At 42.0% G+C, this 144179-nt stretch overlaps 1 protein-coding gene across 3 annotated transcripts; it reads right to left on the bottom strand.

The window, feature by feature from the left end:
• Positions 1-42761: 42761 nt before the first annotated feature.
• LOC148031668 (uncharacterized) lies at positions 42762-87159 on the bottom strand. Of its 3 annotated transcripts, none has more exons than XM_087685246.1 (9): positions 86791-87159; positions 85630-85825; positions 85304-85390; positions 85091-85218; positions 67083-67179; positions 48673-48750; positions 48355-48580; positions 46294-46517; positions 42762-43147 (listed from the first exon to the last, which is right to left on the bottom strand). In XM_087685246.1, exons 1-9 carry the CDS (start codon positions 87051-87053, stop codon positions 43022-43024), a joined length of 1425 nt encoding a protein of 474 aa, XP_087541372.1. In that variant the 5' UTR covers positions 87054-87159; the 3' UTR covers positions 42762-43021. The 3 variants fall into 3 exon arrangements, with proteins under 3 accessions (XP_087541372.1, XP_087541374.1, XP_087541373.1); XM_087685248.1 differs by lacking the exon at positions 42762-43147 and adding an exon at positions 43949-44773 and having other exon boundaries at positions 86791-87154; XM_087685247.1 differs by lacking the exon at positions 42762-43147 and adding an exon at positions 45565-46200.
• Positions 87160-144179: the final 57020 nt, after the last annotated feature.

Here is a 144179-nt window from a genome sequence, read left to right as displayed (position 1 = left end):
ATTGATGAAGAGTTCAAGCATATTAAGAGGAAAGCTTATGGTTTTTTTCCTTAAAGAAGGGCATCTTTGGAAGCATGCAAAAAAGAAGAAAGAAGTGCATGTTCGAGTTTTAGGTAACAAAAGATTGCAACAATAGGTAATGAAGGAATTTCATGAAAACCTGTGGGCTGGCCATAGAGGTATATGGGGAACCTTTAGTAAAGTCAAAGAAAAATATTGGTGGCAAAACATGTATCGGGACATAGCACATTTTGTTGAAACCTGTTATGTGTGGTCAAGCATCGAGATGGGTTACAACCGACTTATCCCTTGTCTATACATTATAGATGGGTTATTGATCTTGTAACCATGCCTACAGGAATATGGAATATGAGATATTGAGTGCTTGCAAGAGAGGATGTAACCAATCAAGTTGAAGGCAAAGCCTTAATAACCAAGACCACGCTACTATAAATGGTGTGATTCAGGGTGCTCAAGGGCTTTTCTAGGTGTCAAGGGAGGCACACAAGAAGCCTCAAATAGCCACAAGAGGTCTATGATGAGATATGAAGCACAAGAGCTTCAGTGGTCCTGCCCTCTTTCTCTCCTTAGACGTGTAGACCTATGTACTCAATGAAATCCTGAAGCAAATGAAGAAATATCTCTGGTGTAATGCCATAAGGGTGCCCAAAGGGGCTGGGTAGGTGCTCGGGAAGCTGGGGAGTGACGAGAGCTCAAGAGAGTCAGCTATGGCTGTCAGGAAGGAGACCCAATGAGTGTAGGTAATCAATAGGAAGCTAAAGGAGTCATGAACCAAGTCGAAATGCTTGAGCAACCATGCTTTGATACCAGTTGAAAGGTGAGAAAGATCAAAGCTTTCTTGGAAGAGCTATGGTGGGAGAGCAAGAGCAAGAAAGAGAGAGACACAAATTGGAAACTCCAACAGTCACAATGTGTGATCGGGCCTTTCTTTATTCAAACTATCACTAAAAGAATAAGGAATAAAGTGACTGTGACAGGTGCCCACTACTTGCAGTGTGGAGTGGCGGGTACTGTTAGTGTAGTAATATACGGGCGGCTAGGCGGAGGCGCCTTTACCTCCAACACTCCACTAGCAAACCTAAGAGTGTGATCACTTCTAACCTGGCCATACTAGCCTTGTGCATGATGGCTGGAAGCTTCATGGGTCAACCAACACCAATCACCTATCATATCCTAACAAGCAAACTTGAACTTCACAAAATCCTCAAGTACTTGTTAAGTTAGCTTGTGGGTAACCCAACTGCCAATTTAAAGTTGCTCAAGGATCTTATGGAAAGCAAAGAGTGGAAATGGACTAAGGTGTATGGTCTAAATTCGTCATATAACTAGAGTCTCATGACAAGTGTGATAGAGCTCGGAAGTAGGAACTCTGCAAGCGACCTATAATTTGAGTTTGAGAATTTTGACAACAAGTACGAAGATTTTTGTTCCATTAGTGAGAGATCAATATGTTTCGAGTGAGCAAAGGAGCTAAGGTAGATTGCGATCGAGCTTGGCTAGAATGCCTCGAGGTGGTAGATTATGAGCACATAGGGCTAGCTCATCCTTGCACCCTACCATTATTTGGAGTAGAGTAAACTTTAAAGTTGTGAGCACCAAGGGAGATAACTTCTTATAATGAGGATGAAGAGTACAATTTCTAGTCAAAGGCAGGCTTTGATATAGTGACCTCGAGATACCTCGACCATTTGGGACGCGAGGCACCATGGGAGACCTTCTAGTCCACCTGAGGTGCAAGAGGGTAAGGGAGGAGACAAGGAAACTGTCAGAGTCTTCAGAAGCTAAACGGTAGAAGAAACCCCAGGACAAGCCCAAGTGTTTCACGAAGTACAAAAAGGGTGATAATATAGTGGTGTTAGTAGGGGCCAAATGGAAAGGGCAAGCTAGTGAACCCATCGAAGGACTAGCCAAGGTTAAGGAGGTCAACCTCGCGATGGGGGAAGACAAGCCTCAACTCATGTACATAATGGATGAATTAACTAAGGAGGAGGAGCATGATCTCATAAATCTCCTAAGGAAAATTAATGATGTGTTTGCATGGTCCTTAGATGAGCTGAAGGGAATAGATCCGAGTATTGTGACTCGCAACATCCCCATGACCCCTAATGTAGCACTAGTAAAACAATGACCATATGTAATGGATCCTAAGTATACAAACGTTGTAAAGGAGGAGATTGATAATCTATTGAAGGCTGGATTCATTTATGAGATAGAGCATATGTACTGGGTGTCACCCATAGTCATAGTCATGAAAAAGAATGGGAAGATACGAGTGTGCATAAACTACAAGAAGATTAATATTGCCACCAAGAGATACAATTACCCACTACCATACACATAGCATATGCTAGAGAAAGTGGTAGGAGAGGAAGCCTATAGCTTTTTGGATGGCTTCTCATATAACCAAGTGTAAATCCATCCAGATGACATGCACAAAATGACATTCACCGCCAAATGGGGGTGTTTGCCTACATAGACATGCCATTTGGACTAACCAATGCTCCTGCTATCTTCCAGCACCTCATGTGTGCAATTTTCAAGGACATGCTTAGGAAATGGTTGGAAGTCTTTGTTGATGACCTGTGCATCCACACCAACTGGGAAGAGTAGTTGGAAGAGTTGTGAATAGTCTTTGAACGGTGTTGGTAATACAATCTCTTATTGAACCCCTTAAAGTGATAGTTTTGGGTAAACCATGATTGAATCTTGGGGCATGTTGTGTCAAGGAATGGGATAGCCACAGACTTTTCTAAAGTTAAGGTGATTATAGACCTTCCCTCTTCAACCAACTTTAAGGGAGTTCAATGTTTCTTAGGCCACACAGGATACTATCAATGGTTTGTACTAAATTATGTGTTGATTGCTAGATCCTTGTAGAAGCTACTAATAATCTTCAAGTGGACGGAAGAATGTCAAGAGACCTATGAAAGGCTTAAGTAGGCTCTAACTTCAACTCTCATTTTGAGAGCCCCAAATTGATCTATTACCTTTCACGTGCACATTGATGCATCAAAATTTGTTGGGGGGGAGTGTTGTGCCAACCTGGCAAACATAACTTAGAGTATCCAATGAGTTTTTGTCCTAGACAACTCACTAACATAGAAATGAACTAATCTACAATGGAGAGAGAAGGGTTAGCCATGGTGTTTGCCGTAAAGAAGTTCACACACTATCTTTTAGTAACATTCTTCACCTTCTTTGAGGGACCATCAAGCATTGCTTTATCTTGTGAATAAACCTTGCGCAATGAGATGCATTGCTCAATGCTTAATTTGCTTTTGGAAATTGACTTCTCTATGGTCATACACAAGGGCAAACAACATTACATGGTAGATCACATGTCCCACATATCCACAGGAGAGGCCATTGGATAGGGAATCAGTGATGACGACAACCTACGAGATGCGCACCTTTTTAAAATGTCCAACGAACGAGAATCGTTTATAGCAAATCTCACATCATATTGGGTGGGTGACATAGTCCACATACTTGAGAATGGACTACTGAAACAATCAATAGAGAAAGCTAGATTAAAAAGACTAATCTTGAAGATCCAACCTTATAAGTTGATTACTCATCAACTGTATCGGATAGGACAGGATGGACTTTTAAGGAGACGTGTTTGCAAACATGAAATGTATGATGTGCTCAAATAAGCACATGGTTGAATAGTTGGAGGGCACTTGAGTGGAGATACTACCGCATGCAAGGTGCTCTAGTCCCAATTGTGGTGGCCAATGCTATTTTGTGATGTAGTTAAGTTTGTAAAACATTGTGATGAGTGCTAATGGACTAAAGTCCCTACTCATAAGGACAAAATGGAGTTAACCCTAGTGATCGCACACCAACCATTCGAGAAGTGAAAAATTGATTTCATTGGCCCAATTAGCCTTGCAACTCAATACTCCGAAGCCAAATGCACAATTATTGCCACCACCAACTATCTCACCAAGTGGGTGGAAGCTCAAGCAACTCGCAAAAGTGATGCAAGGACCATGGCAAATTTTCTTTGGAAGCAAGTAATCTCATGGTTTTGTACCCCATAAAGTTGGTTAGTGACCAAGGCACACACTTCATCAATGAAGTGATTGCTTACTTATTGTCCACATTCTAAATAATCCACAAGAAGTCCTCACTATATTATCCACAAGCCATTGGTCAAGTTGAATCCACAAACAAGATCTTGGTGGATGTTCTAACAAAAGTTGTCTTTGCCTCATGCAATGATTGGGAAAATAGACTCATGGCAGCTTTATGCATATAGAATGGCCTACAAAACAACCATAGGACAGATTCCATTCAGGTTGACTATGGAATCAAAGATATTTTGCCAGTGGAATTCTTTGTTCTGAGCTTGAGAATAGCAACCCAAGAGAGATGGGAGGGCCAAGAAGCATGGAAAATTTGGTTGTTGGAGCTAGAATACTTATTTGAGGCTCATCTTATTGCAACCATGCTCTAATTTGTGATAAGGCACACCGTAAGAGTTTGTTTGACAAATATGTCAATCAACAAGACTTTGGGAAAGGAGATTTAGTCTTGCTATACTGTGTCAAGGAATACAAGTAGAATATGAAGTTCAGGGGATTGGGACCCTTCAAGGTTTGGACTGTCAATAGAACGAGGAATGTGGAACTTGAAACCTTAGAAGGATAGGGTATAGGTTTCTTCAATGGAAGTTGCATAAAAAAGTATTACCCTCCATCACATCCATTTCATGAACCTCCGATGATAGAACCATCGTTGAACATGAGGGTTGCAACCATCACAAAACTCGTGGTGGCAAAGGAGGAAGTAGTAGCACCAACCTACTTGGGGATCATTGTAACCTCCCAAAAGGCACACACCCTTGATGTGCTAATTGAAAAGGGAGCCCATGCCAATATCCTAATGCACGGACACTGGACCTGCCATCAGTCAACCCCAATTGCAAACCAACCAAGGCAAAATTGAGCCCATTTTTGGGGGGCAATCCTATTCACACACACACTCTCTCAAATGCAAACTGATGGTTTCTATTGAGATTGATCGTGTTCTACATGCTACCAACAAGTAAAGTGTTGCTAAGAACAAGTTCATTGTAATATTAACTATGACTTGTAGCACATCTACCTTACCATCAGTCATGTTAGAATCATAATGGCTTTCAACAAGGGCACCACAATTGTTCCAAAGTCTATAGTGGCATTGGTAACTAAACCTAATGTCCACCCTAAGGAGGGGGTAGTACATCCCAATGTACTCCCATGGTACCTTCATAGCCACATGAAGGAACCATGGTACCCAAACACTCAAGGGGACCCCTAGGCATAGATTAGAGTTTCACACAAACATTAATAATTGGGAATGCATAGTTTCCATGCCTAAAGCTCTAGGGCCAAACAACGGATTTGACACTCCTATAGTTCACATGTGACTAGGTTCCAAAATCCCTGTTGCAACCCTAAGGATACTATGAGGGTACCATGTTGTTGTGGTTGCCTAAACTGGCAAGTACTATGTATGATCCTCAATCTCACACCCCAAAAACCAAGAGCCTTCAACAACATCAACTAAAACAAGGGAGGAGAAGAACTATAAGGAATAGTGCTCAATCCTTGAGTGCTCAAATAGTCTATCGACTCAAAGTTCAACCAAGAGTCCACAAGCAACCAAGCAAGCCCTTGCCTAAGGACTCTAAGATGATCACCACTGCAAAACTTGACAATGAAGCATCAATTGAACTTCAAACCTCACAATCTAAGCTTGCCACACCCAGTGAGAATCTTCAAGTGGAAGTACCACGTATCAACTTGTCCTGTTTAACTAAACCCAAGCCACTAGCACACCTTAAGCTGCGGTAGCCATGATGATCAATTTTGGAGGTGGCATCCAATATGGCCATATGGACATAGGGAATGACTTGGCTACGTGTGTCTGGCAAGACTTGATTCAACTTTCACACTGTTTGCTAGAAGTTATGAATGTTTAGACCTAGGCCTACTTGACGAATCCATAGGAAATGAGGTATGTTACTTGACGTGTTCTTGGGAAGAATACAAATTCATTTTATTAAGACTTCCACTATTGCAAACGAGATGATTGGCAATGAAATTTCATGAGAAAAGGCCATAAGCCAATGCTTGATCACATCCTATTAGAAAAATAAAATTTCCATACCACCACATGAACTTTTTGAACTCCAACGACTCATTGAATTTGAGTCCAATTTCTTACAAAAAAGGTATAATTTGCACCTTTTATGGGCCTAAGAGGGATACCAAATCATGACCAATGTGGAGCAATGGCTTGTCATCAAAGACTTTTGAGTACAACCCGATCTATGTGGCCCCCACCTCATTTAGAGTGCTAGCCATAACTAATATCATGTTTCACCCATACTTGGATAAGATTCTAACGGAGGAGGAACTCCACGTTGTAAGTCGACTCAACTCTAGTGAATTCTTGACTGATATATTAACTTACATCACGCAAGTAGGGATTCACCCATATGATATGGACCGTTATGTGACTCTTGAGTATAGCCCCAAGTTTTATGATCGGTTCTTGAGAAAGTGAGGCACACCATGGGTGCATCGAATGCCCATACACCTTGAGTTCCACAATCCTAGGAAGGATTTTAAAACTCAAAATAGGAATTGAATTTTAAAAGGGAATAATGAATGCGTAAAGTGTGTGGATCGATAAGTACAAGAACTCTTATTTTGTGGGTTATATTCCTCGTTGTTAGACACTATTCCTTCTAGTCGTTTTACTTTCTATGCAAGAGATGCCCTTTAAAGCAAACTAATTGTGGGATATTGTGTGGCGACAAGAACCTAAATGGTAGGACAACATGATAAAAACAACAGGCTCCCCTTCTCAGACGAGGAGCATAGACAATATGGATTAGCCATGGAGATTTGAGCATTTGACCAACTAAAATATCACAGCATCCACAATTTGGATGGAGTGGTGACATTCGAAGAGGCAGTGGCATAGATCATAGAGCCATGTAACCTTACCAAGTACCTCGAAAAGGTGGGATAATACATCGACCACTGTAAATGTACAGAATTCCTGAGGACTTTCGATGTCCAAAGGAATAATGGCACGGTGACTATCAAGCAAGGCAAAGCCTCTAGAAGGGTTGAAGTTGCCCTTATTCTAGAGATCATGGAAAGTGTACTAGGGTTAGTAGAGAAGCTAGAGAAGAGGCCAAAGAGGGATGTGTATGGAATGTTGGGGATAGAAAAAAAGAAGATCTATACTAACAATGGAATCAATCTAGCTGATATTTTGGACCCCACCATTTGAATGCAAGCTAAAATGGTCCACACCCTTTTTTCAAGCTAGAGATATAATGCCCTAATGAATAGAATAGGCATACTATTTTTGGAGAGCCTTGCAGCCACCAACACCCTGGATGAGGTGAATTGGAATGCCTATGTTTGGAAGACAATATATGCATTGGCAAAGGTACTAGCCACAATACCAAGGATGGTAGGAGGGGAGTCTTTGGCTACCATAGCTGAGTCCGAGAGGAAAACACCTACCTCTAAGGCTTCAACCATAGGTTTTGGAGGGGTGTTAATGGCCATTATATCCATGACGCTCTAGGGGAGGCAAAAAGAGAACTTGTAGAGAAGACCCCCGAGTCACCAATCCATGAGGAGCATCGCTCTTCCACCCTAGAAAACCCAATCATCTCACTTTTAGTAGGAGAATAGGGGGAAGAAGAAAGCCACAAAGAGTAACATCACAACACGAAGAGAGTTGTCAATGAAAAGGAGAATGATTAACCATCTCAACCGCAAGAAGCCTTGAGAGTGAGAGGATAGTCAGTTTGAGCAGCACAAGGCTTAGAATTTTCAAGCTAAGGGGTGAGAAAAAAGATAGCTCTCAAAATCCCCATAAGAAGAGCTCAGTCCACGATCAAGGAAATCAGAGAGTTGCAAAGGGTGGAGGAGGAGTTAAAGAGGCTAGAAGAAGAGCGCAGAAAGAGGCAAGAATAGGAGGAAGAATGACTAAGGCAATAGGAGGAAGAGGAGATTGCCCTGGCCATTTGGAGATCTGTGGAGCAACCCTCTCGATCTTAGGAATTGGCAATGATGAGCCTAGCAAGAGAGGACGTGCTAAGCATGAGCGTAGCAGTTAAAGAAGCATGACCAAGACCAATGGCAAAGGGCAAGGGTAAAGCCTTGCTACAACCAATCCCACCAGTCATGGCCACATCAACAATCACCCCAACAAAGGTATTATGCTCTAGATGTAGTACCTAGTTAGCAAAGTACAAGAAATTGTGTCTACACCTAGGAAAGGAGCCCCCTTGCATGAACAAAGAGGCCATCAGTAGTAGCTGATGCAAAGTCATGCCAAGGGCCAAAGGTACCCCTCTTAGAAGTGTCAACCACTACAGTGCCTTTGGCCATGCACCACAATGAAGATCAAGACAAACTAGTAAAGGAGTTTCAAAGCCAACTCCACAAGGCAATAGAAGAAAAAAAGGCCGTGCTTGTAGAGCTTGAAAAAGAAAAGCCTACCTTCGCAGACTACAGGATGGAATAAGCAAGAGTGATGACCATCATAAATAGGGAGGTGATTGCACTGAAAGAGGCCTTGAAGGTAAGAGAGAGAGAGAAGAGGGTCTAAAAGAGTGTACAATGAAGAAAGAGAGAATCGTATCTCCCTAGAAAATATGTGCGTCTTCAATTCCCGAGAAAATAGACATCTAGAGTTGGAAATAAAGGAGTTGAATAGGCAAAGAGAAGAGGCAGGAACAGAGTTACAGGTGGCAAGGAACCAAAGAGATGAGGAGAACACAAAGAAACTGATGGAGTTGCACAACCAACTACAATCAGCTCTCCATGAACAAGCCATAATGTAAAAGCATGTGGAATGTAAAAACCAAGAGGAAGAAAAAATGCATACATTGTGGCAGGAGTAAGAGCAGGTGATTGCCACCTTAGCCTAGTACCAAAATCAAGGGTTAGAGTAGATGAAGGAAAAAGTAGAAGAATAGGTAGCCAAGAATGAAAATAGAATTAAAAACTTAGCCTACAAGCTGGCCCACCATTCTGAGAGTGAGCGCCTCCTGGCAGAAAGTAAAGCTGACCTATCGAGATATGAATGCTAAAGCAACAATGCGCATTATTAAGCATAGTATTGAATATCACATAGCTGGGAGAAGAAGAGACATTGGAGTAACTAAGAATAAAATTAGAACTAACAAGAAGGGTCTTGCAACATGGACTCCATGACAAGGCACCCAAGACTAGCACAACTTGGGAGTAGAGGAGCAATGCGCTCACCTAATCTCAGTTGGTTTACCCACATAGAAACTGGCCTTGCTAGGGCTTGGGGAGCCATAACAACAAATGTAGGCAATTGAATAGGAGCCATTAGAGCCGGTCTAGGAAGAAGGGCTTGATTTTGAACCAAACCATCAAGAGGGAGAACAAGTGCAGGAACCAAGCCCCACTCTACAGCCATAAGTACAACTAGAAGAGCAAGGGGAGGAAGCAAGGCCACTTGAACAAATGGTGGAGATGAGGAACAAGCTAAGAGAGTAGGTGGAACATGTAGAGAAGAAGTCTCAAGCAACCAAGACACTGCAAGTTCCACAAGTGGCCATCCCTCAAAGTTAAGAGTGTGATCCTTTTAAACTGGGGCAAAGAACTTGGAGTGTGGGAGCAATGGGAGAAAAACTACCACCCCTTTGAGTTCTCCTCCACTTTTTGTTGGACATTAGACAGAGTATTATCTCCTAGGGTGGTGGAGGATGCCATCAAGCTTTTAGGAAGGCTAGAAAGGCGATCGCTAGAGGCACCAGGAACCTCCAGACTATTGAGAAGATAAGGTAGTGGAGATACCCTGGAGAGTGGAGGGATATGAGGTACAACCTAAGTGGTGCATAAATATTTGGGACTCTAGTTTAAAGGCCTGGATTGCTTTCTACACCACCCTACCCCATGAAGGGATGATCCTATCTACATTCCCTACCCAGGAAGGTTTGGAGTTGATTTTAATTAGGAGATGCCTGCTGGAAATGACTTACCTTTGATCTACAATGTAAATGCCTCAATCCTTGAAGAATACAATCAGATCTCCACAAGCAAGCCATAATGTAAAAGTAGGTGGAGCATAAAAACCAAGAGAAAGAACAAATGCATACACTATGGTGAGAGCAAGAGCAAGTGATTACCACCCTAGGTTGGTACCAAAATCAAGGGTTAGAGCAAATGAAGGAAAAATCAGAAGAATGGGCAGCTAGGAACAAAGATACAATAAAAAACTTAGCCTATAACCTGGCCCATTTCGAGAGTGAGCACCTCTTGGAGGAAGGCAAAGTCGTGACTATCGAGACAGGAATGCCAGCAACAACAAACATTCTTAAGCATAGTATTGAATGTCACACATCCAAGAGGATAAGAGACATTGGAGTAACTAAGAAAAAAACTAGAACTAATAAGGAGGGTCATACAACATGGACTCCATGACAAGGCACCCAAGCTTAGCACTAGCTTGGGAGTAGAGGAGCAACACACTCACCTAATCTTAGTTGGTTTAACTATATAGGAACTCACCTTGCTAGGGCTTGGGGAGCCAGAACAACAAATGCAGCCACTTGAATAGGAGCCATTAGAGTCGAAGGTCCAAGAAGAAGGGTCTGATTTTGAACCAGACCATTAAGAGGGAGAACAAATGCAGGAACCAAGCCCCACTCTATAGCCATAAGTACAACTAGAAGAGCAAGGGGAGGAAGAAGGGCCACTTGAACAGATAGTGGAGATAAGGTACAAGCATAGAGAGTAGGTGGAACATGCATATAAGAAGTTTCAAGCCAAGACACTGTAAGTTCCACAAGTGGCCATCCCTCAAAGTGAGGAGTGCGATCCTGTTAAATTGGGGCCAAGAACTTGGAGTATGGGAGCAATGGGAGAACCATTGCCACCCCTTTGAGTTTTCCTTCACTTTCTCTTGCACATTGGACATAGTATTATCTCCTAATGTGGTGGAAGATGTCATCAAGCTTTCAGCAAGGCTAGGAAGGAGATGGCTAGAGGAACAGAGGAGGTACAACACAAGGTGGCACCAGGAACCTGTAGACTATTGGAAAGATAAGATAGTGGAAGTATTACAGAGGGTGGAGGGTTATGAGGCATAGAGCCTAAGTGACGCAGAAACATCAGGGACTCTAGTTCAGAGGCTTGGATCACTTTTAGCGGCACCCTACCCCATGAATAGGATAATCCTATCTACATGCCCTACCCATGAAGGTTTGAAGTTGATTTTAACTAGGAGGTGTATGGTGGATATGACTTCCCTCTAATATACAATGTAAGTGCCTCAATCCCTAAGATCTTCATCGAAAGGGACCTCTGCCCATCTATAGCAATTTTTGTTCAGGACTTCTCCTCATGCCTTGACCCCGCCTTCATCGCCACATGTAACTACCTGCGCCTACTGCGAATATTACTAAAACAAAAACCTAGTGCATAGAAGAGCAGTTGATGCCCCTCTTTTTTGATCTCAATACTAGGATATATAGTTGCACCATGGTGCATCTCATGATGAGTGCTACTCTCTTGCCAACATTTTGTATGAACCTCTTAGAAGATATGAGTGATAATAGATTCAATGGATGTAACCACTGGTTTTTTTTGTCTACTTCACTCAATGTAAGAACTAACTTAAAGGGGTATTTGCAGAGCAAGGCATTCCTCAATAAAGCCCTCAAGCCACCACACAACGTGGCATTTGCTCATCAATGGGATGCCTCTTAGCATGCTCCCTTATTAAATTAAATTAATTTTTAAAAAAATAGAAAAAAAGAGAGAGAAAAAAAAGAAGAGAAAAAGAAAAAGGACATGAGAGAAATAAGTAGAAATAAAAGAAAGACAGCAAGGAAATCAACCCATCTATACTCTGTGAGTGTCACAAGCACTGCACCTATGACCACCCTAGCCCTTTCGCTTGCTTTACATACTTAGGGCACATTAAGGGCATGACATACCTAGGGAGCTTCTGCTCACCTATGGTTAGACATGACTCCCTAAGTCATACCCACAACACCTCATTTTGTACACAAATTGGGTCCTCAAGTGCGGGACAATAGCATATGCTTGCCTAAGGTTCATCGACCCAACTCCCAATTCCATGGGCACAAACACCATGCACTACTGAGTGAGGTAGGCACACCCCTAGGTAGTGCACTTCCTTTTCCTTTCAGGTACATTTGGCAATCCATGATCAACCATCGGCATCAGAGGGCCTCATCATGCACTCAATCTATCCTTGGTCTCCACAACTTCTCATCCATTTTGGTGTGTTTCCTCTCTATAGTCCACCTCCACCAAATCCCATCATTGATCCACATTGCAAACCTTCAACCACCCGATAATTTTTGTTTGAGCATTGCTTGAGTGTTTGCATAGCATGATTTCCAATTTGCATATCTTCTCAAATCATGAATGATTGGGCACGAAGTTTCAAAAAACCATATTCTTGTTAGGGCACATTGCATGAACAAAACCACGTACATATGGAAAATCTTAGACTTTGAAGAATCGAGGAAGAGTCAACATGAGCTAGAATTTATGATCTAGGAGAGTATTTCTTTGTTTAAGGGCATGGGATATACTTGGTCAAGGGCCCACAGGACTTCTTGACTTGAGCGTTACCTTTAAGCATAGTGGAGATGGCATCCAAGTCGACTAGTGATGTCTTCCATACGTGTCCATCTCTACCCTCACACCTTCCATTCTATTGCCAAGGAAGATTAAGCCGTTACCCCAATCTTCGATGACTCTGGCATTGCGTATCCAGGGAAGGCCTAATAGGATGTTGTAGTCCACTCCCTTCATGACTATAAAGTCAACCGAGAACTGGACACCTGTGATTTTCACCGACCAATTTTTAAGTACCCTGAACAGTTTCACTCTCAAACCGTTTGCTAGTGTGACATTGAACCTAGCAGTCTCGACAGATAGGTTTCCCCAACTCTGAAGCACTACGTGGCTCAGGACACTAACCCTCGCTCATGTGTCTACAATCCCCTTTCTCGTTGTGTCGCCTAGGGCTAAGACATGTAAGACTACATGCATCTCGGTGCCTTCCCAGAAAACGTTAACGTGCAAGGACTTAGGCACAGATTGCACTGTCAGACTCGATATTTTTGTCTCTGTATCATGGTCCCATAGGTCTATGGCAGCTTGCTCTCATGATCCTTCAATCCACAGCTTTAGGTCTTGCCATAGGGTGGGATGCTGCCTAAGCAGGTCCCCCAGGCTCACCGTCATAGGAGTGGTCACTAGCGTGGTAAGGAGGCCATTGGCTGCTCATCTTTCTCCTGTTCCAGATTGTCCTGGCCAATGGCCGTGATTGATTTGTTGGCCTATAGTAGTGTCAAGACTTTGCCTAAGCGGTACCACTTGCGACGCAGTCACATCTCTCGATTTTGGTCGAGGGGTTGGGACTAGCATGCTTATGCTGGAGAGATCTTCGATCTCGTCCTCTAGGATGGGCTCAGCATCTTTTAGGTGCTCCTGGGCCTCTTTTACCCATTCCTTCACTTTCTCGATAGCCTCTAGTTGGCGCTTTGGATGCAGGTATTCCCCTACCTTAGCACTACCCTTTTTGACTGTCTTAGGGGCTGAGGTTTTTGCCTCTGCATCAGAGACCTTCTTTCCAGCAGGCAGAGTCATGGCACTCTCAGTTTTCAACATGATCTTAGCTTCGGGTTTCTTCTTTCTCCATCTACGACTCTTCTTCTCAATTGAGGCTGCATCGAGGTTGCTAGGGCCTGGCAATGATATGCCGGCCTGCTTCTCCTCTATGCTCGAGTCATGACACACAATGGGATAGGTCTGGCCTCCCTATCGAGGTTCTCGACGCTGAACAATCCCAATGGGATAGATGGCATGCTAGCTTATCTTGAGGATGGTTTTCGCTTGGGACTGTTAATGAAGAGTTGAGTGATTCCGCACTTAGGGCACCTTAGGTTTGTCTTATCTCTATTTGATTGCTCCCTTTCAGGACAACGTGATGAGACGTGCCTTGGATGACTGCAAGTCCAAGACATGATTGGTTCTTGTATCTGCCCTCCTAGTCCTCTACCTCGGCCTCTTCCTAATGCTATCACCGGTACTGGTCGATAGTCCATAAGGACTACATTGCCCTCGTTGTCGTGTGAGACGTATGGGTATACGCAAGTCTCTTCCTCATTTGGCTCCTCCACGTAGTGGACCGGAGCGTCACTCGATGGATGGGTCACATAGGGACCAGGTGGTCTAGGTATGCTTGTAGGGTTTATGTCCATTCTAGGAATAGCCGGTTTAATATCGTTAGGTGTAAGAAGGGCCAATGGGGCTCCCCTTCCGAAGAATTGTTGGGGTCTACTTGCTAGATATGGCTAGCCATATGCTTGTGAGTACAAAAGTCTTCTCAATAATCTGCAATGTGTGGCATCGTGACCGAATCTACCACAATTAGTGCAGGGTTGTGACCTAGGGTCTTGACACTCGGCCGGCAAGTGGTTTCCGCCACAGTACATGCATTGGACGTGTGGGTGCATTGGTCATCTCAACATATCCTGCAGTTTGTCTATCTCCATTTTTACCTTAACCAAGTCCTAGTTTGTCTCAGTGGCTTTTCCTTTGTCCTGGGCCGTTGGATCTAATCGTTCACTAGAGGTTGACGCTTTCTCTGAACTCCGCGAGTTGGTCTCTTCTAAATTTGAGCTTTTGGAGCTCTGCTCTTTCATCTGGTCGTCTACTCGAATGGCCTCTTCAAACACCCTAGCTAGTGAGTCTCGCTGTAAAAGATTTGAGTGTGCGTAAACTATAAAAGGTTCAACATAGCCACCAAGCAAGATAATTACCCACTGCTATACATGGCACACATGCTAGAGAGAGTGGCAGGAAAGGAAGCCTACAACTTTTTGGATGGCTTCTCAGGCTATAACCAAGTGCAAAACCATCTAAATGATAGGTAGAAGATGGCATTCGCCACCCAATGGGGGGTGTTTGCCTACATAGTTATGCTATTTGGATTAACTAATGCTCTTGCTACTTTCCAATGTCTCATGTGTGCCATTTTCAAGGACATGCTTAGGAAATGGTTGGAAGTCTTTGTCGATGACCTATGTGTCCACACCAACTGAGAAGAGCACTTGGAAAAGTTCTGAATAGCCTTTGAATGGTGTAGGTAGTATGGTCTCTCATTAAACCCCTTGAAGTGCCGATTTTGGGTAAAGCATGGTTGCATCTTAAGGCAGATGTTGTTCAAAGAATGGGATAGCCACTAGACACTTTTCTAAAGTCAAGGTGATTGTAGATCTTCCCCCCTTGACCAACTTTAAGGGATTTTATTGTTTCTTAGGCCACATAGGATACTACTGACGATTTGTATTGAACTATATGTTGATTGCTAGACCTTTAAACAAGACCTTTGTACAAGCTAATAATAGTATTTGAGTGGACCCAATAATGTCAGTAGGCCTATGAAAGGCTTAAAGAGGCTCTAACTTTAGCTCCTATCTTAAGAGCCCTAGATTGGTCCATTACATTTCACGTGCACATTGATGCATCAAGATTTATTGTGGGAGCAATGTTGTGCCAACTTGGTGAACATAGCCTAGACTATCTAGTGAGTTTTGCTAGTAGACAACTTACAGAGACAAAAGTGAACTACTTTACAACAATAGAGAGAGAAGGGTTAGCCTTGATGTTCGTCATAAAGAAATTCAAACACTATCTTCTAGCAACACCCTTCATCTTCTTTGTGGACCATGAGACATTACTTTGTCTTGTGAATAAACCTTGTGCAACGGGATGCATTGCTCAATGGTTACTTTTGCTCTTGGAATTTGACTTCTCTGTGGTTGTACACAAGGGTAAACAACATTATATGGCAGATCATATGTCCCGTTTATCCATGGGAGAGGCTATTGGACAAGGAATCAGTGAGGACGACCTATCCAACACACACCTTTTTAAAATGTCTGGCAAACGAGAATGGTTTAGAGAAGACTTGATGCCATATTGGGTGGATGACATAGTGCACATACTCGAGAATGGACCACTAGAATGAGTAATGGAGAAAGCTAGATTAAAAAGACTCATCTTGAAGATCCAACCATATCAGTTAATTATTGTAGGCCAACTGTATCAAGTGTGGGATAGGATGGACTATTAAGGAGACGTGTCTGTGTGTATGAAATGCATGATGTACTCAAGGAAGCACATGGCAAACTAGCTCGAGGGCACTTCGGTGGGGATAGTACCGCATGTAAGGTGCTCTAGTCCCAATTGTGGTGGCCAACGTTATTCTGTGATGCAGTTAAGTTTATAAAGCATTGCGATGAGTGCCAACGAACTAAATTCCCTACTTGTAAGGAAAAAATGGAGTTGATCCTAGTGATTGTGTGCTAGCCATTCGAGAAATGGTGAATTTATTTCATTGGCCTAGCTAGCCCTTTTTGCCTCTCATGCAGTGACTGGGGACAACAAACTTATGGTAGCTTTATAGGCATATCAAATAGCATATAAAACAACCATAGGACAAACTCCATTTAGGTTGACCTATGAAATTGAAGCTATTTTTCTAGTGGAATTCTTTGTTCCCATCTTGCGAATAGTAGCCAAGAACGATGGGAGGGCCAAGAAGCATGCACAAATCACCTAGTGGAGCTAGAATACCTCTTTGAGACCCGTCTCATTGCAACCCACACTTCTTTGAGACCCGTCTTTGAGACCCGTCTCATCACAAATCACCGTTGAATGTGAGGGTTGCGACCATCACAGAGCTTGAGAATGTGGATAAGAAAGTAGTAGCACCAGCTTGCTTGCGGATCACAGTGACCTCCCAAACAATATGCACCCTTGATGTGCTAATTGACGAGGGAGTCGATACCAATATCTTAACACATGAACATTAGACTGCATTGGGTCAACCCCAATTGCAAGAAACCAACACAAAATTGAGCCCATTTGGGGGCAATCCTACCCACTCTTAGGAAAATACAAATTTATGGTTTCTATTGAGATTGAGAGTCTTCCCCTCATTTTTCACATGCTATCCAACAAGCAAAGTGTTGGTAAGGAAACCATGCTAGGAGGAGCATTCAAAAAACAGGTTCATTGCAAGGCCCACTAGGTTGGAAAGAAGCTCTTAAAGATTTGATAGTTTTTAGAGTTCAGATGTGAATAACTACAAAAGGTAACACCAAAGTATTTGTAAGGGTGAAAAATAACAATGGCTAGAAACCTTCAAAGATGTGTTATAAAGGAGCTCAAACCCTTGTGTACTTTATTATACATAAAATTGAGTTTTGGTTGTGCTAAAAGCAACTTGATGTTGTTATCGTTATGTGTCTAAAGTAGGCATGTGTATATCCTAACAATTTTTGAAAGGTATCTGAGTGATATGTCGTTCCTAGTATTATTCGATATAATTTGACCCGATGATTTATTACCTTGTTCATCTCCTCCTTTTCCTACTAGTTGATGCTATCCTCCCTCACCTTTTCTTCATTGAGCTCACTACACGCTATCAAAGCAAGCTAGGCAAGAGGCCTCTCATGTGTATAAGCCTCCCTCACTCATAGGACAAAGATTTAATAATGATTCATCAATAGTATCAATAAACTTCAATTAAGTCACCCATAGAATACAACATGGCTTCTTGATAATAGTAGTTAACACCCCTTCATGCAAGGCTCTCTATCCCCTTTGATGGATTATGACAGATCAAGATGAGTTTTATAGTCCTTTTACCAATGCCATTGTTTGTAGATGAAGCTCTATCATGTTCTTCAGTAGAGTTGACATTAATACCATCACTTGGAATGTTATAGTTCTTGATAAGAGCCATCAATTAGCTCCTTGTAGAGAATATATTCTTGAAGTTAAGTTGCAAGTCAATGAGATAGCTAGATGTGTCAATGAGCTAGCAAGATATCTAGCACACTGCCTTGATTTAAGTCATGTAGAAATCTCATTCTTGGGCCAAGAGTAATGTACAAGTATGTTTGATGAAGAATTTTTGTGTGTTTTGCTACATTGATGTGAACTTGATGTTATAAGTGACATAAACAAATCTCGTTGTCATATTGTGAAGATAGATGCTATATATGTGCTTTTTATCAAGAGGAGCACCCAAAATATTAAGAAATAGTATAACAAGGATCATTATGGCGTAGATGGCCACGTTAATACATTTCTTGAACTAAGAAAAAACTTGCAGTCGCATCTACACTTGTGATAAATAACTTGTCAAAAGATTTGCATCTTGAATCACCTTTATATCTTGGCTTATAAACGTGAAACTTTAAACATTTTTAACACGAAAGTCTTGCAAAAATTTCATCACTTACTAAATGGATGTTTAAACATGATTTACTTGCAAATTTTATATTATTTTCACATTGTTGAGGGGGGTATGTGTCAAGCCACAAACCATAGGGGTTTACAAGAATAGACAAGATGGAAGGAATAATCAACATAACAAAAAATACTTTGTATATTAGTTTGCAAAAGAGTTTGTATACTATAGAAACACTGAATTACAAACACTCTTTTGATAGAAACTAGAATCCTTGTATCAAATCCTTGAGGAGTGTAGTCCTATCCTAGTTTTTTCTACAACTTGATTATGCTCTAACTTTTACATACAAACCCAAAATATAGATGTTTGGGTACTCAAATCATCGGAATAAATATCAACTATAACCTTACGCAAGCAAAATTACAAAAATCATCTTAGAATAGTAAAAAAAAATTCATTTTTGTAAAACATATTGTTCTTTGTATTTTTGGGTTTGGATGCCCTGTAGCACTAAGAATAACTTCTTCAATGCATTTTTATGCACCTAGAATTGTCATTACATTCATAGAACTTAATAATGAATATTCAAACTATTTTGAAGACCAATTTTGAACCTAGAAAATCTATCGAACTCATAAGAATCCCAAAGTCATATATCTAGAATATGTATATAAATGGCTTTATCTTATTTTTTCTTTCTTGAATGTGTAATGACACAACATCCACCCCCTCCAAACTTGCATATCCTCCAGATCTGCCACACTATGTGGCCCACCAGGATCAAACACCCATAAGAACTTTATCTAAATGAGTATGTGCATAACACTCTCCTATGGGGATCATAAATTCAAATTATAAGCATACTTAGAAATGCATAGCAACCCCATACACTCCCACCTAGATTATAAGGTACTGATAGCTCACGACATCCATCTATCATGTAACCCTTTGCAATGAGCCATGTGAATATCTTTTGCCTTTAAGTTCCTCTTGAAGATGTTTCCTCTATCATCTTTCCTATTTTAGATAGGTTCCGCTTCATGATCACTATCTCCCATCTCATTGAATAATGACATGGCTTTTATGTTGGGCTCACTAGATATCGAAGGGGGCATGTGTCAAGCCACAAACCATATGGGTTCAAAAGAATAGACAAGAAGGAAGGAAGAATCAAGAGCAAAAAGAAAACCTTTGTGTATTAGTATGCAAAAGACTTTGTACACTGTATACACCCTCTTGAATTATAAAAACTCTTTTGATAGAAGCTAGAAACCTTATATCAAAAGCCCTAAGGAGTGTTGTCATGTCGTGAGTTTTTGTGTAACTTGATTTTTCTCTAACTTTTATGTATGAACCCAAAAAATAGATATTCACATACTCAGATTGGAACATATTTGATCTACAAGCCAATGTGGACAGAATTGTGAAAATAATCTCATTATAGTTTTAAAAAACCACTTTTCATAAAACACATTACTTTTTTGTATTTTCGGGTCTAGATGCCCTACAACACTTATGAAAACTCATTGCATGTGTTTTTATCCACCCTAAATTGTCATGAAGTTCATAGAACTCAATATTGGATATTCTGACTATTTTGAAGACCAATTCTAAACCTAGGAAAGTTGTAAAAATTATGAGCAAGGATTCCATAGACATATATCTAGAATATGTATAGGGATGTATTTTTCTTGTTTTTCATTTCTCCTTTGCTAATTATCATAAAAGTCTCTAGTCCATCTTGTCTTTTCCAAGGACTCTCTCCTCATGTGGTATAAGTTGAGTCCCCCAATATCTTGTCTAGATAGAATTGTCAATGTCACCAAAGTATTGCAAAGCCATATTATCATGTAGGTCCTAGAACTATATATCGGCACACTATATCCTCAAGTGCACTAATTGCTACAAAACCTCATGCCAACATGGCCTCTATGTCGCTTGCATGGAGAACTATGACCCATGCCACACCCAAATATACACATGATTGGATAGCCTATGGGTCTCTACTAGCAATGAGCTACTCTTTTGGTCAAATCACCCTTCCCATATGGTATTGATACCATAATCTTGGTATTTTCCATGTTTATTGAGAGGTTTTTGCATGTGCAAAATGTTTGTAAAGCATCTAGCTACTAGAAAGTCTCCAAAGTCTAAGATGTGCAGAATATTATGAGCATATAACAAATGGATATCAAGACTTTAATGATGCTTGCACAAGGAATCCTGAATTTGTATATATAAGTCCATAATCTCATCAATATAGAGGCTAAGTATAGTAGGTGGTAATAGGCACCCTTGTCTTAACCCAATAGCACTCACCACTCTATCTAATATCCTTTTTGGTACACATATCTTCTTGTCACTAGTTCATATAAAGCATATATACCCCAAAAGTCTGCCTTGATATCTTCTAGTAAGCTAATAAGAATGTCTTATGCTACAATATCAAATACCTTGTAGAAACTTATGAAACAAAAGTAAACCTCAGTGAATGGGATTATGTAGCCAATTATACCACTCTAGTAGCTATGGTGAATCATGATTCTCCAATCTTTGAAAGAGGTACAATTGTATGGCCATCCCAACCATTTTAGATGCCCTCCGTAATAGACATACTTAAACATATGTTCGAGGAGTGAAGAAACCCCCCCTAATAATCATGTTTAACGTATGTTCCAAGAGTGAGAGGATACACAATGTGTATGAAAAATTCACTATTACTAGACCATCATGGCCATGGGCTCCCTTGTCTACATTCTTTCAATGGCATCAATGATCATTCTTTGTGTAACTAAGATTACTTTTCAGCTTGTACACCCACTTGCATGGCAAAGCTTTCTTGCCCTCAAGCAAGGAAACCAAATCCCAAGTCTCATTCTTATGCAAGGAGTCTTTCTCAGACAGCAAAGCCCTCTCCCAGGAGTGACTGTCACCCCTGTGCATAGCCTCATCACAAGTGAAAGGCTCTCCTACATCTGTAACCAAGACATAATGCATCGAGGGCTGAAATCTATTAGGTGGATGTCTGTCTCTAGTAAACCGTCTCATGGCAGGCTCTGCTGCCTGCCTAGCTACCTGTACAACACCCTGACCATGAGCATCTGCTGCAGTTGTAGGCTGTCCAACTGGCTGTGCGGGAGCTCTCGGCTCCTCTTGAAATATAACCCTGCAGATCTCAACAACTCTCTCAGGCTGTCTATGTATCTTATCTTCATGGAAGACTACATCATGAGTGCGGATGACTTTCTGCGCCTGCGGATCCTAGAGACGGCAACCCATCTCGCCTGCATCCCCATAACCAAGGAAAATGCATTCGACACTCTTAGGATCCAGCTTACTTCTCTTGTCCTTGGGCACATGGCAAAATGCCTCACATCCAAAGACACGGAGATGCGCATAAAAGGAAGGTTTTCCAGTCCATACCTCCTCTGCAACCTAGAAATCCAAACCGCTAGAGGGTGATTTGTTTATGACATGGACAGCTGTACTAGCTGCCTCAGCCCAAAAGCTTTGTGGTAGGCCTGCATGGCTAAGCATACTGCGTACACGCTCCTGGATGGTTCTATTCATCCGCTCAGCCAAACCATTCTTGGGGTGGGGGGTAGGGGCGGTCAACTGACGCTTAATACCCCACTCATCACATAACTGCTCAAAAGCACGTGAGACGTACTCATCCCCATTATCTGTTCTTAGTCATTTTAGCCTATACCCAGACTAGTTCTCAACTAATGCAAGCCATCTCTGAAACACAGCCAAGACATCGAATTTCAACTTAATGGGATAAGCCTAAAATTTTCGTGAAAAATCATCTATGAACGTAACAAAATACTTTGCACCACCCATAGACTGACAAGGCATGCGCCCACAGACATTCGAATGTGCCAATGCCAATGGCTCACTCATGCGTGGCCTACCAGACTTCTTATGCTTAGACCTAGTCTGCCTGCCATAAAGACAATGCTCACATGAATCAAAACATGCATAATCAAGGGGCGGTAAGTACTGCAAACCAGAAAGCATTTTCATTCCCTTCAAAGACATATGGCCCAAACGAGCATGCCAAAGAGATACATGGGGGATAGAACCCACAAATAAAACATGATCAAGGGAAGAAGCAGATACAATCAAGGAATAGAGGTTGCCAGCCTTGGCACCTTTCGCAATCACAAGTCTGCCACGAGTGATCTTCCATGTGAGTCTCCAAAAGATACATGATAACTTGCATCATCAAGCTGTCTAGTTGACAGGAGACTGTGTCAAAGCAGGTACATGACGCACATCTTGCATAATAAAATTGCTGCAAGAAGGAAACTGCAGCCTAACATCACCAATGCCCACAATATCAAGAGAGCTGTCATTACCCAAGTGCATAGAATCTAAAACAGTATGGTATAAATGAAACCACTTTCGGCAAGGTGTCACATGAAAGGATGCACCTGAGTCCAAAAGCCAATAGTGTGCATACATAGAGTGTATCTTTATCTGCGAAGCACTAGAAGAAGCTGCAAGGATATAATCATCATCAACATCCTTAGGCTGCATAACATTGATCTCTTCAATTTTAACACTGGACTTTGCAAGCACTGTGTTGCAATCAGAAGACTTATCATGCACTTTTTTTTTTCCCTTATCTTTGCGCATTTCATTGCGTAGTTCATGGCATTGTGGCCTAATATGGCCCTTTTTCCCACAATGGTGATAAGTAACATCTGCATTCCTGCCACGGGATTTGCTATGTAACTTCCCACGAGACTTGGACCGAGATTTTTGAGAATCTCGTCCACGGCCACTGCCACTGCCATGCTTTCCATATCCATCATTCTTGCCTCTAACTGCCATAGCATGCGACACACGAGAGGCATCCAAATTCTTACGATTAACCTCTTCCTGTAGAAGAGCACTCTCAACATCAGATAATTTCAAGGTAGCAGTAGAGGCACACAATGCAGTGCGGAATACATCCCATGACTCATTAAGAGTACCAAGCAAAAAAAGAGGAGTAACATCCTCTGCAAAAGTGATATCCTGCGAAGTCAAGTTCTTGAGTATAGCATGGAACTGGCTTAAGTCAGCAGACATAGTCACATTCTCCTTCATGCGCAGATCCATAAGCTGCTTCAGCCAATACATCTGACTCACTGGACTTTTCTTGTCATAGAGATTCTTGATTTTATCCCACAACTGCCATGCACTCTGTTCTTCCTCAAATACATTGTAATGAACCTCTTCTGTGAGAGATAATACAATAGTGGACTTGCATAACTCATCAAGCTCAAGCCATTCCTCATTTGGCATAGTTGCAGGCGGATGCCTGCTCAACCTCAATAGTTTGATCTGCGATTTCTGCACCAACACCTGTCAAATCTGGCTCTTCTAATAAGAGTAATTGGTACCATCAAGCTTAGTGATGTTGAAAATAGCATGATCAGTGGACAAACTCGCCATAATGCAGATTGGAAGACTGGAAACAGTTCAAAACTATTTGCTGTTTACTACAGAAAATGATAAAAAAATCACAAAAACCGAGAGAAAATGACGAGTAAAGTGTGACCAAAGCTGCTGCCTACCAAGTATTAGTGAAAGTACATCATTTTAGAATATTTTAGCATGAAAAATCCATGTCAGTATACTGAGTTAAATGCTTGCTGTAATAAATAACAGTAGGATATTATGAGAGACAATTGCTAACCAAATCACTGCATCAAGTCAAGAAATGACAGCGAAGACATGACCAACCATAAACGAGCATAAATCAGCACCAAACAACCATCAAGACCCTGAGCAAACACCTAAACGTGTCACCAAAGCATCCGTCAGTGAGTAGGTATACCCCTTGGACAGTAGGGTAAAATATACATAACACTGGCAAGACCTGACACCAGTAGGTGTATGCTCACTAGAGTGCAAAGCCCAAGCTCACGTCAAAAGCAACTCCAAGATATCATTGTATGAATTATACAACATTTAAGTGTAAGAGATCCCAAAGTCTCAAGTATCTACAAAATGCTCAAAATAGCATAAACCTCCTACTCAATGTCGCTCAAGCATACAAGATGCTCCCACTGGCTCAAAAGGTGGATAAACAAGCTCAATAGCTCAAGTGAACCAAGTCAAAGTACCAAAGACAGGTAACCAAGACAATGCCTCAATAGCATCCAAGGTCATAATGGAAAAAGCCAAGTCGTAACGGAAAAATCCAAGTCAATGTCCAATTGCTCAAGGGAATATTCAAATAAATGTCGAGACGAGCTCAAACAGCTACCATCCATAGCCAAAGCAAAATGCATTCACCAAGACATCATAACCCATACTGGGTTACCTAGGCATAAACCATGTCATAGATGAAATGCCAGCTATAAAGAAGTAACAATCAAACCCAAATTGAGCTCTAATCTCAGCTTAAAAGCATTCCGAAGCATAAACAAGACATGTGGCATAGTTCAAATACATCATGACATCATACCGAGTAGCCGGAAGCACCCCGTGATCAATATGCATAACCCAACTGTAGCATAAATAACTTCAGCCCTGAAGTTTCTAGCAGCATATAACCTTTGTAAACTGAGCAAATCAGTGCTCAATCCAAGCTCAAATCCATAGTCAAACCATAGGCATACATTCCCGTATGTTTAGGCACCAACCGGGCATCAAATGCCAAGACCTGTAAGCATAAAATTGAAATAACAGGTGACTGTCCTATTTTGGACAGATCTGGGATTGTTCAAAACAGTCAATGGCTGAGCTAAATCAGCTCCAAATGCACCTCACATAAGAGACATAACATCCACAAGTGATCCGGTATCAATAGACATCAATAGAAGCATCACATAAGCCATAAGCATACAAATACATGTTGTCTCAGACCTGAAATCTATTGTAGAATATTCTATTATCAGAATTTGGCAAATCCGATATCACCATTGCGTCCGGAGCGTGCCAAAATCCCAACTTAGACTCTTATCTTGCCTGGATCGGGTTCCGAATGCTTGTGATTTTTGGGCCAGATTTTGAAACAGGCGTAAGAAAAACGTGAGCTGGCTGGGGGGGTCTGCTGTCCCACGTGTCAACAATGGGGCCCAAAGGGGGACACAAATGGGGGCGAAAGAAGGCCTACACCAAGCCTTGATAGGCTAGAAGCAAGATCTAGGTGAAGGAAGCTCCAAGAGGTGTGAGCTATGGCTGCCTACAACCTGTGAAAACCCTATTTACCTAGACCTATGGACTGAAGTAAAACTCTGAAATAATGAAGCAATACCTCAATGTCAATTCCCTAATGGTGCCTCAATAGGCCGGGAAGAAGCTGGGGAAGCTGGGAAGTGACAGGAGCTCAAGAGAATGAGCTATGGCTACCGGGAAGGAGACCCAATGCGAGTGGGGAGTCGATGGGAAGTTAAGAATGCCACGAGCCAAGCTCAAGAGTCGGGAAGCCGTGCTCTGATACTAGTTGAAAGGTGAGAAGGATCGAACCTTGCACTCGAGAGCTATGGCGGGAGAGCAAGAGCAAGAAAGAGAGAGACAAGAAATGGGAACTCGAACAGTCACAATGTGTGACCGGGCCTTCCTTTATTCAAACTGCCACTAAAAGAATAAAGAATAAAGTGACAGTGACGGGCACCCACCACCTGCAGTGTGCAGTGGCGGTGACTGTCAGTGTAGTAATACACGGGCGGCTAGGCAGAGGCGCCTTTATCCCCAACAACAAAGATCATACAAAATGGACTAGGTGTCACAACATCTTTTACATATTGGCTATCATGGTAATAATACAAATCTGTATCATAATCATGTCATGACTTGAGTGTTATAGCCAAGGTCAATGGCCCTTTCTCCTAAGACATCTCCCAAGATCTTATGTTGTGCTACCCCAATAATAGCTAGTTGATTTCTCTCTCCCTTTGTAGCAAGAAGCTTTAAAGGATTCTCTTTCCCAAGTCATATGCAAGGATTGATTACCCTCACTTTGGGCTAATACTTGTTCGTTTAAGAATTCCCACATAATCTTTGTTTTGAGAAATAAAGAAATGATAAAATTTTCACAAATTAACTCCAAACTTGTCACACTTTATATATTTATAATCAATTGCAACACTTAACAACTATAAAAGATGTATTAGGGATAGTATTCTAGGAGCAAATTTCTTTGAAGGATCAACGATAGAGAGAAGAATCAAAGCAAGTATATGTGGCTTGCTTTTAGTGCTTTTTAGTGGTTAGGACATGGAAAAGTGAACATCTTTCCTAACAGGCCTAGACATGAATGTTTTGAAATCAGCGACCATAACCCATGGTTAATCTAAACCAATTTGTATATATGAAATAGTTGCACTAGGTTTTTTTTGGTGGATTGATCATTAGCTTTTGAAAGTACCATATGCACATACAGTCATTAGCCTTTGAAAATACCATATGCACATATGATCTAGAATCTCATATGCCTCCCCCTTGTCCAAATCCTTTCTTATGAATACATTTATTGTAAGTTTCCCAAGCATCATGCTATTAGGAAATTTGGCAAGGACTTTATTACTTTTATTGACTATATATAGATTTTTGAAATTATTTTTTACACCAATGAAGACTTATGTTTATAAGCAAGATAAATAGAGTAGATTGGAAAATCTGATATCCCTCTCAATAATGCCTTTAATCATAGCAAAAATGGGCCTAGGCATCATACTCCATGTTTCATGCAGTGACCCAAAACCTTCTTAAAAGCGATATTAATATCTTCTTGGTTCTAGCAAAAATAGACCTCGATATGTCACATAGCAAAATACAACATGATCCTTTATTCACGTTTTTGCACTCATCTAATGTGATGATGCACAAATTTGAACAATAACCCATCTCAAGCCATGTGACACATGGTTGTGCAATAAAACCAACTTATGAAAACTACATGAGGGGTGCCCAATATCAAATCATCTTTGTACCTAATTGTTGTATGGGTCTCACCTATATCTACTTAGTATGTCCATGCTGATCACTTTGTTGAATTCAAAACAATTGAATTTCAAGTTGGATAAGTCAATGCTATAGCCTATAATCAAATGGATAGAGTCTTATCAATCCTTACCCCATGTAAGCTCAACTAAGTGCACATCTGGGTATACTACCCTCAGGTTGTGCTAGCCCAATTCTAAATGACTTCTTATGAAATAAATTTACTCAAGTCAGATAAAGAGGATGAAATTCCATGGTAGAGATGGAATCTCAATAGAATTTGGATACATACAAAGGAATGCCAAAGTTGTCAAAATGTAGCTCCTTGGGTCTTTGATGATGCCCTTTGCACCCAACTTCCTAGAGTAGCACATGACTACCAATGAGGGTATTTCTATTATGGGAGCACCCATTGTCTTTGGAGGAAATTGACTACCTAGAATAGACCCATTGTGACCATTATTAAGACATCTTAACTAGCTCTGATGATCTCATTAATTAGAGATGGATTATGTTAGGTCATATGCGCTATTTTGATAACTAGCCATTTCACAATGGATTATTATACATCGTAGAGGTCTCTAATCCATATTGTCTTGCCATTGGATCCCTTCTCATGTTGGATAAGTTGGGTCCCCCAATCTCTACTCCCTATAAAAGTTTCCATGTCACCAAAATATAATAAGCCACAATTTTGTATGTGGGTTCTAGACCTATACATGGGCAGACATTGTTTAAGTGCACAAAGTGCTACAAAGCCTCATGCCAACATGGCCTATGTAGGGCTTGAATTCCATCATCTATTTAGTACTATTTCATACCTTAGTACTTGTATGCATGTAGGCTTTTAGGATCAACATGTGTAAAGTGACTTTAGCTTTCATATGATGTTTCACTTGAAAGTCAAGCACAGGTCCAAAAACGTCAGAAACTTGTATTTGATCATATGCGGTATGACCAAGAATGATATATTCTTCATGATAGTGCAATGAGATGGTCACTAATGTTGATCCTACTTATATGTGTCTATTTCCTAAATATCTATGTTGTCTACTTTGAGTTATGTGATCAGGAGTAGTCATGATGGCTGTAAACTGTCATTTATTTTTCAGGAGAATGGTATCACATGAATAATCATAATATATATTTCTTGTTTGTGTAGTTTTCTTGAATATTAAATGATGATAATGGATGTAGATGGATTTGAAAAGTTAGTTGTTGCTATAGGACTATTTTTAGGCATATTGATGTATCTTGTATTCTTGTTGTGGTCTTGAAAGGCCATAACAACTTGCAAGAAGAACTGTAACCCACGTCATATGCATGATCAAATAGTCGATGGGATCTCTACAAAAAATGAGCTATTATTTTCATATGGTTCTCTCTTCTCATATAGTATGGACACCATAACCTTGGTCTTTCCTAAGTTCATTAAGATGTATTTGCTTGTGCAAAATTTCTATAAAGTATCTAAATGCTATAGTAAACCAAGAAGAGATCCTATAACGAGCAAAATATCATGATCATACAACAAGACATGTATCAAGACTCTGATGATGAGGCCTTGCACCAAGGCCCCAAATTTTGAATATGTAATTTGTGATCTTGTAAATATACACACCAAATTGAGTAGTTGATAATAGACACCCTTGCTCCATCCCAATAGTAGTGATCGCACTTTCTAATATCTTTTTTGAGGCACGTATTGCTTGTCATTGATTCAAATAAAGCATATACCCCAATGTCTACCATGATATCTTGTAGCCTTCTCATAAGCATAGCTTATGGTACAATGTCAAAGGCTTTGCAAAATCTTACAAAACGACATTAAACCTCACTTTGAATGCAAGTCAATGGACTTATGTTCTAAATTATTTTGTGAAACTAGCCATTCCTACTACTTTCTAGCACAACCTTCATCAAATGATTTGACTCATGCTCAATGACAATACCATATGGTTTTGGCCAACAAGGGTGCATTGCAATATTTTGGTAATTGTTGAGAATCCCAATCCTCCAATCTTCAAAAGAGATGCAATGTTGTGATCATCCCAAATTTCTAAGGAACCATCCCTACTACTCATGTCAAACATGCATTGAAAGACTAGAGCCAATATAAAAGTGTGAGAAATGCTCTTCCCCTAGACCATCATGGTCATAGCCTATCATGTTTACAATCTACAATCATTCTCCATATAGAGAAAGGGCTACATATTGCACTGTGTGGCATAGGATGTGGTAGATTTGGCTATCTAGGTGCATCATACAAAGTTCATTGCAATCGTTCTGTGCCTGGCATCAAGGTTAATGGCCCTGTCTCTTGAAACATCTCCCAAGATCACTTGTCCTACCCCAAGGATAACTAGTTGATTTCTTTCTCAGATTAACCAAAAGAATCTATTTTCCAAGTGGTATATACAAGTTACTAATGAAATTGCTACTAGAATCTTAACTCTAGTCTCACAACATTCTTCACAGTACCCCCCCCCCCTCTCCAGCCACACACACAGAGGAGGTGGAGGGAGCACATAAATGCACATGAGCATTGCCCTTGTGAGGGGCAGAGTTAAAAGCAATTGATTTTTCAGTGGCCAAGGATGATTCCAACTATCCTTATGGAAATTTGAAGTCAAACACTCATTTATAGTACGAAACACAAAAGATTTCTTGTAAACAAGGAGAGTTGCATGGTCTTAACAATCATTTGTGAATAGATAAACATCGAGAGTTACGTTATGGTATGCAAATGTGTAAAACATGTAAGGCTTGTATCAAATATGGTGCTTGAGAATCAAAGTATGTTCTTGATATTAAAGATTGAAATACTAAAACACCATGTTAGAATCTAGATGCAAAAACTTTCTAAGATGAGAATAAAAAGCCTTGATGCAACAAAACAAATATAGAAAGTTTCTATTTGACTGGATATCATACAAGGCTATCTCAAAGCCAACTTGCATAGAGTATAAAGAAAAAATGTCAAAATAAACAAGTATGATAAACTAAAAAAGGTTGAAAGGTTTTGGTTGACATAGTTTTCTTGCTCCATTGGTGAGCTCACCTAAGTATGTATGCCTAAGCTTGTGTAAAGAAGCTCTAGTAAAAGGACTATATAAAGATATGAAAAGTAATGTAATATTTAACATCATGTGTAGAGCAATCGTAAAATGTAGTATTATAGGGATTATAAAGAATGTTTAGGTTCAAGATACTGAAAGTTTTGAAGAGAGAACTTGATAGGCTTGTAAAATGTACTATTATAGGGATTATAAAGAATGTTTAGGTTCAAGGTATTGAACATTTTGGAGGGAACTTGATAGGCTTGTGTTCTGACAACCAAGGGTTTATTAATCTTTGACAACTCTGTGTGTGTGTGTGTGTGCACGCGCGCGTGCGCGCGCAATGCACACACATGTGCTACACACACAAACATGGAAGTTCAATTAAAGCACAATTACATTCTAATAGCATCTACGAAAAATGCTACAAGATAGCCTATGAGTAGAGATCCAATATGACCCCTCTCACAATATAGTGCAACCTCTATGTGCTTGTCAAAGCCATTAACACTAAAATTGAATATTCTATGCAATGAAAGAGGCAAGCATCAAAGCATCCACACAATCAAGGAAACTCTCCAAATGATGTAAGGTCATGGGAAAACAATATTAAGAAGCATAAACACAAGACATATACAAAGATTTTTTTGGTGTAAATTCTTTTCTTTTTTCCTTTTTTCTTTGAGAATCTAGAATTTCCAAAGCAAGTTTAAGAAAAAAATGTTGAAGAAGGACTCAAGACGCTTTGCCAATTTGTGGAAGCCTCTCCAAGCACATGCATGTGCACACATATAAATCACACCACAAAGAGAGGGAGGGAGATGTACAATGAAGTGTGTACCATTTGAAATGGTAAAAAACAAGCCAACGAAAAAGTATTTTAGGTCACATTCTATGCAATAGTATGTCTATTATGGAAATATCAATGATACTACTCAAAAGGAAGAACAAGATTAAAGTGCTCTTTCCCTAGGATAACAACTGGAGTGCATGAAGATTGAGTAGTCCATGTGATAAATACATTAAAGTGGGTCATAATAGTCCAACAATGGGATGTTGTGTAAAGTCACTCTATTAAAGGCTAGAAGTCTAATTGCTCAAAACTATAATATTCAAAGGGAGAAAAGAAAGAGAAGAAAATATGCACTTGTGGGAGCTTACGCTCAACCGCCAAGACCCACGGACCGCTTATTCTTTCAAGCGTTTCAAGCGAGCTCTAATGGCTATCTCTCACCTAGCCGACGCGCCGTCGATCCTACGAGTGTAGTGAGCTTACCTTGATGCTCGATCGAGTACCCTCCTCTCTCTTGCACTCCAGTAGCTCCACGATCCTAGATGCTAGCGCAAGCATCCTCAAGTCTCCTCCATCTCCAAGCTCCATCCTCCATAGCCGCGTGCGCAAGAGAAGAGAAGGGAAGAGAAGAGAAGAAGAGAAGAGGAGATGGTGAAGAGCTTTACCCTCTTGATCCCTCACCCTCACACACACTCACTCCCTCACACTCTCACACTCCCTCTCTTAAGAGCACACACAAGCAAGAAGGAGAGAAGAAGAGAAGAAGAAGAGGACTCCTTTTGCCACACACCAAAGAATGAGCTTCTCATTCATTTTTTAACTTTATATACAAAACCCTAAATCCCTTCCGGGCGGTCATCCTCTTTTCCTCTTTTACATGGCCGGCCGTAGCCTAGGCTCTCTTTTCCATTTCCCACCATTCTAATTTGCCCTATTCCCACTAATGCATACACTTTGCACAGGAGCGAGCCTGGCACTCTTTTACACAGATTTGGGGGCGCTCCCATATTTTAATGGTGCACCTTTTCCTCTTTTATTGCCGTGGCCAAACACTGAAGCCTCTTGAGGGTCGTGTCCGAATATTTGAATTTTTCAGGGATTGGTTGCCAGTCAAGGCGCCTTTTTTGCTCTTGCGCATTTTTTGCTCTTTTTTCTTCTTCCCAGTTTTCGCTCCTCTGTGCTACGGTAACATGGTCGGAAACACGGTAACATTACCCCCCTCCTAGCCAAGTGCCAGTCCCATGGCACTGCGGTGGGACAAGGGGGCATGTTAGGTCGGCTGGTAGGCGGAACCGGTAGGTGGGTGGTTGGGGATGGTGACCCGGAGCGAGTCCGGTGTATGGTAAGCTCCATGGAGACACTCGACATCTATCACACAGCTGTAGCCGGTCGTCTTGTGAGTAGAAGCGCTTGAAGCAATGCAATGATGGTGTTGGGGGAATTTATTCTGGTAAAAACCCCTTGAGCTCGGTTTGGCTTGAACCCCGTGGCTTTGATTGAAGATTTATGCCCTGGATTTGAAGTTTCTCGGGCCGGTGGAATCAATAAGCTATCCGTGGATCTTGAGGCGTAGGGCATGGATCGTTGGACGATACAGTTCCAAGATCTATGCCAATGGCAGTCTCACCTTGAGCTGGTTCGATCATGGTGGCTATCAGCACCAGGCGGGTGGCTGGAGGCCAGCATGCTTTGGGTCCTTAAGGGGTGCCAGGGGTGACGGTCTTCCTCGGGTAGCCAGCCCCTGAGAGTCGATATAACCTGCAAGAAAAGTTGTGCCCTCCCTAAGGGGTGTGCTGCTTGTCGTGTAGTGTGTTGTGCTCGTGGCAGTGGAACTAGGAGATGGGTCTAACCTTGGGCAAGCCCTTGGTAACGTCCCACACTTGAGGACCCAGCTTGTGCTTCGTTGGTGGTGTGGTGCGAGCCTTAGGGTGACAGGTTTGAAAGTCCTGCCCTTGATGTGCCCTAGACGTGAAGTGGGGGAGGGGGCTAGGGAGATCCCTAGGTGCTTTTTTTTTTTTGGAGATGAGACATAGGCCCAAGTATCTTAGTCGAAATGACGAGGAGAAGGTGGGCGGAGAGACTTGCTCAAAAATTGGCGATTGTGCATGTAATTCTTTAGATTCATGCGGACATGTAGGGAGATAGTGGAGAGGAAGGGGTGGTTGCATCTAGTGAACTGGCTGTCGTTCATGTTCTCTAGGAGGGCTAGGCAAAAAGAAGGGAGGAGGGTAGCCCTCATCATGAGACGAGCCATGGCACAATTATCTATAGCATTAGGGTCGAAGAATAGGGGAGGCAGGCCACGCTCTTGTAGAGTCGAGTCCTGCTTAAGGAGTAGCCTAAGCAGCCTAAGATAGTTACAGGTGGTTATAAAGGTGGGGTCAGGACATGAGGAAAAGTCCGCAAGGAAGCGCATCATAGATTCGTCTAGGCTTTCTGCTGTAAAAAGAAGGGCGTTGTCGAAGGATGCTACAGTGGAGTTATAAATGACGGGAAAGTCATAGCGCCCGTGGAGAGTGGCATCAAAATCTACGCCTACCCTTCGAGAGTACGCCATATAAGTAGGGTCGTTCCGCTCGAACGGCAGGGTATTACAAAAAGCCATCCAGGCGAGCATGCTTATGTCGCATACTCGCCTCCTCCACAGGGGTTGGTCCCTATAGTTTTGTACAGTGTAGGGGATTTCAAAAACTTTATCGTGCCAGTAGTTGGCCGCTTCTGTGCCCCAAGAGGTTGGGGTCTTTTCCCGCTCTTCCAGCCATCTTTTCCCCAACCGGCCATCGACCGCGATCACCTCGTCCATCACTTTGAGGGACAGGACCCTCCGCAGACTGTTGGGTAGGAGGAAACTGAAGGAGAATGGCTCCTTTGCTAGTTCCTGCATCTCCCACACCACCAGTTCTGCATGGAATCCCACCGGGAGATCATTTGGGCACGGAGGGAGAGGTGCGGACGGTAGCACGGCTGGTTTGACTCTCAGCTTCTATCTGGCCTCCTCCACCAGCTTTTTTCACCTTTCTTTAGAGATGGCTTTTCTTTCTGCAGCTGGGTCTGCTTGTGGTGGATCTTGGGCCTGTGGCAAGGGGGGTTGTGGGACCACATCTTCCCTGAAGCGATTCACATCGATTTCCAGCTCGGCTTCTTCCCCCTGCCATTCTGCGTGTACTGCTTCTTCCTTGAACCCGAGGGCATCTATTTCCTGGGGGGTTAGGCCGGCTCTCGTCAAGTATTTCCGCTGTTCCTCCAGACTCAGCCTCACCTCCGCCGGCAGTGGTGGCATCTGTAGTCCAGCGTGTAGAGCTCTTCTCGCCATGCCAAGCTTCCTCTGTACTGCTTCCAGTGACTCTCCTTGTGCTGTGTGGGTGGCGTCCAAGATGGTGTCGAGGAAGATCTTCTGTTGAGTGCTCAAGGCCACTTGGGCTGCCTCTACCTTGCTCTCCGCAATGATTTTCTCTTTTTCTATTAAAGCAAGGCGGCGCGCCAGTGTCTTCACCCTCCTCTCGTTATGCGCGGCCCACTCCTCTGCCCTCTTGTTTATCACTTCCAGGCCTTCCCCTTGTCTCAAGGTCAACATCATGATTTTCGGTCCATAATCCTCTAGTTCCCTGACCAGCCTCTCTTGTTCTTGTCGTTCAGAGGCCAGCTGATCTGTTAGGCGCTTGAGCTCCTCCTCCTGCTCCTCCATGCCTCGTTGCCTTTCTTCATCCCTAGCACTCAGCTCCTCCTTGAGTGCATCCACCTTAGCAGCTTTTGCAGCAAGCTCCTGGTACTACCCTATGAGAAGCTTGTGCCCTCTTTGCATGTTTACTAACTCTTGCGTCTCATTCTCGAGTAGCTGCCTCCAATGTTCCTCCCTCTCATCCCTAGCCTTCAATTCATGTTTTAGCTCTGCAATTTCGCGCTGTTGCAAGGCTACCATTCTTGTCTTGTCCAACTGGAAGGCGGCCATGGTTTCCTTCTCGGCTGCCAACTCAGCCACGGCTGTTTTGCGTTCCTCCTTCGCTCTCTCCAACTGGGAGAGCAGCTCAGCGATGTATTCATCGTAATTAGCCGATGGCATCATCGTTGCGTGAATAGGTGAGGTGGAGGCTTCAACTTTTTGCTTTTTGGGTTCCTGCCTGGACTCTGCATCTGCGGCTGGCCTTTTCTGTCTTGTGGCCGTAGTTTCCGTGCTCCGCCCTTGGCCCATTTCTTTGTTGATAAAATACTGTGTCCACGCCAAGAAATTCGACACATCTGCGCTAGTGGGGATGCTGGAGGTGACGGTGGTGAGTTCCGCGAGAGGTACCAGGAGGGTAGGGATCGGATGAAGCGGGGCCTTGCCTTTGCCTTTGGAGACTGGGGGTGGCACGAATTCTGGCACCTGTGTGCTGGATCCAGGCCCCTCCTCTCTGCATGGGCTTAGGTTCCTTAGTTCGTCTGCTCAGCACTGCTGTTCGATGGACCGTTGTGTGGCCTCCGCCAGGTCCTCTTTCCTTCGCAGCTCCTCCTCTTCTTCCTCCGCTTTCCTCTTCCTTTCCTCCTACCTTTTCTTCTGCTGCTCCTGCTTTTTCCCTTTTTGTTATTTTTCCCCCCTTTTCTCTGCTTCAGCTTCTTGTTTGGACGCCTCCTTGGCTTTCTGCAACTCCTCTCTTTCCCTCTGCTCCTGCTTTTTCATCCTCTCTCTCTCTTTTGCTTCTTTCAAGGATTCCTTCTTTGCCCTTTCTAAGTCTTCCCTTTCTTTCTTCCTGCCTTCATCACCCTTTTTCTTCCCCTGCGCCGCCTTTTTCTTCATTGTCCTAATTGCCCTCTTACTAGTTGGTCCTTCCCCTTCTTCTTCTATTTATGTTCTGTTGGTGGACCTATCTTTGTCCTTTCGAGAGGGCAACTTCTCCAGCGTTTCTCCTTCTCCCTCCTCCGGCTCTTGTGCTGCCTTTACTGCCTCCTGAATTAGTGCAGTTAAGACTCCTCCGTAGCCGATGAAAGAGGCCTTGGAGGAGGCTTTCTTCCTTTCCGTCACCTTAGAAGCAGGAGAATCTCCTGTTGGTGCACTTCCCAAGGCTAGTGCTTTGGCTGCTTGATCGATAGTCTTTCGCACGTAGCCATTCCAATCCACCTCATCTAGAGTGTGGGCTGCTACATTCTCCAGCATGGGCACACTAATTCGATGCATTAAGGTGTATCGTTGGCTGGAGAAGAGCACATGCACCAACTTGGCCTGCAGCCTGGCGTTAGTGTCGGGGATGTCCTGGATGCTTATGCCATCGTTCGTAAATACCTCTTCCTTCTTCATTTTTAGCAAGGCGTAAACATCCCTTTTTTGCCGCCTTTTTTGTATGTCCTGAGGAATTCCACGCATTTGAAATGATCAAGCTCCTACGAGAATTTTTCAATATATTTTGTCAGGTTGCATTGTTCCATCACCCTTCTGGCTGCCTCCTCCTTCACCACCACGACTCCGATGTTGTGGATGGTTCGAAACTTCAGCTGGTCGAAGGCGCGGTTTTCCAATTGGATGCAATATAGCTCCCTTTCCTTGTCAGTGAATGGGAGTCGATGGGCGCGGTCTTGCTGCGACATTTTCTGCTCCTGCCATAATTCATAACTTCTGTTAGTGTTTTCCACATAGCACTTTGCTGTTTTTAAACTCTTAACTGAATTTTTGGAAGCCATTTTTCTCATACTAATGCTTATGTCTTTCACTACTTTTACTTTACTATACCCCCTTTTTATTCATTTCCTATCTAATTCCTTCCACCGTATTTCCCACTTTTCTTTTTACCGAGTTTCCCACGTATATACCACCTTTCTTCCAGTTGAGAGGAGAATCCTTCCTAGGATTGGGAGTTAAAGGGTGGCGTTGGTGTTGTTGGGGTAGGAATTTATGTGTGACGAAGCCACGTGTAGAATCGTGGGTTGTATTCCAGTTGCGCATGACAATCGAGAGCAGCCGATTGGATAGAGACCTGGGAGATGTAGGTCAAGACATCATGAAAGAGATCCCCAGTATTAAGGCGGCTGGCGACATGTAATTCCTCTTTGGTGAGGAGTTGGTCAATATAGGGGTGGGCGAGCACATGGTTGTCCAATTGCTGATTGCGGGTGATGGCCAAAACCCTAAACGAGATCGGTACCACATAAGTGGGGTCGTATTCAATGGTTTTAATTGCCCTGCGTTGCTCAGCATTGGTCATTATTCGGCAACCTTTTTTCTCCCATTGGATTCGCAGAGCAAACCACTGCTGTAAGAACGTGGAGGGCGAGCTTGCCATCTGCATGAGCTCGTGCATCTCGTGTTCAGGAATAGAGCGGGGAGGCTTTCGATATGAAGTGACTAGGCGTCTGAGCTCCGCTTGCCCCTTTGAGATTTCACCGTTTGCTATGAGTTCTATAACGATCTTGGGGGATTTAGTAGTTATAAGTTCGTATTCCTCCCATGTGCATGGTAATGCACGAACTTCCGAAGCAAGGGTTCTGTCAAGGAGGCCTAGGTCTAGCCTCTCATAGCTTCTAGCGAATGTGGTGAAAGTGTCATTCAACATCCTGATGCATGTTATTAAGTCATCCCCACAGGTCGCGGCAAGGTCGTTAACCAAGGAGAGGAAAGGTCGGACCGCATACGAGGGTCTAAGACCTGCTGGTGGGGATGGTGCAACTGGACTGGACAGTGGTGACTCCTTTCTCAGTATCACAGGTTGGGCTTTGTACGCAGAAGCACATTGAGGTGCTGCAGGAAGCTCTAGGGGCTTGTGGGTTGGGCTGGGTTCTGAGTGAGCAGTCATAGGGCTTTTTAAGCCCTCTGGATTAAGCAGGTTTAAGGCTTGTGGCGTTTGCTTTGGTCGATAAATGAGTTGAGGCTTACTAGCCGTTGCTGGCAATGGCGTGCTGATTATGTGCTGGTTACCCCATGTGCAAGCCTTCCTTTCTAGGGCGATATCATTTGTAGATGAGCTTTTTAGCCGGCCATTTTTAGGCACCCAAATCCAGGGGTTGCCCTTGTAGTATCCATGTGTCAGCAAGAGATCCTTACGAATCCATCGTAGCATGGTTGTTTGTCTATGGCAATAGCGTCTATACTGCCTCCTAGGCCGGAACGGCTGACGTTTCTGGCGGTTAGGGTCCCGTTTGGGTGGTGTACCCGAATGCAGTTCCTGTCGTTCTGGCACCCACATAAGTCTGGGCTCCTTGGCCTTGTGAGCATTCTTGGTGGATTTGGGCCTTGGGTCGAGTACGTGGCATGAAGCCACAGGTTTCTCCCATTTAGACTGGGTCTGGGGCGTGGTCCTAGGGGTTTCTACCGATGGCATCGTGATGGTGGAGGAATCATGACAGCCCTTGCTGAAGGTCGTTACTATATGGGTGCTGCCGATGGCAAGATGAATGCGGTTTAGGTTGTAATCCACATTACAGTGCGTTAGCTTCTTGAAGGTGTGACCCAATAGTGACACATTACTGGCTTCTTTAGTGTTAGGCAACACATGGAAGAAGGCTGGTAAACTTTCAGTCTCGATGGAAACAAGTGCCTTGCACTTCCCCAGGAGTGAATAGGCAGCACCCCCAAACGGGGTGAGGTTGGCACTAGTGGGTTGTAGCGTCGGTTGACCAATGCGTGTCCAATGGTCATACGTCAAGATGTTGTAGTCGGCCCCTACATCAATCAAGGCGTCGAAAGAATACACCGCGCCTGCTGTGACTATGATTCGTAGATACGCCGGTGCTACTGCTTCCTCGTCCTGATCCGTAAGATCGGTTACAGTTGCCATTCGAACGTTCAACGGGGCTGCCAGCATGGGTGGCTCATGTAATGGATGGGAAGGAGGATACTACTTCTTTACGCGGCTGCCGTTAAAAAAGCCTACTCCTTCACCGTCAAGTGTCTCCAACTCAACATTCCCGATTCTACCAATCATGCGTACTCTAAAAGGGCCTAGTCCTCGGAACTTCATCTTCTGTTTGTGTCCTTTCACTGAGTATAGCAGAACAAGATCTCCTTGTTCGAAGTCTCGCTGCTTGACATGCTTGTCAAACCACATCTTTCATCGAGCCTTCTTGCAGATGAGCGCGTGGGTGGCTAGAAGACGAGTCTCTGACAGGCGTTCCAGCTCGGTCAAGCGTTGCGTCCATGCTTCCTTCCCTTCCCATCGTTCTTGGAGTGCTATTCTCAGGCTAGGGACAGAGAATTCTACTGGTAGAATTGCTTCAGTCCCATAGGTCAGTCTAAAGGGGGTCTGACCGACGGCTGTTTTATAAGCTGTGCGGTAGGCCCACAAGGCTGCCATCAACTTGTTGTCCCAGTCGCTTCTCGAGGCTGAGACCACCTTAGTCAGGATGTTAATAAGAATTTTGTTAGTCGATTCTGCCTGGCCATTAGCCTGAGGGTAGTATGGCGAGGATTTGCGATGGATGATAAGAAAGGTGGATAGGAGATGTGCTATCACTTCGTTGATGAAGTGTGTGCCTTGGTCGCTAACCAGTTCGATGGGGCAACCGAAGCGCGAGATCACTTGCTCCCATAAGAACTTGGCAGTCGTTCTAGCGTCGTTTTTTCGTGTTGCTCTTGCCTCTGCCCATTTCGTGAGGTAATCCGTGGCCACTACAATGTACTTGGCTTGCGAGTACTGCGTTGCGGGGCTTATTGGTCCTATGAAGTCAATTCCCCATTTTTCGAAGGGTTGGCGAGCAATAATTGGGGTTAATTCCATTTGATCCTTACGAATCGGAACTTTTGCCCATTGGCACTCGTCACAATGCTTGACAAATCGCTTGGCATCGCGAAAAAGTGTGGCCCACCATAGTTGGGACTGCAACACCTTCCGTGCTGTCGTGTCTCCATGGAAGTGTCCACCTGCAATGCCGCTGTGCGCTTCTGAGAGCACATCATGCATCTCATGTTCACACACACCCCTTCGCAGCAATCCGTCTTGCCCCAACCTATAGAATTGGCCTGCAATCAGTTGGTAGGGCTGGAGCTTCAATATCAAGCGCCTAAGTTGTGCCTTTTCTATTGGTCGCTCAGGTAGTCCGTGCTCGAGCACTGGGACTATGTCATCTGTCCAGTATGGCGTCAGATCAACCTTAAATAGGTCTCTCTCTCTGGACAGGTGGAATAAGTGGGCGTCAAGTAACTCGTCAATGATGCCTTGTCCAGCTGCTTCTCCTGTGGGTATACGGGACATGTGATCAGCCATGTAATGATGTTTTCCCTTTCGTACCACCACGGAGAAATCGAACTCTAGGAGCAGGAGGAGCCATCGAGCTATGCGTCCTGTAGCACAAGGTTTGTTTCTGGTCCGTTCGGTTCCGGCCAGCCAAGTTTAGCACTCGTTGCACCTCATGCAGCTCCATGCTTTGCCTTAGCTCTTGGCTTGATCCCTATTATACTCGGCTATGCCTTGCGGGCTAGCCTTCTCTCCTCCTCTAGGTCTGCAATGATTGCATCTGCTGTTCTGCCACGGTGCTCGTACCGGGCATGCGCATCGTAACTGCTCACCATCTGCTGTATAGCATCTGGGAATGCACTCACATCGAGCTCCTCATTAAACCGATGGTTTGAGCCTTCCTTCGTCATGGTCGAATTCTTACGCCTCGCTGCGCTGTCGATCAGGTTAACTAGTCGTGATAGGTCCTTGTTGTTGGCGCTCCTCGCTTGGTTCTCTTCTACGCTTTACGTGTCTGTCTACATCCTGGGTCCTCTCCTATTGGTGGGTTCCTTGAGCAATTTATCTGAGTGAGTTCCCTTAATTACTGAATACAATTCTTAATTTACCACCACTCGGTGAGTGTTGTTCCTCGTGCACTTGTGCCCAATCAGGCTTTCAGTTTCCTTAAGTGTACTTCAAGTGCAAAATTCAATGGGAGTGTAGCAAGCAATTCCTTGGCGCCCCACTCACTCTCGCTCGTTTCTAGCCTGATAGGCTTGTAGGTCCATTTTTCGGCCGTTTAGTCAAGGTTTAGGGTTCCTTGTTTGTTTCCTTGTTCACTTCTGATCGATCAGGTCTTCGTGGTTCAGCGGCTCTTATCCCGGGTGCCAGAATCAAGTTCTGAACGCCCGAAGGGTTTCGACAAGTTGCGCTAATGCGCGTTTGCCGGTCGGGTCAAATTTCTGACAACTTTGACATAAAGCTGCATTCGAACCAAGTGGTCCGAATTGCAAGGTCCACGTGGGTCACTCGAACGGGCCGAATGGCATGGGGTCAAGGGCCGAATCTCCAATTCTGGCTCGGACGATTTTTACTTGAACGGGCCGAATGGCCGGTTTGACAAATTCGGACAGGCTAATTCGGACAGGTCGAACCGCAGTTGGCCGAGAGTCGAATCCCAAGTGTGGCTGAGTTCCGATTTTGGAATTCGGACGGGTCGCTCGGATGGGCCGAATGGCACAAGGCCGAATGTGCTACGTGGTCACAAAGTTCTGGCTCGGACGGTCCGAGGAGGGTCTCTCGGATGGTCCGAGTGCCGACTAGGGTTCCGGCCAAGTGGCCGAATGGCAAGGGGCCGAAGGCCGATTCTGGGCCTCGGGCCAGAAGCAATAGCTCGGACGGGCTAAAAACGGCGCGACGAAAACAACGCGATGCCTATCTTGCCCGATTCTTATGATTTACTCGACCATTACAAGCACAAACCTCTAGATACCATCTAGGGGGTTTGAGGAAGGGATTCATATACCTGAATGGATCGGTGAGTGCGTCGGTGCTGCGATCGAATCACACGGCCTGGGGCTTTCTAGCTCTCTCTATCTCTTTCTCTCACACTGAAATGGCACAAATGAGTTCTCTTTTGGTCTCCCAGTTCTTATATGCCCCCCCAACTATGGCGTTGACACCCCTGATCCCTCTCTTGTCGATCTTAGTCCTCACTAGCGAGCATTTTGCGCATTTGCATGACTTTTTCCATGTTTTTACCCTGTTTTGAAACAGTGAACCCTACCCTTTTCCGGTTCGATCTCGTAGCTCTAACCTACGCTAAATGCAACAAAAATTGAAGGCAAAAAACTGGAATAGATTCTCCATGCTTTCCAATCATCAAACAACCAAAATATCCAAAATACTTACTTATTGCGAAGATTAAAAGCACCCAACTTCCTACCTATCTCAAGCTCCGTTTTGGGGATGAATACCCTACTTCGATGCTCGATGTGAGGCGCGCAAGTGCTCAAGCTTCAATCCGTTGGTCCCGCCAACAGAACCAAAATGTGGGAGCTTTCGCTCAACCGCCAAGACCCACAGACCGCTTATTCTTTCAAGCGTTTCAAGCGAGCTCTAATGGCTCTCTCTCACCTAGCCGACGCGCCATCGATCCTAGGAGTGTAGTGAGCTTACCTTGATGCTCGATCGAGTACCCTCCTCTCTCTTGCACTCCAGTAGCTCCATGATCCTAGATGCTAGCACAAGCATCCTCAAGCCTCCTCCATCTCCAAGCTCCATCCTCCATAGCCGTGCGTGCAAGAGAAGAGAAGAAGAGGAGAGGAGATGGTGAAGAGCTTCACCCTCTTGATCCCTCACCCACACACACTCACTCCCTCACACTACCTCTCTCAAGAGCACACACAAGCAAGAAGGAAAGAAGAGAAGAAGAAGAAGAGGACTCCTTTTGCCACACACCAAAGAATGGGCTTCTCATTCATTTTTCAACTTTATATACAAAATCCTAAATCCCTTCCAGGCGGTCATCCTCTTTTCCTCTTTTACATGGCCGGCCGTAGCCTAGGCCCTCTTTCCCATTTCCCACCATTCTAATTTACCCTATTCCCACTAATGCATACACTTTGCACAGGAGCGAGCCTGGCACTCTTTTACACAGATTTGGGGACGCTCCCATATTTTAATGATACGCCTTTTCCTCTTTTATTGCCGGGGCCCAACACCTAAACCTCTCGAGGGTCGTGTCCGAATATTTGAATTTTTCAAGGATTGGTTGCTAGTCAAGACGCCTTTTTTGCTATTGCGCATTTTTTTGCTCTTTTTCCTTCTTCCCAGTTTCCGCTCCTCTGTGCTGCGGTAACGTTGTCGGAAACACGGTAACAGCACTCATGGGTACTACACAGCAACTACAGATCCTCAAGTTAGGTATGTTGAATGGCTTACCATGAATTGATTATAGCCACAATCAACATCCTTTAAGACCATAGTTCATGAATGATAGGTACAAGTGTTCAACAATGTATTCCATCAAGTTGTTTTGTTACAAGAGTCCTAAGATTAGCCTCAACATCCTTTAAGACCATAGTTCATGAATGATAGGCACAAGTGTTCAACAATGTATTTCATCGAGTTGTTTTGTTACAAGAGTCCTAGGCTTAGCCTTACTTTCTAAGCATCGATTATGACTTGGGAGATCAAGACACTTATAGAGTTTATAGTCCTTAGACTTGGTTCATCTACAAGAATGATTCTATCAAGTACCATAACATTGATGTTGAAATTCAACTTTGTGGTGTTAAGATCTAAGATGCAAACATAAATGATTCTATTGGAAATGAAAAAAATATAAAATTGCCCTTCCCCTCAATGAAGTTGGGCATGTGTAGTCCTTGGTCTTCATAATCTCCCATCTATTTGTCTCAACCATCAAATGATACATTGATGTATGAATCCGCCCAACAGCTATATATAGCCCATGTGGCAACTAATTATCCTATAGCTTAGTGGTGTGATGAAACCATCCTTAAAAGTCTTGAAGAGAAAGACTAGTCTCACTATGTCTACTCGAAGCCCTCTCATAGTAACATGTTAAATATGAAGAGAATGGCATGGTCCCCCAACTTGGGAGAAACCATTAAGGCAATGCTCACAATTGCAAGTTGATAAGTTGAAGAGCAAATTATTTTGTAATGCTTGTGAATAGGGGGATGAGTCACCAAAAAGTGTAAGACGGCAAAGCATTCCATCAAAACCAAGTCTTCGCAACCAATCAAAGTACAAGTAAAAACATAAAGACATGATCAAGGAGGGAGTGAGACCATGCAACCGCAACCCAAGAGACATATTGGATTGTTTCTTAAGTTGTTTTGCACACGCATGTGCACACACACACACACAATGTATGTCATTTACACAAGGAGTATGAAGTACTCCCTAAAAATGGACAGCTAAAACCACTCCTTAAAAAAGTCCCATGGTGAACTTTGCAAAGTAAATGCCAGATAACACATCAGTTTGCATGACTGCATAACTTAGACAAGTCCATGAAGCATCTACATGGAATAAGTCTTCTGTAATTTTTCTACTCGTTCCTACAAGTAGACTGGTAGCTTTATCAACTGGACCATGTGCATGCGAAGGCCCCACCTAACATCAGAACATTAATAAAATTTCCCCCCACTTACATTCTCCCATGAAGTGATCTGGAATAGGCAACCAAAATAGATCACCTTCAACACTTAAATGTACTTTACAACTTGCAAAGGTCTTGCAACCCAGATTTGCATGTTGCAATAGAATGCCTTGATCTAAGTGAGCCCCCTCTCCTTCAAATATGATCTGAGACTCTCCTCTTCAAATATTACAGTGGAATGTGCAACTATCCAATATAATTGAGGCCCCACTCAATGATTACAGCGGAAAGTGCAATTATCCGATGTAAGCAAGTCCCACCTCAATTCAGTGAAATGAAATCATCCAGGTTATGAATACAATTTGTAAGATGCTAGACCAGCAGGTTCAAGGACCACATGCTGCATAAAAGAGCAAACAGGGGATCAGAGAACAACTAAGTGAAGACCAATACTACCCAAAAAAGAACATGGAATTATGGAGTTAACAGGAATAAGAAAGGAAACAATTCAAGAAGCACGACACTTTTACTTCACTTGAGTATCCTTTCATGATATCCGTCTAAAATGACTTTGAATGCCTGAAGTGAATGACATATACACACTTAAATTACAGGAGTCTCTCCTGTTAGAACTTGTATAGTAAAAATGCAAATAAATGTTGGCAAAGGGTCCGAATAATGTAGTGTCAAAAATCTAATGTGAAATTGCCAGAATTTTAAAGATGGGCATATCATTTACTGCATTAAAAAGTGAACATGCAATATAGACCGGTAGCCAGTAGATTGATTAGAAGGCAATGTACTTACATTTAGAACTTCCTTGATTAAGCAAGGCCACTAAGTAAGACTAAGGGCGCACCCTACACAACAGACTTTAATGAGCTGCAAAAACTGCATTGACTGTCATGTTTTGCTCTAAATGCGCTCTCCCCTCATGCCCCTCATCCTGGCCTTCCCTCTTTCCATCCAGTCTCCTCAACTGCCATCCCCTCCCTCTCTTTCCAAACTGGTGGAACCTGCACTCTCATCTACCAACCCTGCTGTCTCTTCTTATTTTCTTTCTTCCTCTTCCCATTTTATTTCTTCCTGCAACATTGCCCTCGGTCCACCTTTGTTCTGCCACTCTTCCTGTTTCCCCCTGTTTCCCCCCTCCTTCCACTATATGCCCACCCAAAAAAAGGGAAAAGGCTTACTATTTGAAGATACTTTTTCCTGGTAAGAAGGAAAAAACCTTTTAAAAAGCACCCGACTGCAAGTGACCATTTCACAAGAAATAAATGCACCAGAAGACCTCATGTTTTGTCTCAACTTTTTAATTCTCCCTTTTTTCGTGGCTTGTTAAATGCTCTATGGAGACCTTGTAGATCGAAAGCAGTGTGCCAGATTGCCTGTGAATTAGTCTGTTCCTCTATTTGAAGAGGACCCAACGCCTCTTCAAAAGAGGAAGGTACATCCTTTGCAACTTCCAAGCACATCCCTAAGGTAAGTTAAGGTAACCAGGTTTCTCTAGTAGTTGACCTCACACATACAGACAACTCTAACTACTACCTAATCCTCCAGGTTTAGCGAGCATCATCCTGTTGTATACAAGGACGTCAGTAAGTTATCGATGAACATGAGTCATACCCTGTTCTAGAAGCTTTCTTCCACCATTCGTGTGGAAGCATTGAGAGGGGAGGGAATATGACTGTACACTAGACAGACCCTGTGCTAGGAATGCCTTTCTTCCATTTCTCTGTATGAGTGTTGACAGGAGGGAGGTGCTACCCCATTGTTATGGTTGTACAGTAGCCAGACTGTGCTAGAAATTCCTTTCTTCCAAATTTTCTGCATGAATGTTGACAAAAAGTTCCCCTAAAGACATGCATCTAATCGTTGGAACATGGACCACAAATAGCCTAGATGCACACTATTTTTTACCTTGATTTGAGTTCGATTATAAGTGTATGTCGTATGGATCAGCTGGTCAGATGCTTGAATCACAGCTGGATAAGAGAACTCGCTGTACTCCTCATCTTCTAAAGTCAAAACTTCATACCAGCTGTCCCCATCATCCTCTGAGATTGAGACTTTCAGTGTAGCCCGTGACCCTGTGTTATGGACAAGTACCAATCGGCCATCATTAAGCTTAACACCATCAATACCTGTTCCATCCAAACACAGACTGTCAATCACTTGAAATATGCATGACAGCATTGAACATCAGCATGTACAATTATTAACCAAATCTCATCATGAAGAGACAGCATCATGCAAGTTAAGGTAGTGCAGGGTCTTCAACAAGATTGCAGTGCACAGTTCTCCCCTGGTTAGGCAACTTGGACAACTATATTGACATGGATAAATGACAAATCAAGGGAACATTACAAACATTCCCCTACCTTTGGAAAATTTCCCAATATAACCCTCAAACTTTCATAAATTACCAAAATAACCCCTCATATTTGGTTGAAACTCCCAATACACACGTGCAAATTGGATACATTTCCAAAAATGATCCTAAGATTTTCAAAAATTCTGATTATATCTCTCATTGTTCTACAAAAATTATCTAATACATCATATTGTGCAAGTTCTAATAAGGGTTGTGTGTTTCATAAATATATGATGATAGAATGAAAATTTCTCAGTGCATAAACAAGATATGATATTAATGATTTATGGAGGCAAATATCAATATACTTCAGCTCATTCAATGATGACTGTTGTCTAAGCACTCAACGGTAGGTCCTTAATATAGAGAAAAGAGAGTAAGTAAATTTCAGAGCAGTTTGAAAGAATATTTTGCAGATATAACTTTTGAAAGTTGTGGTGTACTCGGGAACTTCCACAAACTATGGGGCATTTTGGTAACTTCCCATAAATCGAAGTTTAGGTTTGGGTACGTCTAGTCTGTGTGTCACAAAATGAGTGCTATTAAGAAATACAGTAAGCTGATTTCTACACACTCAGTTCATGTTAACAGATCCACAAGCAACATTCCAAGCATTTTACATTCCACACAGTCAACTGTGGAGCTCTTGCACCTTCATGCTGGCACAAAGGAAGCTTTTCCACTATTGGGTCTTTTGGATATAATGCACATTCGCAGTTGTACAAGAGATCCATTTACTGAGCTGGACCTGGGCCTTGCTGAAATTCAATATTTGTCAACAGCAACCCACTGTTTGACTTTAGAATTGCCCAGAAATAACGAAATGCATGGTAGGAATGCAAGCAGTCTAAGTTCTAACAGCTGCCCCTAGAGTGATTGTCACCATAGCCTTTGCAGTCTCCCAGAAATATACAAGATGGATCCTAGAAATGTGTAATACAGTCTTAAAAGTGATTTATATAGCAGTCCAGTGACAAAAAAGCTTCTCTGGTTCCTATACATGCTCAATATTAAGCTGGCCCCTCATTCTGAGCCCATTAAGCACAAGTATGCATAACCATTTGTTGAACTCATTTGTCTACCAGTCAAGCCTAGTATTATCTGGCCTTAAGATGATTTCTTGCTTTTCGATAATCAATATTAAAAAAGCCACTCGATAATGATCTAGCCAACAGGTTGAAAGAACAGGAATGCCTTATTGTGATTCATTTTGGATGGATCTGATGATTGAAAATTACCACAATGAATGCATGATCACAAAACGTGGATTTTTCTGAAATCAAACCAATCAAGACATCCACAATGACTTTTACCTTATTATATTTGGTAGAATCTGCAAGAAGGTAACCACTCACCAATATGATATAAACCCCTAACATTTATCGGGGTAAGAACCAAGTGGCTTTTACCAACTCAAAATTCCACTTCTTGTATGCCTCAATTTTCTGCAGCCAGTGAGCTTACTAACCCTGTTTGCTAGCTCAAGATTCATGCAATTATTTTGAGGCAGGGAGAGAATAAGAGAAGCAGAGCAGAGTCTTGAATAAGCTAAGCTTTTACAGCTGGAACTGTTAGAGCCTTTCACTGAGGATACTTAAATAACTTACCACTATTGGGGCTTTCAAGTGTTGTGGGCATAGCATAGCTCCATGTGAGGCCAAGATCTGCTGAATCTGAGAAACAAACTCTCCCGATATCATCAGAAGGCCTCAACAAAACTCGAATGCTCCCTTTTCTTGTCATGAAAGGAACAGGCTGAATAACACCCATTAGCACATCACGAATATATATGGGACCATGTTTAGACCAAGTAGCACCAGCATCATGAGTAATCTGGGCAGACACAAAAATGAAGTTCACTGCTCCCAAATTTACAAGTGGCCCAAAACTTTCAGTAAAAATTAGAAGCTTGGTTGGTTTGTTACCTCCATCCACGCACCCCAGGACAGGTAACTCTCTGCTGAAGAACCACAAAGAAGTCTTCCATCTTCCAGCAGCAAGGGCTGATAATACATCAGCAAATGCTTGAGAGATATGAAAATCACTTATTAAAATTTGAAACTATCAGTACACACTTTCTAAGATCTGCAATCTATGCAGTTTAACTGGGTGAGCAGAACATTGAAACATCTATTAGACTCTCAAATTCTGTAATTTAATACAACCACTCATTTATACAATGATACCACTTTTGTCGTAATTTTTTTAGTTGACAATCTCATTTTGATGGCTCCATCACGAAGACTTTAAGCTTTTCATGCATATCATCTTCTCTTTCATCAAATCTAGATTTTGTTGCCGAATTGGCACTTTAGATCTTAGTACCCTTAAAAAACATAGTTCCCCCTTCTATGTCAAGAAATTCAAACACACCGTCCTACCTATTCAAACATTCCCACCAAAATGTGACAATTAGACAGCTTAAACCAGTATAGAGCTTGGGTTGTTGGAGTTACAACACCCTTTTGAAGTCATAATTTCCCACTCGTATGCATTGGGTTAGTGCATTTATAATACCCTTTGAAGCTGCAATTTCCCACTTATATTGTAGGTGCAATGTTGTGCTTTTCTAGAATCCCAAACAAATTTACACCCCAACCAGGCAGGATGAATAAACAAATGCTAGGAAAGGACAGGCTCAGAACAGTAGATTGGACAGTTGAACCAGGTTAGAACAGAATTAGAAGCATTGCAAAAAGTAACAGAAACAAATAGCTGGGTTCTCAGAACCAGAGAGAATTTTAGCATAAAAATTACTCACATCAACAGAGTGCTTAAGCAGATCCAGTGCACTAACTTCAGCCTAGGAAAGGCTTCCCATATTTTTGACTATTCAAGATTATGTGGATGACATCCGCTGCTTTCTTTTGTGTTTTTGACAAATTTGTAGACAGACCCATACCCCAGGCCAATAAGAGTTGGATCACATTCCTTGGCCACCCTCATCCTCACTCCATCGCACAGAGGACCAAGGGCTCTCGTGTTTAATTCCTTAGTTTTACCACAACATTGAAGCTTTTCCAGGAAAAAGCTAGAAATAGATTCAAAATTTGTTTTCCTTAGTAGATTGACTCCATATTGTAGGGTGCATCCTAGTTGGAGATGTCCCTCCAAACTGCATGTACAGCTTTCACCAGGGGCCACTTTGCTAACTAGTTATATCAACTTCGCAATAGCAACATGAAACAGCAGGAACAAGGCTAGGAGCAGGCCCCAATGGAATGCTGTTATCAAATGGACCGGAACATGGAACATGTTCCTAGTTATAGGAACAGTCCTGTGAATGTTCCTGACAGGCATTCCCTCTTAGGAATGTTCCTGTCTTGTTCCCATTGTGGGGAACGGACTAGCAGGGAATACACATGACCGACTAAACATCAGCCTTTCATTGCTACCCTTCTATTTGTCACAAATTGTCTCACTTCTGTATTGTTCCTATTTCACATTCATTCCACCTTGGTTTCACCATCATTGACAGCAGTCTCTGTCTCCCTCACTCATCCCACAAAACAGTGGATCATTACCTACATCAAATCCACTATGGCCTCTTTGTTTTATTAATACCCTAGCCCCTCCCTCCCTCTCCTTCTTTTGGTCCCTTTGATGTTTTCCATTCCTTGTTTCCACTCTCCATTCCCCCTGTTCCATGTTGTTAAGAACTCAACTCACTAATACAACATGTTAGGAGCTGTGCATAACAGAAAACAACTAGGTTCTATTAATCACACCTTGTAAAACCACAATAATTGAATATGGCACTACCCCTTCTAAGGTGAACTAAAGAGAGGACAAATTTTGTTACATAAGATCTCCAAGATTGCTCTAGCTTTTTCCTCTAAGAGTCCGCCTATGACTTTATGAGGGTTACATGACATATGCTAGCTCCAAATTCAATCACCCCAATCTTCATACAGAAGACACCTCAGCTTGCCACTCATATAATCGTGCATGTAAATGGATGCAATCACTAAGGATTTCCCCTTCAAGATCTTACCCTTGTTAGTGCATTCTCCAAGACTGTTTGTCTTGTCATCAATATCTACAGACTCTACTTTATCCATCAAAGCATCCACGACCTATGCAACATTTAGCCTACAAATTTATTTCCGTCTTTCCTTGTTTTCAAGATTATGTTGTGATTCTAGAATTTAAGGTACCTTACATGAAAGATTTGGCTAGTTGACACTAAGCTATGGATCCAAAGTAAGGTTGAAGATGGACTGTAAAAATTGAAGAACAGATTTCCATATCGTGGTTCATCATTGTTCTAGAAATTATGAAGTCTCCAACAGGGACAAGAAGACTAGATGAGGCCCTTCTCAACCTATTTGGAAGATGAAACAGCCATAATAGCAGAACCAAATATCTAGCAATGAGGTGTGGTCTATGAGACTAGACCAACACTTACAATAAGTGTATCTCTCATCTTAAGAGGTAAAAGATAGGCCTATGAAACTAGATGTTAGGCAATATTCTACACAAGAATATGTCTATGGTATAAATGTAAATAGTACTACCAAAACAAAAGAAGAAAAGAGAATGTTCATTGCCTCAGTGAAGTATCTCCCTCCGGTGGAAATATAGCTCTATGTGGCTGAGATGCCTCGGCATTTGTCTCTTGTGGCGCTCAATGATAGCTTTAATCTATCTATGACAAGGATGCCACAGTCTCCACCTAGGCAGGCATGGTTGTCTTGCTTGAATGAGTGCTACTACTCTGTCCAAGGAGATACCCCTAAAGATGGAGCTTCTCTACGATGTATCCTTGGTATCGGACTATCTCCAGTGGTGGCCAATCCTGTGCTCAACTCTGTGGTAGTGAAAAGTCAGTGATAGCCCTCTTGCTAGGTGGATCTCTGGCTGTGGGGGCCTCCTATCTCATAGAATAGCTGGTTTGTGCCTCTAGAGCTCCAAAAGAAAGAATCCCAAACACCTTTAGTCCTCAAACTGCATCATTTGTCGTGTAGGACCAAAACCCTTTGGGAACAAACAGTGGTATCTGTCTCAAATATCGTAGTGTATTGTATAGTGACAAATGTAATGCTCCTCTATCTCTGGCGCTCTCACACAAAGTTGGCATTTACACTGCATACCTTCCCATCTAACTATCTCAATCCTTAGATGATGTGTTGAAGTACGAATCTGCCCAATAGTTGTACGTAACCCATGCAGCAATGGATATGCTTCTTCTTCTTTTGAGAAGAAGCCTTAGCTCGTGGATAGTGGGAACTCTTTCCACATGACTTACCGCCAGGATTGGCTTGAAGACAAAAGATCTAGAGAGGAATCTGTCACCATTGATGACAACTCTTTTGTTCTCGTGGAGTGGGGACCATTTCCCCATTACTCGATCGGCATACTTCTTTGGCCAAATTCCTCTATGTACTAGATTCATATTTTAACCTCTTGTTTGTCCATGATCTTACACAGCTACGTATCTGAGTTACCTTCACCCAAGATGCAGTCACAGTGGAGAATGCATCTACAGGCACTGCTCTTTGGACAAGTACACAGGAGGGTGGACTTTACACACTCACAGCCCTTGCTGGTATACGAGCTGACTGTCAAAGAAGCTTGTCTTCGTGGGCTACAGCACGACCACGAAGGGCTATTAACTCTATGACCCGAAGACTCAAAAGATCGAGGTGAGTAGGGCTGTGAGCTTCAATAAGGCTGTGGCCTTCAATATCCAATTGATGGTTATTCTGATATAGGTGGTTCTTCATCATCAATTGTCCCTCCCCCCAAATCACTCCCTCCCCTTCCTTTCAAGTTACCCCTTGGCACCCCTTCTTCGTATGTGCCTCCTCTCTCTCCCTCCCTTCTCTCCTTCCACCCTTGTCAGCTCCTCCATCTACTACCTTGTCATCGAGTATTTCTACTCCTTCCTTGCCTCCTCAGGTTTCCTCCGGGGGATTGAGCTGTCAAAGGGGGAACCTTCTTCATTAGATGAGGAGGATTTAGCTTCCCTTAGTGAGGAGTCCCTTCCACAAACAGGTGCTTTACCAATACCAGAAGCCCCTCACTCTCCTTCGTAGTAGGCTGAGTCTATCACCATTCATCGATGGTATTAAAGGCTCATGTAGGATTTCGAGATTACTCAATTCTCTGAGATGCCTCTGGGTCCATGCAGATCAACTAGGATTCAAGCCTAGCATAACAGTTCACTTTGAGTGAACTATGCCCTTATGTCACATATTCTTCAGGACCATGGGCCTACTATAGTTGATGAGGCTCTTGCAAAAGAGGTTTGACGCATTGCAATGCAACCCAAGCTCAATTCTATTGGATGGAACCTCACTTGGGAGTTGGTTCCTCGTCCACAAAAACAGGTGATCTATAAGACCAAGTATCTTGCAGATGGGACCTTGGACAAGCATAAGGCACAACTTGTTGCCAAGGGATTCTCTCAACATGTAGATTTGGATTATTTTGAGCCTTTTGCACCGACAGCTTGGATGCCACTATTCGAGCTATCTTGGCTTTAGTCGCTCGTCACCATTGGCTGGTTTATCAGATAGATGTGAAGTCAGCCTTTCTAAATGGTGTCTTGGAGAACAAGATCTAGACTTTTTCCCACTGACAACTCGGATGTTCACTATTTGAGCTATCTTGACTTCAACTGCTCATCACCATTGGCCAGTTTATCAAATGGACGTGAAGTCAACCTTTTTGAATGGCGTCTTGAAAGAGGAGATCTATGTTTCACAACCTCCTAGTTTTCTTGCACAGAAAAAGGAGGACCACGTTTACAAGTTGTGGAAGGCTCTCTATGGCCTAAAGCAAGCTTCTCGAGCTTGGTATCAGAGGAGTGATTGCTTCTTACAGAGTGGCTTCCATTTTTCCAATCATGACCCCAACCTTTATTATAAGGTTGAGGGTGACCAGTGTGTGTTGTTCATTCTATATGTTGGTGACCTTATTATCACAAGGAGTGACTCACAGGAGGTTGATTGGACTCGTGAATGTTGCGACAGAAGTTCAACATGCTAGATCTTGGGATCCTACACTTTTTCCTTGGTTTGGAGATTTATCAAACAACACAAGGCATCTTTATTTCCCAGCACAAGTACATCTCCAAGTTACTTTCAATGTTTGGTATGGATAAGTGTCGCCTCTTTCTTACTCCTTGTACCCTGAGTTCAAGTTATTGGCAACACGTGATCCCCTTCTAGTTCATCCACACCCAGCCAAGCACCTCTTTTGTGGTAGCTTTGCTATCTTTTTTTATGAAGACTTTTACACAAGTTCACTAGAGAGCTGCTTTGCACATTCCACGCTATCTAGAGGGGACTCGACCCTTTAGAATCATGTATGGAGAAAAGCCCACTCTTTCCAAATGGAGTGAATCTGATTGGGTAGATGATGTGGATTGTAGATAGTCAACTACAGGTTTTGCTCTCTCTCTTGGTTTGAGAGCTATCTCATGGAGTAGTAAGAAGCAGCCTTCTATGGCACTTTCTTCTACAAAGGTAGAGTATCATGCCCTTTGTTCAACTGCTTTGGAGGCAATGTGGCTTCGTCAGATATTAAAAGAGATTGATTTTCCCTAGATAGGACCTGCTCAACTACACATGGACTACCTGAGTGCCCTAGCTCTAGCTAATAACCCTTTGTTTCATGCCTGCACAAAGCACATTGAGATTCAATATCATTATGTTTTGAGAGCAAATCATGGATTCCAAGTTATCAATAGTTTACTATCCCACGGTAAACAACCAAATGATCTCTTCACAAAGTCTTTGCCTAAGTCTTCCATGCTTCATCACATGAGATTGTCAGTCTATCATCTCCTAGTTATGAGCTCTTGTTAGAGTCTATCAGAGACATGGGAGCTCTGGCATTTTAGTATGCATTTCTTCCATTTTTGGCACTTTTCCTATGTTTGACAATCGATATTCACCCCCTGCTAGTATTTACATGTCCCTAGATTTGCCTAGGATGCCACATCATTGTTTTCTAGATTTTTATGTGCAATCAAACTACATATATTGCAATCATAGACTATTTTTAGCAGGTCGACTAGATTTAGAGCCCATTTTGGCAACTTGGCCAAATTTGGAGACTTTCAATGATTTATATAGCTAACTCTTCTCACTTGGCACACACATCTTTTATCACAAGGATAAGATATTTTATTGCTTTGCTTAGCATTTAATTATAAGTTAATTAAATGTGCTAATGTGACTTGCACATGTGAGGTGTAAGTCAATTATTTCACAGTGTGAAACCTAGGACCTTGAGATATCAATTGGTGCCAAAGGCGAAAGTTGAAATAAGTTATGTCTCACAAGTACTAGGTATTACCTAGTGTCGGATTTCGGTCTAGACTAATTTATTGGCCACTAATGTCACTGGTGATATATTAGTAACTAGGTATTAATTAATTAATTAATTAATGTCAATCTAAGGGTTGATAACTACTCAAGGATACTTAAAAGACAAATTGGCCTAGCCAATTTAATTATTAGTTAGTGTAATTAATATTTTGAGCATTAGAATAATTATTAAATTAATTTTTAAAATTAATATTCTAAAAATTAATTTAATAAGCTGGATAATGTTGAAAATAGGTTTAGAAGGCTGCCACTTGCCAGAAATGCCCATGCAAACTCAAAAAACGTTTTGGTGGATTAGATATCAGCCATTTAGTTAGTTTATGCTTGGGAGAGAGAGAGAGGGGGGGGCCGGGGAGGGGGACGCAGTTGCTCATTCATTTTTTGATCAGAGAATAACAATTTGCTGTAGAAGATAGCCATCTGGGGGCTTCAGCAAGCAGGGGACAGCAGGGAAACACCTTCTAGGGGCTGGCAACAACATTGTTGATTAGGTGACCAGCATTTTGGAGATGCTTGGCAGTAGGTGATTGCATTAAATGCAGGGACAGATTTTAGGAATTTCTTGTGAAGAAAATCAAATTTCTCTCCTCTTGTCTTTCTCTCACCTTCTCCAGTAATTTCTCAAAAGATCTAGCACTTTTCAGCCATTCTCAGTAGATCTTAGCCAGTTTTGATAAAAGCAAGAGGATTTCTGTTGTAAACCCTAAATTTCTGCAGAAATTAGGATTTGACAGCCACCTTTGGACCCATGCCAACAGGAGAAGGCATCGTACACTAAAATCAGCACCTAAAATTCGTGAAATTGACAAGGATTTCAAATGCCAGCCCATCCATTGTAAATTGGGGCAACATTTGGCCAGTTGTTGGTTCCATTCGTGCAAGTCCTAGGTGAAAATTAATGGGGCAATTGGCCCAAATTGCTTGTTGATTGTATGTATAGCAAGGGGCTTTTGAATCAGCAAAGGAGATTGTGGAATCTCAATTTATATTATATACACTGTCCATTAGCAATCAAAGTTAAAGAAATACTGAAAGAGGTGCCATTTTTGGGGCCAAGCAGGTGTCTATTGTCCAAGATTATTAAGGTAATGTGTACATTTCAGTTTATGCTTAGTTATTAATTGTTGTAATTAAGTGCTTGATCAAGTTTTACCACCCTATCCAAAGAGGAAGGCTGGTTTCATCTTCTGCACGTTGCTCTTTGGACTCCAGCATTGTTGTAATTAAGTGCTTAGTTATTAATTGTTATAATTAAGTGCTTGATCAGGTTTTACCACCCTATCCAAAAAGGAAGGTTGGTTTCATCTTTTGCACGTTGCTCTTTCGACTCTAGCATTCTCCTCCATCTCTGGTACTGTTGCTGCCATCATCATTCTCAGCCTAATCCCTTAACCTCCCTAGGTTATAGTATAAATAGGGATCATGGACTACAAGCCCTTCACTCTTACCGACACTTGTTGTGAGGCTCCTTCAAGGTAAGTCCTCTTCCACTTCTTGTCGTGTTCTAGTTTTATCTTGTATCGAGCCGTCTCTTGTATAATCAAGCCACGCTCTTGTGAGCATTCTCTTGTAAGCGAGTTATCTTGCAATCAAGTTCTAGTTCAATTTCTCTTTTAAGTTCTTCTCTTGTAAGTTGTGAGAGCAATCTCCTCACTCTTGAAGAGCACTTGTTGTGCCCATAACACTTTGGTAAAACTCTCCTACCATGATCTTGCCTAGTCGTGATGGAGTCCGTAATGGAACATATTGTTGCTTCCTTACAAAGCATCCAGCAACAAATCCAAGAGCTTCAAGAAAGTAATGCAAGGCTACAAGCAAAGCAACCACAAGCTGTGGGCTTACTTGTGCAAGACCTACAAAAATAACTTCAAGAAATTCAAGAGATAAGCCTACATCTACCAAAAGCCCATCAGCTATTAGCAATCTTCATGATCAACGTAAGAAAGAACCAAAGGTCAACCTTCCAAAGAAATTTAATGGCACAAGGTCAAAATTAAAAGGTTTTCTCCAATAAGTACGATTGTGTCTATACATATGCAACCAGATCATTATCCAAATGATGCTTCTCGGATCAATCTTGTAGGAATTCTTCTCTCAAGTACAGCTCTCTCTTGGTTTGTCCCCTTGCTTGAGAAGGAATCCCCATTGCTATATAATTTTGAGACTCATACAAGAGTTCTCTGCCATTTGGAGAAGTAGACAAAGAAAGAGAAAATAAAACAAAGATTAGAAATCTATGTCAAAGGTTGAGACCCGCCTCGATACATGCATCAGAATTTTGGTAACTCTCATGTGATTTAACATGGCATGAGAATTATTTTGTCAGTCAATTCCATTGGGGATTGAAAGATGATGTTGAAGATATCTTGCTTATTATGCCAAAGATGCATACACGTAGCAAATTTCTCCTCTCAAGCAATTGAATGTGGCAACCACCTGTTTGAGAGAAAACAATGAAGACGTCGAGGAGCTACCTTGAATGCAAGCAGGACAAAGACTTTTGAAGATCCAACTAGCCAAGAAGACCAAGTATCTAAGGTAGAGCCTATGCAAATTAATATGATGTGGTTTAAGCCAATGATAGCCCAAGAAAAACAAAGGCAGCGCATTAATGGATTCTACATGTATTGCAACCAGTGTCGGGACACATAGCTAAATATTGTCCTAACAATGGAAGGATGAGAATTCATAGTGCCACTACTCCATTATTGTCAGGAAACATCGACATTCAACCTCAATAGAGACCGTACGACTGGACAAAGCTTCAAGACACCCAAAAGAATGTCTCTTTTTATCTGCAGATCCAAGGTTTAGCCTTTTGTTACCGATAAAGATTCACAAGGAGGGAAGACAAATAGACGAACAAGCTTTGTTAGACTCTGGAGCCATGTCATACTTTATGGACGAGAAATTTGTAAAGCAACAAGGTAAACAAATTCTAAGGAAAGCAAAGCCCATATGTGCAAAAGCAATTGATGGTCAACCTCTTACTTCCGGAGATATCAGTTATGAGACTCAACCCATAAAAGTTACCCTAGAGAGTCTTGTATCAGATATAGCCTTCAACATCATCCATTTCTCAAATAGTCCTGTTCTTATTGGGCTACCTTAGTCAGGAATACATAACCCCAACATTAGTTGGAGGTCTAGAAAGGTTGAACCAAGGCCAATGCAAAATAATAAAATGAAAAATTCTCAACCAATATACATTGGGACAAAGGTGCTCATCCATCAAGCAAAGAAAAATCCATCATTATTTATTCATACAATTCCAATGGAGAAGCCGAAGGACGAAAGCCAATACACATTCCCAGCCCAATATGCAGAGTTCAAAAATATGTTTGGAAAAAAGAATGCGGATATGCTACCGGAACACTGACCTTATGATTGTGCAATAGATTTATAAGGAGCTCAACCTCCTTTCGGCCCCATCTATAAGCTATCCCAATATAAATTAGCAGAGCTCAAGAAATATATTGATGAGAATCTTGCCAGGGATTTATACGTCATTCAAAATCTCTAGCGGGTACTCCAATTGTTAGAATTTGCCAATCCTATGGGCAATGCTCAATGTTTTAGCCTTTAATTCTTTTTTAGTTTTTAGTGTAAAGACAACTAAAGTTATAAGTTGTGTCACCACTCTTAGAGTTAGAGTTAGTTAACTCTAGGTGAGTTAGCTAGGTCTATCTTGGATCTATCTTGTACCTTTCATTCTTATTATTTTAGTTTAGCAAGTACACTCTACTCTTCTGCTTCAACACACTCTTATTGTCTCTCTTTTCTCTCCTCCATAGCTAGTTGTCATTTCCAACATTTGGTATAAGAGCAAGGTTCTACGCACAGATTAAATTCAGCCCCCGTCAGTCGGTGCCGCCCTGCCTAAGGTCCTCTTTCTGTCAGCTAGCTCTCTGCCCGAGGAAGAGAAGAACGAGCTGCTACTGTTTTCAACCCCATGCATAGCCCTATGCGCAATCATGTACACAAGCCCGCACACAACCCAAGGAGCTACTATTTTGGAGGAGCTACTGCTGTTTTCAGCCTTGCCCCTTATTTTCTCACCTCTACCCGTCATTTTCTCAACCTTGCCTGCGATTTTCTGCAAATCCTAAAAAGTGTAGAAACCCTCGTTTTCAGATTTGGGGTCTTTTCAAGGTTTCTACAATTTCCCATCCATTTTGGCCATCTCTTTCCGAATCTCAGCTCCTACCGCCCAAAATTTGGGATTTTTGTCAAATTTCGCTCCTGAAGATCAAATTGACAACCAATTCGAAGAAATTTCACAATTTCTTAGACACCCCCATCAAAAATTTTGGGGTTTTGCCCAATTTGCAGTCCCAGGTGTGAATCTTCATTACAAACGTTGACATTGTATAATTTCATCAACATTTGTGCAAAAAACTCGGGGCTTTTTGTCCTACAAGCTCCAACACACATCACGAGGCATATTCCAGCTGCTATTCGTTGTTGGCACACACCCCAAGGTAACATTACTACAAAAATTCAAGCTGCAAGGTACAAATTTCTTCAATTTCTTTGAAATTTCAGGAAGAAATTTGGGATTTTTTATCAATACGCATTTTAAGGCAGCAAACAAGTGGTACCGCAACATTTAATTGCTGTTACAGTCAGATTGAGCAGAAATTTTTGGGAAAAATCAATAAATTTTGGTAAGAATCGGCATTAAGTTACTGTAATTTATACTTTTGAGGGCATGCATTATGAGGCGTGTGTGGACCGCAATGCATTGCTATTATTTCTTGGCTGAGTGCTGATTTGGGTCAAATTGGGCATACTTTGGTATTTGTGAGACAATTTGGTACTTATTGCATAATCTCAAGGGGATTTTTGGTACTCTAAGGAATACAGTCTATACTTCAACAGAGAAGCATTTGGCTGCAGATTTTTGTCCATTACTGATAACATAGCACATCAAGGGACTAATGAGCAACATCCTTGGTGTCCTCACTTAGGACAAACTTAATGGATCAAACTACTTGTTGTGGAGTTTTATTCTCCGGAAGCTACAAGGACTTGTGGGACTATGTTACAAGTGATTTGCAACGACCAAGAGGTCTTGCACCTCAAACACCTCAGCGTAATGCTAGAGGACAGGCTGTTAATGCTACTGCCCCTCCTCCCGAGGATTAGAGAAGATAGGACTTAAAAGATGCACAGGCACTTTCTTTGATTGCCTTGTCAAAGAAAAGATCAATCATTCCACACATCCGGTCTTGTAAGATCTCAAAATCAGCATGGGATACTTGAGCGTATGTTTGCAGCATGTAGCAAGGCCAGAATATCCCATCTCCATAGAGAGTTAGCCAATGTGAACATGGATGAGGGTGATAGCATGACAAATCAACTTGCTCACATGGTGGGGGCAGCAACCTGTTACGTATATGGAGTTGAAAGGCCTCTTGTTGTAAGAGAAACTGACTCCAAAGCATGTTGCAATGCATTCAAGAGATGTGGCTATGCTTTCCAAGTTTAAAGGCAAAGGAAAAGTCAAGCAAAATGCAAAAAAATCAGCAAAAGGGTGATTTGCAAAAAAATCAGCAAAAGGGTGATGTTGGACAGCCATCAAATAAGGATATCCAAGACATAGAAAAGTCTAAGAAGAAGGGGAAATGTCATTATTGCAAGAAGCCAAGTCACTACATTGACAAATGCCATAAGAGATTAGCCGAAGAGAAGAAAAAGGACTCCGGTTTGGTTGTCCAAGAGACATCAGCCAACAAATGTACTAATGGCGCTACTTCAGTCAACTTTGTAGAGGAGGGCTGTGCATTTCTAACTTGCAATTATGATTCTTCAATGGTTGATTCAGTATTTAATGCTGCTGAAACACAGCAAACATGGTATTTTGATAGTGGAGCTTCAAAGCACATCTTCTTTTTTTTTTTGGCAAATAAAGTGTAGCTAATTATATTGCTTCAAAAAAAAACTAAATACGAGGAAGTGCTCATGCTCAATAGACTAGCTAGAGCTGATGCACAGTCACAAATGTATCAAATGTACAAGTCTCTCAGGGCGGTCTAAGGGGGATGGGGGCAAGAAGCCATGGCGAGGGGGGGGGGGGGGGGGGTATATCTGGGCCATCGTGAATATCCATCTCAAGGACGGCCTTCAATCACTGCTAAGCCTCGCTCTACAATCCTGGAGACCCTCTTGCAATAGGACCAACATGAGGGGATGTACCAAGCCATCGCTAGGAGGACCTGGTTAACCACCAAGGCTCGACCTGCTAGGGAAAGGCGAGCAGTACTCTAGTATGTCAACTTCCTCCGAATAGAGTCAAGGACTGGAAGAAACTGCTGGGCGGGAGTGATGTCGAGTCCCACCTAGAACCCTAAGTAACAGACGATCTACCCTCTGCACACCCATCTAAATCCCAGGTGGACACCCCACTCCGTGCTAGAGTCCGGGCCTGTAAGGAATCCAACGGACTTTCGCCAGTTGATTTTTGCTCCTGCTGCAGTACAGAACACCTCAAGAGCAAGTCTCACTCTCTCTAACATCAACTCATCGTCCTCTATGTAGAGTGTTGTATCATCTGCATACTCTGAATCTAACAACTTCGTCTTCTCTCTCATTAGAAATCGAAGGCCGCGTAACCCGCTCACACATGACCTGAGGAAGTCAGACATCGCCTCTGCAAAGAGTAAGAACAACTATGGGGCCAAGGGGCAGCCCTATCGGACCAATCTCTCTAGCCGAAACTCCACCCCTTGCCTACCACCTATGAGAACCCTGCTGGTAGCCGATCTGTAAAGTGCGGAGACCCCGCGGATCCATGCCTGGGGGAAGCCCAACCTCAACATGGTGCCCTCTAAGAAGTCCCAGTCCACCCTATCATAGGCTTTCTTGAAGTCCAAGAGTAGTACGGCCAGTCCCTGCCCACTGTGCCAAGCCCACTCTGTCGCCTCAAAGAAGGTGAATATATTGTCTAGGATGCTCCTATCCTAAACAAAGTCTTTGCGTGTCATGAATGATGTCTAGAAGCACACGGCGGAGTCGCCTATCAATCATCTTTGCCAGTGCCTCATAGGCCACTGACAATAAGGTGATCAATCTCCATTGGGATAGCTCCAACCAGTCTCCCCCTTTGGGGAGGAGACTGATGAGGCCTGCCGAAAGACTCCCTGGCATCTGTTCTGAAGTGAAAATTTCCTGGAAGGCCAGCAGTAAGGGGTCCTTCACCACCTCCCAATAGGTAGTGAAAAACACCTTAGAGAGGCCATCCTCTCCCAGGCATTTCTACCCGTCGTGTGTGGAAAGCCTCCTCTAGTTCCTTCTCTGTGAAGGGGGCTAGGAGGGAACGTCCCATCTCCTCTATGACAAGGGACGGGATGTGATCCCAGACCTGTTGTCTACATAATTGTCCTCTAGCTGAGACTGTATCCTACTGGAAAAGGCATCTGTAGAAGTCGGTGGCAATCTCCATCACCTCGTCTAGGCTGGAACTAGTCCTCCCATACTGATCTCGAAGTCTAGATTTGCTCGATCTGTCTCTTCATCTCCTCCCTCCTATAGATCGAGTCAGGGATCCGACAGGGTCGTGTGTCTAGGGCCGATGTTGGGGGATCAAAGTGTAAGGAGAACGGGCAGTGATTGAACAACGTGGTGCCCACCAACTGCCCTACCTGGCCTCCACAAGAGCATCCCCACTCTCCCACATAGAACCTGTCTAACCGCTCCAGTAAGACTCCACCTAGCCGCCTGTATCCTCTCTCTCTCTCTCTCTCTCTCTCTCTCTCTCTCTCTCTCTCTCTCTCTCTCTCTCTCTCTCTCTCTCTCTCTCTCTCTCTCTCTCTCTCTCTCTCTCTCTCTCTCTCTCTCTCTGTGTACATTTCTTGATCCTATACTCTCTCTTTTTCACTGATTGCACTAACGTTCTACAATCAATATTGTATTACAGCTAGACTCCTTGTCACAAGACTGTGACAACTATTACCTTTTTGTTGATTTCTTTATTACATATTTTATTTGGTTTTTCTTTTTGGAAGGATCCCTCTTGAAATCTAAACGCCTGAGTTGCATGGCCAGTATGTGAAACACACAGGAATGTCTAGTGAGTCAAGACTGGACAGTTAAGGTCCAGTACAAGTTTGAAAGAGACTGATGGCACTGTAGATTTACAAACCTGGAAGAGACTTGTGAAAGTGTATATGAACAAGTGTGTTGAAGAACTAGCCTGGAAGAGACTTGTGAAAGTGTATATGGACAAGTGTGTTGAAGAACTAGCCTGGAAGAGACTAGTTCAAAGTGAAGATAGACAAATCTGTAAGAGATTAGTCCATGTGGAGTCATCACTGGAAATTCACTTTCAGTTGAGCTACATTACAGATTTGGATATAGCCTTAGTCTGCAAAGATGGTCAGAAGACTAGTGGGGATTCAATGGAAGCAACTCCTAAAATTTAGGGAGTTACTATTTTTGGACCCCAGAATCTGTTCGCGTCATTATCTTCGTTTTTCTACGAGGATTAATCCTCTGGTCTGTGCCGAGGTCAAATTTTGAACCGAGGATGGAGAATTTTAGACCGAAAGGTTTAAACAGGAAAATTGTTACATGTATGCCATGTGTCACAATTTGGGCATAAATTCCCAAAAGAGAGAAAGAGGGCAGCACAAAAACGAGTTTCAATGCATGGGGGGCTCATTTTTGTAAAAGGGAGATGGATTGCTGCAGATGGGGAGCTCTTGAGAGCTGGTCTACCTTGTCTATGATGCACAGAGGCTTGAGCTCGCTTCCTACTCTCTCTCTCTCTCCCTGACAGTATGGTTATGCTACAGAATCAAGGGCCTTTCTTCTGATTCAGGTACAGCTGTGTGGAATATGCTGTTTTTGCATGAGGCAAGAACCTCCTTTCTCCAGGAACAGGAGCAGTTGTATGCTGTCCCAGCAGGGACAGGTGAGGGTGGTAATCCCACCAAGCAAGTGCCTGAAACAGCACTAAACCAGAACTGATTCTGGACTGTTCAGAGGGTATTTCAGAGCCCAATTGATGTCAGAATCAAGGGGCACTTGGCACAAATGATGCAGGACAGTGCAAGGAACAGTATGAACTGAAAACAGGTTTCAGAACAGGTCTGAACCAGTAATTACAGTGGGCTGAATGGTGCAGGGAACAGTATGAACTGAAAACAGGTTTCAGAACAGGTCTGAACCAGTAGTTACAGCAGGCTGAAATGATCAATTCTGCACTCCAACCAGAAGATTCAGACTTGGGCAGAGTTTCCCCTCCTGGTCAGCTTGATTTGGGTCAGTAATTGTACTGTTATGCTGCCAAATTTCACCCAGAATAGGTGAAAGACAGCCCATTGTACTTTCCCTCTTTTTTTAAAAATAAAGAAATACCGCAAGGGGCGCCTAACTTAGGGGCCAACAAGGTGTATGTGTTGCAACAGGAGCATTCTAGCTTCCTGTATGTCTTCTTGATTCTGTGTCTTTAAGTTCAGGTAAAGTGGGCGACTGTTAAATTGGGTGAAAGCATTTATTTATTTTGGTTGTACACTACCGCCCTTTCCAGTGAACATGCCGGTTTCACTCCTCCCTTGTGCATTATAGATCTACAATATCCTTTCAACATCTAAGTATGATGAACTCATCAATTAGGTTCTCTTTCGCCTTTTTTTAAGCAAGCGCCCAGAGCTCGTGTGTGTGTGTGTGTGTGTGTGTGTTTGGGGGGGGGGGGGGGGGGCACTGCTGAGAGTAAAGGCTGGAGGCTGACCTGAGGAGGAGATGTGGAAGACCAAGAGATCGTGGAGAACCACAAGGTGGTGTGGTTGTGCGTGTGGAGTTGGAGGCACCATCATAACAGCAGGGCTGGCCAAGGACTGAAGGTGGAGGGAGTGTGATTATCACAAGGATGAGGGTGAGACTGAAAGGCTGCTGCAACTGCTTGCGTCAAAGGCCCATCATCCATTGCGGAGTGTTTGTGGAGACAAACTAGCTGAGAGCTTCTATGTTCCCACTACTCTAGGCGTGATTGCAAAGGATTGTGATGTTGATGCTACTGATTTGTTAGCCCTAGGGTTGAGGGTGTGATTTACTTGCATGAGGATTATGAGTACAAAGGAGCTATTATCTCTAATGATAAAGAGTTGCTTTGCATTACAATACCTAAGGTGACACCTATTCCTAAGTGTTTCCCTTCCTGAGTTACAAACATCTGTTTCATCTCTAAATGAGTTGCATTGTGGGCTTATACAAATACAACCTGTACAGTGTTCCACCTGGTCATGGCCTAAGAGTGTGATGTCATACCTAAACTTGACTATATCGTGGTTAATCTTTCTACTTTACATGAACATCGACCCTTTGATCTACAAATTAGAGCTACAAGTGATGTGTTCTTCTTTGTTCATAGTTGCATTAAGATTTTATGCTCAATGTGCCTTTCACCCCCCCCCCCCCCTCTCTCTCTCTCTCTCTGCACATTTCTTGATCCTATACTCTCCCATTTTCAATGATTTAACAAACCTTCCAAAATCAATATCATACTTACAGCAAGAATCCTCCCTCGTGCATTATAGATCTACAACATCCTCTCAACATCTAAGCATGATGGACCCCTATCATCAACTAGGTTCTCTTTCATTCCCTTTCACCTTTTAAGGAATCGAGTATAGTTGAATACAAGAGATTTTCTAGCAATAGCCGAATTCAACATTAAGCCAAAGATTTTTTTAAGAGGAAGTATCCTAGAAATAAATTGTTTCCATGAAAAAGTATTCTCTTTTCAAAAGTGCTTTGTCATGGTTTATTCATGCCAAAAGCCTCAAAAGGTTGAATAGGACTCCCAAAATTTCAAAAGACGAAGCTGTATCCCTCATACATTGAAAGCAGCATTTCTATAACATTGAATCTATCAATAGGTTATTTTTCTTCTGAGATCTACTCTATTATCTGTTTAGATTGGGTTAGCCTTCAAGGTCGTAATATGGAAATTGAATATGCATCTTGCATGGGAATCCATTGCTGAGCTAAGCCCTTCACCTGAAAGGAAATCAAGTTGCAATCACATATTCATGCCAACCCCAAATAGCCCTGAAAGTATGAAGTAGGTAAATAAACATAAATGATCGTGTCTTTATTCTTGGCAAAGTGATTCATGTTATCTATCCATCAACCTTTGATGTAACTATAATGTTTAAGGTTATTGTCCTTGAGAAATACTGTTTCCTACATCACCATGTTATGCAGACAACAATGGATAATGGGCCTGCTCAAAGATGTATCAGATCATGATAGTCACATATACAAGTACAGTTAGGAATACGAATATTAAAAGGACCTAAGATAATAACCTTTCATAGTAGCACAAATTATTCAATTCTTGGAGAAGAGGTAGGTGTAGAGCAGGTACAGGTACAAGTACACACAGAGATAGAAGTGAGTGCTTAAGAGCTTGAGAATGCAAGTGACGAATGTGTGAGAAGGCTTAGCTTAAAGAGGGCTGAAAATTGCCCAACATTCAAGCGTCAAATATCTCTGCCAGCACCTCCCCCCCGCCCTCCAGACAGCCTAAGAGCAGCTAAAGATGTTTAAAAGAAGAGTCATTTTTTTTGGACCTTAAAAAGCTCACTCTTGTGAAACGAATGCATCATACATATCCTGTAAGAAAAGTATTTGTACACTTGTACTGTCTGGATCTTACTTCAAATTCCGCACATGTACAGAATGCAACTATGTATCATATTTTTCAAAACCCTTAAAAAGAGGCATGACACTAGTATTCTGAGATTGCACCAAAAAAGGGTCATACATTAAAATCTTCACGTATAGCATGCTATCTATCTTGTAGAATCTAGAAGATAATTGTGATGACATCTTAGAAGAGTTAAAAATCTTCTTCTTATAAAAGAGAGTGTCATTTACACAAAATGTTATATAACTATGGGAACAAAACAAATCTAGAAGGGAAACACTTCGTGATCTTTCAAGGACTCAAAACATGATTTCCCAAATGACATAAATAACAATTACAATACCTTGTTCTTTATTGGTCCCAAAATTCCAGGTGGTAGTTGTTCTCTATCGGACCAAGAAGCTCCTTTGTCAAATGATCTCTTCATAAATCCACTCCATCTTTTTAGAAGCATTGTATGTAAAGGGACAATTATAAGTGCATTGAAAGATTGTGATAACACAAACCAAATGCAACTATATGTAATCAAGATGCAATTCAACAATGACTAAACTATATGTTAATGTTAGGGTTCAGAATTATGAGTGTGTACATGTTTTCATGTGACCCATAGAAAGGGTAATGGAAGTTTCTAGAAAAAATTCTGTTATCAAGCAATGTATTGTGTAGGCTAAAACCCTTGTTCAGCAATGGTAAAGTTAGGAGCTATGATATTTTTATCACATTTGACATGTCAACATCTACTGTTGCTCAATTATGTGTACCATGCGACACTTTGTATTTCAAGTGTCACGTACAAACGCAAAGTGAGTAATGCATGTCTCTCCCTTGAATGGGTAGGATGAGCTTCCAACACAATAAGCGACAAATAAAAGTCAATTTAAATTGAGTAAAGGAAGAGGAGCCATCACACAATGCATTTGTGTTCAAACCTGTGAAAGGCCCCCTTTCAAAAAGTACTTAACTTATTTTAGTAATGGAGAACCTGTACAAGACTTAGAAAGTGGAAAACTATAGAATGAAGTCCAAAACTCAGCTGAGCTTTAGAGAAAAATCAACCATGAATAGACATTGATGGAGGACAGCTTTCAGTTGAACTCGAGCATGCATCCTCCTCTATGATGGCCAACTAATCGCATAAACCATAGTGGTTTCCATTAAGCAGCTCCCATATCATAGGTAATTTTCTCCAGAGGTACAATGTTAGCTTCAAATCTACCATTCCTTGAGTGAAAAAATTTCCCAAAAGCAACAAAAATGAAAGCAACAAGTCTTACACATCACAACCTAGAGCCCAAGCTTCGATACAAATGCAGAGCCTGTGAGTGCACAACGGAAGAGATACACGAATGCAGAGAGAAACAAAGAGAGAGAGAGAGCAGAAGATGAAGGAAGAATACTACACTAACTGAAGAAGAATGCTGATACAAAGGGCATGGACTGATCAGTCCCTGCACGCAACCTGCAGAGTCACTAAGGGCACCAGATCAGGCTGATGACAACGGCAGCACCAAGCACGGAGTATTGGAGTGTGCACATGCCAATGAAGCAAAGAAGACCGGAGAGAGTGAGTGACTGCCAAGCAGGGGGCTGGCTATATATAGCCACAAATGCCCAAAACTGACCGATTTGCCCTTGAGAGTGGCCATAAATGCTGGCCAAGGAGCATTTAACGCTGATCATTCTGAACAAAATGCCAGAAAATATCAAGTGGCCACAAAAAAAATCCCGACTTGCAAGGACAATGTCTAGCAAGTGGAGACACACTTGGAAAAGTAGAAACTGACCTAAAAATGCACACAAGAAGCCGACAACTAAAGGAAATGCACCTAAAACTGCCAAAGCTCCTATGTCTCCAGAGACTCTAACAGGAGCTAACAACCAGGAGATGACAGATTGACATGACTAAAATAGGCAGGCTAACACCCCCTCTCAAGTTCTTGGAGTGTTTGAAGACCCAATAACCTCATCTAATGAAGCATAGAAGCCTTGGATTAAGGGTTCGTGAAGAGATCTGGCGCATTATCCACATGGAACAATGGGCCACCGCAAACTCAAAATCCACAATCTGCCGTTGAGTATAGTGATACTGAACCTCAATGTGTTTCATGCAAACATGAAACACAAGGTTCTTCGCTAGAACTAGAGCACATTGGTTATCCATATGGACTCTGTAGAAGACTAGGGTTAAGGCTTCGTGAAGTGATCCACTGCATCGACCACCATGGAATAGTAGGCCACTGCAAACTCAAAATCCACAATCTGCTCTCAGACATAGTGATGCTGAACCTCAATGTGCTTCGTGGAAACATGAAACACACGGTTCTTCACCAAAGCTAAAGCACTTTGGTTATCCACACACAGCTCCATAGGTTAACACTGGGGAAAGCCAAACTCTGCCAACATGCAGTAAAGTCAAACCGCCTCCATAGCTGTAGGACATAATCATGATAATTTGCCTCTATAGAAGAAAGGGCCATAATAGGCTTGCTCCACGAGATAACTCCCAATCGAAGGGAGAAGGCATAACCTGTAGTAGACTGTCGCAAATCCACATCACCTGCCCAAGCAGTCACTTCAACCAGAAAGAGTAAACCCCTTTCCATACATGATCTCGTAAGATCGAGTCCTCTATACATAACGAAGAACGTGCAAAGTTTCTCTCCAATGTTCCTAAGTGGAAGTCTACATGGAAGAAGACAACAAAGCCACCACAAAAGAAATATCCGAGCGAGTGTGATGAATAAGCCAGACGAAGAAGCCAACAAGACACCTATAACGGGTGGCATCTATAAGGGGATCTCCGACTACCAAAAGCTTGGGCTCTGGGTCCATGGGGCATGAGATAGGCTGACACTTGGCCATACCAAACTCCAAAAGAAGCGCGAAGATGTACCTATGCTAGGAAATAAAAATGACCTATGTCATCTTATAGATCTGCAATTCAAGGAAGAAATGTACAATCCCAAGATCCATCATGTCAAACTCCTGTCTCAAAATCTCCAAAGTCCAATCAATCTCCTAAACATAGCTTCCTATGATGATAAGATCATCCACATACAATATTATCAAAACACACCTATCACCCTCAACCTTGTAATATAGGTTGGGGTCATGAGCTGATCAATGGAAGCCACTCTGTAGAAAGAAGCAATCAATCCGCTAGTACCAAGCTCTAGGAGGCTACTTCATGCCATAGAGGGCCTTCCGCAATCTGTAGACATGGTTCTCCTTCCCCTGCATAAGAGATCGAGAGACTATGAAACATAGATCTCCTCTTTCCATGACCTCACACCATAGAGGATCCTGGAGAGTCTCTTGCCAACTGTCCAGCTTTGAATGTGCAATATAATCAATTGTATACTGCGATGCATAGGAAGCATGAGGGGTGAGCCAAGCAAACCTTCTAGGTCCCTCCGGAGTGAGAATCGGTGGAAGGATCCCTAAATCTCACATAGTCTATTAGTACCAACGAGGTAACGGGTCTCACGGAGGAGATCTAGGAGCTGAAGTATTTGCAGGAAGATCAAGAGTGGAACTCGTCACCAAAATCACTCCTCAATACCCACACGACGACCAATCTAGTTATGGACCATTAGCACCCAAGCACTAAATTAAGTAAAAGCATTAGACTTATGCTTGAGGAAGTGCACCTATATGTATCTAAAGAAATCATCCACTATCAAAAAAAAGTACATTGCACCATTTAAGGCGGCAGTGGATATGAGACCACAAAGATCTACATGTATGAGCCGAAGGGATTCCACAGCTCGAGTGATACTGAGAAAGGGGTATACGATGCTGCTTATCTAGCTGCTATGCTTTACAAACCTCTCAAGATAATTTTAGGTGAGAAAGGCCTCAACCATCCCCTAACATGACAGCCCATAAAGAGAGTCGTAGCCAAGATGTCCTAAGCGAAAATGCCAAAGACACTCAAAGTCCATGGGCTCTCGTGTAGTGGCCAAAGCTTGGAAGCGATGGAACTCTAAATCATCGGTAGTCGGCTCGGTAAGAAAGCCAATCATATGATAAATGCCATTAGGATGTGCCTTGCCACAAGCAATCATTAAACTAGTCTGAGGGTCTAGAACCTCAACAGTGGTTGCTGTGAAGAAAACTGCTTGCTCCAATTAGCAAAGCTATTGAACAGACAACAAGTTCACCCCAAGCTAGGAGACATAATAAACATCATCCAGTGAAGCGAGATGTGGACCCAAGTCAGTGAGAAAACTAACGCGACCCTGGGCTTGAATCGTGACCAAGCAATTATTTCCTACACGGACACTCCTGGCTACAGGGGCTCGGGAAATTAAAATGTCCACTCTAGGAGTCATGTGATGGGTAGCTCCTTTGTCCACAAGCCAAACAAGTACTGACATGCTCAATTGTGATGAGTGGGTCTCTACAAGCACCTCATCAAGAGGCAACTCGTAGATGTGAACAAGACTCGCATCCGATATCTCTCAGGAGACGATGTGGACCTCTACAGACCAATCAAACCCTTTGGAGTTCAATAGTTTGTCAACTTTGATGGCAAACTGGTAGCAATGTGGATCTGGCCTATCCACTGTCCCTATTGAGGATTGCCACCACCCTGCTTCCCTTATTGGGGTTACCCAACAGGGGTGTGGGGGTCTGATTCTTGGATTTGGGTTGTGTGTCTATTGTCTTAGATCGACACTCATCGTCATAATGGCCGGCCTCTTGACAATGTTGATAATACATATTCTTTTTAGGTACATTCTATCATCCCCATTTAATTGTGGATTGATTGTTTCCTTGGGATTCACTAGCCCTATTTTGATTTTGATTTTGATTTGAGTTTTGTGTATCCTTGCCTTGTTGCCCCCTCTGAGAAGATGCAACAAGGGCTCTCTCTATCAAGGACGTGTTATGAAATTGATCGAACAACCGTGCATAACGCAAAAGCTAACATTCAAACTCATAAAATGTGGGTATCTGAGGCTGTGAAATCACCTGTTGCACAAAATGGAAATATTTTCTTGGTAGCTTGTTAAGGAACAAGAGTAACCTAATTGTTAGAGAACTTAGCAGTCCCAGTGGTTGAGAACTTGACGAGGAGACACCGATACTCAACCAACTTGACTTTCAAGTCATCCTTGTCTGTGATTTTGAAATTTTGAAGCTCATGATCCAAATTGATACAATGGGTTCTATCCCCGAGCCACATAATGGTCACCCAAGTGTACCCAACGCTCGGATACTAAGTTGAAATACTGAAGCTAACAAGCCCTGCACAACCTCGACAATAGGGGGAGACATTACGAGCCTTCCATGAGCGGATGACCTCATATGGAACAAGGGCAAGATCAAGCTCGGGTTCTAACCCTTGCACTAAATCCCATAGGTTTTGAGAGTCTAAGATATGCCTTATCAAATTTGACCAAGTGGTGTACTTTAACCCGTGCACTAAATCCCATAGGTTTTGAGAGTCTAAGATATGCATCATCAAATTTGACCAAGTAGTGTACTTTAACCCATTGAAACGAGTCTTGTCATTAAATGCATGCTTGGTGGATAAAATATTAGAACCATGAGGTGTCTATGAAGATGGATAAATGGGATAAAATGAAGGATAAGATGATGGTGGTGATTAATAAGGAGGAGGAGGAGATAATGATAAATAGGCAAAAATAGGCTACCGATGTCCAATGAGTGCTAATTTCTGCAGAGGTACCGAAACAAACATAGATCCATATGATACCATAGGTGCAAGTGGAGGCACTGGGACACAATAGCCTTGTCCAAATGTCGACTAGGGTACTACAGAATGATCGGATGGTCCGCTAAGTAATGTCATAGAGACAAAATGCATACCAAACAATCCACACTCGAAGAATGCCCTGAAAGGAGAAAACTCAAAGTATAACAGCAAAAAATGAGGAGGGATGGGTGAGAGCCCAAATGGATTTATGATAGATCTTGTTGTGGAAAACATCATGTTCCTTTTGTCCATTAAATGCACTAGATGAAGATGCACCTACTCCATGTTGACCATGAGAAATAAAATCATTTGAAGGAAAAGAAAGGGTAGGAATACTTACAAGTTCTTCTTTTAGCTTCTAACCTAGTTATGAGTTCATGAAGAAATACATGTCTTCCTCATTACTCACAAACCAAAGCTTGTTTTGAAGAGTCTCTTCCTGAAGAGCATCTCCCAATCCAATAAATAATACAAAATCCGTTGGCATAGAATCTGAAATAGTAAGGTTTGAACCTGGCATTGGAGAAAAGAAGTACTGGAAAAGTGATGTGTAATCTAAAGCCAAGTTCCACTTGCAGATGCCTAGTCCGTAAGATTCCAAAGGCCTAACAAAATCGTTAGTTCTGTGCACCAAATCTAAAGGAGAAAACTCAAGCTTACCTTCAATCTCTTGCTGAGCCCTATACATAAGGGTGAGATCATCCTAAGAGAAAAAAAATCTGTTGTGGTCTGTGGACTCCATGGTAGTCCGTCTGCCCATATCAGATAGGGCAGTAGCAAGCTGAAAGGCCCACTTCTAATCATTTATGTCTATGTTTGGCTGTGGAGATTTAAGTAGTGTTATGAATGTTCGAAGTCATCTGGACCTTCTGTTGTTTCTACTTTCGTGAATGAGCTTTCTAATCAAAGGCCAAGGATTCTCAGAGAGTACCTAGCTCTAATGCCATGTGAAGAAATGCTCTAAACACAAAAAGCATGAAACCAATCATACGACAAAGCACAAATTGATAAACTTAGAACACAGATAAGGTTAGGGTTAAGGTAACTCAAAGACAGTAAACACAATGAATAACAAAGTGAATGAATAATGAATATACATTGCTCATGCAACAAACACACTATACAGTGAATATTAAACCTCTAGCTCTCGTATCTCTGGAATCAAGACAAAGGTTACGAGCTATAGAGTGTCTCGTACTTCGAAAAAATCCCGAATTGCACCAAAAGTAGCCTTGGAGTGTCGAATACAAGTAAACACAACCGAATAAGGTTGGATCTAATGCAAACAATAGTGCAGGAGAGAGAAATACTAAAAACGCAGGTACCCGAGGAGAGAGAAAATATGCACAATAATTGTTAGAAGTAAATGCAAGTGGCAGGTGAGAGAATGTCAGGCAACAACCAGAAATTGCAAACACATCATCTAGAGGAGAGAGAAAATCATGCCGACAACAAACACAAGTGACAATATTATCCAACAGTGGGTGTCAGTACCCAACTATAGGCAACACCTCCATAGGCCTAGCGACAACAACATATGCATGATGAAGACTGGAATCAAGTGCCAGATGATAGCAGGCGGTTGGTAGAAGCTCTAACCGCGATGTCCTCTGCAAATAAGGTGTGGGCAGCAAAGTTATGGCTCCTAAAACATGCAAAAACGAGATTAAGGGAGAGTGGTGGGCTACATACATATTTATAAAAAGTTTGGGGCACCCAAAATAGGGTTTTGCATGTGGAACACAAAACTCTCTAAGATCGCATTTATTTTTAAAATAAAAGGTTTTCTTCATTAATTAAGCATGTTTTGGAGCTATTTAAGTCAATCTAATAGATTTTTAGCTCAACATGACTGGCTATAGATAGCCATAAATGCCCAAAACTGGCCAATGAACCCCTGAGAGTGCCATAAATGCTGACCTGTACTAAACAAAATGCCAAAAAAATATCAAGTGGCCACAAAAAAATCCGGATTGGTAAGCACAATGTCCAACAAGTGGAGCAGATTGAGAAAAGTAAAAACTGATCTAGAAATGCACACAAAAAACCGACAACTAAAGGAAATGCGCCTAAAAGCTCCTGCCTCTGTCAGACTTTGATAAGAGCTCACAACCAGGAGATGACAAATTGACATGACTAAAATAGGCAAGCTAACAAAGCCTTGTTCATTCCTTAGCAAAGAGCATAGATGTGCCCACACACACACACTTTTTTTTTTGGTTTTCCATGTAGAGATCAAATATTAATACTTCATAGGTTACATCCTTGGACATCTTGGATGGGCACTCACAGCATTAGCCTAACCATATGGCCACTAGGTATGAACACATTATAAAAAGTGAGGATAGTTGATGGATCCTATAGTGTGGACATTGAATGCATAAGACGACTAGAAGTTCATGGGACCAGGATGTTCCATGCTTGAAAGATCCACTCCACTTCGGAATAGGGTGGGGTATGGGATGCTACTAGCAAGGAGAAGTAGACATGGAAAGCACATTCAAGTAGCTAGGGAGTATGGTGAGTTCCGTCTTAACTAATACTTATATGTAAAGAACGCAAATTGAAAGTTCATGCATATTTTCTAGTTCTTTTGAGACTTTCTCCCCTTTGTTAAGCTAAAAATTTGCATTACACATCAAACTTAATTAGCTCATTTAAACAACCCTAGAACTCAAACTTAAGTGTATGGAGTGTTTCTGTCCCCCAAACACCATCCCTCACACTTTGGTTGGTTCCTCGTCTATAAATAGATGGTGTGCATAGTCACTTGCATCCTGTTTTCATTCTGCCTCGTCCAGTCTACCTCGTCACATGGCTGCCAAGTCAGTCACCCTGTTGCTGTGACTCTCTTCAACTCCTGGCATGGCGATCTACAGCTGCAGCCTGCCCTTCAGGAGGCTTCTATCTGCTGAATTCTGCCCCAACTGCTGACATCTGCATCTTCTACAGCTTCAGACCTCACCTGCCTGCTGGTTACCATATTCTACCTATTGGAACAGCTGCCTCAGCTGCCTTGACCACCCCCAGCACTTCAGGCTGTTCCCAACTGCCACCCTATTCAGCCTCGTCGTTAACGATTGCTGGCCTGATCAGTTACCCTGCTGGTGGACAACTCCTGGAGGTCACACACAACTCCAACACTTTACAGGCTGCATTTTTGCTGCCTGCCCAGTTCTGCATCATCATCATCTCTCAGCTCCAACTGGTGGTTTCAACACTCCAGATCCCTCTCTGTAATCATTATTTGACTAGCATTACCTTTTTAATAACTAAGCATCATGTTCTTAGTTTATATGATGTTCATGTGATATATTTACTTATGTCAATATTTAAAAAATTATCTTTGAAATTATATTTGACTGTGTAATATGAATAATTGTATTCACAGCTTTTATGATTTAACCAATTACTTATTCTTTATGTCGATTCTCGAAGAGAAGTTTAAGCACGATCCCATTATCATTATTTGACTAGCATTATCTTTTTAATAACTAATTCTTCGATTACGTGATGTTCATGCAATATATTTATTTATTCACTTAATTATTTAATTATTTAGATAATTATCATTTAGAAAGCCTCATAGGGAGTCATGTCCTATAAGGCTGAAGTTGGAGAACGGTCTCCACCATGGTCCGATTTGCACACTCCACCACACCATTCTCTGATGGTGTGTTCAGATGGGAATACTCCACCCGAATACCGTGATTCCTACAAAACTAAGAGAAGAGGTGAGAAGTAAACTCGCCACTGTGATCAGCTCGTACACAATGAACTTTCGAAGTAGTTTGCGTCTCTACAAACACCTTCCACTCACAAAATTGAGAGTATACCTTGCTCTTGTATTCCAGAAAATATGGCCACACATAACGATTGAAGTCGTCAACAATCAGCATCAGATACTTGGCCTTCCCAAGGGAGGCCATGCCCATAGGTCTAGAAAGATCGGTATGAACCAACTCCAGCGGTGAAGAAGCCCTCCTAGAAGCAACCCATGGGTGAGGCTGCCTATGTTGCTTGCCCCTCAAGCAATTGGGGCATAAAGTGTGAAGAGGAGGGAAATGAGGAAGTCCCTCCACCATCTTCCTCCGAGAAGCCCACCGAATCGCATCAAGGTTTAGATGCCCATAACGAGCATGCCAAAGCAGCCCGAGCTCATGGGAAGCCCTCGCGGCTAAGGCTGTGAGCTTGTAGAGCCCACCCTCCTCTGTACCTATCCAAAGAGCTGCACCTGTAGAAGCAACCTCCACAGTGACTACATCCTGGGTGAAAATGACTCAAGTACTTAGCTGTGTAAGACCATGGACAGAAAAGAGGTTAAAACCCAAATGGAGTACATAAAGAACTTTGGTGGAAGAAGACTGCCTATCTAAGAACAAAGGTAAAGTCCCCACACCTCGAACAGGGAGAGTAGAATTGTCACCAATGGTGACAATGCCCCCTCTGGAATGTACATCCTGAAGTCAATCCTTCCTAAAGGTCATGTGAGAAGATGCTCCGTTGTCCACAAGCCAAGGCTTCTCCTGAGCGGTAGAAGCTAGGGCTCTATCCTCCTCAACAAAGACATGCACAAGCACAGACTCTGTCGTGGCTGGGGCTGCCTTCGAATCTTTCCCCTTTGGCTTCAAGCGGGGGTACTTTTGCCAACACTTGTCCTCAAGATGAGTGCCCTTCCCACAATGTGGGCACTTGGGCTTCTTCTCCTTCGAATCCTTCTTGTCCTCCTCCTTATCAGTGGCCTTCTCCTTCTACTGCTACTTCTTTCTGCCACCTATACCTACAATGAAAGCCTTAGTACAACCAGAACCACTGGCCCACCTCTTTGAGTTGCTCGTCGTGCTCCAAGACAAGCGGTGAAAGCTCCTCCCATAAGAGTTTCTTGCGGATCCACTAGGTGATGAGGCTAGTGTAGAAGACATCGAACCAGGAGATGGTGGCTAAGTCGAGAATCATCGCCATATCCTCAGAAGAGATCACCCAACCTAGAAAGGCAAGCTCACCTCTCATATCCTCCATCTTCATGATGTGCTCCTTCATGGAAGAAGAATCATCAAGACTGAGCATTTGCAATTTCTTCTCAAGGGAAATCTTGTGGGCAAACGTCTTGTGCTGGTACAAAGACACAAGCTTCTTCCACACTTCTACCGCAGTCTTCAACCTGTGAACATGAATAGACTCATAAAGAGAGAGGATCGGGCTTGAGAGTTGAGCCGATCCCACAAGGCAGCACAATACAAGCAGGTCCCATCAGAATTATCCAACACGGGACGATCAATAGGTAAAGGAAAACAAAAGGGGAGAAGCGCCACGTCACATTAATGTGACACCATACGTTACGGGCAGAGAAAAGATAAAACGTGGGGTCGCGTGGAACCAGACCAGACGTGGGTCATGAGAAAACGTGACTGTTACGATTGCTGTTGACGGGTAACTGCGAATGCTCCTGAGACGGATATGACTGCGACTGCTGTGAGAGGGACAGAAGAATGTCATATACGACTGAAGTCAGGAAATTGAATTTCCAGCATGATTACTTCACTGTTTAAATCTGGGAAGATACAATCTGTTTCTTACTCTTCGAGTTTCTTTCCAAATCAACAGCCACTGCCTGCCATTAAAAATCAGGGAAGTATTTTACTTGTATGCAAATTTCTTATTTTTGCTTTCCAATTCCAGTGTATTAATGGCAGAAAAAGGGAAAGAAAGGGTAATGGAAAGTTCTAGTTCTGGGGATCAACCTATGGTAGATCCCCATGAACCAGACATACAAGAAGAACAATGGGAAGAATTTTTTGCCACGCGAGAGCAATTCGATGATCTTACTGCTCGTGTGCAAACTCAGGGGGTTCAAATGGAATTTTTAACCCAACCGAAAAAGATAGGAATAAAGACACAATCTTTAATTTCCTCCAAAAATGGGAAGATTTATATAAATTGAAAAATACCCCACCACATCTCCAAGCACTAGAGGCTAGTTTAACTTTGGGGCCCAAAGCATATAAGTGGTGGCGAACTTTAAAGGAGGCGAATAAAATACCTGAAACTTGGGCTCAATTTGAATCCGTCTTTTTGAAAGAATTTCTTCCTGAAAATGAAATGGAAAGAAATTGGGAAGATTGGGATTATGTCAGACAAAAGGGACGACCCCTACTGACATACCTGGAGGAATATCGTGAGATAATCCTCAAACTGGAAGGACTTGATGAATTCCAAAAAACAAGAGGATTCATTAGGGGACTGGATAAAGCCTGTAAAAAGGAAGTAAAACGGAGTTTACCTAAGACGCTCGAAGAGGCAATTAAATTTGCATTAATTTATGAAGATAGTACGCGTCCAGGTACACTCACTAGTCTCACTGATACGGAGCCCAAGTCTAAGGAATTGGAAACCTCAAAATTTGTGGGCAAATTTAAAAGAAAAATGCCATTTTTCAAGGGTAAAAAACAACCTTTTGAAAAGAAACCATATATGAGGCCAAAGTTAAGTCCTGATGACTTTGATAAGGCCAAAAAAGAAAAGTTGTGTTTCAATTGCCTATCCCCTAACCATGCTGCTTGGAATTGCCCTCAAAAGAAAAAGGGGGAAGACAAAGGAAAAGATAAGGACAAGGGCAAGGGAAAAGAAAAACAAATCCATGTAGTGCAGACCTTAGAATTAAAGGGCCATGAAAAGTATAAATCTTTAGAGGTCTTGCACATGGATGTACAACATAAGTGTTGTATGTCAACTTCTATGTGGCAGCCTACTTTTGGGCCACATGATTTACTTAGAGTACATGGATTGATAGCTGGAAAACGGGTTAGAGTCATGATTGATGACTCTGCCACACATAATTTTATAAATTATGCACTTGTCAAAAAATTGAAACTTCCCCAACAAAACAGTGAGCATCAATATGTTGTTCGTATGATGCAAGGCCAAGACAATAAAATATGGGATACAATGGTATCCAATTTGGAAATCGAGATTCAAGGATATAAAGATAAGCTTGATTTCCAAATAATGAACATGGAAAGAGCTGATATTGCTCTAGGGAGGGAGTGGCTATGGGGATTGGAACCATCCCTAAAACGTAGCTATCACCATAATACACTGGAATTTGAAAGGGATGGTAAGACTTTTGTCATTCAAGGTGAACATGAAGTATCTGATAATCCTTTGCTGTGTTCTACTGAAGTTCAGAAGCTGATAAAGAAGGAAATTTGTGAGGTATATATGCTATGGTCTCTTCCTGTATAGAATACTTTTACTTTCTGTAATATTAAGCAACAATTTTCTTATGTTTGTGAGTTGAATGTTAATAATGAATTGAACAGTTTGTTAGATGATTTTAAAGATGTGTTTCCTTCTGATTTACCAAGTGGCCTTCCACCAGATAGGGGAGATATAAATCACCCAATTGATATAAATAAGGATACACACCCAATTTCAAAACCACCGTATAGGTTAAGTGAAACACAGCATCAAGAAGTTGAAAAACAAATTAAGGATTACCTGGATAAAGGGTTTATTCAACCCAGTAATTCACCTTGGGCTTCACCAATTTTATTGGTAAAGAAAAAAGATGGTTCTATGCGACTTTGTGTTGACTATAGAGCACTTAATAAAATAACGGTGAAGAATAAATTTCCTATGCCCAGAATGGAAGATCTTTTTGATCAATTGCAAGGGGCAAAATTCTTCACAAAGATAGATTTAAGATCAGGCTATCACCAAATAAGAATTAAGGCACAAGATGTTTCCAAGACGGCATTTCGTACTAGATATGGGCATTATGATTTTTTGGTGATGCCTTTTGGCCTCACTAATGCACTAGATACCTTTATGAAGCTGATGAATAGTGTTTTACGGCCCTATCTAGGACATTTTGTAGTAGTCTTCTTGGATGATATCTTGATCTTTAGTAAATCAAGAGAAGAACATTTGGAACACTTACAATTAGTATTCCAACTGTTAAGAACGCATTCCCTTTATGCGAAGAAAACTAAATGTGAATTCTTTGCACAAGAGGTCAAATATCTAGGGCATATTATCTCGAAAGAGGGAATCAACATGGATCCAGAAAAAGTAAGGGCAATTATTGAATGGCCACCTCCAAGGAACCTGGAAGAGCTGCAGATCTTCCTAGGTTTATCTGGATTTTATCGTAGATTCATTCGAGATTATGCCAAAATAGCTATTCCAATGACAGACCAACTTAAAGGGAAAGGGAAAAGTTTTAATTGGGGAACAGATCAAAATGAAAGTTTTCAAAAACTTAAGGTAGCTATTGCTACAACTCCAGTATTATTAATAGTGGATCCCAATAAACCATTTGTGGTTGAAGCTGATGCCAGTGATAAGGCAATAGGCGCGGTCTTATTACAAGAAGGTCGACCAGTTGCTTTTGAAAGCAAGAAATTAGATCGTGCAAAACAGAATTATTATGTTTATGAGAGGGAGCTGTATGCAATAGTACATGCAATGAAGAAATGGAGGCACTATTTGTACGGTGCCAAACTTTTGATTTTATCGGATCATGAAAGCATTAAGTGGCTTAATGATCAACCAGATTTACACGGGCGTAAAGCCAGATGGCCCGAACTCCTCCAAGAGTTCAACTATGAGATCAGATATAGAAAAGGAAAGTATAATATAGTAGCTGATGCACTCAGCAGAATGCCCATCATTAATGAATTGAGTTTTACTCAGTTCACTTCCAACTTGCTTGAATCTTTAAAAGGGAAATGCCAGGTTGATCCGGCATATTCCAACATATGGGAAGCAATAAAAAATGGGGATCCAACTGAAAGTGCTTCTACTGAGGAAGGAATATCTGAGGATGTTCAACATGGAAATGGAGCATTAGGAGCTGCTCAAACTGGATTCAAGTGGAAGAATTTTACCATTGATAATGGTTATTTACTCTACAAGGGTAGGGTATGTGTCCCGAAAGATATAGAAATAAGGCGCCAGATACTCTTTGAGTGTCATGATACCCCTAGTGCGGGACATCCAGGAGTTAATAAGACTTATAGTCTTATTAAAAGGCAGTTCTATTGGCCTGGAATGAATAAGGACGTCCTTGACTATGTGGTCAAATGTAATAAATGCCAGGTTAATAAAGCTGAAAAATTAAAAATGGAAGAACTTCTCCATCCATTAGAAATTCCTTCGAGAAAATGGGAGAGTATCTCCATGGACTTTATTGTTGCTTTACCTGGAACACAGAGGGGGCACGACTCTGTGTGGGTGATTGTGGATAGGTTAACCAAAATGGCTAGGTTCATTCCAACTTCAACCGATGTTAAAACACCAGAATTGGCTAGATTGTTCGTAGAGAACACATACCGATTGTATGGCCTTCCGGCAAATATAGTTTCTGATCGGGATAGAAAATTTGATAGCCATTTTTGGCGTGCGGTATTTAGGAAATTGGATACTAAACTTAGCATGAGTACGGCGGATCACCCGCAAACAGATGGGCAAACTAAAAGGGTTAACCAAATTCTTGAAGTTATGCTTAGGGCATATGTAAGTAAAAGGCAAACTAATTGGGAAGAGTATTTACCGTTAGCAGAGTTTGCATATAACAGTGCCAAGCACTCTTCCACTGGATATAGTCCATTTATGTTAATGTATGGGTTTCAGCCCAGAGCTCCTTTTGCAGTAGGACTGCATAAGGAAAAGATTCAGGCAGCTAAAGATTTTTTGGAGGATATGAATAGTATGTTAAAATTTGCTCAAGAAAATATTAAAAAAGCTCAAAATAGAGCTAGAGCATATGCAGATCCTCATCGAAGAGACATCTCCTTTGAAGAAGGAGAATTAGTCTATCTTAAGGTGCCTGAACAAACTAAAACTATGAAAAAGGGACACTGTCCAAAGCTTTCACCAAGGTATTGTGGTCCTTTCATAATACTTAAAAGGGTGGGAGAATTAGCTTACAAGCTCCAACTACCTGCTGGTAGTAAAATACATCCAGTTTTTCATGTAAGCAAATTAAGGAAGAAGCTGGGTGATTTGGATAATCTAATCTTAAATGATGATATTGAGGAGTTATTCTATGACCAATCTAATCCACATGAACCAGAAAAAATATTAAATGTTCGTAATAGGCGAAAGAGGAATACTATTTATCAAGAATGTTTGGTTAAGTGGAAAGATTGTTCAGAAGAAAGCTCAACATGGGAGCGAGTAAGTACTTTAAAGAAAAGGTTTCCCGATTTACAGTTAGACCTTCCAAGTACCGTTTTCGAGGACGAAACCGATTCTTAAGGGGAAGGAAATGTGACATTAATGTGACATTAAAAGTGATATTGAATGTCACATTAAGGTCATAAATATGGAATGTGACATTAAAAGTGACATTTAATGTCACATTAAGGTAAATCTAGGGGAACATGCACGAGAATGACCGTCCGGGCTCTTGGGCGCCCGAACGGGATTAAGGGGAGCCTAGAGAGTAAGAGAGTCCAGGAATAGTAGGACTCCAGGAAGTTGACGACTGGCAAAGGAATCCGGGTAGAGGGCCAGCACTTATCTAGGCGTGGTTGGGAGGAGAAGAACACTCGTGCTTTTCATCGTTTTTTTTGGATCTGACTCTCTGTCATCTATCATATACATATTGTCTAACCATTTCTATAGATTGGCTATCATACATAAAGTGATGCTCTCAACGTGTCACCCAAGCTGATGAGGTGTTAAAGACCATAATTTTAGTCTTTCCAAGATTAACATTGAGGCCTTTCTCTTCATAAAACACATGCAATGCATCCAAATATCACTGTAGCCCCTCAAGTGAATTTGAGATGAGCACAATATCGTCTACATATAACAAAATTGGTATCAATACCCCAGCCAAGATGGCTCCCATACCACCGGAGCACATATAAAAGGCATGGTAGTCCTTTACTCCCAACATATCCAATGACTCCCTAAGAAAAATAGATTTTAGACCTACTGCCAAAGATTGAGCCATGTGGACGAGAAGTGTCATACCAAGGCCTAGGGTCTTCCTCCTAAGAAACCCCAACAAACCAGCAACTACCTCCACTCCTACTAGACAGTCCAATGGGTCTACACCTCCCACAGCTGCCCCATCTGCTCCATCTACCCCAGTGTCTACTAGATATGTGGCATACGGACAACCTCAGCAACCTATATCTTTAAATACTCCTAAAGGATTAGCTAACAATGTTGTCAGAGCATGTTTAGTGGAAGGTCAACCACATTGGGGTATGAGACAGAAGGGTGTGTAGGGATTCAAAGATAGGAACAAACGAAAGAGAAGAGTTTGGAAAAAAAAGAAGATTTAGATGAGACCAATAGAGGTGAATCCTGTCATTTTATTTCATAGAGCTCAGCAAAGTATACATCCTAACATACATGTACTACATCAGCTCATAATCAAATCAAGACAGATACTTCCATGAAGGTGGGATGATAGCCCAAGACACATTCAGGCGATAGCTCAGCTCATACACAAGTGCATATCATGATCTCTATTGGCTCAATCCATATGTTGCTGTACGTATTCACCTCAACTCCTCATGTAGACATTAAACTAATAGTGGTAGATGGCAAAGATCATCCACCATAACCAAGACAAGCAAGTAGTAAGCCAAAAGCACCTGCCAAATCCCTACCAAGGCTGCCAAAGCACATCAACCCTGTTATTTCTGTGTATTTACAGCAGTCAATCAAGAGCCATAACCAGCTTAAACTCCAAGATAAATCTGCTCGAAACTATCTAGACTATGTCTAGTACTGTTAGAGACCCCTTTCGGGTAGCTCTTCAAAAGAATCACTTTGATGCATCCAAATCAAAAATCATAGCAAGCTGCCCCGATTTTGACTGTTTATTACAGCCAAGAACAGCCCAAATCACGTCCATGCATGGCCAAAAACTCCTCTTGGGTGAAACATACAAGTGCCCATGCTCTCTAGGACCATGAATCAAGCATAATCCACCATAAAGTGATCAAAGAGAGTGCATGAAATCTATATACAGCATTGAGCCCTGTTTTTTTTTCCCTGTCATAAACAGTCAAAACACCCCACCAATGGAGCTCGAAGCTTGTGCTCTCTGGGACCATGAACCAAGCATAATCCACCATAAAGCGATCAAAGAGTGCATGAAATCTATATACAGCATTCAGCCCTGTTTTTCGCTGTCATAAACAGTCAAAATAGCCCATCAATGGAGCTCGAAGCTTGTAGACCAATCCACCAATGATCAAGGGTCAATCTTCCATTGTTAGAGGCTATGTATCCAGCAGATGATGATATAGTTGGTACAAAGAGAGAAGAGGATAAGCAAAAGTTTGTCTTCAGCCCTGTATGCTCTGTTGTTGGCTGTCAAAACAGTCCCGAATCAGTCCACAAATGCTCTCTCCCTATGACCTGTGCAGACTGCATGCTATCCAATTGCTTTACTATGAATTAAGGTCATGCGGCATGAAGTCCCAAAGAAATTTTCCTAGATAACCAACAAAGAAGGACCCAGCTAATAAAAGAAATATCAACTCCAATCATTCAATCCAATGCATCAATTAAGAAACCCAAAACATGGACACAGCAAATTGCCAAAAATTCTCAAAGATCTGTTCTAATTGAAGGATCAGGAAAAGAACACTTACTTTTGAACTTCAGACCCAATTTTATAAAACAGTAATATCTGCCCATCTGGCATCTTAAAAAGAACTGGATTCCACATCGGTACATCTGGTTCTTCATCCACTAACACTGGTTCATTCCAGGCACCTTCCTACACAACACCTGTCTGCAATTTAGTTAAATGAGCCATAATATTGTCCTACTGCTTACAATAAGCTGCAACATGTAGCATCAACCTTGAACTGCTGTGTCCAGATTTTCACATCAGGTTCTCCTTCATAAGTGCCACCAAAATAGGACACTAAAAATGTGCCTTTGTCAACCTGGCACAAAAGATGATATGCTTCATAGTCAAGAAGTCACTTGTGAAGTAGCGCAACAACAGAGTCCAATTCAGAGCCAATTGTTAGAGAGGCCCAGTCCCAATACCAGCTAGGTTCCACAAAGTTCAAGCTCAAGAAGGGATTAACTACAGTATTTGTCAGTACAGACTTGACCCATCTATTAGAAGAATAACAAATACATAATACTCTAATAATTTTGTCAAAGCAAGGTTCCATACCTCAACAATAGTAGATGCATGGCAACTATTGAAGGGAGCCTCGGCATACGCAAATGTGTACGATTCAAAGATAACAGCTTTGTTAGAAACAGTGAGCTGCTCGGTTGATGCCTCTGACTTCTCACCCATCATTGCCTCAGTGACTTGAATGATTTTACTCTGAGGACTGCATCCATCATGCTTCTGTATAGATGATCTGAGAAGTCATAAAAAGCAGACGCATCAAATGCCAACACCGGTGACCCCTATGATTTTGTACTAAACTGCAGAAATTGTGCCCCAAAGCAGAAAACATCAATTTGCACAAAGAATGACGATTTCAGAGAAAGGACAACCCAGAACCTTTATCTATCATCCCCAAATTCTACCTCACAGTCCGTTTACAGTGCAGGTGGCTCACTCCAAACAATCCTACTTTTAAGGATATTCGCTGGAATTGATTGCCTGCTGTTGATTATGCATGCACACACCGTCTCCTCAGTGCCTATTAGCATCTAAAGGGTAAGAGTCTGCCAAAGACTAGCTACCAAGGCTGCTGAGTCCAACCAACTGCCACAGCCAAAGACTAGCTACCAAGGCTGCTGAGTCCAACCAACTGCCACAGCCAGTAAGTAAGGTGGATTATAGAAGACAAGAACTCAACTTCTTCTCTTCCTCTTTTTGTCTAAACAGTGTAAAGATCCAGCAATTAGGCAACTGAAGGACACGTAAACCTTGATACCTGTAGAGTTTTCTTGTTGAAAAGTGAGGTGCAATTGATGCAGAGTATCATCATACTACATACAACACTTTAGCTGCTCTCCCAAAACCACCACATGAATGCTATCCGTTGTCAATGGGCAAATCGGAAAATTTTACTTTGCTGTTTCTGGACGATTCAGGCGATACTCGCGTGCTGTTTCCGGACCATTCAGGCGAGACTCCCTGTGTGCTTATATGCATTCGATCATTCAAGGACAGCAGAACGATGAGCTCTGTCGATGGCCTTGATTTCGAAAATGCAAGTACCAAAATCGTAAATTCAAGGGAAAATGATCATACTGGGGGTCCACGACGATCGCAGAACGCAAATTTGTATAGACATGTTTGAATTTCTCATCACGGATGGCAACAAAACAAAGGACTTCGAGGTCACAAAACTCAAAGGTAGAACAGCCTTACTCGTCATCATGAGAACAGTTGTGCGCTTTTGTGTGCGTGGGAAGGACCAGGGACGCTTGATCAGGCCGAAGCTCTTCTTCTTCAGGCGAAGCCTTCTCGCTGCTGCTGCTGCTGCTGAGATGGCGGATGCGCAAGCTCCTGGAGAGGGACGAGGGCTTGTTTCGGCTGGTGGTGGTGATGGACAGGGGAGGAGGATGCAGGAAGGACCAGAATAAGAAGATGAACACCATGCAGAGAGAGGCTTTGATGGCCACGCTGCCCATCTGGGTAACAGGTAGGTTTCCAGGGGGAGGCGGAGGAGGAGGAGAAGAAGTGATGAGACAATTTAGCCATTGCACCACTAATCACCTGTGTGTGTGTGTGTCTGTGCATTGACCCATGCAATTTTCTACAATTGTACCATGTTCACTTTCTTTAAATTGATGTTGACAGCAGACCTGTCCCCCCTTGACAAACAGCCGTTACATCACTAATTTCTAAGAGCTGTGTCACACAAGAGTGAGGAGGAGAAATTAGAAATTAGAAAAATGAAACAATCTTACTTCCCTCGCTTTCACACCACCCTGGATAATAAGATCGAATGCACATGGCTAGGATTGTGCCGTGACCAGAGTCTTTACTAGACTTTCCAAGCAGAGGTAGTCGTACTTTTAGTAAGTAAAGAGGCAAGAAAACGTGTCACACCATGTTCACTTTACTTGCAAGACTCCCACAAAGTCTAGTGTGAGGACCTCAGCATGACACCACCCTTATGCTCCTGACACAACATTAGTATTCCCATTTTTAAAAAGGGCTAATGGGGTGTAGTGAAAGATTACAATATTCCCGGGCCCCATCCAATCCCTAGGTGCAACAACGCAATAGTGTGGCACGGGTGACGGGTATCATATCCCCATTTCCCCTATAAGCATTGGTGAGATTCAACGTTAAGTTCTAAGCCCTTATTTTGATTGCAAAGATGCACATATGTATGCGCAAAAAGGTCTAAAACTTTTTAAGTAATCCAATGTTCTTTTGAAGGCAAACATTTGATAGGAGCGCATGCCCCTTATTTAGCCCAAGTCATTAAGGTTAATAGATAATAGATAATACTCTTTAAAAACTTAAATGAGAGTGTTAGGTAGGTTATGAGATCTTTTTTTTTTTTTGGGTGTTGTTTTTTTTTAATTTAGTTTTTTCACTAAGTCTTTATATTTCTTGAAGATAAAAGAACCAAACTTAATATCCAAAGCAAGGCAAAACCAACAATCATACATGGTAGCCAGTTGCTCGAACTGTTTAACCGATTCTCCCATAAATATAATCTCTCCCAAAAGAATATGAGCTACATCAACATGACTATCAACTCTTGTATCTCCCTATATCTCGTTAATTATGCAATCGCTCCTACTTTTCAGGTGAGAAGTGACAACCATGCATGTGTGTGTGTGTGTGTGTGTGTGACTCCCCAAGGGTAGAGCTCCAACACACCAAATTCTTCACGATGCAACTTACAAATTTCTCACTTTGAGATATAAGGGCTTAGAGAGACTCTTCCTACTAATAAAGCACCTTTTCAGATTACAAATTTCTTCACGAGACAACTTATAAACTTTTTCCAAATGAGAACCCTATCGACTTTAAAGTAGTCTTAGTTTGCATTTGGGAGGAATACTAAGGAAGCCCCAACACAACCTTATGCAGTTAAGCTTGGTTACTGAGACAATGGGACTCTTGCCTTATGTACATGCTCTCTTGAATACTCTTGGATACAATTAAATCTACTAGTGGGCTAATTTGATTTATATGCTTTGGACACCAGCATTTACCTTTGTTAGTAGGATTCAATTATGTATGCATGCTTCTTGGTTATGTATTCAGTTGTGTATTTGAGGGATCTCAGCACTTGAACTTGAGATCTCTTACATACACAATGTCTATGCCTATGGGATGTATTGGTTATTACTAACTTCCTTGAGTTTATGACAGATTTTAGTACCGATTGCATGCCTATTCACTACTATTTGTATTTACATATCCCACTTGTTACTCAGATATTCTTGACAGTGGTGGAAGCTTGGTATTTTGTAATTATTTGCCCATAGTGGTCTTGGTCATATTGCTACATTTATCACTATAGTGTTGTAATTGCAACTTTGAGCATTATCTTGGAGCACTAATTTCATCTATTGGAAGACACGAGTATGGTAGATACTAGAAGCATGCTAGACCATTGAAAACCAAGAGTGTAAAGCTCGAAGGTATGGATAAGAATGATTAGATTAGCTATGTAAATCCTTCCTTATATTGTCATTATCTAAATAGGTTTATTTCAATATTTTACAACCTAAGGATAATGCCTAGCAATTATGAAAAAAGGTATACAATCTTTATGACGAGCAAAGTCCTACTTCACATATGTATTGGTTGAAACAACTTATGGACCTTCACACTGAAGGAAGGGACTAGTGTGTTTACACATTTGAATGAATTTCATTCAATTCTTAGTTAGTTGATTTCGCAAGGTATTGAGTTTAAGAATAATCTACATCCCTTGTTCTTACATGTGACACTTCCCAAGTCATGGCACACTTTTCATAATCTGCCCTATATTTACTACATACACCATGACCACACAGCTATACACTACAAGTGGCGGGTTAGTAGTATTTTTTAAGGTCACATGTGTTTTGAAGCATTGAATGGAATATGTGTTCTATTACAATGAGTCATGTTATTTACATACTTCATGCATTTTTTGTTTTAATATATTAAGTGACCATGTTCCCTTTTCTTTTTGCAAAATTTGAAATTGTGTTTACTACCAATGGAGGATCATTGGGTGATGTCTCACTATGTTCATAATTTGTTGATATAAGCTAAAAGAAATAAAGAAACATAATATAGAATAAAATATTAGTTAACCTCTTAATAAGATATGTAACTTGGACAAAAGAGGTAGAAAAGCTATGACATTAGACACTTTTAACATGCATTGTAATTTATACCAAACCTTTATATGATTGGGACATCATACCTTTTCTATGAATTGTTTATAAGCTTTATATGTAGTCTATTCAAAGTAGCATATTTTTTTAATACTATATAGCACTCCTATAAGCTATGTAGTTTCTGCCCATGTCGCTTAGTGAAAAGTTACATAGCACAAGACACTATCTGGGAAAATATCATTATATTTGCCAAATGCATTGCATCAAGATTGAATATTTTATGCATTTTTTATCACTATTCCTTACTATGGAAATTTGCAATATTGTTGATGAATCATCTTTTTAGTTAAGACTTAACAAGGAGAAGAACGTTTCATAGCATTTGAAAATAATGTGAATAGCCATTCCACATAACTTACATTTAGAGGGTCTTCCACTATGATGTAGTTCTCTCTAAGATATCGAAAGAGTAAGTTGATGCCACCTATCAAGTTCTCATGAAAAGGGTTTGCCATAAAGGCTTGTGTATTATCTATGTTTAGAAGTATAAATCGATATCTCATTATAAAAATATAATCTTCACATCATGCACATTGTAAAGTTAGTCCCTAGTCATTGATATATTGAAAAATTAAGGTCATGTTTTAGTCCTTGTGATATACATATTTACTTCTTTTATGTTATACTAATTGCTATACTAATATGACTACTTGCTACAATCTAAACCACTACTAGTTCAAATGTCAAGAACAATAATTCCAATTCATGTCTATATAGTTGTCTAATGTGACTAGATAGTTGACAACTTTAAGATCAAAATGTATTGAAAATTAAGGTCATGATAGCCTTGTCTGTGGATTATTGGTCCCACATATAAAATAAGTGCATAGTTTTAGGATGCACGAAACTTTTCATACACTACAAGGAAATGCACGAATAACGACGGCGGGTAGCGATGTAGGAATAGCGGCATTGCTATTTGCGTCGCAAATGCGAGGCTAATAGTGACACAAATAGCGACACCCCACAGAGAAAAAAAAGCGAGCCGAAACCCGAGCATGTTTCATTTCGCGCATTCATGAAACATTTCGAGAGGGAGAAGAGAGAGAGAGAGAGAGAGCAACTGTTTTGCATAGAGGGTGAGAGAGGGAGAGGAAGAAGTCTTGCCGCCGTAGCCGTTCGCGAAGGAGAGGAGGATCCGCTGTCGCGAAGAGGAGCCGCCAAACCCTCCTGCAAATCTTTATAGTGAGTCCATTCTCTCTCTCTTTTACTTGTTTAGGGTTTAATTTGTGTATATTGAGAGAGGGAGAGGAAATGAGAGAGAAAGAGAGGGAGAGGGAGAGGGAGGGAGAGAAAGAGAAAGAGAGGGGGAGAGAAAGAGAAAGAGAGAGAGAGGGAGGGAGTATGAGAGAGGGCTAGGGAGGGAGAGAAAGAGAAAGAGAGGGAGGGGGAGGGGGAGGGGGAGGAAATGAGAGAGGGGGAGGGAGGGAGAGTGCATTCTCTCTCTCTTTTATTTTTTTTATATAATTTGTGTATATATAATGAGAGAGAGAGAGAGAGAGGAAATGAGAGAGAAAGAGAGGGAGAGGGAGAGGGAGGAAATGGAAGAGGGAGGGGGATGAAATGAGAGAACGAGAGGGAGGGAGAGTGTATTCTCTCTCTTTTTTTGTATAATTTGTGTATATTGAGAGAGGGAGAGGAAATGAGAGAGAAGGAGAAGGAGAGGGAGAGGGAGAGGGAGAGGGAGAGAGAGAGGGAGGGAGAGAGAGAGAGAGAGAGAAAGAGAGGGAAATTAATGAGAGGGAGGGGGAGGAAATGAGAGAGGGAGAGGGAGGGAGAGAGGGAGAGGGAGAGGGAGAGGGGGAGGAAATGGGAAAGGAAGAGGGAGGGAGAGGGAGGGAGAGAGAAAGAGATGGGGAGGGAGAGGGAGAGAGAGAGAGAGAGGGAGACATTAAACATAATAGGAAAATGAGAGAGGGAGAGGGGGGGGGAGAGACGAAAACATAATAGGGAAATGAGAGAGGGAGAGAGAGGGAGAAGAAATGAGAGAAGGAGAGGAAGAGAGCAAAAGGAAATGAGAGAGGGAGAGGAGAGAGAAAAAGAAATGAGAGAGAGAGAGAGAGGAGAGTGAAAAAGAGAGAAAAATCATTAAACCTAATGGGGAAAGAGAGAAAGAGAGGGTCAGGGTGAGGGAGGGAGAGGAAATGAGAGAGGGAGAGAAAGAGAGAAAGGGAAATGTGAGAGGAAGAGGAGAGAGAAAAAATTGAGAGAGGGAGAGAAGAGACAAAAATAAAAAAAGGTTAGGGTGAGGGAGGGAGAGGAAATGAGAGAGGGAGAGAAAGAGAGAAATGGAAATAAGAGAGGGAGAGGAGAGAGAAAAAAATCATGAAACCTAATAGAGAAAGAGAGAAAGAGGGTGAGAGAGGGAGAGAAAGAGAGAAAGGGAAATGAGAGATGGAGAGGAGAGAGAAAAAGAAATATAAGAGAGAGAGAGGAGAGAGAAAAATCATTAAACTTAATAGAAAAAGAGAGAAAGAGAGGGTCAAGGTGAGGGAGGGAGAGGAAATGAGAGAGGGAGAGAAAGAGAGAAAAGTAAATAGGACCTTACAATAAGCTCATCCTAGGCTCATAGGGGTTAGGCCGATCCTCAATAAACCTAAGGGATATATGGCTAGAGAGCCCTAGCATACTTGTGCCTCCTAGCATAATATTCTTCTTGCAAAGAGACCTCTCATACATGGGGCTTGTCCTAGTCTCCACCACGCAAATATACAACGAAGGTAATCAGCCAATCAGTATGAAAAACATTCATTTTCATAACATAATCCCAAAAATAGCTTTGGATATTCCATAAAAATCAATCTCTTCTTAAAAAGACAAATACAATAGAGAGGTCGATATTGCAAGGGGTGGAGGCCACCGAAAGCTTGGAGCTAGCACAATGATGGAAATATAGGAGTCCAAGAATTCTATGAGAACGAGGTGGACTCGTCATTTTGTGGTGACATGTCTATCGACCTTCCAGTGTATGTAGAGTTGTGTCAGGAGATTGACATGGGACCATAGGATACTTCATACTTGGAGCATCCACTCAATTCGTTGACCAATTGCTTATAAGGGTACATAAAATATGCATTTTAAGTGAGATCTTTTTTTAAGGATTTATATTAATGTGCTTTGAATGATTTAAATTGATTATTCTAATATCATTTTTTGTCTATGCAGGTGATATTTTCAGGATGAGTCGAGGGATGAGTGATGAGGAGTTACAGGATATCTTCACACGCATGTCTCCAGACCAGATCGCGAGATTCAGAGATATGGCAGACTAGGAGCTGTCTCGGTCTTCGTCAAGGCGCTCTGCTAGATCTGCTTCAGCGCGATCGGATGTGTCAGCTTCGAGCAGACGAGCCCGACGCTCCAAACTTGGGCAAGAGGGAGGGAGTGCTTTAGGGTCAAGGGGATGCTGCAGAGATACGGATGCAGTGAGCCCGTGGTCGACACGGGATACAGGTGCGACTCCTTGCTCTCGTGGCAGTTCCAGGGAGTGTGGCTCAGGCTCAAGTGGATGCTGTGGAGGCACGGACGCGGTGTCTCCGTCTCGTCGTTCAGCTGGAGTTGCGTCACCTCCAGGATTTGTTACACCTGTAGGGATGTCTACTCTAGTTACTCCGGCTTTTGCTCAACCGTCACAGCAGGTTGCACCCCTATGGGTGCCACTCCGAGAGATATTACCCCGGTCAGTACACCGGATGCACAGGGGTCTCTTGGATATGCCGAGGAGCGTGGACGCAAATGGGAGAGGACCCATCTTAGGCAGACCCTAGGGGGATATGGATATCTAGTCGATGATAGGTCAGGAGTCATTGTCATGAATGATGAGGGGAGGAGGGTGATGGCTCGCATGTGAGAGTTGTGCCAACAAGTTTTTCGGCACAACGTCTTAGATCATTGGAAGAACATATCGGAGGGGAGCAAGGACTACATAGTAGCATCCTTGCATGAGGAGTTTCTAGTTCCAGCCTTAGTAGATAGATTTTCTACGGGCTGGATGATGGATTGTATGCGTGCATATATGTCACATAGACAATCCGACGCACGCAAGGCAATCAAGAGTGGGATTGCAAAGCTCGAGTGGTTAGATAGAGACGACTGGCGCCGACTGAGGAAGGAGGCTACAGATTCTCCAAGACGTTGGAGTCAGCAAAGCGAGGCGGCAAGGGCACGACTCGAGGCCAGAGTGGTTCATCATCTTGGAAGTGGCGGCCACAGGACATATTTGGAGGACTTTGTAAGTTTTTCTTTTGTTTTGCTTGTTTATTTTTTTGCAATATCCTTTGTACTAACAATCATGTTTCTAACAGTTAGCATTTTGTTTTCTTTGCAGCACTCCATTACAAATCGCGATCCGACCGACCTTGAGACTCGACATGCAGAGAGGCACGGTCCCACTTCATTGATCGACTGATTGTATAGACGCGGCGGCCCTGTAAGTCACTCATCGTTCTTGTCCGTAGTTACCATGTTTAATTAGAATGCATTATTGTATGGTGGACTGATGTGTTGCTGTTTTCTTTTTTTGCAGAGTCCGTTCGATGCTCCTTTGCGGCGGGACGAGCTTTCGGAGGGCGAGGATATGTAGCTCACCCTTGGATCCTTAGAGCTCATACACCTTTATTTTTTGGTCGCCTTATCTATGTAGACATTTTCTATGTATTAGTGATATCTTGTCATGATTGTACCAATCTCTTATTATGTGATCATGTATTTATTTCATGTATCAGTGTTATGATTTCAGTATACTTTGTTTTTGTTTGCAAGCGCATTGTACACAGTGCAGAAACTATTTTGTATGGCTCTGATAAAGCACACAGTGCTATGTGTGGCAGGGCAACCACAAAAATTTGTTTTTCCCTGTTACCGTTGTTATTAGCGTCGCAAATTTTATTGCTCGCGTCGTTATTTTCGTCATTTGCGATGCTGATAGCGACACTGATACGGATTGTTCTATGGCGTCGCCAATAACGACGCTTTTTGCGATGATGGGGGCAAATTTTGTTATTTACATTTTCGTCGCTTTTAACGTCGGTATAAGGCCTATATCTTGTAGTGATACTTATTCTTATATTAGTGTGAATATAAAATGATAAGAAATTAATACTTTACAAATTATGCTTATTAATAACGTAGTAAAATTTGAAAAACTGCATGAGACTTGAGCTTTTTCAAAAAGGCTCATGTTGATTTTTAACCAAATTTTTGAAAATTACTATTTTGTTATGATTTTTAGGAGAATCTTAGGGAATCTCCTTAGGAGAAACATGCAACTTACCCAAAATGTTTGCAACAATGTTACTAGTCTTATAACAAAAAAGCCACTTTTGTGGCAATAATATTTTTGATTTCTCATCAATGAGAAAGATCAAGAAGAAATGGTTTGAGGAAAAAGTGAACAACATAAGATACTAGTTGAAAAAAGATAGAATGGATCAAAACAAGCTAGGAAGTATATAGTCGTATGTCCATCTTAGAGACCATTTTCATAGAAAAATCGAGAACTTTTAGTGCTTCTAATCAAAACCATCGCAAAAGAATTTTCATCAAGCTAAAAATATCATGAGAAATACTGTGATATGTATAATTTGCATTTCCATTAAGAGAGTTGCAATTAGATAAAAATTATTAGCTTCTTTAAGACTCCAAATAACATTGTTAGGTGTTGTTTTGACCAATTTTCATGCACTTTTGAAAATCCAATTTTTATAGAAAACTACTTTCCACTTGAAGCTTGTACCAAGCCTTTTATTCTACTATCTTACAGTATTGGCAAAGTCATATCCAATTGTGGTATCATATGTGCATGTTATTTTAAATGGAAAATTGCAAGACTATGTTAATAAGGGTGTGCACAAGGATTTTAATGGGGAGTGATTGTTGCCCACAATGGAACCTAAGTAGCAACTTGAGAGAGCAAATTTATAGTGTTGGTGAAGCAATCTATATTTTCTCATTACATGCTATAAATACACAATATGTACAATATTAGTTTATTTATATGTTTTATAGTGAATATGCTAGGAAAACTTTAAATAATAATTACATATCTAACTATCATTGTATAAGATCAATGATATTTTAAATTCTTAACATAGTAAGATCAATCTATGTAAAGTGTCCATAGAAAAAGTTCTTGAAGGAAAATGCAATCAAGACTTTGTTGGGGATGATCACTAGTTGTTCTACCCCTGACTTTGCTATGCTTCGATGTATTGTATATATGAAGTCTATGAATCTAGAATTCATGCATATTGCAGGGAAAAAAAATTCAAAAATTTTTAAATGCTTTCTAAATCCAAATTTGAGGATGATGATACACTTATTGTAGAGGATGGAGAGGCTGAGATTTCAATTATGGTTGATCGCATATATCATGTCTCTTCTATTGAGGCATTTTCGAAAGATATCTATATAGGTGATTGGTTGCAGATTGGTTAGTACTTGAGTACACTGATGAAGAGGGTTGAATGGCCAGATGTAGAGTTCAAGAAGATTAGAGGGCAGGCATATGGATATTTCTTGAGAGATGGGTTGTTATGGAAGCATCCTAAAAAGAGAGGTGGGATAACTTTTAGAGTAGTTTGTGATAGGATTGCACAATTGCAGGTTATGAAAGAGTTTCATGAGAGCTTATGGGCTAGACATATACGTGTGTGGGCTACATATGAGAAGATCAAAGAATGTTACTGGTGAAAATGGATGTACAAAGACATATCTCACTTTGTTGTTTGAGACATGCAAGGATTGCCAATTATGTTCTTCAATGTGGTACTGAGACAACTCATCCACTTTGTATGCAGCATTGTAAGTGGGTGGTTGATTTGGTTACTATATCAATTGGTCTTTGATAGATGAGGTATATTGTTGTTGTAAGGGAAGATCTCACCAATCAGGTTGAGGGTAGAGCATTGAGGATGAAGGCAACTAGTGTCATATGCAAGTTTCTACTTGAGGAGAGATCTTTTGTAGGTATGGTTGTGTTGGGAAGATTACTGTAGATCAAGGTGCATTGAATGTGGATGAGCATACAAGATATAGGCCTTATACCGACGTTAAAAGCGACGAAAATGCAAATAACAAAATTTGCCCCCGTCATCGCAAAAAGCGTCGTTATTGGTGACGCCATAGAATAGTCGGTATCAGCGTCGCTTTTAGCATCGGTATTGGCGTCGATATCAACGTCGCAAATGACGAAAATAACGATGCTAATAATGACGCGAGTAGTAAAATTTGAGATGCTAATAGCGACGGTAACAGGGAAAAAAAAATTGTGGAAGAGCAGAGAGCCATACAAAATAGTTTTTGCACTGTGTACAATGCACTTACAAACAAAAACAAAGTATATTGAAATCATAACACTGATACATGAAATAAATACATGATCACATAATAAGCGATTGGTACAATCATGACAAGATATCACTAATACATAGAAAATGTCTACATAGATTAGGCGACCAAAAAATAAAGGTGCGTGAGCTCCAGGGATCCAAGGGTGAGCTACATATCCTCGCCCTCCGAAAGCTCATCCCCCTGCAAAGAAGCATCGAACGGACTTTGCAAAAAAAGAAACAACAACACATCAGTCCACCATACAATAATGCATTCTAATTAAACATAGTAACTACGGACAAGAAAGATGAGTGACTTACAGGGCCGCCGCGTCTATACAATCGGTCGATCAATGAAGTGAGACCATGCCTCTCTGCATATCGAGTCTCAAGGCCGGTCGGATCGCGATTTGTAATGGAATGCTGCAAAGAAAACAAAATGCTAACTGTTAGAAACATGATTGTTAGTACAAAGGATATTGCAAAAAAATAAACAAGTAAAACAAAAGAAAAACTTACAAAGTCCTCCAAATATGTCTTGTGGCCGCCACTCCTAAGATGATGGACCACTCTGGCCTCGAGTCGTACCCTCACCACCTCGCGCTGCTGACTCCAACGTCCTGGAGAATCTATAGCCTCCTTTCTCAGTCGGCGCCAATCGTCCCCATCTAACCACTCGAGCTTTGCAGCCCCACTCTTGATTGCCTTGTGTGCGTTGGATCGTATGTGTGACATATATGCACGCATGCAATCCATCATCCAGCCCATAGAAAATCTATCTACTGAGGCTGGAACCAGAAACTCCTCATACAAGGATGCTACTATGTAGTCCTTGCTCCCTTCTGGTATGTTCTTCCAATGATCTAAGACGTTGTGCCGAAAAACTTGTTGGCACAACTCTGTCATGCGATCCATCATCCTCTTCCCCTCATCATTCATGATGATGGCTCCTAACCTATCATCGACTAGATATCCGTATCCCCCTGGGGTCTGCCTAAGATGGGTCCTCTCCCATCTGCGTCCACGCTCCTCGGCATATCTAGCAGACCCCTGTGCATCCGGTGTACCAACTGAAAGGTGAGAAGGATCGAAGCTTGCACGCGAGCTATGGCGGGAGAGCAAGAGCAAGAAAGAGAGAGACAAGAAATGGGAACTCCAACAGTCACAATGTGTGACCGGGCCTTCCTTTATTCAAACTGTCACTAAAAGAATAAAGAATAAAGTGACGTGATGGGCGCCCGCCACCTGCAGTGTGCAGTGGCGGGTACTGTCAGTGTAGTAATACACGGGGCGGCACGGCGGAGGCGCCTTTACCCCCAACAACAGTTGAAAGGTGAGAAGGATCGAAGCTTGCACGCGAGCTATGGCGGGAGAGCAAGAGCAAGAAAGAGAGAGACAAGAAATGGGAACTCCAACAGTCACAATGTGTGACCGGGCCTTCCTTTATTCAAACTGTCACTAAAAGAATAAAGAATAAAGTGACGTGACGGGCGCCCGCCACCTGCAGTGTGCAGTGGCGGGTACTGTCAGTGTAGTAATACACGGGGCGGCACGGCAGAGGCGCCTTTACCCCCAACAACCTCCCACTTAAAGGCGAATCTGCCCTAGTGAGAGAGAAAAGAAAAAGAAAAGACAGTACAAATGTACATAGGTACAAGGGATGAGGAAAGGTGACATCTCATCCAACGCCCATCAACCTCCTGAGGAAGGCAAAGAGCTCAGTAGTGAGGCTCTTCGTGAGCAAATCTGCAGGATTCTCGTCAGTGGAGATCTTGACAAGGTCAACAGACCTGTCCTCCACGACACCACGTATGAAGTGATACCTCACCTCAATGTGTTTCGTCTTCGCATGGAAGACCGGATTCTTAGCCAACTGAATGGCACTCATAGAATCCGAATGCAGTGTAGGTGTAGCATCAATCCCAAGGTCAGCAACTAGACGGCCTAACCATATGGCCTCCTTGCAAGCCTCAGTGGCTGCAACATACTCGGCCTCAATGGTAGACAAAGCCGTACACTTCTGAACCCTGGACATCCAAGAGATAGCCCCTCCAGCATAGGTGAATACATAGCCAGAAGTGGACTTCCTACTATCTGCATGTCCTGCATAATCGGAGTCAGTGTACCCCACGACCCCTGTATCCTGGCTGCCATAGCAAATACACATATCTGCTGTGCCCTTCAGGTACCTCATGATACCCTTCACGGCATCCCAATGTCTGCTGCCAGGTGTAGCCATATAGCGTGCCACAACACCAACTGCATGTGCAATATCTGGACGAGTGGCTATCATGGCATACATCAAACTGCCCACGGCTGATGCATAAGGGATCTTGGCCATCTCGGCCCTCTGCTCATCTGTCTGCGGACAATCGGCCTGTGATACCTTCACATAAGAAGGTAATGGACAGCCAATAGGCTTTACGTCCTGCATGCAGAAGCGCTCAAGGACTTTATGAATGTACTCCCGCTGTGAGAGATACAAAAGTCCCTGATGCCTATCGCGCTTAATGCGCATCCCAAGTATATGTGAGGCCTGTCCCAAATCCTTCATCTCAAAGCTCTTCTTTAGCTGAGATTTAAGAGCATCTAGCTCATCATGAGCTTTCCCTACTATCAGCATATCATCAACATAGAGTACCAAGATAAGCAAACTGCCATCACGGGCTTTCTTCTGTAAAGACACGGATCCATAGCACTCCTGCTGTAGCCCTGTGACTGCATAAAGGCATCAAACTTATGATACCATTCCCTAGGTGCCTGCTTCAAGCCATACAAGCTCTTCTTCAACTTGCACACTAGGTGCTCCCTGCCAGGTTCTGCAAAGCCCTTAGGCTGATCCATATAGATCTCATCATGCAAGTCCCCATGTAGAAAAGCCGTCTTGACATCCATCTGATATAGATCTAAGTCAAGCAGTGCAACCAAAGCCAAGACTAAGCGCAGGGTGGTCATCTTAACCACAGGAGAGAAGACCTCATCAAAGTCCACACCATGTTCCTGCTTAAAACCCTTTGCTACCAATCTAGCCTTGTATGCCGGCTTGGGGTGTCCAGGGGTACTTTTCAGCTTGTACACCCACTTGCATGGCAAAGCCTTCTTGCCCTTAGGCAAGGCAACCAAATCCCAAGTCTCATTCTTATGCAGGGAGTCTATCTCAGACTGCATAGCCCTCTCCCAGGAGTGACTGTCACCCCTGCGCATAGCCTCATCATAAGTGAAAGGCTCTCCTGCATCTGTAACCAAAACATAATGCATAGAGGGCTGAAATCTGTCAGGTGGACGTCTATCTCTAGCAGACCGTCTCACCGCAGGCTCTGCTGCCTGTCTAACTACCTGTCCAACATCCTGGCCCTGTGGAGGAACTGCTGCAGGCTGTACTACTGGCTGTGCTGGAGCTTTAGGCTCCTCCTGAAAGATCACTCTGCGGATCTCAACCACCTTCTCAGGCTGCCTGTGCATCTTGTCTTCATGGAAGACGACATCATGGCTGCGTACTATTTTCCGCGCCTGCGGATCCCATAGGCGATAGCCCATCTCTCCTGACTCACCATAGCCAAGGAATATGCATTTAATGCTCTTTGGATCCAATTTACTCCTCTTGTCCTTGGGCACATGGAAGAATGCCTCACATCCAAAGACACGGAGATGCGCATAAGAGGGTGGCTTACCAGCCCAAACTTCCTCTGCAACCTGGAAATCCAATCCACTGGAAGGCGATCGGTTTATGACATGCACTGACGTACTAACTGCCTCAGCCCAAAAACTCGGGGGTAGGCCTGCATGGCTAAGCATAGAGCGCACACGCTCCTGAATAGTCCTGTTCATGCGCTCAACCAAACCATTCTGGGGTGGGGTGTAAGGGGCGGTCAACTGACGCTTAATACCCCTGTCATCACAAAACTGCTCAAAAGCATGCGAGACATATTCTCCCCCATTATCTGTCCTAAGGCATTTCAGCCTATACCCAGTCTGGTTCTCAACAAGAGCAAGCCATCTCTGAAAAACTGCCAAGACATCGGACTTCTGCTTTATGGGATAAGCCCACACTTTCCTAGAAAAATCATCAATGAAGGTAACGAAGTACTTCACGCCACCCATAGACATGCAAGGCATAGGCCCACAAACATCGGAATGCACCAATGCCAAGGGCTCACTCATGCGTGGCCTACCCGATTTCTTATGCGTAGACCTATTCTGCTTACCATAAAGACAATGATCACACGAGTCAAAACATGCATAATCCAAAGGCGAAAGATACTGCAAACCAGATAACATTTTCATTCCTTTCAAAGACATATGCCCCAAACGGGCATGCCAAAGTGATACATGTGGGATAGAGCCCACTGCCAAAACATGGTCTACAGAAGACCCAGATACAACAAGAGGATAGAGGCTGCCAGCCTTGGCGCCTCTAGCAAGCACAAGTCTGCCTTTGGTAATCTTCCAGGTAGAATCCCCAAAACAGACATGAAATCCTGCATCATCCAACTGTCCTGCAGACATAAGACTACGCGTAAGCGCAGGTACATGACGTACATCCCTGAGCAAAAAGGAACTGCCAGTGGAAAACTGCAACTGAATATCTCCATAGCCCACAATATCAAGAGACCTGTCATCTCCAAGTTTGACTGATCCAGATACAGTACGGTAAGAGTGAAACCACTCACGGTAAGGCGTCACATGGAAGGACGCACCTGAATCCAATAACCAGCACTGTGCATACATACTAGGTGTCTCAGTCAAGTGTGAAGCATCAGAAGAACTAGCTGCAAGTATAAACTCATCACCACCATCGGACTCTTCAGTCTGCGTGACATTAATTTCCTCAATCTTGACGTTGGACTTCGCAGGTACTATGCTGCGATCAGAGGACTTCTCCTGCACTTTATCTTTCCCCTTATCCTTGCGCTTCTCATTGCGCAACTCATGACACTGTGGTCTAATATGGCCCTTTTTCCCACAATGATGACAAGTGACATTTGCATTGCGTCCACGCGACTTACTACGCGACTTGCCACCACGAGATTTAGACCGACCCTTCTGCGAGTCACGGCCTCGGCCATTACCACGGTCATACCTGTCATTCCTGCCTCTAACTGTCAAAGCATGACTACCACGAGAGGCATCCAAGTTTTTGCGATTCACCTCTTCCTGAAGAAGAGCACTCTCAACATCTGCCAATTTTAGAGTAGCACTAGAGGCACGAAGAGCAGTGCGGAATACATCCCATGACTCATTCAGAGTTCCAAGCAAGAAAAGAGGAGTTACTTCCTCTCCAAAGGTGATATCCTGCGAAGTCAGGTTCTTCAGTATAGCATGGAACTGGCTCAAGTGAGCAGACATAGTCGCATTATCCTTCATGCGCAGATCCATAAGCTGCTTCAACCAGTACATCTGACTCGCCGGACTTTTCTTATCATAAAGATTCTTGATCTTATTCCATAGATCCCATGCACTCTGTGCTTCCTCAAATACATTATAATGTACCTGTTCAGTGAGAGAATACAATCGTGGACTTGCATAGCTCATCAAGTTCAAGCCAGTCGTCAATGTCCATAGTTTCAGGCTGCTCCCCACTCAACCGAAGTGGCTTAATCTGAGATTTCTGCACCAAAACCTGCCATATTTGACTCTTCCAGTAAGAGTAGTTGGTACCATCCAACTTTGTAATGTTAAAGATGGCACTATCATGCGAAGATGACGCCATTATGCAGGCTGGAAATGCCCAAACAGTCCAAAACTGCTTGCTGTTTTACTGCAGAAACTGCCCAAAAAGACCAAAACGGGGTCCAAAGGGTGAGCAAAGTGTGCCAAAAGTTGCTGCCCACTTAGTACTAGGTGCGGTACACCAAATCAGGATATTTCAGCATGAAAAGTACACCTCAGTCCACCAATAACTGCTTGCTGTAATAAATTGCAGGTATGCAGTCTAGAGAGCAAACTGTCCCAAAATAGGATCCAATGTCAAGCAAACAATGCTAGGTCCAAAGCCGGCATGAAACAGACATAAGCAAGGCCAATGACAGTGAAAAGAACATGAGCTCAACACCAAGCATGTCAAAATAACATCTGCCAGTGAAAGGCACACCCCCAGACACTCTAGGCAAAGTGTTCCTGTAACTGCCAAAACCTGACACAAATAGGTATCTGCTCAAAGAGAAAGATCCAAATATGAGACTCAGCTCATAAGCATCCTGTGAACCAAGAGTACATCAATGCATATCCATAAAGATCGGAGTATGATCCCAAAGTCTCAATGTGTATGTAGCTGCTCAAGACATAAACTGCTTCAAATACATGTAAGTGCTCCAATAGCATGCAACTGTCAAAGGTCAAGAAAGCATGTAAAATGCTCCCACTGGCACAAAAGGCGTACAAAGCGAGATCAGAAGCTCAAACAACCCAAGAGAAAGCACCAGTGATAAGTGACCCTGTCAATGCATCAAGCGCATCCGAGAGAGCATGACATACATGAAGCACCGGTCGTATTAACCATGAAGCAATACATAAGCCCAAATAAGCTCTCGGTCAACTCAATGACATCCAAATAGCAACCAAGATCAGTGATCAAGTAAGCCGGGAATGCTCAAATACATCCAAATCCAAGCTCCAAATGTCGGTATGGCATACACGAACCAAATAGCATATGTCACGAACCAAAGCATGTAATGCAAAAGCCTAACTGTCAAGCAGAGACATGAGGCATAGGCGGTCCACGAGCATGCCGAGTCGGTCCAAATGCCAGTGAAGACGGAGCTAATGCGAAGCTCAAAAGCATCCCATAATCTCATACATATGCTCCAAGTCGTCCCCAAATGTCAGAGATATCATGCCAAAGCTCAAAGCATACATCCGGTATCGGTAGGTAAGTGCCAAAGCATGTAAAGTACCTTCAGCTCACTGTTATTCCAGCATGTATTTACTGTTCTAAACAGTAGATTTCAGCCCCAAATTCAAGCCAAAATCATGGTCAAACCAAATGCATACATCCCCAATACATCCGGGTAGGAAGTAGACCGCATACGGGCATCAAACAAGGTAACCGGAGTAGAGTATAAGCATTAAATGCCAATGCCAAGTGTGGCTGCCCTGTTTCCAGCACTGTATAACAGTAAATAACAGTCCCAAATTAGCCAATATTTCAAGCCAAAATCATGGCATAATCATGTGCATACATTCCCAAGGCACTAGGCATCATGTAGACCGCATACGGGCATCAAATAGCACAACCGGAATGGAGTATAAGCAACAAATGCTAATGCCAATGGTGCTGCCCTGTTTTCAGCCTGTTATGACAGTTTATGACAGTCCCAAATCTGAAGAAATCAGCCCCGAAAGATCAAGACCAATACCCAAAGCTTGAATGACATCAAACATGAAGTCTATAGCCCTCTTGATCAAGGTAGAGAGCAAGAAGCAATGGCCAAGTGTGGAGCTGAAGTAGATGAGTGCTCACAGCCTGGAAAAAAATGATGCAATCTGCCCTGTTGGTGCTGAACTTGCTGTTGCTCCACATGGGCTGAAAAGGGGGTAATGGGGGGCTCAATGATGGCCCAAGGTAGGCACATACCAAGCCATGAAGGCCCAATGCAAAGGGGAGGGAAGATATGAGCTATGGAGCTCAAGAAGAGTGGCTGCCCTTTGTTCCTGCCCTGTTTCAATCTGAGAATACACTCAAATGCCTGCAAATGCTGAAGCAATACCTCAAGGGCAAGGCCCTGATGAAGCTCAAGAAGGCCAGGATGGAGCTCGGGAAGCCGGGGAGAGTCGGGAGCTCAAGAGGTCGGCTATGGCTGCCGGGATGGAGACCCAATGCGTGAAGCGAGTCGATGCGAAGGTCGGGAAGCACCGAGTCGAGCTCGAGCAAGAGAATGCCAAGCTCTGATACCAGTTGAAAGGTGAGAAGGATCGAAGCTTGCACGCGAGCTATGGCGGGAGAGCAAGAGCAAGAAAGAGAGAGACAAGAAATGGGAACTCCAACAGTCACAATGTGTGACCGGGCCTTCCTTTATTCAAACTGTCACTAAAAGAATAAAGAATAAAGTGACGTGACGGGCGCCCGCCACCTGCAGTGTGCAGTGGCGGGTACTGTCAGTGTAGTAATACACGGGGCGGCACGGCGGAGACGCCTTTACCCCCAACACCAACCGGGGTAATATCTCTCGGAGTGGCACCCATAGGGGTGCCACGCTGATGGCTGAGCAAAAGCCGGAGTAACTAGAGTAGAGGTCTCCACAGGTGTGACAAATCCTGGAGGTGACGCAACTCCAGCTGAATGACAAGACGGAGACACCGAGTTCGTGCCTCCACAGCATCCACCTGAGCCTGAGCCACGCTCCCTGGAACCGCCACGAGAGCGAGGAGTCGCACCTGTATCCCGTGTCAACCGCGGGCTCACTGCATCCATATCTCTGCAGCATCCCCCTGACCCTGAAGCACTTCCTCCCTCTGGCCTAAGTCTGGAGTATCGAGCTCGTCTACTCGAAGCTGACGCATTTGATCACGCTAAAGTAGATCTAGCAGAGCACCTTGATGAAGACCGAGGCAGCTCCTGGTCTGCCATATCTCTGAATCTCGCGATCTGGTCTGGAGACATACGTGTGAAGATATCTTGTAACTCCTCATCGCTCATCCCTCGACTCATCCTGAAAATGTCACCTGCATAGATAAAAAATGATGTTAGAATAATCAATTTAAATCATACAAAGCATAGTAATATAAATCCTAAAAAAAAGATCTCACTTAAAATGTATATCTTATGTACCCTTATAAGCGATTGGTCAACGAATTGAGTAAGTGGATGCTCCAAGTATGAAGTATCCTATGGTCCCATGTCAATCTTCTGACACAACTCCGCATACACTGGAAGGTCAATAGACATGTCACCACAAAAGGATGAGTCTACCTCGTTCTCAAAGAATTCTTGGACTCCTATATTTCTATCATTGTTAGCTGATGCTGGCTCCAAGCTTTCGGTGGCCTCCACCTCTTGCAATATCGACCTCTCTATTGTATTTGTCTTTTTAAGAAGAGATTGATTTTTATGGAATATCCAAAGTTATTTTTGGGATTACGTTATGAAAAATGAATGTTTTTCATACTGATAGGTTGATTGCCTTCGTTGTACATTTGCGTGGTGGACCTGTGAGTAGTTCGGTCAGCCCATAATGCAAAAGGTAGCATTTTAGGCCATTCTTTGATCTTTTCTCTACAAGACTTTGCTAGAGCTTTGAGAATAGGTTGGTGCCCTCTCTCACTTTTCTCATTGCCTTCAGGGTTGTAGGCTGATGTTAAAGCCAACCTAATACCCAATTGAGCAAAGAAGTTGCGTGCCTCATCAGCATCCAACTCTCCTCTATCTGTAGTTACTTTACCCACACAACCATATCTACAAAACACTTCAAAAAACGACAAATAGCTTGAGTGGATTTGGTTGTTAAGGCTTTGCCCTCAACTTGATTGGTTAGATTCTCTCTTGCAAGCACTAAATATCGCATATTCCATATTCCTGTAGGCATGGTTACAAGATCAATAACCCATCTATAGTGTATAGACAAGGAATAAGTCGATTGTAACCCATCCCGATGCTTGACCATAGAATACATCTGACACACATAACATGTTTCAACAAAATGTGCTATGTTTCAATACATGTTTTGCCACCAATATTTTTCTTTGACTTTAATAAAGGTTCCCCATATGCCTCTATGTCCTACCCACAAGCTTTCATGAAATTCCTTCATTATTTGTTATTGCAACCTTTTGTTACCTACAACTCGAACATGTGCTCCTTTCTTCTTCTTTGCATGCTTCCATAGATGTCCTTCTTTAAAAAAAAACCATAAGCTTTCCTCTTGATATGCTTGAACTCCTCATCAGTCCAAGTCTCCTCCTTCTTCATTGTGCTCAAATATTAGCCGATCTTCAGCCAATCTTCTTCAAGGAAATGAACTAGAACTCGAGCAATGCAATGAGCATGCTGGCTTCTAGTTGACCACCCTGTTGTTTTCAGTTTTGGACCAGTATATGCTGTAACTGAAAAGGTATTTTCAGCAGCCATGGAATGAAATTCAGCAAGTATAGATTCTTCAGCTTCATCTTCTTCCATCAGCTCTTCTTCATTGTCATATCTTGCATGTGATAGCATGTTAGCAACTGGATTTGCCTTTCTTGCAATATGCTTTAATTCGGGGTTGAGATATTTAATATATGCAATCCATCTTAGCATAGCAATGTCGGGTGTAGAGCAGTTGGTAATCATGGCCAAGAGTGGAAGACAATCAAATTTTACCGCTATTGAAGCACCTATAAAGTATTTGCAATCACATGTTAATGCTGTTACAACTCCACAATTTCCTTTTTACTTGTGCATACCTTCTTTGACGTTCATTGAGAACTTTTGCTCCAAAACGAATTGCATACATGTTTCCTTCAAGATCCTCTTGGCCAAGAGCCCATCCTATCCCAATGGGACTTGTATCCACAGTAAGGATGATGGGTTGACCATTTGAATAGTCAGCCCTTTTGAGAGTCGGGACTGAAATTAACAGCTTCTTTAATTTGCGTATAGTGAGAGTCTGCTCTTTATTCCAAGAGAATCTTTGGCCTTTTCTTAATAATTGATAAAGATTTTCGGCTACATGAGCAAAATGTGGTATCCATATGAGATAGAATACACATGCGCCAAGAAATCTTCTCACCTCTGAAACATTTGTGCATTTTTCTTGCATTTTGCTGATGGCATCTATCTTGATTGGAGAAGGTTTGCGTCCATAGGGGCCACATAGATGATCGACCACTAGGACTTCTTGTACTCCAAAAATCGACTTAGCTCCAGAAAGGGTAAGATGTATCTCTTCTAGCCTTGTCAGAATCCTATCACAATCATGAATATGGTTAACTACAAATATCCTGTAGCCATCTTCGTCAAGCCCCTCATTCTTTTCATTGACTTCACATCCCTTGATAGGTACATCATCAAGAAATGGAAGAGTAAGTTGCGGAGTAAAGTCCCTTAAGACTTTGTGCATGGCATTCATCATATGGGCTACGGAGTTTGTTGTACCTTTTGGTAGAGTGCACATGTGGACCAATCTAAGAGGTGTCTTCATTGTGGTAATGTCTTGGCTTTCTAATGAGAGCTGAAATTGGTCATATCCTGAATATAGATCACCCATAGAATAAATTGCTCTACCTGCAAAAGCTTCAGCAAACTCATCAACAATTCGACCCGAACCAACATTTCAGATTGTGACATGATTAACAAGTTATAGATCTTGGATGAATCGTAAAGATCCATTTTTTTTTTGTACGGTAAACCACCGATTTCAGTAAGGTGCTGAAGAAGGTTCCAAAATCTTCATTCTGATCTTTTCATTTAGAAGTTTTAGTAATTTGGGCAAATATGTCCTTGGAATAGGAATAGGTTTGAAGTTCCAAGGTACATGTGGAACTGTAAAAATGACCATAGGAGCAACAATATGTGGATCTAGATAGCCTATTTCACTTGGCTGAAATGCAAAAGCTTTTCCATGTTTCATTAGCATTTGCATAAAATAGTGTTTTTCAACCGGTGGTGAAATGAAAGTTTTTTCACCTATTTTGAGTTATTTTATACTTTTAGATGTGAACTTGTGACCAATATTGAAAGGATCACGAAGACTTGGCTGATTTGCTGCCCTATTAGCCAACCCTTCACTTTCAGAGAGGCAGTGGGACTGTCACAGGCTTGGCTTTCTTATCCACTATCTTGTATTTTGTCTCCACTTGTGCTTCAACCTTGTTGAGTAAACCAATGTCTTCTTGCTCAAAAAATTCTTGGATTGTTTGATAAAAATCCAATGTACATACTTCTATGGACTGATTTTCAACTTGATTTTCTATATGAGCAGCTGCATATATTTCAGCCAATGTGTTTTTGATCAAGAGGTGTATCCAGTGGTTTGCATTTAGCCATGCCATACTACTTTAGCATTTCCATGGAATAGTACTTCTGCATCAACCATAAGCCATTTTCAGCTGTACCAATTCAATGCCCAAGAAATACTACAAACCACCTAAGTCTTTCATGTCAAATTCAGTTTTCAGCATCTTCATTACATGCTATATGCCCAAGTCATCATCACCAGTGACTATTAAATAAACAACATATATGATTAGCACTACCAAGCCACTGCCAGTCTTTTTTGTAAATAGGCTATGATTAGCCTTGCCAACATCAAATCCCAAGCTTTGCAAGTAGTTACTAATCCTTGCATGCCAGGCTCTTGGAGCCTGCTTCAGCTCGTACAATGCTTTTTTCAGCTTGCATACATAGTGCTGAAAATCAAAGTGTACATACCCTTTCGGCTGATCCATATAGACATTCTCTGCCAAGTCACCATTGAGGAATGCATTCTTCACATCCATCTGTTGCAATTTCAAGCCTCTAGCAGCAACCAAAGCAATCATAGTATGTATGGTTGCCATCTTGGCAACATGGCTTAATATTTTCTCATAATTCAGTCCATACTATTGGGCATACCCCTTAGCAACCAGCCTGGCTTTGTACCTTTCCACACTGCCATCCGACTTGCATTTGATTTTGTATACCCATTTGCAGCCAATGGTCTTTTTCCCTTCAAGCAGTGGCACAAGATCCCAAGTTTTATTTTCAACCAAGGCAGTCATTTCTTCATCCATAGCTGCACACCAATTCTCATATTTTACTGCTTCAGCATATATACTTGGTTCTTTGATCTCCATCACTTTTGTCATGTAAGCATAGTGCTTTGCAGAGTAGCCAGTGTATGTCAACCTGTCAACAGGATATCTGGCCCTCTACGAGCATCTAGGCTATGGTGCACTGCTCGATTCCCCTCTCTCATGAGGTGGAATGTACTTGTTCTGCCTAGTACCAGGCGTATACACAGTCGGAATACCAAACTCACTGTCTAGACTATTAGTTGAGTCATAGCCTGAAGTCATCACACCAGATATATCATCAATGACTTTTCCTTTTTCTTTGCTATCCACTACATCATATCTCCCCCTCAGTGACATAGTAGTGTCAGTGGACGGTGAGCCAGAGCTCCGCAATCTCCCTTATCGTCTGAGCACTAGGACTTGCCATATTAGTACCTTGCTGCAAATTAGCTGTAGATACATGAGTAGAAGGCATATCTGATGGCACTGTAGCTGGTGATACATTCCAAGAGGCCATCTCATCAAAGGTAACATCCCTGCTCACCAAAGTCTCCCTGGTAGAGGGATCATAGCATTTGTATGCCTTCTTCTCCTGTGAATATCCAATGAAATCTCCCCCTCAGTGACATAGTAGTGTCAGTGGACGGTGAGCCAGAGCTCCGCAATCTCCCTTATCGTCTGAGCACTAGGACTTGCCATATCAGTACCTTGCTGCAAATTAGCTGTAGATACATGAGTAGAAGGCATATCCGATGGCACTGCAGCCGGTGATACATACCAAGAGGCCATCTCATCAAAGGTAACATCCCTGCTCACCAAAGTCTCCCTGGTAGAGGGATCATAGCATTTGTATGCCTTCTTCTCCTGTGAATATCCAATGAAAACACACTTATGCGCTTTTGGATTGAGCTTTTTCCTTTTCTCATCTGGGATGTGCACATAAGCAAGATAGTCGAAGACTTTCATGTGACTTACATCGGCTTATAGCCATATATCTTCTCAAACGGTGTCATCTCATGAATACCTGTAGTGGGAGTTTGATTCAAGATATACATGGCTATCATAACAGCCTCAACCCAATAATAGAGTGGTATTTTCTTCTCGTTCATCATGGCACGAGTAGCTTCCATCAATACCCTGTTCTTATGCTCAGCCACTCCATTCTATTGTGGAGTATAGCTGCAGGTAAGCTGCCTACGTATGCCATTTTCAGCCAGAAAATTATTAAACTCATTTGACACATACTCCCCACCACTATTTGATCTCAAGCAAGAGATATAGCAGTCAAATTCCTTTTCAACCTGCTTTTTAAACTGCTGAATAATAGCAAATACCTCATCCTTCGTCTGTAGAATATACACCCAAGTATAGCGACTGTAATCATCAATAAATATCACATAGTACTTCGAGCTTCCCATAGATGCATTATGGGATGGCCCCAGACATCAGAGTGCACTAACTGCAACGGACGTGTACTCTGCCTTACATGCCTGACAAATGGCAACCTCGACTGCTTACCAAACTAGCAAGCATTGCATACATGACCAATGTTTGTGTATTGGAACTTGGGTAAACCTGTAATAAGCTATTTTGTTTGCATAATTTGCAGTCTCTGCAAATTCACATGTCCCACTCTCTTATGCCAAATTTCCAAATCTCTGATAGTGCTAGAACCATGGGCAAACATAGCCGAATTTAGCTCTGGCAAAGTGGCATCAAGAGTAAACATTCTGCCATTCTTGTGACCACGAGCAATCAACTTGTATCCATTTCCAAACTCTTCAATAAAGCAACCATACTTATTGAACCTAACCTGCAAGTTCTGCTCCATCATTTGACCTCAACAGACAGTAAGTTCTTCATTATCGATGGGACATGCAGTACATCATGCAAATTTTCAGGTCCGCATTTTCTAAAGACAACCAATTATCAGGGATAAAATCCCATGATTGGTATAAGATATGTCAGGTTTGTGCTACGAATGGATTGTAAGTGACTTGCGTGTTTTGCTATTTGGAGTGTAGTCGTTGTTTATAATGCTTCCTCGTTTGTGGTAGTTTGTACTACCAATTACCATCGCAGGATGCCTTACTCCAGAAATACGTAGGGCGATTTACAGGTTGTCGAATTTAGTGCAATGGATCTCACAAAAGGAGATTAAGACGTCCTCTATTGAATGCGTAAGGCAAGGAGCAGTGGAGACGGTCTGTTTCTTTGAGAAATACCTACCTACCAGCATGTTCATGATACAAATCCACCTTCTTGTGCATCTTTAGATGAAGTGGAGATTGCTGGACCTGTCCATACGTGATGGATGTTCTTCTTGGAGCGCTTCATGAAAACCCTGAAAGGATTTGTGTGGCAACGAGCTCAGCCACCAGAAGGTAGCATGGCTGAAGGTTAGTTGGTGTTTGAGGTGCTAGTGCATATTTCACAGTGGCTACCAATGGTGGATTCAGACAATAGTATGCTATGGTTGCTGAAGGACGATGATAGACTGATCGAAGATGTGGTGATTGGAAATGGGGTAGAAAAAAGAATGGATGCTACAATGGAGGAGAAAGTGAATCGCTTTTGTATGTTGCACCATGCCTCTATGGAGACGTGGCTTGCTAGGTATTAGCAAGCTAGGAAAGATCGAGAGGAAGCACAATCTAAATTTCAACATAGTATGTGCCATCGATCAATTCGATATCCCGAGGGCATGGATGAGATGCCACGGTTTATGTCAACGCGATGGTTGCATGGAGCTTTGACCGCAGCGTCTCGTGAAGGGGCGAAGGTCTCAACCGAGGAGTGGGAATTCTCGAGGGGATGTAGTCCAAAGGTGATGACGTGTTTAGGGTTTGTCGCATCTATATTTTATATGCGACAACAAATTGAGTGTTTCAATCTACATTACGAAATATATAGTGCGACGTAGTCACGCGGACGACATTTCCGCATGGAGTGTATTAACAAAATGAGCTCCATAATGGATTATGGTATCATGGCAAGGTTTGAGCAAGAGAGTCGACGATGAGCAACGGATCCAAACACGATTATGGATGAGATGGAGTATTTTGGGAACTTGCAAAGTATTGTCACGATGGATTACCGTAGCTTCTCCATGATCCTATTCGATGTGCAGTGGTTCAAAGTGGTACTTGTAGGAGCTGGAGCAACAGTTCGACGAGGTCCATTTGGATTTCTTGAAATAGATTTTGAAAAAAAATGGACGGATTTGTGCGACACGTTTGTGTTGCCGGCCCATTGTGAACATGTGCATGAACTCATGTGTTTTTTAATTGTATTACGACATGGTACATGTTACAATAGTTAAATCTCTCTTGTATGTGATTGTGAACATGTAATTTTCTATCCAAACCCTCGACAACCTCGATGGTGGTACATTATACCTTGAGCTCCTCGAAGGGTGAGAGTATATGATCAAAGAGATGTTTCGAGCATAGATGAGGATAGTATGCAAATAGAGGGGTCGATATTGCAAGGGGTGGAGCCTACCGAAAGCTTGGAGCATGTAGAGGAGCCAACATCGGGTAACAATGATGGAAATATAGGAGTCCAAGAATTCTTTGACAGCGAGGTGGACTTATCCTTTTGTGGTGACATGTCTATCGACCTTCTAGTGTATGCGGAGTTATGTCAGGAGATTGACATGGGACCATAGGGTACTTCATACTTGGAGCATGCACCTACTCAATTCGTTGATGAATCGCTTATAAGGGTACATAAGATATGCATTTTAAGTAAGATCATTTTTTTAAGATTTATATTACCATGCTTTGTATTATTTATATTGATTATGTTAACATCAATTTTTGTATGTGCAGGTGACCTTTGTGGATTTTTAGATCATCACGATGAGTCGAGGGATGAGCAATGAGGAGCTACAGGAGATCTTCACACATATGTCTCTAGATCAGATGGGGAGATTCAGAGATATGGCAGACTAGGAGCGGTCTCGGACACCATCAGGCCGTTCTATTAGATCTACTTCAGCGCGCTCTGATGCTTCAGTTTGCAGTAGATGAGGTCAACGCTCCAGACTTGGGCTAGATGGAGGGAGTGGTTCAGGGGGATGTTGCGGAGATTTGGATGCAATGAGCTCGCAGCTGGCTCAGTATATAGGTGCTAGTCCTCGCTCTCGTGGTGGTTCGAGAGAGTGTGGTTTAGGTGGTTGCTGTGGAGATACCGATGCAGTATCTCCGTCTTATCGTTCTGCTAGAGTTGTGTCACCTCCGGGATTTGTCACATGTGTGGGAATGTCTACTCTAGTCACTTCGGCTTTTGCTCAGCCATCCGCAGCAGGTGGCACCCCTATGGGTGCTACTTCGAGAGATACTACCCCGGTAGGTACACTAGATGTAAAGGGGTCTCCTAGATATGCCTAGGAGCGTGGTCGTAGATGGGAGAGGACCCATCTTAGGCATACCCTAGAGGGGTATGCCTACCTTGTAGATGATAGGTCAAGAGCCATCATCATGAATGATGAGGGGAGGAGGGTGATGGCTCGTATGAGAGAGTTGTGCCAACAAGTTTTTCGGCACAACATCTTGGATCATTGGAAGAACATACCGGAGGGGAGCAAGGACTACATTGTAGCATCCTTGCATGAGGAGTTTCTGGTACCAATCGCAGTAGATAGGTTTTCTACGGGCTGGATGATGGAGCATATGCGTGCCTACATGTCACACAAACGATCGGACGCACGCAAGGCACTCAAGAGTAGGGCTTCAAAGCCTGAGTGACTAGATGCGGACAACTGGCATCGGCTCAAGGAGGAGGCTACAGATTCTCCAGGATATTGGAGATAGCAACGCGAGGCAGCAAGGGCATGACTAGAGGCCAGAGTGGTCTATCATCTTGGAAGTGGCAACCGCAGGACATATCTGGAGGACTTTGTAAGTTTTTCTTTTGTTCTTCTTGCTTATATTTTTACAATATCCTTTGTACTGATAATCGTGTTTCTAAGTTGTATTTTGTTTTCTTTGCAGCACTCCATTACAAACCGCAATCCCACCGGCCTTGAGATTCGATATGCAGAGAGGCACGGTCTCACTGCATTGATCAACCGATTATTGTATGGACGCGGTGGCCCTGTAAGTCACTCATCTTTCTTGTCCGTAGTTACTAAGTTTAATTAAAATGCATTATTGTATGGTGGTTTGATGTGTAGTTTTTTTTTTTTTTTGTAGAGTCCGTTCGATGCTCCTTTGCGGCGGGATGAGGTTTCGGATGGCGAGGATCTATAGCTCACCCTTGGATTCCTAGAGCTCACATACTTTTCTTTTTTGGTCACGTGATCTATGTAGACATTTTCTTTGTAGTAGTAGTATCTTGCCATGATTATATTGGTCACTTTCATTATCCAATCATGTATTTATTTCATGTATCAGTGTTATGATTTAAGTACACTTTGCCTTTATTTACACGAGCATTGTATACATTACCGAAACTATTTTGTATGGTCCAAATAAAGTGTTGCCCTGCCACAAAATTTCCCCCTGTTACTGTTGCTATTAGCATCGCAAATTTACTGCACCCATCGCTATTAGCGTCACAAAATGCATCGCAAAGCGTCGTTATCAGCATTTGCGATGCTAATACCGACACAAATAGCGACACTGATAACGATGCTAATACCGACCATTCTATGGCATTGCCAATAATGACGTTTTTTGTGATGACGGGGGAAAATTTCTTTATGAACATTTTTGTCGCTTTTAACGTCGGTATAAGGATAAGGCCTATATCTTGTAGTGAAAGGAGAAGTTCCTTCGCAATTCCTCAAAAAACAAGAGCTTGGATGCATAATCCATCGTGTCACAAACCTTACCCTAAAACTACAAATTTTAAAAATTGAATTCTTGGATGAAGGTAGAAATTGTTTGAGGATTATGAAAAAAGTTTGCAATTGAGAAATCCCCATGTTCCTATAGAATATAAAGCTACTAAGCAAGCATTCCTTAATCGATTTAAAATTTTTTAGACTTTCCAAGACCTTTGGCAAAAGATAGAACTTTACAAAAAAAAAAAAGACCAAACTACATAATATTTTGCCTTCGAATTCACCCGACTTTGGGATCATTGGAACACATCTCTAGGTGCTAGAGAAAAAGCACCAAAAATGTTAAAAGTAAAGCACTTTTTTGTGGAAAAATTTCAAGGAGAGATGAGGACTAAAGTAGACCAGCACTTTTGATGAAGCATTAATAATTGCAATTGAAAAAGAAAGAAAATTTGAGAAAATAAAAAAGAAAGAACGATTTAAAACACTATAAACATTGAGAGTAGAGAACAAACTTTGTAAGGGAGTGGGCAAAATTATTAGTTTTGCTAGCAAGCGAGAATGTTCAATTACCTCAAGTTGAGGATCAATTGTATAGGCAAATGAAACATATGAGGTTGGGAGATTTGAGAGAAAGGCGTAGGGGAAGAGGTAATGGGGGACCTATAGGGCATACAGGCAAGAAAACTTAGGAGGAGGAAGAGGATAAAATGGAAGAGAATATATGAGGAGACCATCCATTTGTTATTCCTATGGAGAGATATTTCATATAAGAACAAATTGTCCTTATCCACCTAGATATGTATTGTTTACCTCAAAATCTTCCAAACAAATAGAATGATTATGATATAGAAATCAAAGGCCATGCCACATCCCAAGCACCAAGGGCAGGACTGCCATAAATCGTATCCTTGTTGGAAAAAAAAAGTGAGGAAAATAAGACAGTCGATGTAATCCTAGCAAACAAAAAGAGGAGAGATGTAGATAGAGAAGAATAATCTGAAACTTGAGAGGGATTTATTGAGAGATAAATATGAAAAAATTCTTGTCCACTCCATTTTGTGACACTTCACTAATGGTAGAAAAGTTGTAGTGCAAGATGAAGCATCTAATGTGCATCATCTAGAACACCTCTTTGGAGATGCTATCCATGTAATAGGTACAACCTTGCCATTTATGGAGAGTGAGATGAAGTCAATGTTATCCTTGAGAGAGAGAGAGAGAGTGTGTGTGTATGTTTGCCAAGGAAATAAAATGATTTATTAACTTTTGTAGAAGGCCATGGCGACCTGTGATTCCATGAGATACAATCATATACATAAGATACAAGTTTCTAGAAAAGAAACAAGTAAAAGCTAAACTTAAAAGCAATTACACGTTATAAAGGTTCCTAGCAGCAATAGACTAAGTCAAAAATACATGGAGTGGGTCAAGGAAAACATGAAGATACATATCAACTTGAGAAAGTCCTCATCATTTGTTGTCATAGAGCCTCTATATCATCCCATGTGGGGAAGAATTTGGGGGGCACAACTCTAGCTTGAGAAATAATATTCCATGTATCATGGACCCATTGGTCACAATCTAGGATATCTAGATCAAGAAGGTTGGAGCACTTGATCAATAAATGTCCCTTGGGTAGATGCAACTTGAGGTTGTGTTGGGAGCCTCCTTTAGTACTCCTCCCTGATGCAAATTGAGATTGCTTTGAAGTAGACTAGGTTCTCCTTTGGAAAATTTTTGTAAGTTGCATTGTGAAGAAATTTGGAACGTGTAAAGGTCCCCTATCCCTGTGGGAAGACTCTCTCTAAGCCCTCATATCCCCAAGTGAGAACTATTGTAAGTCACCTCATGAAGAAATCTATAATGTGTAGGTGCTCTACACTTGGGGAGTCCTCACACACACACACACACACACACACACACAGAGAGAGAGAGAGAGAGAGAGAGAGAGAGAGAGAGAGAGAGAGAGAGAGAGAGAGAGAGAGAGAGAGAGAGAGAGAGAGAGAGAGAGAGAGAGAGAGAGAGTGTGTGTGTGTGTGTGTGTGTGGGGGGGGGGATAGGAAGGTTTGAGCGACTTGCTACCATGTATGATTGGGTGATTTCTCCTTGCTTTGCATATTAGGTTCAGTTCTTTTCTCTTCAAGAAATATACAGATTTAGTAAAATAAGTAAATAAATAAATATTGCAACATCCAAAATAGTAAAAATATGATCTCATAACCTATTTAAGGCTTTCATTTAAGTATTTGAAGGTACTACCCATCAACATTTTTTTATAATGCGCACTTGTATTAATATAAGGGTAAGATATGTACAAAGCCTCAAACTGAGGCTATTTCAAAGGCTTCAACTAAACCGTTTTCAAAATTTGATTAAAAAACCTCATATAGCTTATTAGAGAAGCAGAATCCCTTCAAGGCTAATAGAATCTCTTCCCTAATCTTGAGCCATCTATTCAAAGAAACTAGATATGACTTAAACCTACCAAAGACTTTTCATTTCTTAGATTCCAAAGTTCATCCACAACTACTACTCTAATTACACTCCATAGCTTCATGATTTGTTCATATTTACCACTATTGTCCCAAAAAAGGATCATTTTGATATCTTTCCTCTTTGAGAATCTAGTCTGCTCATCCAATCTCTCACTTGCTTCCATGTATGTTTGACCTCCTTACACTCCCAAATGAGATGATGAATGGTTTCAACTTCCTTTTTACAAAAAAGATGTGGGGAAGCTTTCAACCACTTGCAAACTCTTTCCTTTGTTGTTGGGAATTTGTTCATGACCACCTTCCATAGCTTGATATTGACACGTATGAAGCTGGCTTATATAGGATAGCCTACGACAAAGAAGATGTCATGTGTGGGAACACATCTATTAATATTGGAATTGCATGTACACTAGCTATTTTTAAAGGCCTCTCACAATGGCCACGATCAAACACTCTAAAATGTTGGAATAAAAAATGAGAGGCAAGTACTATAGGCTACCTAACATTAATATCCGATATCACAAACTTTAAGATATCTAAAAGATTGATTAACATAAGAGAACATCATGTAATTTTGACTTTCATGATCTCTTGTGAACATATGAGAGATGCAACACCAAGGGTCAGCCCAACTACTTTACAAAGGACACCTCATGCATCCATAATGGCTCTTTGTAGGCCAATTTATAGACATTGGATTTCAATAGACCAATGGAGGAATGTCCAGGGATTTAGAGGCCTTGTATGCAATCCCACACACTTTACTCCCCCATAGATCCAAATGCTCTACTACCTCCCAAATCACATGGTATGATGATGAATGCATGGTAACTCAACCTCATTTACTGAGAGACGTGGAACTAGGCATTTGATCACGTCATTAAGGAAGGATCCTCTTCAAACACCTTCCATGGAAGAAATGATGATACTACTCGGTGAAAAAAGAGGCATAGATATACCAACTATTATTTAGGATAGAATAGAAAAAGTGCATGGAATTACAAGAGACATCCCCCCATAATGATTTCATCATGTTTGGCATGGAAGATATCCTCCCATGTAGTCCTCACATGCTTTTAGGTCAACTCAATGGTCTTTCTTCACCCAGAAAATGGTTAGAGATGTAGCTTTTGGATTATAGAATGGGAGAGCACAAAATGATGATGACCTAGTAATAGAACATTTTTCATGGGCTTGTGATACATTACGATCCATACTAGCATACATATTCAATAGAGCATTATGTGAGGGACTCCCTATGAGTTGATTGGACCATAGTATAGTCTCACTCTTTAAGAGTGGTGATCATTTGATCCCCAACAGTTATAGAACCAGAGTAGAACCATTGTGATTGGCCATACATTATCACACTAGAGTGATAAGAAAGGATAATATCCTTACACTACCCCAAGACACGAGAGAAAAGGAGTGCCAAAAAGTTGAATGACTTTGTCAAAGTGTAGAAATCAACAAAATAAAATTTCCAAATATGAGCAAACCGAAAACACTAATGCCTCTTGTAGCCATAGAACACATAAAATATAGAGCAAAGATCATCACTAAGCAATAAACTAAAAACCCTGAGTTCAAACATAATGTAGAAAAACATAAAAGTAAAGTTAATCACTAAGCAATAAACTTAAAACCTTGAGTTCAAACATAATGTAGAAAAACTTTCTATTGTTTTTTATCCTTCACACTTCTAAGAAAAAACCAACCAAGACTAAAAGAATGTTTCTATATTGAATGTCAAGGTTCACAACATTCCTTACCTCAAATTCCAATTTTTCGGAAACCACAAACATATTGCTCCACAATTCTTGAAGCTCATATGTACCAAAGCTCTCCTCAACAACATAAGCCCTTAGCTTCTTCAACTTGATTTTCCTTAAGTGTGACCCTCCTCTCCTCACATGAACAAATTTCCATAACAAGAGAAGGGTCCTTAATCCATAGTCCATCCTCCTTTTATAAATTTTTTCCTTCACATACATGACATCAAAAGCTAGAAGCTTTTTATAGTTCTTCTATGTTTAGGCTTCTTTAAAAAGGTTTTGTAGCTGTTCTTCTAAAGCTTCTCAGTGAATTTGATAAGGTTGCCACCCCAAAATGCATAACCTTTGCTAGCACTTTTAACTTGTCTCTCATATCAAAAAGACAAATTTCTCCATTGGATGTCTTCACGACTAGAATATGACAATTGTTTTTGTACCTCGATGGAGAGCTACAATGATAGTAGGAACCCCCTTCATTTCTTCACACAATCAGCATCCAAACCCCCTTAGTGTTGTTGCTGACAATTTCAACACTGGTATAGTTCATCTTGTGATAAATATGTCCAAGAAAAATTAGGAAGTTGCATGCTTAATATATCCAGGTTCAATGGCTAGGTGTGTTGGAACCCTTATCGATATATTCTCTTACAACACTAACATTTTGTAACTTCCTCTCATGCAATTACTTTGGAAGTTGATCTACCTCGCTCTCTATTTTCATGGCTATCTTTGTACATGTGATTATAACCACCAAAATCCTTTGAATCATTTGCTTGATTATTACTCTCCCCTCGATATTCAAGTTATTTTTTCTTTGACCTTCTTACAACTTCACCATCCTAATGCTAGCTAGCACTAGCATGCATGCATTGTTTCGACTCTAGATCATGCTATTTGTGACCTCTTTGGTCTGTGATGCTAGTAGTCAGTTCTTGTTTTTCCTCTTCTTGAGCTGCTTTAATGCTTTTTTTGCTCCCATGAGAAGCTGAATGCTCCTTGTCTTCTTTATCCAGAGGAGACATTGAATGCTTTCCTCTTTTTCACCACCTTTTGCAATCACCAACCTATCTTCATTATTATCTACTTGAGAATGTGATCTAGATTCATGCATGATGCTTTTATCTTTTGTTGGAATGGTCATCTATTTCTCTTTGTCTCCCGCTAGGGTTGCTAGCTAGCTTAGTTGAAGAAAGTGATGTAGGCACATCATGTATAAAATCATCATTAACTGATTCAAAGTAGTTAAAGATACCTTTCCTTTGTTTAAATTATCTTATGAATCAGATTTAGAATTATAAGCTTCAGTGATGCTTCGTATATTGTGAAGCACCGTGAAATACTTTCTCTCCATAGCCCTTGTTTTTTTGTATTTTTCTAAGATTGCTTGCCTACACTTGCGACTTTTTTCCTTGATTTTTCAACATCTTCTTCCTTAGTTGCTGGCTGCAAAGCAACACTCTCTTGGTCTTCATCTCCATCTTCCTCCATCCTTGTAACCTTTTTCAATGTCTTTGGAGATGTGCTTAGTATTTGAACCCAAATCGGGCTCTTTTACTTTAACCTATTGGCTATTGCCACCAACTCTATAGTCACAAGAACCATTTTTGGACCTTGAACACCTATGTTTTGTTTCAACACAATTGTCTCGTGTGTCCAAAATCTTTGTAAAGTGTACCGGAAATTGGAAGAGCCTCGGTATAATCATGTCCCAACTTTATTGCCTCTAGAGATTACATAATTGCCTATTCAACCTCTCCAAAGGCTTGTACAACTAGCATGAGTCATTGACAAAGTTTGCATCAAAGAAGACGACCTTTTGCAAAGCTTCTTTGGATACCTTGAGCTCACCAACCCCAAGCAAAGCATTCTCATATGTCTTCAATAAGAAATAATTTTTCTGGTGTGCATGCTTTCAATTCCATGCAACGTGTCCTAACAAAACAAGCTTTGAAGATGTACTTAGTGCTTAATCACATATGATTTGAGAAAATATGCAAAATCAAAATCCATGCCATGAAAACATGTTAGACTTCAAGCTCATCCTTCTGTCTTTCGTATGATTGTACCCAATACTTGAGTTGTCCAACTGTACTACATGATGCAGACATTAAATAAGTTGGTGCTTAGGATTTAGTTGTTTGGTGTGAATGGTCCTTGAGATCTTAGGTTGTAAACATTCATTTTGAGTTATGGAAAAATATATATATATATAATGAAAGATACTGGAGAGAGCACTCTGGTTCTCACTGTGTTAGTTCCAACCTCTCTCTCTGACTTTTATCATGGTATCAGATCCATGAATGGGCTCTTTGTAGGATGACATTGGTGGAGCTTAACCTAAAGCTTGAAGACAAGATATGTCTCTTGAAGGAACTGGCTGCTATTGAGCTCCTGTGAAGGTATGTACCAAAATCGTATGGCCTTCATTCATGTAATAGTTGATCAAAGCTTGTTGGGGGGCATTCCAAGACCTCTTTGAGCACTATAGTGTTGCTCATGACCATCATCATAATCAAGAACAACAAGAAGAAGCTGCTGGCCGCCTTGGACAGCGTGTTTGCACCTACTAAGGCAACCCTCTTTCCTGCCTACAAATAAGAGATTAAGAGCTTGCTAGAGTGCTCTACTGCTTGTGCACGCACCTTTAGAAGGTGTTGAAGGCATCTAATTAGCAAATGCTTTATGTTGAGCTCATCATTGGGCTGTATGAATAGTTTTGTAGAGTTAGAATGAGGTTTGAACTATTGTACATTGACTGGACAACATGTACTCAGTCATGTTTGACACACTAAAGCTCTTTGACATGTACTTTGGCTACAACTGAAGCATGGCCATACATTGGAAGTCGTATGTATTGGTTTGAATGTATTGGAGTTGAAGATTACTGATCAAACACACTCAAATTTGAAGCATTTTACTTGGCTAAAAATGGTCAAATTTGTGGGTTGCATGCATCTCTTGACTCTTGAAGAGAATTAGATGACTCTGGCTAGCTCCAGGTACATGATGACTTGAGTTTTGTCTATCAAGTGCATTGAGCAATGAGAAGGGAGTTGATGCAAATGTCTGGAGCTAAAGGAAATGGTTTGACATGGTCTTGAATGCCAATGAACAATGAATGAATAGTAAAAGCTTTATATGTCACTGCATCTCGGAACACAAGACAATCTTGGATACTGTTAGGTTCATGTATTAACTCCCATATATGGTGGCATATGCATGTGACACTATGAGGAGTTTTATGGACTGAAATACATTATGATTGGCTCGTCTTAGCTGACTGAAATTTATAGGTAGAATATTCTACACTTGTACTTGCAGTACATGATGTACTTAGTGTCAGATTGACATGTCTGGAACCCCATATGCAGAAATATATCTCTGAACTGCTATAAGTGTTCTTGGGGCATGTACCCTCTGTGTTGAGCTCAAAGAGAAGTTGTAGTTTATTGTTATTTCAACCTAAAGATTGTTTTTCTATACATGAGCAGGATGCCCAAACACATGCTGGTTTTGCATTGAATGCAGTCTGTACATGCCCATACATGCAAGCTGCAATACCTAGGTGATTGCCAATGCCAAGAGGTGTATATATCATTGTTTTTCCGGCTGAAATACTGACTGTCTAAGCACATAGAGTGCTGAAAACTATCATAAACAGTTGTAGGCTGAAACTGAATTGTCAGGAATTTTTTTTGGCTTGCAGGTAGTCAGGCAAAACAGGCAAATGCTGACAGGACAGACAATATTACCCAGATTGTGGGGGAGAAATTGGACAACCATAATTATGCCATATGGAAGTTCCGCATGGAGAATTTCTTAATCAGGAAAGGATATTGGGAGTTGATGACTGGAGCAGAAGTCAAAGTTGAGCTCCTAGAGAGGCCTACAGTTGATCAAAGACTACTACACCAAGCTCGGACAGAAAGAGCTCGCAGGGTGTTGCATTGGCTGTCTCTATGTATATCAGATGCCATGGTAATGCAGATAATGAATTGTAGCTCTCCTAAGGATGCGTGGGACATTTTAATTAGGTACTATGGCACCACTACAAGTGCCAGGAAGATATAGTTAAAATAGAAATTTAACAATATGGAGAGAAAGAGCAGGTCTATACAGGACTATGTGACAGAGATCAAGACCATTGCGGATCAGCTGGCATCTGTTGGTACTCAGGTTGAAGATGAAGATATGGTTGCTGCGACTCTGAATGGCTTGGGTCCAGAGTACGTCTTTTGATAATTCTGTGTCTGTGCGGGCTGAAATGCCTGATTTCAATGAACTAGTTGCATTGCTTATCCATGAGGATTTTAAACTTGGCTTGGCTATAGGGTCAAGCAGTTCCAAAAGCAGGGATGCATTCTTTTATTCCAATCAATGTGGCCGTGGCAGCCATGGTAGAGGCTATGGTTCTGGCAGAGGAGGCCATCAAAATGCATCCTATGGCAATAACAACGAGCAGGTATCGAATGCAAGAGGTGGTGAATACTTTAGAGGCAGGGAGAGATCTAGCCCTAGAGGCAGAGGCTCCTGGCAGTAGTAGTGTCTATTTGACAATTTGAATAAGGATAAGGATTGTCATTACTGCGGGAAGTATGGTCATATTGGGAAGGACTGTTGGAAGAAGTAGGGAAATTAGAAGGGCAAACAGCTTGGACATTTTTCTACATCCAGTCAAGCAGATGATGCTTCAGGAGATAGATTATTTGCCATGCAGTATGTGAAAGATAGGGCTGCTGAAAAATCCATTGATGATGTAGTATGGTACATTGATTCAGGGGCATTGAACCACATGACCCCTCACGGTGATTGGTTTACTGACATGGTATCTGAAAGACATGGCTATGTATGCATAGGTGATGACACACAACATAGCATTGAGCATAAAGGCAAAGTATCTCTTGTGGTTCATGATGGCATAAAGACATCATACTTGTCGGAGTGCGGATTGACTTGACTATTTGCTTCACAATGCGCTTTTCTTTAGTGAACAAAACCCAAGGAGCACGAGGTAGCTGCAAGTGACCATCAACACTCGATTGCGGCCAAAGCGCCTCCATCTTGCCTATCTTCTTTAAATCAATTCGTGCCCCTATAGTGTCTCTCTTTCCTGTGATGTGGTTCCATAGCAAACTGCCCATGTTCTTGAAAATATGCAAGTGGTTGATCTGTAAGTGGGTCCAATATGGCAACTCATAGAAAACTGAGAACCGTCGCATTCCGTTTGGATGTGACTCCGTATGGACAATTTTCAGCTCGCACCAACTTTGGGCATTCGTACGTGCTGGAGGTCGTCCAAGAAAACCTTCCCTGAGTTCATGTCCCTCTAGTAAGAAAGCGGCGTGTCCTTAATATACCATCTTCTTCATGGTTCGTGACCTTCAGGAGTCTAACTGTGGCCCACACAATGGACATGCAGCTAACCTGAGGTAACTAGACCTGTCCCAACACCTCTATCTAGTGAATACAAACTTGAACGAGCTATGATAGATATTACCAACGAGAATGGAAGCCTACTTACCTAAGCACTCTCCGAATCCGGAAAGTCATACATGGTCCACATGAGAATGGCTCAAATATTGGCAGACCATCGACCATCGCGCTTGCTCATATCTTGCATGGTGACCCCTCCTCCCACAAATTCTTAAGCTCATCGACTAATGGACGAAGATACATGTCTATATTTTTGACTTTGTAGCGGTAGGGAATGAGCAAGCTAGGGATGAGATGTCCTTTCTTTGTAGAAAGCCATGGAGGGATATTGTAGTTGACAAGGACTATAGGCCACACATTGTAAGAAGTTGAGCACAGATTGAATGGGTTCACTCCATCCATAGTAAGACCGAGCTGAAGATTCCTTGGCTCTTGGAACCTGGGAAGGTAGAGTCAATGTGGCTGAAGATTCCTTGGCTCTTGGAACCTGGGAAGGTAGAGTCAATGTGGCTCCATGCGCGTGAATTCGCTGATATTAGTTGAACTTCATCTGTGGACCTATTCTGCGCATGCCACATTGTCAAGCTCGCCATACCGGACTTACAAAACATATGGTTTATGCGGGGGATAAGCAGAAAGTATCTAAGAAATTTTCGAGGGATGGTTTGCCCTTGCAAGTCCTGCCAATACCTGTGAGCACCACACTTTGGACATGTCTCCATAGTCTTGTATTCTCCTCAAAACAGTATACAATCGTTGATACATGCATGGATGCTATTGTAGTCTATGCCAAGCTTTCATAAAACATATCGTACATCATCACGAGACTCAGGCATGGTATTTGCAAGTGGTAATATATGATACTTCAGTAACCTAAAAAAAATCATAAAACACCTTGAAAAAGCACAAATGTTTTTAATGATAGTGCCAAAAAGAAATCAATGAAGCGTATGTATAGGATACCTGAGCAACTCGGTCACACTCGCATCGCTCCACCCGTATTTTGCTTGCATACTTAGGAGTGCAAGCAGTGCTTCAGGAGAGATACTCGGCACCTATCATATAATGGTATGGATGCTTCCTCTCTAAGCAGATCGAAAGTCTCGACATCTATGGGCATCAATGCATCGATCATTGCCTCCATCTCAGCCTCCAAGATTGTAGATAAGTTTGGAAGGTTGCCTATCTCCTCTGGTATTGATGGTATAGATTGGGTAGTACCTTCCAAGTGGTGGATTGGCTTAGACACTCCATCCATCGCACGCCCACGAACACTTCTAACTAGCCGCAAAGGGTGCACTCCTCCTTGGGATGAGACGTCACCTCCCTGGATAGAAAATTTGCCAGCCACACCCAATGTTTTTGTATATGGTATTCAATTAGCTTGCGAATACAATGCATGATTGATATACACTTTTCTTACTGTTTGCTCAAAATCTGAGATCGCCTGATCAATGATCTCAGATTGAAACTCGCCGAAGCGTTGTACGTGTTCTATAGGCAATCGACATTTTCGTCTAATTGTCACCTTATATTGAGAGCAAGGACATGGGACACACTGATTAAGATACGCCTCACGATCTTGAACATCATGACCTTCATCGTTTTCCATTTGGTCTACGCTATGACAAAAAAATTATTTTTGTTATCATTCTTTTTTTCATTCTTAAATTGTTTGAGAAGGGATTTCTTCTCTTGTAACTCAGCAAAATTAACGTATGTAAAGTCTCCACCCACCCATAAATTAACATATGTCGCAGTGTTTCCCATCTCGTGGTATTGCACCGGACCTCGCCACCACTCTCTCTTTGTTTTTAATCCATTCATTCTCTTCTCTCCTTCCATCTTTCTCTCTTTTTCTCTTTTTTTATTATGTTGTATGTTTATTCCCTCTCTCTCATTCCTTCTTCCTTTTTCTCTTCCTCTCCCTCTCTCATTTTCTTTAACAAAATATATATCTCTCTCTACTACCAATTTCCTTTAACAAAACCTCTCTCTCTCTCTACTACTACCACTACCACTACAATAAACAAGAAAAGAAGAAAAGACAACAATAACAACTACTACAATAACAACAACAAAACAAGAAAAGAAGAAAAAACTGCTACCACTACCACTACAACAACAACAACAACAACAGACAAGAAAACTAAACAACAATAAACAAGAAAATAAAAAAAACAACAATAACAACAATAACAACAAACAAGAAAACCACCACCACCACCACCACCACTACTACTACTACCACAATAACAAATCGATATCACTACCACTACAATAAACAAGAAAAGAAGAAAAAACAACAACAACTAATACTACAATAATAACAAACAAGAAAAGAAGAAAAAACTACAACAACAACAACAACAATGACAAATAAGAAAACTAAACAACAATAAACAAGGAAAAAAAAACTACTACTACTACAACAACAAACAAGAAAACTACTATTACTACTATTACAATCACGACTACGACGACTATGATCACGACTACGACTACCACAACAACAACAAACAAGAAAAGAAGAAATTAAACAACAACAACTACTGCTATCACTACCACTACCACTACTACTACTACGACTACCATAATAACAACAAACAAGAAAATAAGAAATTAAACAACAACAACTACCACTACTGCTACCACTACTACGACTACCACAACGACAACAAACAAGAAAAAAAGAAAAGAAGAAATAAAACAACAACAAGAATAACAACAACCTCTCCCTCCCTCTCCCTCTCTTTCTCTCTTTTCCTATTATGTTTAATGTTTTCTCCCTCTCTCTCTCGTTACTTCTTTTCTTTTCTCTCTTCCTCTCCCTCTCTCATTTCCTCTCTTTCTCTCTCAATACACATGATTTTTAATAAAAACAAGTAAAAGAAAAGGAGAAAAACAAAAACAAAGCAAGAGGGAACAATGCACTCACCGCAAAGGTCCGAGGATGGATTCAGCGGCTCCTCTTCACGACGGCGGCTCCTCTTCGCCCTTAGTACACTGCCTCCTCTTCTTCGCAAATGGCGGTGGCAGCGGTGAGAAGCTTTCCTTCTCCCTCTTTCTCTCTTTCTCTCCCTCTCCCTCTCAAATGCAAGATGGAGTTCGCTCTCCCTTTCGCTCTCTGTTTCGTTCATTCGCGCAAAATAACACGCTCGGGTTTCGGCCCTCGTTTTTTGTCTGAGCACCGTTGCTATTTGTGTCGCATTTGCGACGCAAATAGCGACGCCGCTATTTTGCATCGAAAAGTGCTGTCGCTATGTCTCCATATCCTTGTAGTGTTTTTTTTGAACCACGAAATTTAGTAAAAGAATTGGCCATTGTAAACGATCTCTATCAGTCACAACAAACAATTAAAAAACAAAGTCAATTTTGTCACTCCTTTATTGGGGGACACAAAAAAAAGATGTCACGCGAACATTAATCAAGGATTATCTCCTTACACTACCTGAGGCATGAGAGAAAATGAGTGCCAAAAAGTTGAATGACTTTAACAAAGTGTAGAATTCAACAAGATAAAATTTCCAAACATGAGCAAACCAACGACGCTACTGCCTCTTGTAGCCATAGAACACATCAAATTTAGATCAAAGATAATCACCAAGCAATAAACTAAAAACCTCGAGTTCAAACATAATGTAAAAAAACTTTCTATTGTTTTTTGTCCTTCACACTTCTAAGAAAAAACCAACCAAGACTTAAAGAATATTTCTATATTGAATGTCAAGGTTCACAACATTACTTATATCAAATTCCATTTTTGTGAAACCACAAACATATTGCTTCACAATTCTTGAAGCTCGTATGGACCAAAATTCTTATCAACAACATAAGCCCTTATCTTCTTCAATCCAAATTTTCTTTAGTGTGGCCCTCCTCTCCTCACATTAACAAATTTCCATAACAAGAGAAGGGCCCTTACTCCATAGTCCACCCTCCTTTTATTGGTTTTTTCCTCCATGTACATGACATCAAAAGCTAGAAGCTCATTATCTTTCTTTTACATTTAGGATTATTTAAAAAGTTTTTATAACTTTTCTTCTAAAGCTTTTTGGTGCGTTTAATCAAATTTCCACCCCCAAAATTCATGACCTTTGCTACTGCTTTTAACTAGTCTCTCATATAAGAAGTAAGCTTTGCTCCATTGGATCTTTACGACAAGAATATGACAATTGTTTTTGTGCCCTAATGGAGCATTTCAAGGACATCAGGAACCCTCTTCATTTCAACACGCTAACAACACATAATACACATGCAAATTCCCTTAGTGTTGTTGTAGAAAATTTCAACATTGATATAGCTCATCTTGTGATAAACAAGACTTAGGAAGTTGTTTGCTTAAAATTGCTAGGTTTAGCCACTAGGTGGGTTGGAACCCTCATGGATATATTCTCTTACACACTGGGCTCTACATGATGACAATTGGCCTCTTCATTGCCTTCTCATTGTTGTCATAGTAAGCCCTGACATCCTATAACTTCATTTCATGCAATTACTTTTGAAGCCGATCTACCTCACTCTCTATTTTCATGGTTGTCTTTGTACATGTGATTGTGACCAGCAGAATCCTTTGAATCATCACCTTGATTATTACTCTCCCCACGATCAAGTTCTTTTTTCTTTGATCTTCTTATGACCAACATTTTGATGCTGGCCATCACTAGCATGCATGCAATGTTTTGACTCTAGATCATGCTCTCTATGCATTCTTTTGTTTGTGATGCTAGTAGTTAGTTCTTGCTTTTCCTCTTCTTGAGCTTCAATGTTTTGTTTCCTCCCATGAGAAGTTGAATGCTCCCTCTTGTGTTCTTTATCCAGAGAGGAGACATTGAACACATCTCTTTTTCTCACCACCTTTTGCAATCACCAACATATCTTCATTATTATCTACTTGAGAATATGATCTGGATTTATGCTTTTATATTTTGTTGGAATGGTTGTCTGTTTCTCTTTGTCTCTCACTAAGGTTGCTAGCCAGCTTAGATGAAGAAAGTGATGTAGGCGCATCATGTATAAAACCATCATTACTTGATTCAGAGTAGTTAATGATACCTTCCCTTTATTTAAATTATCTTTTGAATTGGATTTAGAATTATAAGCTTGAGTGATGCTTTGTATACTATGAAGAACTGAATCACCATCAAATACTTTCTCTCTATGCCCTTGTTTTTTTGTATTTTTCTAAGATTGCTTGCTTATGCTTGCAACTTTTTTCCTTGATTTTCAACATCATCTTCTTAAGTTGTTGGTGGCCGCAAAGCAACACTCTCTTGGTGTTCATCTTTATCTTCCTCCATTCTTATAACCTTTTTCAATGTCTTTGGAGACGTGGTTAGTATTTGAGCCCAAACCACGGACTCTTTTACTTTAACTTGCTAGCTATTGCCACCAACTCTATAGTCACAATAATCATTTTTGGACACTTATGTTTTGGTTCAACACAATTGTCTTATGTGTCCAAAATCTTTATAAAGCATACCCAAAATTGGAAGAGCCTTAGTATAATCATGTCCCAACTTTATTGCCTCTAGAGACTATATAATTGCCTATTCTACCTCTCTCTCTCTCTCTCTCTCTCTCTCTCAAAAAGCTTGTACAATTGGCATGCATCATTGGCAAAGTTTACATGAAAGAAGATGACCTTTTGCAAAGCCTGTTTTGTTGCCTTATACTCACCAACCCCAAGCAAAGCATTCTCATATGTCTTCGAAAAGAAATACTTCTTTTGGTGTGCATGCTTTTGTTTCCATGCAATGTGTCCTAATAAAACATGATTTGAAGATGTACTCAATGCTCAATCACACATGATTCGAGAAAATATGTAGAATTAAAATCCATGCAATGCAAACATTGTAAGGTGTCCGCTCATTAGCTTGTGGGACACGTCTTAGTAGCCCATCGGGAAGAGAGTCTAGAAAGTGCCACCTGGCACTCGTAAGGAATGTCACAGGGTTTGCGATCTAGGTCTTCCTGAGTCTGCCCCGAGCAGAAGTGTCCAGCCATTCCCACTTAGGACCGACCTAAAGTCTCGGTTTCTTTCGTATTAGCAAAGTCTCTAGAAAGTAGCTAGCGTCAAGCTCCAGATGAACCACTTTGTGTAGGGACAACAGAGTCGAAGTGGATTTATGCTGCACTTGGTTCATGGAGAATGGAAAACGAGAGGGATACGAAGCTCAACCTCTCTGCCCATAAGGCATAGTCCCATTCCGCTCCCTTAAAACAGCATAAATCGGGATTCTAACTCTACTGACGCTAGGTCTTCATAGTTTTTTCATCACGTCTTTTGAGAAAAGTTCCCAGCTAACCAGGACCACCCTTCCATAGGACGGGGACCCAAGTCACGTCCACCGCACTTTCCTCGGGTTGCTTAGTTATCTAATTACCTACCACATTATGTTTGATATGCAAAAGCAGCTTCCTTAATTAATCAATTTAATCACAGGTTCCTTCATGTAACTTAGGCACTCACACAAAAACAATGTCAAGAAAGTTCCTTTTCCAAATATATGATCTTTATTTATCATAGTCCTGGAATACATCAAGTACCATGCCTGAAGGCTATCCCAGCAATCAACAGGATTGCTGCTCCAAGTTCCACTCATAGACTAGTATATGGGCCTCGATATCCCATCTCGAGTCACATCAGCCTCTTGTGCAGGATCTGAAGGCAAGGAATTTACAGCCAGAGCCTCCCCTGGCACCGAAGCGTCCTCCCGCTCCAAGCAACACCCACAGAGAGACCTATCGTGGGGTTTGGCCCATATACCCGGCGTGGCTAACAACCCCCTTGGATAGGGCTAGGTAGATAGTCGGAGGTAACTAAACCTGCCTCTCCCTCTAGGCTTTTAACTTGAAGCATTAAGTGTTTTGCCTTGAGTTAGTTCCTTGAGCAAAGAAGTTCAAACAATGTATCTAAGTGTACAATCACGATCATCTCGGAGGTTGTTTGTAGGACCAATTGCTAAGGTGTGATTCCTTCTTTCTAAATGCTCCCAGCATTCGGTCCTGGGTCGTTCACGAATTGGCGAGATTCCAGGGGCTTGGCAAGCTAGGTTACTTGTTTTTCCCTTTTCCTTCGGGTTAGGGTTTGTACCCTACCGACCCTAATTATCCTTACCTTAGGTCTCCTTGTAAGATAGATCATGGACAACCCCGTTGTCCTTGGTTGGTCAACTTGCTAGTTATCTCCTTGAACCCTTGAAGTACCTATGTACTCTTATCTTTGATCTTAATTGATCAAGATTGTCTATCATCTTGACCATGGTTGGTCAAGATGGTTCTGTTTAGAACAGTTCCTGCTCTGTCTTAAGTATAATCTTCTTAAGCCCTCTTAATAATGCTCATAGGCACTTAAGCTTTTACCTATCCCTCTTGAAGTCACCAAGGACTTTGACATGGGACTCATGGGTCTTAGTCCCATTTGGTAGATTACAAACAACATTGAATTTTCCCAACAACTTTAATGCACGCAACGTAATGCCATGCCTTCATTTCAATGCTCACAATTTTAATATAATCCATACAATATTTTATGCCACACATGTGAAGGTACTTTCTATGCATGCAATCTTAACATTATCCTCTATGTGATTATTTACACGATCAATGACCTCCTTGAATGATCTAACTTTATGTGATCATTGTATGAGCCTAGCTGCACTTTAATCTTTTCAGCAGATTATTACATGTACCTTAGGATCCATCTTGCGATATGGACATGCACTTTGTTTCTTTCAACGTCCTTTGAAATGCATTTTAAGCAAAAATTTGTGCAACGAGCAATGCACTTTATGCAGGTATTCTTGCAAGACGTTTTTGGTAATTTACGATGTAATAATCTAATCAATTTCACCTATTATGATGTCATCTTACAACGGAAATTATCTTGCTCGTTACATACATCACAACTAAGTTCATGCCTAGGAAATTATCAAACACGCAATTAATGTGATGCATGTGAATATGATTTTTCACTGTGATATTTATAACCTATGATTTAATAATCAAGAAACCTTGGTTTGGAGTGATGTCGTGATTCCAGCGGTATTGATGCCAGATGAACCGTTTGCGGTTGCGGCGCCACCTTGTTTCGAACCTCCATCCACACTTGTAGGATTTCAGGCCATCTTTGTGGAGCTACGCTTCGGGGCCATACTCAAAGATGCGTGTACGAGTGATAGAGTTCTCGCACTCTCCTATGCAAGATTCTCACTGCCTTTCCTTGATTGGAGAAAAGATAACGAAGGGAAGTGTTTTTTCAGAAATTCTTCTTCTTCTTCTTCTCTTCTTCTCCTCTCTGTCTCTCTTCTTCTTCTTCTTCTTCTTCTTCTTCTTCTTCTCCTTCTCTCTCTCTCCCTCTTCTCTCTCTCTCTCTCTCTCTCTCTCTTATTCTTCTTATTCTTATTCTTATTCTTCTCTTCTCCTCCTTCTCTCTCTCCCTCTTCTTCTTCTTCTTCTTCTTCTTCTTCCCTTCTCCTCCTTCTCTCTCTCTGTCTTCTTCTTCTCTCTTCTTCTTCTTCTTCTTCTTCTTCTCTCTTCTTCTTCTTCTTCTTCTTCTTCTCCTCTCTCTCCCTCTTCTTCTTCTTCTTCTTCTTCTTCTTCTTCTTCTTCTTCTTCTTCTTCTTCTTCTTCTTCTTCTCTCTCTCCCTCTTCTCCTCCTTCTTCTTCTCCTTCTCTTTCTGTCACGGCCAGGGGGCGGCGCCTTGCTGGAGACCACGGGGGGGGGGGGGGGGGGAGGGGTGTTGCTGCCTGGCGACGTGGGAGGGGAGGTGCTGCGTGTTGACCACGGGGGGGGGGGGGGGGGGCACTGTCCTCCAGCCCCACGAGGGGGCTCACTTTTATAGAGGGGGAGGGGTGGTGTATGAATGGGGGGAGGAGACAACTGTTCACAGCCGCCACCCCTTCCACCTGGGGCTGCATGCCCCCTCTCTCCCTTTACTCACACACACACTCTCTCTCCCCGCCATGCAGTCGATAGGGGGAGAGAGAGAGAGGGAGTAAAAAAAATTGAATTAATTTTAACAAAAATTTTAAGGGAGGGGGGTTTGCATGGGGGAAGGCACGGGGACACGGGGGATATTACATCCTCTCCTCGTTGGAGGAATCGAGATGTCCTCATCTCGAGAAGACCTAGGGGCATTGTTGGTTAGAGTATTTTCGTCCATCTAGGTGGTATCCTCTTTTAGATAATCTTTCCACTGGATGAGCTATTCTCTCAAGGTCCTTGATCTCAAATGCCTCTCCCTAACATCTAGGATTCTATTAGGCCGTAGCTTAAGGACTCCTTGGCTAAGCATTGTTGATCATCAAGTGCATGATTTAGATTAGGTAGATACTTTTTCAATAGGCTAATGTGGAATACATTATGAATCTTTAGAGTTGCAGGCACCTGTAGTCTGTAAGCATTAGGTCCTAGGCACTTGGTGATCTTATAAGGTCCACAATACCTCGGACTTAGCTTCTTGTACTCTCCCAAGGACAGTGAACTCTTTTTAGGGTGTACATGGATGAAGACCATATCACCTTCAACGAAATATTTGTCTTGCCGTTTCAAGTTAGCGTAAGCCTTCTGTCTATCCTTGGCAGCTTGAAATGATTGTCTTATTGATTTGATTTGATAATCCATGTCTTCCAGCATCTGTCTTGAAGCTTCTACCCTCAAAGTTGGATCTGAGAAGTTCAAAGGGGTACGAAAATCATGCCCATACAATGCTTGGAAAGGGGTCATCTGAATACTCTGTTGGTAAGAAGAATTGTAGGCAAACTCAACCAGTGGTAAGTACTGAATCCACTTTTTGGATTCACAATAGCAGTATGCCCTAAGCATATCTTCAATGACTTGATTGACTCGTTCTATTTGACCATCAGTTTGGGGATGGTAAGGTGTACTAAAACAGAGTTGAGTACCAATAGCCTCAAAGATAGCCCTCCAGAAGTGTGATGTGAAAAGAGAGTCACGATCACTAATGATTCTTCTGGGTAACCCATGAAGCTTGAATATCTCCTTGATGAATAATCTTGCGGTGAGCATATCTACTATAACCATAATAGAGTTATATCCTCCCTGAACTTGGGGTAAGCCAACAATGAAGTCCATACTAATGAATTCCCATTTCAGGCATTTTTGAGTACGTCAAGTGGTTGCAATTTCCCAGGCATTTTAACACGTTCTGCCTTAATGCGTTGACAAGACAAACATTCCGTGACATATTTGAGTACGTCTTCTTGAGCCTTTCCCAATAATAGCTCTTTCTGACTGCATTAAGGGTCTTGGCATAACCAGGATGTCCTAAGAAAGGGGAGTCATGGGCTTCCCACAGTATCTTTTGCTTGAGTGTTTGACTTGTAGAGATACATAATCTTGTCCTAAAGTAGACAAGCCCACTACTGATGGAGAATTCTTGATACTTCGTCTTTAGCTTCGGGTCTTGATCCTTGATGGGGATCTCCCTTAGCATTTTTTGATAGATTGGGTCATGATATGCCCCTTCTTTTGCTAGCTCAAGAATCGGGTTGTTTGGCATTGATACCTTTGTGGCTAGAGACCTTGCTGTTGATGGATCTTAGAAATCCCTTGCGACTGAGTGTATCAGCAACTACATTCTCTTTTCTAGGCCTATATTTGATTTCAAAATCATATTCTTCCAGCACTTTGATCCATTGACGTTGCCTCATATTGAGCTCATTCTGGGTGAAAATCCTTTTAAGACTCTTGTGGTCTGTTACTAAGGAAAATTTGTTACCTAGCAAGTAATGTCTCCAAAGTTTGAGAGCATGGATGACAGCCAACAGCTCCAGGTCATGGGTAGCATAATTCCTTTCATGGCTCTTCACATTTCTTGAAAAATATGCTACGGGATGACCTTCTTGCATAAGTACACATCCTAAAGCAAGTGCGCTAGCATCAGTTTTACCACTTCAAACTCCTTACTAAGATTAGGAAGTTTCAGGATGGGTGCTGATACTAAGCTTTGCTTTAGTTTGTCAAAGCTGGTCTGTTCAGCAGGTGACTATACAATTGTTACTTGCTTCTTTAGTAGATCATTCTCAGAGGTGCTGCAATCAAAGCATAATCTTTGATGAAAATTCTATACCACCCTGTCAACCCAAGAAAACTTCGTATTTCTTTGACAGAAGTTGGTGTTGGCCATTCTAGAACGTCTCTGACCTTAGTTGGATCTACTGAAATTCCTTCTGCTAATACAATGAATCCCAGATATTCAATTTGTCGCTTGAAAAATGCGCACTTCTTCTTCTTGGCATAAAGCTTGTGTGCTTTCATTGTTTCAAGAACAATGCGAAGCTAGGGTTCATGATCATTTTCCTGTTTTGAGTAGACTAGGGTATCGTCAAAAAAGACGAGTATAAAGTTATCAAGATAGGGCCTAAAGATATCGTGCATTAACTTGTTGAAGGTAGTTGGAGCATTCGTTAGCCCGAATGACATCACTAGGAATTCGAAGTGTCCATACCTTGTACTGAATGAAGTCTTCGGAATATCTTCTTCCTTGATCCTTATCTGATAATATCCAGATCTAAGATTTATCTTTGAGAAGATTTTATCCTCTGTAGTCAATGCATAGGTGAAGCGTTCCATCTTTCTTTTTTTGGAACAACACTGGAGCTCCCCATGGTGAATTGCTAGGACGGATGTACCTTGATCTAACAGTTTCTTGAGTTGCTCTTTCAGTTCGATAGCTTCCGGAATGGGCATCTTATACGGCCTCTTTGCGATCGGTGTAGCTTCTGGCACAAGTTTGATTTCGTGGTCAACTTCCCTTTGAGGAGGAAGTTCTGTCAGATCTTCAGGAAATACGTCTGCGTATTCCTTTAACCATGAAGGTTCTTCTCCAGATTCCTGATTCTGATCTAGCTTATTCAGTTTAATTAGATAGATAGGTAGACCCTTTTGAACACCTTTTATTATCCGTGTTGCTTTTTCCAACTGTATTTTTGGCTTACCAGCCTCTCCTTGAGTCGTGACTAGTTCCCCTTCAGAATTTCAGAAGGAGACTTGGCCCTTCCCGCAATGGATGTGGGCATCATTGGGTGTTAGCCAATCCATTCCGAGTAAACTTCGTGGACACCTAGGTTCATTACCCTGAATCTCATAGAAGTTGGCTTTCCACCCAGTAGGAATTTCACCTTAGCAGTTTGCCTAGTACAAGTGACTTCACGACCATTTGCTAATTCCACAAGTAAAGTAGGTGCATCTATTGTGGCTATCCCTAATCTCTTTGCACAAATTGGTGAAATAAAGGAGTGTGTACTACCACAGTCAATTAGGGTTTTGAAGCTTTTACCTTGATATTATGATGGAGTTTGGATCACCAAGAATTGGTGATTTGAACCCTTCTTGTGAAGAGTGGCGTGAACCGTCGCCCTCTCAATGTCAGCATTCATGGATGGATCTTCTTCATCGTCCAGCTCCTTGTTGGAAACATTGGAGGTTCTCCCTCTGGCCATAATGGTGGTTCCTTGGCCATGAGTGGTTCTATTTTGACCTTGGAATTGCCCTTGGTGATGTCCTCTGCCAAGTTTGGGACACTCCCTCTTGAAGTGTCTGGGCTCATTGCAATGGAAACAACGTGGGTTGTGATCATTACTTTGTGTTGGAACAAAGTTGTTGACAGCATTGGCCCTAGCTTTCTTTCTTTGGCTTTGATTCTGACCCTGCGCTCTCTTGGTTTGAGCCTTAAACATACCCTTATTCTGATCTTTGTAAGGCCAAATCTTGTTGTTCCTTGGTTTGGTTTGCACCTCCTGTATTATTGGAGCAGCTCAAATGAGTGCGTCTTGTAGGTCCGTTAGGCACATTGATTCCAATTGAGTGTTTATGGGTGGATTCAACCCAACACAGAATTTTGACACCTGTTGTGTCATATCCATTGGGGGTGCATACTTTAGGAGTGAAACGAACTTTGAATAATATGTTTCAAGGGATAATCCTAGCTGCTATACTTGTTCTGCTTGATTTGCCGACCGCTAACATGCAAAGTTGCATTTACGCGAGCTTCGACAAAGATGAACAACTTCATGATCTTTAAATCCTCCATCCACTTGACTCTCTTCAAGTTGGTCTAAAGGTACGCGAGTCGGTGGGCTGCTATATAGTATATTTCTGAGTCTCCCGTCCATCTTCGCTCTGCATACATGGGCAAGGATTATACATGCGGTCCAGAATATTCATCATGCTAAGCCTATGGCGATAATTCGAAGCATGCATTGTAGTCATGAACATGACCTGGAACACCAAGAACTTGCTCCATGCTTCCTGACTCTGCAACCTAGCATCCATAAGTGAGTAAAGAAATGTTTTCAATAGGAAACATTGCTCTATTCCACTCACCTTCCCTTGTCTATCCACTTATTTCCTTTATTTTCCTCCATTAAGTTCCCTTGTAATCCTTAGACCTCGTTGGTTTGCTCTGATACCAACTGTAACGTGTCTGCTCGTCCGCTTGTGGAACATGACTTAGCAGTCCATCGGGAAGAGAGTCTAGAAAGTGCCACCTGGCACTCGCAAGGAATGTCACAGGGTTTGTGATCTAGGTCTTCCTGAGTCTGCCCTGAGCGGAAGTGTTCGACCGTTCCCACTTAGGACCGACCTGAAGTCCGGGTTTCTTTCCTATCAGCAAAGTCTCTAGAAAGTAGCTAGCATCGAGCTCTAGATGAACCACTTTACGTAGGAACAATAGAGGCGAAGCAGATTTATGCTGCACTTGGTTCATGGAGAATGGAAAACGAGAGGGATGCGAAGCTCAACCTCTCTGCCCATAAGGCATAGCCCCATTCTGCTCCCCTAAAACAACATAAATCGGGATTCTAACTCTACTGACGCTAGGTCTTCACAGTTTTGTCATCACATCTTTTGAGAAAAGTTCCCAGCTAATCGGGACCACCCTTTCATAGGATGGACCCAAGTCACATCCACGGTACTTTTCTTGGGTTGCTTAGTTATCTAATTACCTACCACATTATGTTTGACATGCAAAAGCAGCTTCCTTAATTAATCAATTTAATCACAGCTTCCTTCACGTAACTTAGGCACTGACACAAAAACAATGTCAAGCAAGTTCCTTTTCCAAATATCTGATCTTTATTTATCATAGTCCTAGAAAACATCAAGTACCATGCCCGAAGGCTATTCCAGCAATCAACAGGATTGTTGCTTCAAGTTTCGCCCGTAGACTAGTACACGGGCCTCGATATCCCATCTCGAGTCACATCGGCCTCTTGTGAGGGATCTGGAGGCAAGGAATTTACAACCAGAGCCTCCTCTGGCACCAAAGCATCCTCCCGCTTCAAGCAGCACCCATAGAGAGACCTCTCGTGGCGGGTTCGGTCCATATACCCGGCGCGGCTAATAGCCCCCTTGGGTAGGGCCAGGTAGACAGTCGGAGGTAACTAAACCTGCCTCTCCCTCCAGGCTTTTAACCTGAAGCATTAAGTGTTTTGCCTTGAGTTAGTTCCTTGAGAAAAGAAGTTCAAACAATGTACCTAAGTGTACAATCACGATCATCTCAGAGATCGTTTGTACGACCAACTGCTAAGGTGTGATTCCTTCTTTCTGAATTTTCCCGGCATTTGGTCCTGGGTCGTTCGTGACTTGGCAAGATTCTAGGGGCTTGGCAAGCTAGGTTGCTTGTTTTCCCCTTTTCCTTCGGGTTAGGATCTGTACCCTACAAACCCTAATTATCCTTACCTTAGGTCTCCTTGCAAGATAGATCATGGACAACCCCGTTGTCCTTGGTTGGTCAACTTGCTGGTTATCTGCTAGAACCCTTGAAGTACCTATGCACCCTTATCTTTGATCTTAATTGATCAAGATTGTCTATCCCCTTGACCATGGTTGGTCAAGATGGTTCTGCTTAGAACAAATCCTACTCTGTCTTAAGTATAATCTTCGTAAGCCCTCTTAATAATGCTCATAGGCACTTAAACTTTTACCTATCCCTCTTGAAGTCACCAAAGACTTTGATATGGGACTCATGGGTCTCAGTCCCATTTGACATGGGACTCATGGGTCTCAGTCCCATTTGGTAGATTACGAACAACGTTGAATTTTCCCAACAACTTTAATGCACACAACGTAATGCCATGCCTTCATTTCAATGCTCTCAATTTTAATATAATCCATACAATATTTTATGCCACACATGCGAATGTACTTTCTATGCATGCAATCTTAACATTATCCTCTATGTGATTATTTACATGATCAATGACCTTCTTGAATGATCTAACTTTATGTGATCATTGTACGAGCCTAGCTGCACTTAATCTTTTCAGCAGATTATTACATGTACCTTAGAATCCATCTTGCGATATGGACATGCACTTTTTTTCTTTCAATGTCCTTTGAAATGCATTTTAAGTAAAAATTTATGCAAGGAGCAATGCACTTTATGCAAGGAGCAATATGTTTTTGGTAATTTACGATGCACTAATCTAATCAATTTCACCTATTATGATGTCATCTTACAACGAAAATTATCTTGCTCGTTACATACATCACAACTAAGTTCATGCCTAGGAAATGATCAAACATGCAATTAATGTGATGCATGTGAATATGATTTTTCACCGTGATATTTATAACATATGATTTAATAATAGAGCAACCTGGGTTTGGAGTGATGCCGTGATTCCAGCAGTATTGATGCCTGATGAACCATTCGCGGTTGCGGCGTCACCTTGTTTCGAACCTCCATCCAAACTTGCAGGGTTTCCGGCCATCTTTGTGGAGCTACGCTTCGGGGCCATACTCGAAGATGCATGTACGAGTGATAGAGTTCTCGCACTCTCTTATGCAAGATTCTCGCTGCCTTTCCTTGAGTAGAGAAAAGATAATGAAGGGGAGTGTATTTCCAGAAATTCTTCTTCTTTTTCTTCTCTTCTTCTCCTCTCTCTCTCTCTCTCTTCTTCTCCTTCTCCTTCTCCTTCTCTTCTTCTTCTTCTTCTTCTTCTTCTTCTTCTTCTTCTCTCTCTCTCTTCTTCTTCTCCTCCTCCTCCTCCTCTCTCTCTCTCTCTCTCTCTCTCTCTCTCTCTCTCTCTCTCTCTCTCTCTCTCTCTTCTTCTCCTTCTGCTTCTTCCCTTCTCCTCCTTCTCTCTCTCCCTCTTCTTCTTCTTCTTCTTCTTCTTCTTCTTCTTCTTCTTCTTCTTCTTCTTCTTCTTCTTCTTCTTCTTCTTCTTCTTCTTCTTCTTCTCTTTTTGTCACAGCCAGGGGGGGCGGCGCCTGCTGGAGACCACTGAGGGGGGGGGACGCTGCCTGACGACGTGGGAGGGGAGGCGCTTCGTGGTGACCACAGGGGGGCACTGTCCTCTAGCCCCACGAGGGGGCTCCCTTTTATAGAGGGGGAGGGGTGGTGTATGAGGGGGGAGACGGCTGTTCATAGCCGCCACCCCTTCCACCTGGGGCTGCATGCCCCCTCTCTCCCTTTACTCATGCTCTCTCTCTCTCTCTCCCTGCCATGCAGTTGGCAGGGGGAGAGAGGGAGGGAGTAAAACAATTTGAATTAACTTTAAAATTTTTTTAAAGGGAGGGGGGTTCGCATGGGGGAAGGCACGGGGGCACGGGGGATATTACAAACATACATTCCATGCTATACTCAAAAAGGTGGATGCACTAAAAGAATTATTGCCTAACTTGGCTAAAAGTGTTAGTGCATTAAGCAGATGCAAGTATGATTTCTTGATTGATTTAGATCCTTAACCTCACCTCTCATCACACAGTAGAAAGAAATAATTGTTGCACAGTACTCCACCCACCCAATTCTCACAATTTCTCATGAAAATAATGGTCCTCAAAATGTTAACCAAAAATGAAATCCATCTCACAACTAGAGAAGTCCTTCAGGACCCTCAAACTCACCAAACCACATTTTCCTCTTAGGCTCAGGTTCCTAATTCGATGATGAATATCCCAAATCTCATGCATGCAAATAATAGTGCATGCACAATGAAGGTGCTCTCTCAAGTGCACGTGTATCTAAAATTTACTACAGATAGCTACAACGGGCCGCATCATGCCATGCATGTGCTCAACAATGGTGCAATTGGTGTGTTAACCCAACCTCTGGCAACCCAAATTAGGAGACAACTTTCGAGTACAGTGTATCCAACAAGTGCAAAGCTAAGTGCTCATGAACCCAAAAATCATCGTGATGTGCAAAGATATAGGCAAGAAACTATACCTGATTGAGGATGTCTAGCTACTTTCGACAAGATCTAGTTGTAATTTGTCAAAAAAAAACACCAATCTCAACCAAGACCATCAAGTTCTCAAGCACAACAAATTCAAAACAATGTCAAAACAATTTGTCGTCTAATCAGACACAAAATTTAGCTAAAAAACAAGAAGACAACCAGTCACACAAATAACTAAACACAAAAAATCCTACCTACAAGATGCATTACTAAGGGCTTTTAGTTAATGTGGAAATGTGTGACAACATTGCCCAAGATACATGGGTCTATATTGGAGCATGAGCTTTGTGCGTGGGCTGAGACATAGAAAGAGAATTTACAAGGACATGTAGATTCCAAATGTGGGTACATCGTAGTGAATGATATCCTTATATATAGCAAGAGCCATCATTGAGGCAAGCCCAAGACAAAGGCTCTCCTTTTACTTTGTGGATTTTTGCAAAATGTTTCATATAGTGCCTTTTACATGCATCATGTAGAGGTTACAAGATATTGGGTTATTGGAAGGTATATACTAGGTATATATGCATCTTATGAGACTATGATATGTCATGTATGAGTACGTTGGGGGATATTAGAGAGGATTGATAGTACCATAGGAGAAAAATAGGGATATCCACTTTCACCCATGTTGTTTGGTTTACACATAAATAAGGCATGTGACTACATTGATCACATTGTTATTGTTAGCCTTATTTATGTAATTGTTATTGTTATTGATCACATAAATAAGGCATTGTTATTGTTAGCCTAGTAAGGGTGTTGATACCACCATTGTTGTATGTAGATCACATTGTTATTGTTTCACATTCATTGTAGGGTCTCCAACACCATCTAAACTCTTTGCATGTTTGTAGGGATAATTCAACCTCGCAATAAACCTTACAAAGAATTTGGAGAAGATAATGTAGAGTATGTGAGGTAGTATATTTATTTGGGAGTCACCTTCTCTAGCCTTGGATTTCCCTTGAAAGGTGTAGTCGAGGACTTCTTAGCATGAAGTTATGCAATGCTACGAGCACTTAATAGTCAAAGTGCTCACATCCAATTCCAATAGCTTGCCTAAGCCCGCTTATTGATCAGACCAAAACAAAGAGAGATTATTATGATGGACATGATAGTATCAAGAGATCATTAATCATGATAATAACACATATGATTAGGAGCAAGCCCTCCATCCCATTGTCATGCTCAAAGCTTAGTTGGGGCTAATGCTTATAGTAATGGAGGTACACTTTAGAGGAGTTACTTTCTTGTATAGACTATGGGAGCTCCCACACTAGAGATACTCCAGATGTAATATATCAAATATATACCAAATATTTATTTTGATTTTTTCTCCCTCTCACGCGGCGGCGCGTTGTGCTGGTAGGGTGGAAGGGGATAGAGGAGCCAGCAAGCTCCTCACTGGAGCTTGCTCGGCTCCACAAGCATGCATAGTGACATGCTTGAGAGGGAGGATTCCCTCCCCTCCCCTATTTAACCAGAAGGGGGGCCTTGCTGTTGGGGGTATGAAGGAGAGGAGATAAGACCGAGGATGAAGATTAGTGCTACTGCCACTTGACGCCATAACGCCGTGTTGAACGCCGAGGGAGAGAGAGAAGGATAAAGCCAAGCCGCCGCCACCTGCAGACTATCCCCGCCCCCCTCGGTCGTCGCCATCTCCATTTCCTGTC

The sequence above is a fragment of the Lygodium microphyllum genome, chromosome 9 (assembly GCF_053477565.2).
Source record: "Lygodium microphyllum isolate KBCC chromosome 9, Lygodium_microphyllum_v1.1.10, whole genome shotgun sequence".
Lineage (NCBI taxonomy): Eukaryota > Viridiplantae > Streptophyta > Polypodiopsida > Schizaeales > Lygodiaceae > Lygodium > Lygodium microphyllum.
This window is presented reverse-complemented; position numbering and strand designations above follow the sequence as displayed.

What these genes read in the sequence shown, in the direction of transcription:
- LOC148031668 (XM_087685246.1), bottom strand. Translation starts at nt 87,053, where the DNA reads ATGGGCAGCGTGGCCATCAAAGCCTCTCTCTGCATGGTGTTCATCTTC. An exon ending in TGGGACCAATAAAGAACAAG is followed by an intron (nt 48,751 to 67,082) that starts GTATTGTAATTG and finishes ATGTATTATCAG; the next exon opens with CCCTTGCTGCTGGAAGATGG. An exon ending in CCTGGGGTGCGTGGATGGAG is followed by an intron (nt 48,581 to 48,672) that starts GTAACAAACCAA and finishes GTGTCTGCCCAG; the next exon opens with ATTACTCATGATGCTGGTGC.